We start from the raw sequence: 142,980 nt of genomic DNA on the forward strand, positions 1-142,980 counted from the left end.
TCAATGCAGTTTAATTTGCATTTTCCTGATGGCTAAGGGTGCTGAATGCTTTTCAAAAATCTATTGGCCACTTGTATTTTTTTTGAGAACTGTATACTTATGAGTCCATTTATGGATTGGATGATTTATTTTGGTGCTGAATTTTTGTGTTTCTTCTTATGTGTTCCAGTTATTAATTCTGTCTGGTATATAGTTGACAAAGTTTTTTTCCCTGCTCAGTAAGCTGTCTTTTTTCCTTTGGTGTGTGTGTGCGTGTGTGTGTGTGTGTGTGTGTGTGTGTGTGTGTGTGTGTGTGTTGTGAAAATAGAAAAGAAAAAAGAAAGGATCCTAAGAGATGGAGAGGAGGAGGGTAATGGACTGCCTGTGATATGAAAACAGAAAGGCCTGATGTCGAGGCTGCAGCAGCAGGGTGGGGCCAGGAAGGAGATGGAGGGCACTGAGTGAGGGGGATGAGTAAGAGCAAAATTTAATGTTATATATGCATGAGATTTCCATAACACCATTGCTTTAAATGTGAACTTAATAAAAAGGAAAACAAAATCAATCAGTAAAATTCAGTGCTTTCCTCTGACGCTGTCTGCTGTAGTGTTGTTCCTAGTAAAACACACGGAGAGCGGTAACTGTAGATGTCTGCTCAAAAGGTTTCGTCTGTGCTGGTAGAGTAAGGAATGATGCTAGACGGTTCGAGCTTTGCCTCCACAGCGCTCATTCATTCATTCCTTCAACAGATAATGTTGGACGAACCCGGCTAGTTTGGATCTACAATGTACCCCATGGCACTACTTTTAGAAGCAGGACCCAGTGTTTGGGGCCCAAGTTGCATCACCTTTCTTACATTTTGGGCTGTGAGCCTAGCCTTTAATGGCTGAGCCTCTCGCCCTGCGCCACCTTTCTTATGCTGCTACTGGTTTTGACAAATGCTGCTGTGTTGCTGTGCCATCAACTCCAGGACAGAAGGAACTGTAACCCCAAGAGTATGAGCCAAAATAGACCTTTTCTTTTTATACATTGATCAACTCTCAGGTATTTGTTACAGTAAGGGAAAGCTGACACAAACACCTGTTATGTTCTTGGTTCCAGGAATCTGTCCACTAGTTAAAGGACTTGCTTATAGCCCTGTAGAAAAAACAAAAACAAAACAAAACATAGAAAATTCAAAAGTAAGCCGGGCGTTGGTAGCGCACGCCTTTAATCCCAGCACTCGGGAGGCAGAGGCAGGCGGATCTCTGTGAGTTCGAGACCAGCCTGGACTACCAAGCGAGTTCCAGGACAGCCTCCAAAGCCACAGAGAAACCCTGTCTCGAAAAACCAAAAAAAAAAAAAAAAAGAAAGAAAAGAAAATTCAAAAGTAATCATTACAAACGAGGAAAACACATTGTGGTGGTAACTGACCAAATACAATAGGAGGAAGGAGAACTTGTTTTAAAATGATACCAGCAGGGCTTCTAAGAGGTAGCCAAGTTGAGGCTTGAGAATGAAGTTTTAAGAACAGCCAGAGTTTCAGAGCAGTGGTGGTGCACACCTTTAATCCCAGCACTCGGGAGGCAGAGGCAGGTGGATCTCTGTGAGTTAGAGGCCAGCCTGGCCTACAGACTGAGCTCCAAGACAGGCTCCAAAACTACATAGAGAAACTCTGCCTCAATGAAAGAAAAAAGAACCTGCCAGAGCTATATAAGCAGAGACATTCGGATGAGAGGGGACTCAGCAAGGCCTGGGAAGCAAAGGGAGGTGGTGGTGTGACCAGAACGCAATGTAGAAAGTGGACAGTTAGGATGAGTTTGGAGACCCATGCAAGGCCCAGTTCAAGCAAAGCCGTGACGCAAATTCTGGACTACATTCCAAGAGCTCCAGGAAACTACTGAAGGATTGTGTGGAGAGATGTGACTCATCTTGCTTGTTAATAAAGCCACTCTGCCTGCATCATGTAGAATCGATTGGTGGCAAGTTGAGGACAAGAAGTAGGGACACCAGCAGGGGCATCTTTGCAGAAGACAGTGAACTGCAGTCATGGCAATGAGGATGACTCAGACTTGAAACCTAACCAAGACGTGTTGGACAGAGGAGAGAGTAAAATGCTGGGCATGATGCCCACAGTACTGGGTTAAGAACTAGAGGTACGGCATTGACAGAAATGAAGAAAGTGGGGCAGAAATAGGTCTGGAAGCTGAAATGGAGAATTTAAGGCTTTAAACAACACAGAACTGTGTCTTGTAATCTGTTTGTATAATCTTTCTATCCAGGAAGGCCTTTAGAGATGGGTTTCACCTTCAGTGCCTGAATACTTTGAACAATACAGTGGATTGCAGAGTAGGTATGTAGCTGGGCTTATAATTATGCCTTCTGGTATGCATGTGTGGTATGCGTGTGTATACTTGCCCTTGCGTATGTGCACATATGTATGCATTCATGTAAAGGCCAGACACCATTCAGCACCAGGTGTCTTCCTCAGTTGCTCTCCGCCTTATTTTTTTAGACATCTTTCATTAAAATTAACTGATGTAGCTAGACTGGCAAGCCCAAGGATCATCTTTGTCTCCCCGGCCCTGGGATTTCAGGTGCATACCACCATGCTCTCTTTGTATGGATGCTGGGGATTGAATTCACATCTTCATGCTTGCACAGCAAGCATCTTGCCCACTGAGTCATCTCCACAGCTCCTATAATTAGTGCCTTTTAATACTTCTTATATAGATAATAAGAATACACTTATATCATCAATATAGTAACCTATACCCTTCAAGATAAAAAAGCTAGTCAGCTAAAGCAACTATTTTATCAAATATTCATCAAGTTCATGGTTTATGTTATATAAATCAGTTTCCAAACTACCACGACTTCTTCCTTTCTCCACATAAACATTACCTACACGCCCAACATAAAAAAATAAAAATAGAAATAGAAAAAAAAAACCACTTCCTTGTGGAGTAGCTACAACACTGATGAAAAATCCTTAATTGCAAAGTATAGAATAAGACACCTCTCCTCCTGCATAAAACCAGCTGTTCTTAAGTACTACCTCTGTGTTGTCCACTTTCATGCTTCCAGGGAGGTCTGGGTATATGCGTTAGACACCTATGTGATCTACAGTTGAGTCACTTATAGGCTAAGAGGACAGGACTACATGGACCACAGTGATGTCCTTGTGACTACTTCTTCCTGTTCCCCATCACCCCAAGGAAGAAACAACATAAGCCAACACAGATGAAAATGTTACAGTTAGATACATCCCCAGAAAAGAACAGGAAAGGGTGTTGAAACCAGCAGACCTATTAGCAGTACCTGAAACCAGCAGACCTATCAAGCAGTACCTGAAACCAGCAGACCTAGAGCAGTACCTGAAACCAGCAGACCTATTGAGCAGTACCTGAAACCAGCAGACCTATTTATTGAGCAGTACCTGAAACCAGCAGACCTATTGAGCAGTACCTGAAACCGGCAGACCTATTGAGACAAGACAGACTTGCACATGCTGCCAGCCTGAGTTTAGTCTCCCCAGAGCTTATATGCAGCTCAGAAATAGGCAACATTGTTACAGACATTTTTGGTTTTAGTTTTTGTTTATTTTTTGAGACAGGCTATCTCTGTAGCTTTTGGAGCCTGTCCTGGAACTCACTCTGTAGACCAGGCTGGACTCAACTCACCAAGATCCACCTGCCTCCTCTCCCCAGTGCTGGGATTAAATGTGTCTGCCACCACCGCCTGGCTGTCACAGACTTCTTTATCTGAAGGTACCTTGGGTTCAAGGAACAGCTGAACCACTTGAAAACACCCTGTTTCAAGAAGGCAACATGTGTGCTGCTTCTCTTGGCAGAACATCCCATTTGTCCTCTTTCAGCAAAGCCTGAGCAAAACAAGGATGCACTTTTGACCCAGCAGACCAAGATGGAGTCACTAAAGCTCCCTCCCACATATGGGGAAGTGGCCTGTGATAGTCGCAGTGTCTTCACAGCTCAGGACAAGTCTGATGCAATGGGCACTGAAGGGCAGGACTGTCTTCCAGGAAGACCACTGAGCAAATGTCCTAGGGCCAGTACATGGGCAGGAGTGCTGTTATTTCCAAAGACATCTTTAGTATTAGTCCCAAAGGCCTGTAAAAAATACCAGCAGCATAGCCTCCTCTCAAATACCTTTACCTTGGGAACCTGTGACTTGGAAGTGCCCCTCCAGTCTGTGGAAATCATGCCTGGATTACAGTATCACTGAATCTGCCAAGGCCAAAGGCCATGAGCGTGTAACTTATAAAGGGCCAGACATTATCTCATGAGGGTTTTCATTTTTTAGAAATATGTTTATTTTTTATTTATTTGTTTGTTTATTTATTTATTTTGGTTTTACGAGACAGGGTTTCTCTGTATTGTTTTGGAGGCTGTCGGACCAGCCTGGCCTCGAACTCACAGAGATCTGCCTGCCTCTGCCTCCCGAGTGCTAGGATTAAAGGCGTGCGCCACCACCGCCCGGCGAAATATGTTTATTTTATGTATATGGATATTTTGATTGTTTATGTATATGTGCACCATCTATATGTCTGGTGCCTGAAGACTGCAGAAGAGGGCATCTTAGAAATGCAGCCTCTGTGTGGGTGCTGAGACTCCAACCCAGGTCCTCTTCAAGAGTGGCCATCTCTCCAGCCCCTCAAAAGGTTTTCTATGATGCAGTAACAGTGGACACCAACAACCTGAGGTTGTCTAAATTTCACCAGTTGTGGGGACAACCTTTGGTAAGACTTCCCTTACTTCAGACAGCATCCTCAAGGTAAGGACTCCTTCAAACATCCTCACTTCTGACCAATTGGCTACACAGTCAGAAACTGCTATTAACCCCTTGTCACCAGTGGCCATCGTCTGGACTGGGTGTCACCAGTGGCCATTGTCTGGGCTGGGTGTCACCAGTGGCCATTGTCTGGACTCGGTGGTCCCAGGTTCTTGTCATCGTCTTGAAAGTAAAGCACACACAGACAGTAACAAGGGATTTTATTCAGAATGAGCCGAAAGTACTGAGCAGATATGCTGCAAGGCATTATCAGATCAGAGTGAGTTTGCCTAAGGGACCTGTGCTGCTCTCTCGGCTTCCTTTTGTGGGTCCAGGAAGAAGAGGAGGAGTTGGCTGCTAAGGCTGGGGTGTGAGTGGGTTTTTTTTGCTTTGATTGATAGGTCTGGGTCATGTAAGCCACTGTACACTGTACATGTCCTTTCCCATGGTGCTTATGATCATATGTGTGCTGAATCACGCACAGGCATTGCAAGATAATTATGGAATATTCCCCTAAGCCATCACTGTAAGGACACAGTCTTGCTATGCATGCATCTAAAACCAGGTGAGGCTGAATCAGCATTGTATCTAGTTCCAGGGCACTGTGTTTGATCACAAAAGCAGAGTTAGGGGGGAGTTTCTAGGGAACTATTAAAGTTGTTAGGGCCAAGTGACTGGTTGCTTCGTTTGGAGACGGTTGTATATTGCTCCGTGCAGCTAGAAGGCCCTGGGTTGCTAAACTATCTCAGCAAACTTCCTGCCTCACTCTCAGGACTGACAACTCACTATAACCTACAGAATTCAGAAAGTACTTACAAGGGCAGCATTTGTTTTAATTAGTTCTGTGTGTGTGTGTGTGCATCTGTCTGTCTGTCTGTCTGTCTGTCTCTGTCTCTGTCTCTGTCTTTCTGCCATGACTCACAGGTGAAGATGATAGGGCAAGTTTCATCAGTTGCTTCTCTTCCGCCATGTAGACTCTGGGAACTAAACTCAGGTCATCCGGCTTGGAAGTAGGAACTCAGTGGTGGGTCAGCTCAGCAGAGTGGCAGTCACAGCTTCATTAAAACAGAAAGCTTCATATCAGAACCAGACACATAAGGCCAGGTCAGAGAAGAGCTCAAGGCAAACTTTCTGCTCCTCTCTCCCCATCCCGCCAAACAGGGCAGTTCAGGTACGCTTCAGTGTGTCCAGTTTTTACTGGGGTTCTTTATGGGCACAATTGGTTGAATCAGGCTGACACTGTAACTGTGACCCCATCTCTAGCCTTCCTCCCCTCCAAAAAGGCTGACTTGATTCATAAGGTAGAAAGTGCCAGTCACATGTCCAAGCTTTCTGACCAGTCCCCACTGTGAGGCATTTCATTAACATAAACCACCAGGTATATTCCAAAGGCCCCACATGAAGAAGGCATTCCTAACCCCCAGAAGTTCAAAGGATTACTACAAACATTTCCACGGATCTGATGGGGTGAACAGGGATGGATTATAGCACTCAGGAGCCAAGGAATACTGAGTGTTACTGCTCAGATGGAAAGGTATCCTGGAGCTCGGGAGCCATGGACTACCACAGGTCACAATAAGCATAGCAGCTTACAGCCCTTCTTCAGGGAAAGGCTTCCCAGTGTATCAGCTCTGCTCCAGCAAGAGAGGATTTCCCCAGTGAAGTTGTTTCAGTTCGGCTCTGGTTTCCCAGAGAGCAGAGTGTAACAACTCTGCTTAGCCAAGGGAAGATTTCTCCAGCAAATTACAGCCCTGCCCCTCCCTGCTCAGCCCAGGGTTGTCTCTTCCACTGAAACAAGGTCTCACCCAAGCCTCATTCAAGAGACTTGTTGGAAGGGAAGAATCCAGGAGATTCTTCTAGCCTGAGCAGCCAGAAACTGTGAACAGGCACAGGGTTTATATAGGGCTTCTCAGGGGTGGAGTTTTTCCAGGGAGATTTCCAGGATGGGGATTGGTCAGATTTCAATATCTGAGCTCAGAATGGCTAGATCTCAGGGGTTGGTTAGTTTTCTGCACAAGTTTAGGGTCAGAGTTAGCTCTGGTTTCAGGGACAAAGTGTGTTTCTTTGAAAATGGTTTCAGGTTCAGGGTGCGTTTCTTTGGTTCCAGTTGCAGGGCCAAAATGTGTTTCTTTGGCTCTGCTCAAGGTGTGTTTCTTTGGCTGGTCCCTTTTCCCTACAGTTACAGGCTACTCTCCAGATATACAAAGTGTGGACTGTCTTTGATATTTGGCAATTTTTTGACTACATTCACAGAAGGCCATTGTTCCTTTAAAACACTCCTCACTGCTGAGGCAGGTGGATCTCTATGAGTACAAAGTCAGCCTGAGCTAGATTCAACCTGAGCTAGTAATGGGTTCCAGCCAGGGAAAAATAATGAGATAATACATACGTTTAAAAATAATTTCTCTACTGATTCTTTGGGAATTTCCTACCATGCATCCGATTCCACTCATCTTGAAGTCCCCCAATATCCACCCCTCATAAGTTAAAATTTTAAAAGGCTCCCACACCATCTCCACAGTCTCTATTTCTGTATCCTCTCCTTTGTGGTCTCTTCGTGGTGTCTCTCCTTGGTCTCTCTCTGCCTCTTCTCTCGTTCTTCACTTTCCATGCTATAATTATAGAGCTACAGAAAGCAACCTAAAGAAGATAAGATATACTTACAAAGTTTCCGAGCATATGATTCATGACATGTCTAGCAAACCAATCGTACGAGGGCAGACCAGGAAACAGGAAGGCTGACTCTGTACTCTTTTGACACTTCTGTGGGTAGCTCTGTCCTGCCTTGACATTTCTGTGACAGAGAATGAGTCTGAACTTCAGGTTCGCCTGCCTACCTCCCCCTTCCCCCGCACATGCACACACCCTGCCCCAGGTGCTACTATTACAGGCATGTACCACACATAGGTTATGCACCACCCCCAGCCAGCTATTCATATTAAATTTCAAATAATAAAAGAGGATGTAAAGAGGTAATGCTCACTGAAGGGCCCAGGACTCACCCAGCCCCTGCTTTGGCAGCCATGACAGGCTGTAGAAAAGACCCAGCAAGATGTAGGCCCCTGACTCAGCAACTGTGCTGAGCCCCCTGACCATGCCTGACCTTGCCCTAATTACTGGGAAGAAACTGCCAGGTCCCCTCCATGTGATAAGAAACCAATCAGGAGTTAGCTGGCAGGCTTTGGGTGTGCTTTACTGATAATAGTGGAATGCAGTAGGCAGCAATGGCCCTTGGATGGCCTCCAGGCAAAGCAACCTTTCTGCAGCTACAGCTGACCAATCAACTCAGAACAGGTTCCTGTCCTGGAGTTGTGCCAATCCTGAGACTGTTATTATGCAACAGCAGACTCCCCAGACACCCCCTTGCTCTACCCCCATATATGCCCTGCCCCACTGCTACTTGGGGCCCCTCCTATTCCACTGCTGTGTCAGATTGATGGAGGACCCAACTCGTAAATTAAAAAGACTCCTTGCTTTCACATTGGATCTGGTCTCTTGGTGGTTTGGGGGGGGGTTCAGAATCTGGGCACAACACTCATGAAGGAAACTGTGGGGTTTGCTTATTATTTTGGTTTTTTGAGGCAGGGTTTCTCTGTGTAGTCCTGGCTGTCCTGGAACTTGCTTTGTAGACCAGGCTGGCCTTGAACTCACAGATCTGCCTGCCTCTGCCTCCTGGCTTGTTTTGATTTTAAAGTGTAGTTTAAATAGAGAGGTGTGGATGTTGCTTTGTCCTTAGAATAAGAGATTACAGTTTTGACTCTCTCTGCTCCCCCAGACCCAATCCATTCTCTCTGTTCTCCTGGAGGAAAACCTCAGAACACCAGCTGCAGCCTTCCCTACCCCCCTGTCCACACCTCCCATGGATCCCACAGACTATCTCCTCCCCTCCCTACCTCTCCTTGTTGCTGAAACCCAGCCCCTAACTCAGGCAGACACCTCTCTTCAACCACAGGCCACACCTGCCCAGATGAGTAGGTAGGCTGCCTGGCCTTCTCCACCCTGTTTGTCCCCCTAAACACAATCATCAGGGTCATCCCTAGCACTGCAACAGACCACCTCCTGCTGGCCTACCCTTCCCCCAGTCTCTAACCACTCACAGCATTCCCTCTGAACACACCAGGCAAACAGGCCAGAAAAACCAACCAACAGATTTTTCTCTGAAAATCCAGAGAAGAAACAGAAAGCAAGGAACAAAACACCCACCCAACACAGGCAAACCCAGAAATCAGCCTAGACACCAGTATAAAAACACAATCAAGGGGCTGGAGATATGGCTCAGAGATTAAGAGCACTAGCTGCTCCTCCAGAGGTTCTGAGTTCAATTCCCAGCAACCACATGGTGGCTCACAACCATCTGTAATCAGATCTGGTGCCCTCTTCTGGTTACAAGCATACATGTAGGCAAAATTCTTTAAAACACACACACACACACAATCAAAAATAGTCAGGGCACTCACTCTGTCTCCACCAGAGTCCTGCTATCCTACCACAGCAGGCCCTGAATATTCCAACATCCTGAATATTCCAACATAGCTGAAGCACAAGAAAAACACCCTGAAACTACTATAGAGGTCCTTAAAGAGGAAATGAATAAATCCCTTAAGGAAAGCAAAGAAAAAACAAAAACATTTGAAGGAAACAAATAAAACTGTTCAAGACCTGAAAATGGAAAATGGAAATAGAAGCAATAAAGAAAACACAAAATGAGGGAATCATAGAATGAAAAATTTAGGAATTCAAACAGGAACTACAGAGGGAAGCCTCACCAACAGAATACAAGAAATGGAAGAGAGAATCTCAGGTGTTGAAGATATGATGAAAGAAATACATACATTGGCGAAAGAAAAATTTTAATCTAAAAAATTACTGACAAAAAAAATCCAAGAAATCTGGAGCATCATAGAAAAACAAAACCTAAGAATAATATGGAATAGAAGAAGGATAATACTAACTCAAAAGCCCAGAAAACATTTTCAACAAAATCATAAGGGACAATATTCCTAACCTAAAGAAGGAAATGCCTATAATGGTACAAGCAGCATACAGAACACCAAATAGATTAGACCAGAAAAGGAAGTCCTCTCACCATATAATAATTAAAACACTAAACATGCAGAACAAAGGAATAATATTAAGAGCTGCAAGGGAGAAAGACCAAGAAACATCTAAGGACAGAACTATTAGAATTACAGCTGACTTCTCCATGGAGATTCTAAAAGCCAGAAGGTGCAGGAGAGATGTGCTCCAGACTCTGAGCCCAAATTACTATACCCAGCAAAACTTGGTAAAAGCATGATAAAGTCAAATTTAAACAAGATCTAGCTACAAATCCAGCCCTACAGAACGTGCTTAGAAGGAAACCTCCAAATCAAGGAGGTTAACTATACACAAAATAAACTCACACTAGCAAAACAAAAGAAGGGAAACACAACCACTACCAACAACAACAAAAACAAAAATAACAGCAAAATAACAGAAATTAAGAATAATTATTCATTGATATCTCTCAATTTCAAAGGCCTCACTTCCCCAATAAAAACACACATATTAACAGAATGAATGCAAAACAGGATCCATTCTTCTTCTGTGCACAAGAAATACACCTCAGAACCACCGGAGACCTGGAGACTGCCCAAGGTGGAGCAGGAGCCAGCCCGCCCAGAGACTACAAGGGTCCAAGTCCCATTCTCCACCCATGGGACAGGTGAGGGTCCAGTCCACCCAGAGATTGCCAAGGCCCTGATATTAGGATGCAAGAGGAAAGTCACCAGGGTATTGGTCCTGCTCACACCCATTGGAAAGGAACTGTGGTCACATACCCACCAGGAGAGGAAGAGACTCCTTCTATACCCACAGGAAGAAATGACAGGAAGGAGACACTATAAAAACACACCCAGCAACAGAAAAACCAACATGACACTGTCAGAGACTAGAGACTCTACACCCTCAAGACCTGGACAGCCCATTGCAGATGAAGCAGATGAGAAAGACCTTGAAAACAACCTCATGAAAATGATAGAGGCCCTTAAAGAGGATATGAGAAAATCCCTTAAAATAGAAGAAAAAACAAACCAAAAGATGCAAGAAATAGAAGAAAAAATAAAGCAAAAATGCAAGAAATGGAAGAAATGACAAACCAAAAAAAAAAAAAAACCAACAAATGCAAGAAAGAGAAGAAAAGACAAAGCAACAATTGCAAGGAACAATCCAAACCTGAAAAAACCTGAAACCTGAAAAAAAAACACAGTCTAAAGAAATGCTGGAAATAGAAAAGCTGGGCAAATGGTCAGGTACTACAGATGCAAGCATAACCAACAGAATACAAGAGATGGAAGAGAGAATCTCAGGTGTTGAAGATACACTAGGGGAAATAGATTCATCAACCAAAGAAAACCTTAGTCGAACAAATCCCTAACACAAAACATCCAGGAAATATGGGACACCATGAGAAGATCAAACCTAAGAATAATAGATATAGAAGAAGGTAAAGAAAACCACTTCAAAGGGGCAGAAAACATATTCAACAAAATCATAGAAGAAAACTTTCCCACCTAAAGAAAGACATGCCAAGAAGCTTACAGAACACCAAATACAATGGACTACAAAAGAAAGTCCCCTCACTGCATAATAGTAAAAACCCCGAACATGCAGAATAAAGAAAGAATATTAAGAGCAGCAAAGGAAAAGGGCCAAGTAACATACAAAGGCTGGTGTAGCTATCCTAGTATTAAACAAATTAGACTTCAAACTAAAATCAATCAAAAGAGATAAAGAAGGTCATTTCATAGTCATCACAGGAAAATTCCATCAGGATAAAGTCTCAATTCTGAACATCTATGCCCCAAATACAAGGACGCCCATGTTCATAAAAGAAACGTTAATAAAACTCAAATCATACATAAGACCTCACACAGTTATAGTGGGATACTTCAACACCCCACTAGACAGGATCACCAGACAGAAACTCAACAAAGAAACAAAGGAACTAACAGAAGTTATGACCCAATTGGATTTAACAGACATCTATAGAATATTCCACTCAAACACAAAAGAATATACCTTCTTCTCAGCGCCATATGGGACCTTCTCTAAAATCGACCATATACCTGGCAGCATATCAAACCTCATCAGGTACAAAAAAAATGGAATAATCCCCTGCATCTTATCAGATCACCATGCTTTAAAGTTAGAATTCAACAACAACACAAATTGCAGAAACTCTACAAACTCATGGAAATTGAACAACATGCAATTGCACCATTCCTGGGTCAAGGAAGAATTAAAGAAAGAAATTAAAGACTTCCTAAAATTCAATGAGAATGAAGACACAACATAGCCAAACTTATGGGACACTTTGAAGGCAGTACTAAGAGGAAAATGCATAGCACTAAGTGCACATATGAAAACACTGGAGACTAGTCACACTAGAGAGTTAGCACCCCTTCATGATAAAGGTCCTGGAGAGTTCAGGGGTAACAGAAACATACCTGAACATAATAAAAACAACCAACAGTAAACCAACAGCTAACATCAAACTAAATGGAGAGAAACTCAATGCAATTCCTCTAAAATCAGGAACAAGATAAGGCTGTCCTCTCTCTCCATATCTCTTCCACATTTTACTTGAAGTTCTAGCTAGAGCAATATGACAAGAAAAGGAGATCAAGGGGATACAAAGGAAGAAGTGAAACTTTCACTATTTGCAGATGATATAGTAGTTTACATAAGTGACCCAAAAAATACTACAAGGGAACTCCTACAGATGATAAATACCTTCAGAAAAGTGGTAGGATACAAGGTTAATTCAAAAAAATCCGTAGCCCTATTATATACAGATGATAAATGGGCTGAGAAAGAAATCAGAGAAACATTACCCTTTACAATAGCCACAAACACCATAAAATATTTGGGCCTAATGCTAACCAAACAAGTAAAAGACATGTATAGCAAGAACTTTGAGTCTTTAAAGAAAGAAATTAAAGAAGATACCAGAAAAATGGAAAGATCTCCCATGCTCTTGGATTGGTAGGATTAATATAGTAAAAATGGCAATCTTACCAAAAGCAATCTACACATTCAACGCAATCTCCATCAAAATACCAACACAAGTCTTCATAGACCTTGAAAGAACAATACTCAACTTTATATGGAAAAACAAAAGACGCAGAATAACCAAAACAATGCTGTACAATAAAGGAGCTTCCGGAGGCATCACCACCCTTGACTTCAGCTCTACTATATAGTTATAGTCCTGAAAACAGCTTGGTATTGACACAAAAATAGACAGGTAGACCAATGGAATTGAATTGAAAACCCTGATGCTAACCCACACACTTACAAACACTTGATTTTTGACAAAGAAGCTAAAATTATACATTGGAAAAAAGACAGCACTTTCAACAAATGGTGCTGGCATAACTGGATATTGGCATGCAGAAGACTGCAGATAGATCCATACCTATCACCCTGTACAAAACTTAAATACAAATGGATCAAAGACCTCAACATAAATCCAGGCCCACTGAACTTCTTAGAAGAAGTGGAGCCAGGCAGTGGTGGCACACGCCTTTAATCCCAGCACTTGGGAGGCAGGGTCAGGCAGATCTCTGTGAGTTCAAGACCATCCTGGTATGCAAGAGCTAGTTCCAGGACAGCCTCCAAAACAATACAGAGAAACCCTGTCTCAAAAAGAAAGAAAGAAAGGAAGAAAGAAATAAAAAAAGAAAGAAAAAAAGAAAAGTGGGAGGTACCCTTGAACGAATTGGTACAGGAGACCGGTTCCTAAACATAACTTCAGTAGCACAGACACTGAGATCAACAATTAATAAATGGAACCTCCTGAAACTGAGAAGCTTCTGTAAGGCATAGCCTGCAAGACAAAAAGGCAGCCCAAGGAACGGGAAAAGACATTCACTAACCCCACATCTGACAGAGGGCTGATCTCTAAAATTTACAAAGAACTCAAGAAGCAAGTTTCCAAATACCAAAAGATCCAATCAAAAAGTGTGGTACAGAACTAAATAGAAAATTCTCAATAGAGGAGTTTAAAATGGCTGACAGACTCTTTAAAAAGTGACCAACATCCTTAGCCATCAGGGAAATGCCTGATACCATCTTACTCCTGTCAGAATGGCTAAAATCAAAAACACCGAAGACAATTTATGCTGGAGAGGATGTGGAGAGAGGGGAACACTCCTCCACTGCTGGTGGGAGTGCTGACTCATACAGTCACTTTGGAAATCAGTATGGAGAGTCCTCAGGAAAATGGGAATCAATCTACCACAAGACCCAGCAATTCCACTCTTAGGCATATACCCAAAAGATGCACATTCGTACAACAAGGATGTCTGTTCCACTATGTTCATAGCAGCATTATTTGTAATAGCCTGAACCTAGAAGCAACCTAGATGCCCCTCAACTGAAGAGTGGATAGAGAAAATGTGGTAAAGTTTACACAATGGAGTACTACTCAGCGGAAAAAAAAAAAAAACCACAATGGAATCTTGAAATTTGCAGGCAAATGGATGGCACTAGAAGAAACCATCCTGAATGAGGTAGCCTAGTCACAAAAAGATGAGCATGGTATATACTCACTCATATATGTATTTTAGGCATGAAACAGGGGAGTGCCAGACTATAATCCCACAGCCAGAGAATCTGGGAGACAGGGAGGATCCTAAGAGAGATATGCATGGTAATCCAGAGAAGGGGAACAGGACAGAATCTTCTGAGGGTCTGGGAGAATGGGGGGAGAGAGGTGGAAGCTGGGAGAAAGGGAGGGGGTGAAAACTAGGAGAGAGGAGGACATGGGGGAGCAGAAAAGTTGAGTCAGGGTAAGAATAGAGGAGAGAAGAATGAGAGATACCATTATAGAAGGAGCCATTATAGGTTTGAAGAGAGATCTGGCATTTGTGAGATGTCCAGAGGCCTACAAGGATGACACCAGCTGGAAATCTAACCAATAGAGGAGAGGCTACCTTAAACACCCTTCCCTGATAGCATGATTGATGACTTCCTTGTGTGCCATCCTAGAGCTTTCATCCACTAGCTGAAGGAAGCAGAGGCAGACACCCACAGCTAAACACTGAACTGAACTCCTGGAACCTAGTTGCAGAGAGGGAGGAGTGATGAGCAAAGGGGTTAGACTTGGCAGGTGAAACTCACAGAAACAATTGACCTGAACAAGCGGGAGCTCATAGACCTCGACTGATGATTGAGAGGCCAGCATGGAACTGATCCAGACCCCCTGAAGGTGGGTGTCAGTAATGAGGCCTCAGCATCCTTTGGGGCCTAGAGCAGTAGATCAGCATTTATCCCTGTCATCCAGAAGGACCTTGGGAGCCCATTCCGCAAGGAGGGATCCTGTCTCCACCTGGACACTTGGGGGAGGGCCTAGGCTCTGCCCAGGATCATATGACAGACTTTCAAAGAGATCCCCCGTGAAGGGCCTCACCCTCTTTGGAAGGTAGAGTGGGGAGGTTTGAAGGGGGGCGGGACAAGAAGGGAGGGAGAGGGAGCTGGCATTAACATGTGAAGCAAACTTGTTTATAATATAAATTAAATAAAAAAAGAAGAAAATTCAAGAGATCTCATACTAGCAACTTAACAGCACACCCAAAAGCTCTAGAACAAAAAGAAGTAAGCACACCCAAGAGGACTAATGGACAAGAAATAATCAAACTGAGGGCTGAAACAAATAAAATAGAAACAAAGAGAACAATACAAAAAATCAAAGAAACAAAGAGTTGGTTCTTGGAGAAAATCAACAAAATAAAAAACCTTTATCCAAGAGAATGTCCAAATTAATAAAATCAGAAGCAAAAAGGGAAACATAGAGGAAATCCAGAGGATCATAAGGATATACTTTAAAAACCTAAAATCTACCAAAATGGAAAATCTAAAAGAAATAGATAGATATGTACAACTTCCTGAATTTAAATAAAGATCAGTTAAATAATCTAAATAGACCTATAGCCCTGAGTGAGATAGAAGCAGGCTGTAAAGTCTCCCAACCAAAAATAAATGACTAAATAATAAAAAGGGCCTAGGGCCTGATGGTTTTAGCGCAGAATTCTACCCGACTTTCTGCTTTACTGATATCAGCCCTCCATTTGATTATTCCCTGCCTTCTACTCCTCTCGAGTGTATTTGCTTCTTTTTGTTCTAGAGCTTTCAAGTATGCGGCTAAGTTGCAAGGTTTCCAGTGGTGGGAATGAGTTCCCTTCGGTTAAGTTGTTGGCCTAGAGGTTCCTGAGGTTCACTCTCTGAAAACCAACAGTGGGTCCCCATTGCTGAGGACAACATCCACACAGCTTACTGAACAGAGAGAGGTCAAGCTGGTGCCGGCACAGTGGCCTTCACCCCATTTCTAGTCTCTTTGGTATGGGAAGGTTCTCTGCAGGATAGCAACCCAGGCACAAAGCCTTCCACCTACTGCTTGCAGGATGTGCTGGGACAATGGTGGGAGTGGCCAACCTTTGTGTGGTTTAACTTAAGATGAACAACACTGGAGGGAGCACATGTCCTACACCTGTGTGGTCAGAAACTGGACACTGGGTAGCCCAGAGACCTAGTGTAGAACCAAGTGCTACTGGAAGAAAAAAACAATCCACATAATGGTACTGTGCTACACTCATAGATCCGTGTGCCTTGTCCAGTTGTCATCAATGAGGTTTCCCCTGGCAACTGATGGGAGCGGGTGTAGAGACCCACAGCCAGACATGATAAGGGGAGAATCTACATCAGAGGTCGTCAGCCTGGGAGCTAGGGAACCCCGAGGCACAGCGGGAGGAAGAGATACCGCAGTCAGATGGGATGAAGGCACCAGGAAAACACGGCCCACTGAATCAAATAAGCAGGACTCACGTGGGCTGAGGCTGAAAAGGCCAGCACGGGGCCTGCATGGATCTGCACCAGGTCTTCTGCATACGTGATAGCTGTTAGCTTGTTCTTGTAGGACTTGTGGTGTTAGGACTCCTAATGGTGGGAGAGGTCTGTCTGACTCTTTTGCCTGCTTTTGGAATTCTTTTCCTCCCATTAGGTTGCTCATTGAGCCTCTATATGAAGGCTTTTGCCTGGCTGTCCTATTCTATCTTATCTTTTCATGTTTGGTTGTTGTCCCTTGGACGCTTGCTCTTTTCTGAGGGGGAGTGCATCTGCAGGAGAGGGGAAGTGGGGAGGCAAGCTGGGAGGAGTATAGGGCAGAGAAACTCTAGTCAGGATGTATTGTACGAGAGAAGAACCTATTTTCAATTTTAAAAAGCAAAAACAAAAATAAAAAAAAAGAGTACATTTTTAGGGCTCGTGGTTTACTGGGGTGGTTTGGTTGTTTACTGTGGGATAGTTCATCTTCACCACCAGCTTGACTATATCTGGAATGCACACCTTTAGGTACCCAGGTGAGTGCCTTTCTGGAGAGGTTTAAATGAGGTGGGAGGTCCCACTGTGAATGAGTACAGCACTGTCCCATGGGTTCCGGTCTGGACTGAATAAAAAGGAAGAAGGCTGGGGATGCCCCTCAGGAGGTAGAATATTTACCTAGGCTATACAAAGCTCTGCTTTCACCCCGCAGGACTCATAACGCTAATTCTTAGTATTTGTAGAGTAACTAAACTACCCATCAACCCATCAAAGCCATTTGTTTAATACAGGTCTTACTATGCAGCTCAGGCTGACTTTGAACTCTTAATTCTTTTGCCTGTCTCCTGAGTACTGGGATTATAGGAATGTATCCCATATACGCACTAAACCTTTTTGTAACCTCCCAAAGCAATAGCCTGTGGTGTTCTTGTGGTCATTTAGACTTGTACAGGGTGGTGACAACTTTAATTAGCCCAGACAGATGGTCAACTAAGGATGAAGAAAGTAATTTTGCCTTTCTGTTCCCTATTAAGTGATGTTTTCACATTTCTGTATTTTTTTCCTCCGCATTTTTGCTAGTCGTTTTGCTGTTTAAAACGACTCACAGAGCCCATGTCAGCTAATATCTAATCCTGAGCACAAGTGTTGTATTTCAGGTGTGGGTGTTCGTTCCCAAGCATCTGGGAAAGAAGCACAGAGGCACCTCAAAGACGATTTTAGCCTTTCCAGATGCAGGGTCTATTCGTCTCTACAGACTGAACCCAGATTGAGCTAGCCAGGCTCCTCCTCCTCCTCCTCTTTCTCCTCCTCCTCTTCCTCCTCCTTCTCCTCCTCCTCTTCCTTCTCTTCCCCCTCCTCCTCCTCTTCCTCCTTCTCCTCCTCCTCTTCCTTCTCTTCCTCCTCCTCCTTCTTCTTCCTTCTTCTTTTCTTTCTCCTCCTTCTTTCCTCCTCCTCCTCCTCTTCTTCTATTCTTCAGTTGAGACAGTGAGAAAGATGATTTATTGTACACGGGTGACACTTGGCCACAAGTGAGGACAGAAGGAGTCCAGAATTCCACGGGTCCAGGGCCGAGGTTCAGCGGGACTGCTTTGGTTGTAATGAAGGCAGGCAAGTCTCAACAGTGGTCTCTGCGAGCAGATGGTGAGGTTCCAGGTCCATTAAGACTTGCACCGACAGTAGCACACAGTCCTGCAACTTGTACCAGCGTCCTGGCCTTCAGCATCCCTCGCTTCTGTTCCTCCGCCTTCGTGGGTGGAGCAGCCGGTGTACTTGGACCTCCGCCTTTCTCCTGCCCTCCTTCCTTCACTTCGTGCTCATGACGCAGGAGTTTCAAGGAAGATGGTAGAGCCAGGCTTCTTTACTGTGCTCCAATTCACGTTTTTAGCAAGTTGATTTCCCTATCCACAAAACATCCTGATGAGGTTTCCAAAGGGACTAGGCCAAATGCAATTTTGCCGTTAAGGAATATCACAGTGTGCTGGATTTTTCCCAACCAAGTTTTGCATAGGCTTTGTATCTTTGAGAAACCCTCAGTCAAGATTCACATAGAGGGCAACAAGAGAAACAAAAGATAATTGCTAAATAAAAGGTGGATTCAAGGCTAGGTGCTAGCACTCTGGAGACAGACCAGGTGCAACTCAATGGGAATTTTCCCATCACACAAGAAAAGAGTATTCTTCAGGCACAAGTTAATGTTGTTGGACCTGATGCTAAAGAATTAACAAAATGCATTAAGTAAGACGCTTTAAAACAGAAACACTTGTAATGTATTGATCTGTTGACAAAAATGTTGGCAGAGGCTCCCAGGAGCCTGATACTGTATTTCTTCTAGGAACAATGGTTCATTATTTGCTATTTCATCCTTGACAAAATGTATTGCCCAAGAAATACAAACAAGAGTCACTATGTTTCTAAAATAGTGAACTACACATTGGGCTTTCCATCATAAAACCAAAACCATGTCAAGGAAAGTTGAGAAAGTAGGCTGTTAGTCTGAAGCAGAAAATCATGGTAAAACTAATGCCTGGTGTCTTTCCCAAAATAAACAATACAGCCTAGAACTCAACATAATGAACAGAGCTGGTCTAGAATTTAAACGTCAAGATTACTGGAAAGAAGGTAGAGGAAGAAAAATAAGATTAGAAGGAGAAGGAGAAAATTTAAATTCCTCCTAGCAACCTTTTACCTTCTAGAACAATAGTAACATTTGAGCATAATTAGCACCTACAATAGAGCAATAGGTAATATGATAGCTATTCTTGGTTGTCAGCCCAACTACAAATGGAATTAATTAAAATACCTCAATATTCTTTCTTAATTAAGTCATTTGAAGTGGGAAGACCCATTTTTAATCTAATCTAATCTAATCTCTTTTTTTTTTTTTTTTTTTTTTGGTTTTTCGAGACAGAGTTTCTCTGTTCTGGAACTCGCTCTGTAGACCAGGCTGGCCTTGAACTCACAGAGATTGGCTTGCCTCTGCCTCCCAAGTGCTGGGATTAAAGGCATATACCATCAATGCCCAGCTTTAATCTAGATCTTCTGAGGTGAGAAGATTCTCCTTTAGCCTGGGCCACGTTCTGCGGGCAGCCTAAGGACTGGGAAGAAGGAAACTTGATCTCTTTGCCAGCTTGCTCTCACTCTCCATGGCAAGTCTGTCCCTTCACTGGCATTGGAGCCTAATTCTTCAGGGTTCCAGTTTATACTAAAGAACAGTTGAGAGATCCAGCCTTGTGGACTGAACAGCTACTGAATTATTGGACCTTCCGTTGGTAGACAAGACATTGTTGGACCACAGCCTATGTCTATTCTAATAAATCCCCTTTCCATAGGTGGACAAATAGGTAGGTAGGTAGATAGAATAAGCATATCTGTCTGTCTGTCTCTCATCTATCAGTTCTATTCTTCTAGAGACCCCTGACTAATACAGGTAATATTTGTCATAATTATTGACTACAAATAGTTTTAATATAAAGTTTTGGATGAATTCAATAGCCTTTCTTACAAGATTATATAGTATTGCTAAAGCATTTGTAGTTTTTCTTTGGAATGTTTATAAGAAATTAATTAGTGAGGTTTTCAAACTTAGCAACTAGACAACAGTGAGTTTATCTAAAAATTTAATTTTTGCCCATGGTGGCCCATTACAATAACCCATCACTCTGGAAGCACTCTGGAGACTGAAGTAAGAGCACAAGCCTAGGCATATACTAAAACTACCTCAAACAGCAACTCAAAATTTTTGAATTAAACCACTGTCTTCTTTATCTTTCTTTCTTCCTTTTTTCTTTTTATTTGTTTTTCTTTTTCTTTTTCTTTTTCCTCTCTTTCTTTCTTTCTTTCTTTCTTTCTTTCTTTCTTTCTTTTTTTTTTTTTTTTTTTTAGGAAAGTTGTTTATATTCCCTGGCTATTCTTCCCCTGAAGGCCCAAAAAGAAGGAATTTTCTAAATGTGGATACTGGATAGTACCACTAGATGGTGCAAGAACAAAAGGCATCTTTATCTGAAGTCCAGGCACTCTGACCTTGTTTATCTGAAGGCCAGGCACTCTGACCTTGTTTATCTGAAGGCCAGGCACTCTGTCCTTGTTTGGGCTTTTTTTTAAATAACATTTTTTCATTTATTTTACATACCGACCACAGTTTCCCCTCCCGATCCCTCTTCCCCCTTCCCTCCTCCCCTTCCACTCCTCCTCCATCTCCTTCCAGAAAGGGGCAGGTCTCCCATGGGCTTGAGCAATGAAAGCTTGGTATGATGAGGCAGGACTGAGCTCTTCCCACTACATCAAGGCTGGGAAAGGTAATCCAGCATGGGAAACAGGTTCCAAAGCCAGCTAAGAGCCCAGGACAGGTCCTGATCTCACTGCTAGGAGCCATACAAACAAACCAAGCTACAAAACTGCCACAGGTGGATCCCATGCAGACTCCCTAATGTTGGTCCAGAGTTCATGAGCTCCCAGGAGCTGTCTCTGGGTTACCATCATGAACCCCTGGCTCATACAATCCCTCCTCCCTTTCTTCAGCAAGACTCCCAGAGCTGAGCCCGGTGCTTTGCTTTGGATCTCTCTCTGCATCTGCTTCCATCAGTTACTGGATAAAGTATCTCTAATGACAATTAGGGCAGTCACCAGACTGCAGCAGATAGCCAGTTCAGGCACCCTCTCCACTATTGCCAGGAGTCTTAGCTGGAGTTATCCTTATGGATTCCTGGGACTTCCCTGGTGCCATGTTTCTCCCTAACCCCAAAGTGCCCCTCCCCCTGATGAGCCCCAACAGTTAGCCCCCCAATAGTTGGAAAATTACTAAGCTGTCCCGTCCTTGGACATGAGCAGCTACACTTAAACATCTTCCCCTGGTGGTCCTCAAGGACTTGAAAATATTTCCCAGACTTCAGTCCTCAAGGACTTGGGAACATTCCCCAGACCTCAAGGTTCCAGGCCAGTCACAAAGTTCAGCCAGGGCACAGATGTTGCCTGAGACAGATAATGAGACAGTCAGCCGGGCAGCCACAATCATCCGTGATTTATGAAGGTCTGACACCAACTTCCAAACTCCCCTTGTGCCCCCACCACCCCGTTTGCGGTTTTAGGCTTTAAAAACTTGCTGTAATTTCTGCTTGGGGTTCACTCCTTCCCAAGGCTGCTGAACCCCGGCATGCTGGCTTAATAAAAATCCTCTTGTGGGGGCTGGAGAGATGGCTCAGAGGTTAAGAGCACTGACTGCTCTTCCAGAGGCCCTGAGTTCAATTCCCAGCAACCACATGATGGCTCACAACCATCTATAATTCAATCTGGTGTATATGTAATAAATAAATAAATCTTTAAAAAAATCCTCTTGCATTTTGCAATGGAACTTTGGCTCCCTGGTGGTCTTTGGGGCGAGGGTCCTGAGAGAAAGACTGAAGGGTCTTTCACCCCCAATCAAGACATCTTTCATTACACTCTGCTTCCTGCCTCCTACACTCAGCCTGCCCAACCCACTCCCTCAAGTTCCCATCCCTCCACCACCCCCAGCACTCCATCAACCCAGTTTTCCCAGGAGATCTCTTCTATTTCCCCTTCCCAGGGAAATCCATGCATCCCTGTTTGGGCCCTCCTTGCTACCTAGCCTTCCTGGGCCTGTGGATTGTAGTCTGGTTATCCTATACTTTACTCCTAGTATCCACTTATGAGTGAGTACATACTGTGTTTGTCTTTCTGGGTCTGGGTTACCTCACTCAGAATTATTTTTTTCTAGTTCCATTTGCCTGCAAATTTCATTGTTTTTTATGGCTGAGTAATACTCCATTCTATAAATGTTCCACATGACTGATTAGTCCCCCTGCTACACTGCCCCAATCTCCAGGTTTGGGGTTAGTCTTAAGAGGACTTATGAGCAGTCAGGGGCAGGAGGGCGAGGAACTCAAGGCCAACCTCCGGACTGGGGACGTGTCTCATTTGGAAGTGTTTGCTGGGCTTTCACAGTCCGGCACAACATGGACCTGTGCATATGCTGTACACCTATAATACCAGTCACCACCTACAACACCAGCACTCAGGAAGTAGAGACAGTCCAAGATCAGAGTTCAAGGTCGTTCCCTACTAAACAGCAAGTTTGAGGCCAGACTGGATTATCTGAGACTCTATCTTTAAAGGAGCTAAGGGAGGCTGGGCGTTGGTGGTGCACGCCTTTAATCCTAGCACTAGGAAGGCAGAGGCAGACTGACCTCTATGAGTTCAAGGCCAGCTTGTTCTACAGAGCGAGTTCCAGGACAGCCTCCAAAACAATGCAGAGAAACTCTGTCTTGAAAAACCAAAAAACAAAAAGTTAAAATATAGTTTTTGAAAAAAGCGGTGCTTAAAGAGCTGTTACATCAAGAACATGTACAAGTGATTGGCACCAGAACTCTGTGTTTTGTGCTCTTCTCTACATATGCTGGCAAATTCTTACAGAACATTACAAGAAACCAGAAACTTTAGATTTAAACCCTTCTCATTTCTGTATGTATAATGCGTGTTAATATATGGAAGAGTGTGAGTTGCAGGTGTTCTCACTTCCTTAGGAGAGTCTTTGTGGATCCCTGCCGCTTATGCCAGGCCAGCTGGTATTTTATTCAAGCTCCCATTTGCCACTGCCAGAAGAGTGTGCACACTGCTGGGATTGTTAAGTGTGCACGACCACATCCAGCCTCTCTCAGGTTCTGGGGACTGAAACTCAGGTCCTCAGACTTCAAAGACAAGTATTTCACCCACTGAGCCGTCTCCCCAGAGCTAAATTTTACACACACACCCCCCACATACATGTGTGTATGTTTGTGTGTGTGAGGTGCTCCATTCACCACACACACCCCACATACGTGTGTGTGTGTATGTGTTGCTCCTTTGGAGGGGGGTTACTGAACCCAGAACCCTTGGAATGCTAGGTAAGCGGTCTACCTCTGGTGCTACAGCCCAAATCCTTTTCCCAGTCTTTATAACAGTAATACTAAGAAGTATTAGTTAGCCTCAAGGGGACTGTTTCAGGTGTCCGAGTCGCTATATACACATAGCTCACAAAATTATTGATATAACTCACGATCTCTTCAATGCTTTTATACAGGCCCTGGCTAGCACCTCGGCAAAGTACTCTCGAGGAAGTCAAGGCACTGAATGGGGACGAAACAGTCACAAACACGGAGCTACTTTAGGGAAATCAGTGGGCAAGCCCGGACTAGTACTCATCTTTTGTTGGGCTCATTTCCTTTTTCTCTTTCGTATTTCAAGACATGGTCTCTCAGTGTAGCCCTGGCTGTCCTGGAACTCATTCTGGAGACTAGGCTAGCCTCTAAGTCACAGCTATCTGTCTGCCTTTGCAGGCGCCATTGCTGGTCGTCATCACCGCTCTACTCAATTTCTTTTCTGAAAAGAAACCAGAACTGAATCTGTGAAGATAGGTAGAAGACGGTATCCGTGTAGTTCTCTAAATTTCTCAGCTTCCATTTAATGCTTTGCATCCAAAGACAAAGAAAAGCAATATTTTAGTTTAGAAAACCACCAGATTTTCTAATTGTTCACAAAATGTACAGGGAACTCAATACACAAAAGAAATATTCCATAGGATACCCAAGACTATGGAGCAGCCCAAGGACATTCTTAGCTGCATAGCTAGTTCAGGGTCAGTCAAAGCCAGCAAACTCTGCGGGGCAGACTTGACTGGGAATGAGAGCTGGAGGCTGGAAGTGAAGGCAAACAGCACGATGTAGCTGGCCACCTTGACTCACTGCCCACGCTGGCCACGTGCACACATCTTGGCACCATTCCTCGAGCGGCCAGGTTCTAGAGGCCCGCTTTGCAGCAGGGAATTTCCCCATCGGGGTTGGGGGTTGTGGGAACCGAGTTCCTGGTGCATTTCCCACAGCTCAGGGAAGCCACCGATCACGGGACCAGCTCCGTTTCTGTGCTTGCGGCGCTGCCGGGGCTCGCCCCAGCCCTGACGCCCCGCGGCTGACAGAGCCCAGCTCTTCGCGGCGGCAGCGGAGCCGGAGGGCTCCAGGCCGACCGCGGCCTCAGGCGGGTGCGGGGCTGGGCGGCCGGCCGCAAGGCTCCAGGCACACGGGCCCGCCGCTGACATTTTTTGTGGTTGAGAACGCGCGGTGGCCCGCTGCAGGTCTGGGCTTTCCCGCCCGCTGTAAGTCAGCGAGAAAAACAGCGGGCGGAGCCGAAAGCACAGTACCCACAGCTATCAGAATTCAGGGTTAGACTGGCCGCCACCCGGCCAGGCCGCCCTTAAGTACCCGGGGCGGCGCGCGCTGATTGGCCGGCGCCAGCTCTCGCCCGCGCTCGAACTCTCGCGCTCTCCCGCACTGGCCCTCTCCTCCTGCCCCCTCTCCCCACCGCCCCTCTGCCCCTCCTTTTTTTTCTTAGGTGTTGTCTAGCAAAAACTAAACAAGCACATTTCCTGCTGTGAACACACGCACGGACATCTCTGCGACTTGATTTCTGAACTGTGTTAGAAGCTACACTCATGATGTTTGCAGGAGCCTGGTTTGGCGGCTCACACCTTTAATCTCAGCACCTAAGAGACAGAGGCAGGCGGGTCTCTGATTTCTGAGGCCACCTTTTTCCACACAGTGAGTTCCAGAAAGAATAAGAAGAGGATTTTGAAGGTAGAAAGGTGGGTAGGTAGGTGGCACACAAGTCTATAATTCCAACAGTTAGGCTGAAGCGGGAAGTCAACATTTCAAGGGCACTGAAACATTTTTTAAAATCTTTTTTTGTCGTTTTGTTTTCAGGCTGAGTTCCTTGCTGCCCATCCTTATCACAAGTGAGTTCTGTTTTTCCTGACAGTTCTCTACAGGGCACGGAAGGTTTCTAACCAACTCAGTGTTTACATATCTCCTGGGAGAGAGCCACAGAAGACATGAAAGGGTCCTATATATTGTGGGTAGCATCTTAATGCTGTAGGAGGGTGTTATGTCAACTAGACCGGTAAACTTGTTTATTTTATAAACAAAACCCCAACATTTTAGGGTTTTTGCTTATTTTTTTTCCATGCCTTTAAATGTGTTTGCAGGCCTTTTTAATCCCAGCACTCAGGAGGAGAGGCAGGTGGAGATCTGTGAGTTTGAGGCCAGCCTCGTCTACAGAGCGAGTTCCAGGACAGCTAGAGCTGTTACACAGAGAAACCTTGTTTGTGTGTGTGGGGGGGGTGTTTATCCCAATTGAACCTCAAAATGACCTTGAGCGTCCCACGTTCTCAAGCAGGAACTGTAGCTTCAAAACTTTAAAATTTAAACCAGACAGCTGGCGTGTAGTGTCGAGCTCTAGATGATCTGCCATTCCTTTGTTAGCACAAATCCTGACCCTAGTGTGGCCTAAGGACCACAGGAAACCACAAGCACAGACAGAGCCCAGGAAGAATGTCCTCCCGGCCAGACAAGGTCTGTGCGGTGCTGGAGGAGGAGCTCGCCGGAAGGAGGGTAAAAGATACCATCTGCCCGAGCTCGGCTTGCCGTGCTCTCTCTACAGCCAGTACCCCATATGTAAAGAGCAGTGGGAAACACACCAGTTGTCCATTCTTCAAGTGAACCCAATGCCTGTGTCCTTTCCAGCTCCCTGCGGCATCAGTAACTGTGTTTGCCACACCTAAGTGCAGTTTCCCCTTCACTGTGTGTAGCCTTGGCTGCCTTGGAATTTACTAAGTAGACCAGACTGACCTTGAATTTGCTTCAGTCTTCCTGCCTCCGCTTCCTGGAGATTACAAGGAGCTGGGTAAACCACCACAACTAACCTCTAATACATTTAAATTCTAACCATCTTTTAAACCTAACCCCAGAGCCAAACCTCCCAGTGGCTTCCTTAAGCATGGACTCTTATTGGACCCTGTGATCGTTTTATGGTTAAGTACACTAAATCGACCCTCTACTAGAATGGAAATTTAGTGTTGAATGCTGCATTTCTTACTAGACTAGTGGGGTTTAGTTTGCATTTTGACAGTTTCTGGAGGTTATAGAGAGTGGAGGAAGCCCTGAATGAGTGAAGTTGAGTGGATGTATATTACTGACAGGGCACAACCAATACAAACCAATACAAAGACCAAGGTCTTGACCCATGGCAAATTGGCAAAGCCATTTTCCCATATGAACCCAGCTCATTCTTCTTTTGGTCAAAGTAAAAGTGTTTATAGAACTAAAATCCAACTTATAAGTAAAAATTCGTTTTTGGAACTAAACCCAATAACAAAAGCAATTCTAATGAACTCAATACACGATGGCTAGGACTCAAACTGGGATTAGATACCCCACTATGCTCAGCCTTAAATCTGAATAATTCAGTAACAAAACTATTTGCCAGAAAGCTACTAGCTGAGCTTAAAACTCAAAGGACTCATCCATATTTTATACCCATCTAGGGGAGCCTGTTCTATCATCAATAAACCCCGTTATACCTCACCATCGCTTGCTAATTCAGCCTGTATACCGCCATCTTCAGCAAACCCGAAGAGGGAGCATGAGTAAACAAAAGAATAACCATAAAATCACTAGGTCAGGGTGTGGCCTAGGATATGGGAAGCAATGGGCTACATTTTCTTGGGATTTTTTTTGTTTTTTTTTTTGTTTAGTTTTGTTTTGTTTTTTGAGACAGGGTTTCTCTGTATTGCTTTGGAGGTTGTCCTAGAACTAACTCTGTAGGCCAGGCTGGCCTCAAACTCACAGAGATCCACCTGCCTCTGCCTCCCGAATGTTGGGATTAAAGGCATGTGCCACCAGTGCCTGGCTGGGCTACATTTTCTTAAAAAGAACATTTATGTTACCCTTTATGAAACTTAAAGGACTAAGGAGGATTTAGTAGTAAATTAAGAAATGAATAGAGCTTAACTCAACAGAGCAATGAACCATGTACACACTGCTTGTCACCCTCCTCAAATCAGATACATGATACCTGATATATAATCACCCATCAGTCAGACTATGAAAGAGGATAAGTCACAATAAGGTTGTGTTTGGTGGTCATAGTGTAGTTTAACCTGGTCCATACCCAGAGGAATCCTCCCCTTCCTGGATTTCTACAGCCTGAAGCTACTCCTGGACAGAGAACTCCTACCATGCTGCACCAACTAAACATGCTGGGGTTCTAAGTTGCCTGCTAGTAGATTCCATTCCCTCAGCGTGAGCACACCTCTACCCACCCAGCTTTTCTGTATGGCTGTCTGTGTGTCTGTCCTTTTTTTTTTTTTTAAGATTTATTTATTATGAATACGACATCCTGCCTCCATGTATGTCTGCACATCAGAAGAGGGCACCAGATCTCTACGGATGGTTGTGAGCCACCATGTGGTTGCTGGGAATTGAACTCAGGACCTCTGGAAGAACAAACAGTGCTCTTAACCTCTGAGCCCTCTCTCCAGCTCGTGTCTGTCCTTTTTTTATTGCCTCACTGACCCTAGTCTGGGTTCCAGGAGCCAAGCTTTGAGGGAACAGTAGTGTGTTGCCCAGGCTAGCCCTGACATCTAGGTGCTAATTAATGTGCCTTTAATCCCAGCACTCATGAGTTCAAGGCCAGCCTGGTCCACAGGGCGAGTTCCAGGACAGCCTCCAAAACAATACAGAGAAACCCTGTCTGGAAGAAAAACAGAAAAACAAAAAAACCCAGAAACTCCTGGTTTAGCACTATTGCATCAAGTAAGCACTTACTAAATAAATACCTTGGATTATATGTGGGTGTTCCTGTCATTGTCTCAGCTATACAGGTTGTCTCAGACTCTACTTTTTACCTAGTTGGGTGTTTGGTAGGCACCAAGTTTCAGGTTGTTTTGTTTGTTTGTTTGTTTGTTTTGGTTTTTTGAGACAGGGTTTCTCTGTAGCTTTGGAGGCTGTCCTGGAACTCACTTTGTAGACCAGGAAGTTTCAGTTTTTGTAATGTCTTTTTAATTCCTTTGTTTATCATCTTGATTACAAGAATATGGCTGCTTTTCATCTAAACTAAACCTTCTAACTGATCACTGAATCTCTTGAAATTTCCCAGTCTAATTTTATTCTCCAGATTAGCACTTAACTCATCTTAATAAAATCCCTCATCTCCTGCAGTTAAATCTTCTCTGCTCCCTTCTGCCTTGGGGGCATTTAACTATAAAGACTGTGATGGGCAAAACAGTGTTTCAGATTTAACTTATCTTATCTCCTTGATGGAGAATCTTTTGGAAATTACCCTACTCTATTCTAGGAAACCAACGGTCTAGATGCCCCAGTTATTTACCTCAGCTTTTGTTAAGCTGCTTGCTTGTACAAACCTCCCCCCTCCAGATAACCCATTATCTTAGCTTCTTGTACAGAAACTGCCTCCAGCTAACTGCTTATCTTAGCTTCTGTTGAACTGCTTGCTTACCCAAAACCTCCCCTGCAACTGCCTATCAAGATGCCAGGTCATGGTTTTTGCTTTCATACATCCCACCAATGTTCTGTACACTGGGTGCTCCACTCAGGACTGAATACCTGGGTGTGGCCCCAACCAGCTGGGATAAAGACTTTCAGTTGGCTATACACTGTGTCTGAGTGGTCATCTTTGCTGTAACAAGACTTTCAGTTTTTAGCCTTAATTTACCTTCCTGGCCACAGTCCTCACTCCCCTTTATTCTAGTAAATATGCTTTGTTCTCCTCTAAGTGGAAGACCATGACAGCATATGTCTGAAATTGCAGGGTTATATAGGAATGAGAAGCTGGGGGAAGAGAAGGCCATGACTGGCAAAGTGTAGGGTAAGGGGCAGGGTGAGAAGAGCTGAGAGGAGCCAAGAGTACTGGGTGAGCCTGGAGGCCAGCCTGCTCTTTGGTCTGTTGATAGACACCGGGGCCAGCCATTAGAGTTTAGTTCGCTTCTCTTTCTGCTTTGAACCTTTCCAGAGCCTCTGGATATTTTCTCTCTCTTCTCCACAATAATGGACTGGCCATTTTGGCAGTTTCTTTACTGAGTCCCATCTCATACAACACTGACCATTATTATTATACTAAGTGTAAAAAAGAAAGAAAGGGAAAGAGGAAGGACTTGACTGCTCCCAGATATGGTGAAGGAGAAAGTTTATTGTAGATAAAAGGGAGGGCTAGCCAGAGGCAAAGCCATCTGAGAGAGTCCAGGGTGGTCAGGACCCTGAGCCATGTGAGGAGGACAAGGGCAGATACGGAACCAGGTACAGCAGCCAGGAGACCCAAAGAGAGGCGAGGTAACCAAAATGTTTAGATTATATAGGGAAGGGCATCTGGGAGGAGAGAAATGAGAAATTTAGGGTAGGGGTGGGGTATGCCAGGAGGACCCTGTAACAGGTAAGGACTGAGGGTCGCAGGGAGGACCTAGCAGCTAGTGTCCAGTTTGATATATTAAACAGGCACCTCAGTTGTTTGTCCTGGGTTTGAAACCTAACAATTACACTGTTTCCTGCCCTGTTGTATTGAGACCCAGCCCCAAAGTCACAAGCCTGTAATTCCAGCTACCGGGGAGACTGAAACACAAGGATTACAAACTGAAATCCACTCTGGTCATTTTAGCAGGAGATCCTATCAGAAAATGTAAAGTTAAAAAGAGGGCTGGGCATATAGGTCAGTGGTAGAGTGTTTTGCGTGTGTGAGACTCTAGGTTCTATTTCCAGAACTACCAAAAACATTTAAAAAAAAGAAAGGGCTATCCCAATAACAGAAATGTTTTTGGTCCCCCAGAATCAGAATATCCAAAGTGTTTTGTTGTTGTGTATACTCAAAACATGTTTTACTCATCATTTTGCCTGCTATTCAGAAGCATCTTTGGTGTACTATATTGGGTCCAACTTCTTCGAATTCTGCAGCAGTGATCCACATGTCTTGGAAGGCAGACAAGGATGCAAGAATAGATCCCCCCATCCACACTGATATCTTCCTTTCTGGGGGAGCTGTAACCTGCACAGGGGTATTGGCGGGTGCCACCTTTGCCACATCCTTAACGAGTCGCTTATCTAAACCAGGGAAAGAGGTCGATCCTCCAGCAAGGATAATATTGGAGAAGAAGGAATTCCTGAGCTCAGTGTCACATTTCATGATGCTGCTGAGACACATCTTATCGATGCCAGGGTCATCAACGTTCACAAGCCACGGAGAGAAGAGAGCCTCTGGGCAACGAAAGACCTGGTTATGGAGTTTGATCGTCTTCCCATCAGGCAGGGTGTACATTTTCTCTAGGCTAGGTTCCTTGGCCATTTCTTCCTCATAGTTCATTGCCACATAACAAGTGTTCTCCTTAATGTCAGTCACGATCTTTCTGTCCCCAGTTCTAAGCAGCATGACACCATCGTCCTTCAGCAACATCATGAGGTAACTGGTGAGGTCATGTCCCGCCACATTCAGCTGTTTTACACCATGAGACAGACAGTAGCCCTCAAAGACTGGCACACACTGAGTAACCCCAGCCCCCGAATTCAGCACCAGGCCGGTGGTGAAGCCAGCCGCAAAGAGTGCCAACACAGCCTGGACAGACAGATAGAAGGCAGGGACTCCCAGGTTTTCAAAAAACACTTCAGAGATGTGCTGCCGGTTCACCAAGGGGTTCAGTGCAGGTTCTGTAACCAAGACTGGGCCATCGCTGGCCTTCAGGTTCAGGTTATAGTCGTAGATATGCTTCCACATGATCTCCATGTCCCCCCAGGAGGAAATGAGGCCTCGGTCCACTGGATAGCTGGAGGGAGAGCGATAAAATATGTAAGTCTTGTGCTTTTGTGGTTCTCGTTAGTGGTGGTTTTTAGATTTCTCTCTCTCTCTCTCTCTCTCTCTCTCTCTCTCTCTCTCTCTCTCCTTTCTCTCTCTCTCTCTCTCTCTCTCTCTCTCTCTCTCTCTCTCTCTCTCTCTGTGTGTGTGTGTGTGTGTGTGTGTGTGTGTGTGTGTGTGTGTGTGATTTGATAGTTCTTGTTTTGAGACAAGAGTCTCACTGTGTAGCTCTGGTGAAGCCTAGAATTCAACATGCAGACCAAGCTGGTCTGGAATTCAGACTGCTGCCTCTACTTCTGCATGTTACATAAGTTTTTAATATTTACCCTCTCTGCTCTTTTAAAGCTAAAGTGAGTATTTATCAGTATTGTTTCCTGGTCAGCAACAGAAGGTAAACGGGCAGCTACCTTTCTCTGCAGTCATTTTGCTTAGCCAGAAATTCCCACATTCTGGCAAATAGTTCGAGATCACACCAAATGACAAAAGAATGTGACAAATTAAGTCACATTCTTAGGGGGACACGTTTAGCAAGAACGTTCACTATATATATCTGAATATATTTGTGTACAGAGAACAGAGGTTTTTGTGAGGCGGGGCTGGCTGAAGCCTTCGGGTTCCTCTCCCTGGCCCTTTCAGGGTGGCTTTATCTCGGGACTCTTCCACACCCATCCAGGCTGCAGCATCCGGAGGTACCTGATAGACAGGAAGTTCCTGCGCTCCTGGGCTTGATCACCTACACACAACTCCAGCTCGCTGTCCGTCGCAGTCTTGTGGCCCTTGGTCCGGCCCAGAATGTTCGGGTAAACGAACTGGGGCTCCCGGGTTCCAGCCAGGCCCGCCTTGATCATTCCTGAGCCATTGTCGATCACCACTGGTGGCTGGTAGCCGCTCATGCCGCCGGTGCTGCTGCCTCTGCGGCCTCCGGGTCGCTCCTCCCAGGCTCTGCCGGGCCAGGTGCCTGGAATGCCGCGTCACAGAGGGCGCAGCCACCCGCTGGCCGGTGCGCCCGCATCTCGCTGGACAGAGTTTCACCGCTGCCCCTGGAAACTCTGAACATCAATACCAGAAAACCCGGCTTCCCTCGCAAAACATACAAATTTAACACATTGCAAGGGACTTTCTCGAAAACTGTGAAAAGCTATTTAAAAAGCAAAACAACAACAAAAAACGATTGTCCCCAAGCCATAGTTAACAGTGTTCAGCGCTCGGGAGGCACCCTTGAAATTGGAGAAGTGTCTGGGAATATTGCAGGAAGGCACTGCCTTAAAACGCTCAACCTCGGAGGTGCTGGGGTATGAAACGCGTTTGTGGACTGTATGTATAGTAGACCAATGACACGCTTTTCTTGTAGTTTCTAAAACTACGCCAGTTAAAAGGGCAGAGCCCTTTTGTTGTTTGGTGAGCCATTTTAGCACAGGTTGGCCCCGAACTCACTAGAATTCCCCTCTTTTGCCTCTCAGTTCTGGAGTGCTCGGCTCCCCCTCCCTCCTCCCTCCTTTCCTCCTCCTCGTTTGCTTCATCTTTTTGGATTATATCTCTAGATCCTCCGAAGCTGAATTCCATCTCCTAGGGTTGATTTTTTAGGAATAAGGACACATCTGCCACTTGGTAAGAAAAATTCCTTAGATCATTATGAGGTTCAGTTCAGAAAAAAAGTACATTGCGAGGCAAAACGAGCGTCTTTGGAGTCTGATCTCGCGCATCCTTGGTTTAGGGGATTTAAAACTGGTACAAATTACAACCTTTGGTAGGCATTCGGAAGCAGGATGGAAGAGTAATTTACACGTCCCCCTACCAGAAGCGGGACGAGGCGTAATTCTGCGCATTTTCACCGGGAGCCGGGACTCTGACAACTGCGCGCCGCAGCTTCCCCAGCAGGAGAGCATAACCTGCGGGAACCGAGAAGAAAACGGACCAAAAGGGCCAGGAACTAGGGTGCCTGGTCTCCAGCGGCGGGCTTTGCAAGAAGTCTGCAAACAAATTCAGACTTTTGAAATAGTTCGGCTAACTATGTGTTTTTGCCCCCTCCCCATTGAAAATTAGATGATTCTTAAAATTTTGTGAAATGCATACCAGTACTTCACTTATCAAGAACTTTTCACCACAAATGCCCAGCCAAGTTTCCGTAGTGTAGTGGTTATCACGTTCGCCTAACACGCGAAAGGTCCCCGGTTCGAAACCGGGCGGAAACAAGCTTATTTTCTTTTTACACTCCAATAAGGGTTCACTTTTCAAAAGCCGCGACTTGCCCATCTGAAAAAATACGTTGAAGAAACTTCTAATGCTGAGAACAAACACCCAGAAGGGAAAACCATTCGGGCTGATGAGGCAGCTGTTGATCCTAGCAGGCTGCTTGCACTCTGGGTTCCAATCCCCAAACCAAAGCAACTGTTGGCTCTACGCCTCTGGAGCAGTTTTGTATGGTACCCCTTCCATGCCAGCCTATATTTTATTCTTAATCTGTATGTCAAGTTCACTATAGATCTCAAAATTAATTAGCGAAAGGGGCTCGACAAAAAGGTGAAATTAAAAATAAATTCATACCCAGAAATGTAAAATAAAGAAGTAGCCGCAACATTATTCTTATAAACACGACTGTGGTTTTATTCGCAAATTCTTACACAGATGTTATAACGCGAAAGGACTCCGGCAGGGGAAAAGTCTCCAATTTTTTGAGACTTTCTTTTAAAACAAAGTCGGGGTAAATTCCTTAAGGTCACATAACTTTTAACAACCACCACTTAAGTTGTGGTTTTAAGGTTTATGGCATCCGCGGGCTCTAAAGGAGGAAGCTACCCGAACACATCAAAACTTTGTGGCACTTTCGTATAGTGCAGGCATAACCGTCCGCTTCTCCCTTTACAGCACACATCTGAGTTCCATGTAAATAACTGTGCTAAAATTGTTCTGGTTCCGACGCAGGAAAACCTTTTTCCGGTAGAAAGCCCACCTTCCTCTCATGTTGCGCATGCCCAGTGTGCCCCGTTGCTTTGCTTTCGAGCATCTCTGCTTTCTGTCACCAGGTAAGGGCATCCTGGAAGATGAGCTTCAGTGGGCCGGCTCCAGCAGAACTCTGGGGGTCCCAAGAGCTTTCGGGTATGCAAAAGAGGAAGGAGTGATTGGTCTCGACTCAAGCACATCCCTCCCACCCGCCACGGTCAAGAGCCAGGGTGCACAGCGCCGTAGTCTCCACTGGAGGGACGCTAATAAAAGAGGATGACAGGAGAGGAAAAGAACTACAATTCCCAGCATGCAGCGCGCAGGGCGGCTGCAGGAGAGGCCGGCTGTGCACTCGAGCTGGGTCTCAGCCCAGAATCTGGGCCGACAGCTGCGGGCTGACAAGGTGAGCCTCTGGCGTCGGATGTGAGTGAGCACTGAGGTGTGCTCTGGCGACCCGGGCGTGTCGGGGAAGACAGGCCTCTAGTAGCCAGCTCGCCCGCCCCAGACGGGTCCCTACTGGACCACACAGCCGGACGTGACGCTACCGCGGAGGAGGAAGGGAGAGGCGGAGCATCAAGGTGACGTCCTCCCAAGATGGCGGAGAGAGAGTGAAGAAACTGTTTCCCTTGGGCGGCCACCGGTGAGTGCCGCCGTCTGCCTGGCCTGTCGTCCTCCAGCTCTTGGATCCGGGAGTCCTGCGTGGCCTGGCCTCGGAGACCGAGCGCGCTGCGGGGCGAAGGAGGGTGTCCTGGGAGAGGCAGCCTCCGCGGTGGCGGTAGCCGCAGCCCGAGCTGTGGGAACTCGCGCGAGTGCGAGCCGGGAGGAGGAGGGCAGGGCAGCGGAGGCCCCGGAGGGCTGGCCGGGGCTGTCACTCGGCGGCGGCCAGGCTCGCAGCGGGCAGCCAGGGGTGTGTCCTCCTGGGTAGTGAAGGAACCTTTGACAACCCGAGTCAGGTCGGGCGTTCCCGCCCCCTTGCACTGCCCAGCGCTTGGAAGGAGCCGCACCGCCTCAGCATACAGGTTTCAGTGATCCGAGAGCCGCGGAAACAGCTCGTCTCGTGGTGTTCTTATCCCCGCTGCCCCAAGCGGTCATTTCTTAGGTTACCTGTTTAAGCACCTTCAGGTAAATGTCCCTCCTGAGCTTCGCAGTTTGAGGGGTCAACTATACAAGCTTAGGATTTTAAAACCTTTCTCTCTCTCTCTCTTTTTTTTTTTTGTCACCCATGCAGTTGGTTTTGTTCGCCGTCATTTATTGCATTAGTGTCCTAGTGCAGTAAAAGAAAGAGAGGCACTTAATCACCATGTGTGTTTGATGAGGCTTTGAGGGGCACAGAGTAAGAGCTCTGTTTCTCTGCTTAGTCTTTCGTCCCCTCTCCCTTAACCTCTGTGGATGCCTGATGAAAGGTGATGGTTATCGACTCACTGTTTTGTTTTTGTTTTAGATCAAGGGTAAGGTTCCGTTCTGATACCAAAATGCAGTATTCACACCACTGCGAGCACCTTCTAGAGAGACTGAACAAACAACGGGAAGCAGGGTTTCTCTGCGACTGTACCGTAGTGATCGGAGAATCCCAGTTTAAGGCGCACAGGAATGTGCTGGCCTCCTTCAGTGAGTATTTTGGTGCGATCTACAGAAGCAGTTCTGAGAACAATGTTTTCCTTGACCAGAGTCAGGTGAAGGCTGACGGATTTCAGAAACTGTTGGAGTTTATATATACAGGAACTTTAAATCTCGACAGGTAAAGTACACGTTTTTACTCAGTTACAAAAGCTAGTCAGATAGTCTTTAGGGCTCAAGTAGATTTGTATTTCTTTCCAATTCACTCCACACTCATTCTCATTGTTGATATGCACTATATATGCATGCAGGTATATGTGTTTGTATACATATATACATAATACACACACATAGCTTCAGTAGCTCTGTTTAGGATGAAAAGATGTTTGATAACGACCCCCAAAAAATCTTAATATCAAGAATTCTGTTTGACGAATTTACTCACTCAAAAAAAAAGTTCTTTATTTGAATTTAGCAGATGTGAGGTTTTAACGGTGAGTTCTACATGAATTTTAATTTCTCCTCGCCATTGGTCTCTGTTCCTCAGACCTCTCTCACTCACTCTCTGTCCCTTCTTGTAAGGTGTTTGGAGTAGTGTTCAAAGGACCACCTCTGGGCTCATGCCCTAGTGCCTTCCATTGCTAACACTACATAGTGATGTGCAGGACTTCTTGGTTCTAGAAGGTAACTTTGTGAGAATATGAGTCACAATAACTCTGTTACTGCTGCTAACCCACCCACAGCTTAGATCAAGCCAGAGGTTTACTGAGTTAAGACTCTAACCGCTGGGCTTCAAGGATGTCTCCAGTGGTTGGGTGCCTGCCCTACAAGCATGAGTACCTGATTTTGGATCGCCAGCACCAATGTGAAAGCATTTTTGTGATACCAGTGCTTCCAGGGTGGACACAATGGTTTCCTGGAGCTCATTAGCCAGCCAGTGTGTCTAGCAGAATCTGCAAGCTTTCAAATTCAGGGAGAGATCCTGTCTCATATAACAAGGTGAAGAGGAACAGTCATCTGTGGCCTCCACACACAAGTACACATGCATCTGTGACAAAGATGCTTATTGCTGCCTGTTCAGTGACAAGTAGGTTCTTCAAAGTCTTATGGTTCAGATATCTTGTTTCCTCTATATAAAATTTAGACTAATAGTGATACATTCCTAATTGTAGGAGAAAAGGTAGAGAAGGCAAAAACAAGGAGAATCTGGTCAAACTATGCTTACCTTCATTCCTTTATTTTTTATAGAAGCGTGATAGAACAGATTTATAGGACTGACTGCCATGGTGGTGCACGCTTTTAATCCCAGAATTTGACTTGCAGAGGCAGGTGTATCTCTATGAATTCAGGTCAGCCACAACTACCAAAAGAAAAAAATTGCACACTGTGGAATTACATCTTTCTTTTCTTTTCTTTTCTTTTCTTTTTGGTTTTTTGAGACAGGGTTTCTCTGTATTGGGAATTACATCTTTCTGACTTGGCCTTAATCTCCTCATAGAAGTGAGGAGTTAGTAACTGATGGTATTATTTTAAAGAGTAAGTGAAGACTTGAAGGCCCCACCTTGCAACAAACATTATTTTACTTTATATTTTCTCTCCTCTCTGTCCTGTTTGCCTCTACATTCCTCAAATGAAAACTAGAAGGGGGTGGGGGAAAGACCATAAAATTCTGCCACTTACTGATGAGCACTATTTTTATTTTGGTTTTTGTTGTTGTTGTTTATTTGTTTGTTTGTTTTTGTTTTTCGAGACAGGGTTTCTCTGTGCCTTTGGAGGCTGTCCTGGAACTAGCTCTTGTAGGCAAGGCTGGTCTCGAAATCATAGCGATCCTCTGCCTCTGCCTCCTGAGTGCCACCACTGCCCATCGATAAGCACTATTTTTAAATACATTTTTATTTAAATTAGAAACAATCTTATTTTACATATCCCAGTTCCCTCTCTCACCTACACTCCCATGCCTCCTACCAACTCCCCAGGGAGGGTGAGGCCTCCCATGTGGAATCATCAAAGTCTGATACACCATTTGTGGCAGGACCTAGGCCCTCCCTGTGTATCTAGGCTGAGAAAGTATCCCTCCATGGGGAATGTGCTCCCAAAATCCATTCATATACTAGTGATAAATACTGTTCCATGACCAGAGGCCCTGTTGACTGCCCAGGCCTCCTAACTGACACCCATACTCAGGGGTCTGGTTCCATCCTATGTAGGTTCCCCGGCTGTCAGACTGTGGTCTGCGAGCTCCCACTTGCTCATAGCAGCTGTTTCTGTGGGTTCCCCAGTATGGTTTTGACCCCTTTCTCATCACTCCTCCTTCTCTACAACTGGATTCCAGGAGTTTGGCTCAGTGCTTAGCTGTGGGTGTCTGCTTCTTCCATCAGGTGCTGTGTGAAGGCTCTAGGATGGCATATAAGGCAGTCATCATTCTCATTATAGGGGAAGGTCATTTAGGCTAGCCTCTCCACTATTGCTTAGATTGTTAGTTGGGATCATCCTTGTGGATCTCTGGACATTTCCCTAGTGCCAGATTTCTCTTTAAACCTATAACGGCTCCCTCGATTGAGGGATCTCTTTTCTTCCTGATCTCTCATGTTCTCCCCTCCCCCTTCTCTGATGCCTACCTTCCCCCCTCCCAATTTGCTCAGGAGCTCCTGTCCCTTTCCTCTTATCCGGGGGACCATGTATGTCTCTTAGAGTCCTCATTGTTTCCTAGCTTCTCTGGTGGTGTGGATTGTAGGCTGGTAGTCCTTTGCTCTACAAATGCTTGTCTTTCTGTGACTGGGTTACCTCACCAGATAAGCACTATTTTCACATACATTCTTTTCCAGACCATCTCTACAGATGTACACAGTTAAGATTATTTCCTTGCAGCTTACTGTGGAAATATACTTCTTATGCATGCTAGAATCAAGATACCTCTTGATTTTTATGAAAAGGAATTATTTATGTTTTAGACTTGTTTTATGGGAATAATAAGCAGAGATAAATTAATCTCCCACAATTATTTAAAAGTGGTAGATAATTGATTAATTGGATCCTTTAATTGATTGAGTGCTTCTGGTTAAAGAATGTAGAATATTTAATAGACTTTTTGATTTTTACCTTTTTAGTTTAGTTTTTCCTTTTTAGTTCTCTCTCCTTCTCTACATCCCTCCCTTTCTTTTTTCTTTTCTTTGTTTTGTTTGTTTGTTTTGAGGCAGGATCTCATTCTGTAGTTTAAACTGATCAGAAACTGACTCTAACTGAGGATGGCCTCATATATAGTCCCCAGGGTGGTAGGATTACAGACACAAGCCTCAGCCTCATTGCTGGGATTAAAGGCATATGTCAACACTACTCAGTTGGATTCTCTTTCTTGATTAACTGTTTGTGAAAAAAAAATCTTATATTGACTTGAACATACTGGGAGCATCTTTCTTTGTGCCTTCATGCAAAGAACCAATGTGAAGATGAGCAAGTGTTTCTCTCTCTCTCTCTCTCTGTCACACACACACACACACACAATCTGGGTATGTGTGCATCTGTCAGTGTGTGTCTCTCTGTGTCTTTCCTGGTGAGTGGTGTAATAGTGTGAACCTAGCCTGAAGTGTAAAGGATTATGTTAAAATAGAAAGGACATAATATTTACCGATTAATTTAACAAGGCTGGAGCAGTGGTTCAGCAGTTAAGAACAGGTACTGCTGAAGGACTCTACCAGGTCCAAGCATCACAGAGATGGCACCAGCAGACTTGCCCTTCTCCCTTCTGTTTCTCTTGCTGAACCATTAGATTACATTCCTAAAAGCTAACCACCAAGGTCTAGTCCCTTATTTGGTCACTTCCTTAATGCCTAACCCAAAGTCCATCACTCAAAGTTCATTACTTAGCCAGGTGGTGGTGGTGCATGCCTTTAATCCCAGCACTGGGGAACCAAAGGCAGGTGAATCTCTGTGAGTTCTAGGCTAGCCTGGTCTACAGATCAAGTTCCAGGACAGGCTCCAAAGCTACACAGAGAAAACCTGTCTGGAAAAACTAAAAAAAAAAAAAAAAAAAAAAAAGAAGAAGAAGAAGAAAAAGAAAAGTTCATTGCATGTCTACACTGGCTAACCTGTCCAATTAGGACTTTCCAAGTTATCCCAGCACTGACTTTCCCACTTGCCCCTTTTTTCCATAAAACCCACTTCTGCAGAGACACTGCTGATGTCTTTGCCCTATCCAGAGATAGTCCTATTCCCCCATAATAAAGCCTCCTTTGAAATTGGAAGATGACTGTCATAAAAGAGTTTTAAACAACTAGGAGAAAACCAAATGAGGTAAAGGTACAACTCAGTGGCACTGGAGACGAAGGTGTGACTAGGTGGTTGTCAGAACTTTGTAGGATCAGTATACATGCAATATAGTCTTGGAGATCCCAGACAATCAATGTAGTGGGTATTTCTTTTTATCTTCAAATTTTATCCCCCTCTTTAAAGGGCAGTGATGGTATTGTCATCATATATTAACTATAGTTGGAACCTTTTTCTGACTTACAAGGAAGAAAACAGAAGAGAGGCCATCTTAGTAACCAAGCAACACTTGGCAAAATGGCAGTCGGGAAGGTTACTTGAGGGTGTGTGTATCTGTATGCTTGTATTAGCTCAAGATGTCACACTTCAATCTTACTAATAATTATTAATACCAACTAAACTCTTGTTTTTAAAGCTTAGGAATTTTAAGCCAGTAATGCAACCTCACCGTGGTTAATTCACAGAATGCTAGATCTATTACTAAATATTCCAGTCACCCTTTTTCTGTACTGTAAATGTCTATTTCTTAATACCCCTCTTGGTACCATTCTTGGTGGGTATTAAGTTATAGCATTACAGTTGCAGATTCTCTGGCACTGTTTTTGACGGCTGAATTTTAGTCTTCATTAACAAGACCCCTCCAGGATTCATATTGACAGTAAAGTTTGAGAAGCATAGAAAAAGTACCTCACAGGGCAGAAGGGAGAAGTAGGAAACTTGATTGACATTTGAAGAAGCCCTGGAGGAAACAGGAGGTAACAGTGTATTGCCAACAACATTTAAAAAAAAAATTAGCAAGGCATGGTGTGTATGCCTTTAGTCCTAGCACTCAGGAGGCAGAGACAGGTGAATGTTATAAGTTTGAGGCCAGCCTGGTCTACATAGTAAGTTTCAGGTTAGTCAAAACTACATAGTGAGACCCCATCTAAAAAGAAACAAAACAGATTTGTGTGCGTTTGTGAGTGCAGATGCACATGGGTGTACCACAGCATGCATGTGGACGTCAGAGGACCGTTCTGGGGACTGGTTTTCTTTCTTGTTGAGACAGGGTCTTGTTTCTGCCTGGCCTCACATCCTGGTGTAGGAGCGCTGAGACCCTAGGTATGCAGCATCACTTCAGCTCTTCAGTGGTCCCTTGTGTCTTCAGGCTTGCTCAGCTAGGGCTTCTCCTTATGGAGTCAGCTTGCTGACCACCCAGCAACCATATTTTTCAACTCACGTGTTCTGTGTTTTTTTTTTTAATCAGCCAGAAAATATAACATTTTGTTATTCTGTAATGGTTCATCAATATCTACAAGTAGGCATTCTTTTTAGTATCTGTAAAATTGGTGATACCACTCAAACATTCTGTCGAATTACATTTTATAAATTAGTTATTTACTTTAAATTTTCCAGAATTCTTCTTCATTAATTCGATAAAAGACATTCAAGTATATATGTAGTTGCGTCAGGTGTTCCTTGTGATCAGAATATTGTCATCTAGCCTTGTTTCCTTACAGTTGGAATGTTAAAGAAATTCATCAGGCTGCTGACTATCTCAAAGTAGAAGAGGTAGTGACTAAATGTAAAATAAAGATGGAAGATTTTGCTTTTATTGCTAGTCCCTCTTCTACAGAAATATCTAGTATTACTGGAAACATCGAATTGAATCAACAGACCTGTCTCCTTACTCTTCGAGATTATAACAATCGGGAGAAGTCAGAAGTGTCCACAGACTTAGTCCAGGCAAATCCTAAACAGCGGGCATTGGCGAAGAAATCGTCTCAGAGTAAAAAGAAGAAGAAGGCTTTCAGTTCCCAGAAACCAGGGCAGAATAAATCAGTGCAGTGCCCCAGTGATGTTTTAGAGAGTGCGTCTGTTGAATTATTCCTGGATACAAATAAGTTGTCCTCACCTGTAGTAGAACAAGTCATCCAAGGAAATGATAATTCAGAACTTGAGTTGACCTCAGTTATGGAAAATACCTTTCCAGCACAAGATATTGTGCAAACTGTTACAGTCAAACGGAAACGTGGCAAGTCACAGTCACACTGTGCTCTGAAAGAACACTCCATGTCTAACATAGCCAGTGTAAAGAGTCCCTATGAGCTGGAGCCCGCTGGGGAAGAGCTGGACCCACGGTACTCAAAGGCCAAGCCAGTGTGTAACACGTGTGGGAAGGTGTTTTCAGAAGCCAGCAGCTTGAGAAGGCACATGAGAATACATAAAGGAGTCAAGCCCTATGTCTGCCACTTGTGTGGAAAGGCGTTTACCCAGTGTAACCAGCTGAAAACACATGTAAGAACCCATACAGGTAAGGCTGGCTTTGTTTCCTGCAGTGCGATGGTTTTGTGTTGCTCTTGTTTTCTGTTCTGTTTGGTACCAGGGATTGAACTCAGGGCTTCAGCTGAGCACAACCTGTACTACTAAGTTGTATCTCCAGCCAGTATAGATGATATTAAGCACACAGCACTGACTGCCTTTCCACAAAATTGGCCATATTCTTTTATTTGTAAAACATTTTTGCATTAGATCCTTAAAATCTTATTTGTAATTGTAACCAAGTATTTAACTGCTCTCTGTTATAATTGACATTTTAAGTTCTACTGCCTCAGGTCTTAGACATTTTCTCTCATAATAAGCATAAATTTGGTCCTAACCCCTGGCCCTGGCTGGGTATTGAACCCAGGGCCTTGAGCATGCTGTGCAAGTACTCTTACCACTAAGCTATAGCCCTTCCCCTTTCCCCATGTGACTTTTATTTTGAGATAGTGTCTTGCTAAGTTGCTCAAGATGGCTTTGAACTTGCTGTGTAAGTCTTAGATTTTCAATTCCCCTGCCTCAGCCTCCAGAATAGCTAGGATTATAGAGCTGTGCCATTAGGTTTGGCTTGGTTCTAGCTTTTAAAGTATTTAACAGAGACACATATTAAATCTCAGTCCAATTTTCACATATTACCAATAATTCTCATCCCATGCTCCTAGCCTTGACTGGTTTTTGAGCATCATTCTCTCTCAACTTGTCTGTTTAACTGTTGTGCATGACCTTCTGGCCAAGTGCGAGCGCCCATTGGTACACTTAGTTTTATATTTTATACATTTTTCTTGTGATCACCTTTCTCTGTTATGATTAATTTCTTTCCTATTAGTGTTTTCAGTAGTCTGGAAGGACATCCCATTTGCTTTTGTTACTTAGAAGTTACCATTTTCTGAAAACAAAAAACAGTACTGTTGGCACTCTTAAAAGTCTTAAAAGTTTATGACTTTAGCAAGTAAAACAGGATCCCCCCCTAATACAAATGTTACTATTCTTTTAGGGGAAAGGCCGTACAAATGTGAACTGTGTGATAAAGGATTTGCTCAGAAATGCCAGCTGGTCTTCCACAGTCGCATGCATCATGGTGAGGAAAAACCCTATAAATGTGATGTGTGCAATTTACAGTTTGCAACTTCTAGCAATCTCAAGATTCATGCAAGGTAAAAAAAACAAAACAAAAAACCACCGAGTTGTTGACCTTCAAGTCGGTTGATTATTGTAATCTAATGAGTACATTTTTTATGAGTACCCAGAGCAAGCCTCATGTTACACCATGCTGATCATTTGATGCTTGCCGTACCAGGTTTTCACCTTGCTTTCATCTTCCTTTCATTTTCTCATTCCTCTCCTTTGGAATGGGCATTGTTCCATGGAATCTATGAAAACTGAGTTTTGACTTTTACAATTGCTCACACCTCAGAATGCCCCAAATCTCTGAGACTTGAGACTTGGACTTTTGGGACATCTTCTTGAGACTCTTAGAGATAGATGAATACATTCCCATATGAGATGGGCTTGAACATTTGGGGCCACAGGTAGACTGTAGTTTGGATCTGAAGTACCTCCCAAATGCTCATTTGTGGAAGGCATAGTTCCCAGTGCAACAATGTGCAGAGGTAATTTTGGGGGAAGTGGCTCAGACTTAATCAGAGGGGAGGTGACATTCTAGGTGTTGAGGCTTAGTTCAACAACTGAGTCCTGAGCCTCTGGGGATTGTGTCTTGTTCTGCCCCTCCCCCCAGCAAACACCCCAAACTCCTTCTCTGCCCCTTCTTTCTGATTGCTATGACAGCACCATGGTGTGCCAAGGGAAGTGAGTGCCTGTGTCCCATGACTCTGAATGTCTGTATGGGCTGACAATGGACTCAGTATATGTGGGCAGGGTGCTAGTGCTTTATTCTCAAAGTAAATGCATTTACATTTTCACTTTCTGTATGTAACTTTTGATGGGTGGGCGTTGGCCAGTTTTTTTACCTTTTTTTTCTTCTTTTTTTAAATGGTGATAGGGTCTTGGTGTATAGCCCAGGCTGGTCTCAAACCCCAAATTCTCTTGAGAGCTGAAATTACAAAAACATACTATTGAGCCAGGCGTTGGTGGAGCACACCTTTAATCCCAGCACTCGGGAGGCTGAAGCAGGTGGATTTCTGTAAGTTTGAGGCCAGCCTGGTCTACAGAGCGAGTTCCAGGAAGCCTCCAAAACAATACAGAGAAACCCTGTCTCAAAAAAACAAAACCAAACAAAAAAACATACCATTGATTTGGAAATTTTGTTTTGCTTTGTGGTGCTAGGACTTGAACTTAGGGCCTCCAAGTGCTAGACACCTGCCTCACAGCTGAGCTCTGTTTCCAGCCATTGACTTCGTTTCTCCGTGCTAGTCTGTTCTTCCTTGGGCCTGACTTTACCAGCACTTCTTTTCTAGCCAAACCTCCAAGTTTGCAAAATTTTCGCTTTGCTTTTACTCACTTTTACACCCGGCTAAGATGTGTATCTCAAAAGTATAATCTCAGTGGTGTGTTTCTCCTAACAAGGCCCCATTTCCTTGGCAGTTGATCTTTAGGGAGCATTCTATTAACACCTGGAGTTAGGGGATTTGTTTTAGCTGAACAAGTGACAGTCAGAAAGAAAACAAGATGTAGAAGTACAGATGGTGCTAGATATGAAACTTTCCTCTCTTTAAAGTACATTTTTGTTTATTTTGTGTATACCTGAGGGAGTTGCTTCTCTCCTTCCATAATGTGAACCCAGTGATCAAACTTAGGTGGCAGTAGGCACCTCTACCTCCTGAGCTAACTCACTGGCTCCAAACTCTCTTTTGATTAACGATTGAGGTGAGAAGTTCCATCTCACTGTGGGTGGTGCCATCCCTAGGCAGGTTCTATAAGACAGCGGGCTGAGCAAGCCACAGGGAGCAAGCCAGTAAGTAGCACTCCTCCATGGCCTCTACTTCAGTTCTTGCCCTGACTCCTTGATGGATTATGATATGGAAATATAAGCCAAAATAAACTCCATTCTCCCCGAGTTGCTTTTGGTTATGATCTTTATCACAGCTATATATGATGATGATGGTGAAAAATTTCTTGGGGGAGTGGAGTTTTACGTAGAAACTATTGAATTTATATGTATAGTCTTAGTCTGTTAAGATGACATAAAATGCTGCGTGAAAAATTATGTAAGATACTTCGTGTATACATTGACCTCCAGATGGCTTTACTTACCATTGCATTACTTCATATTTACCAACAGGAAGCACAGTGGAGAGAAGCCATATGTTTGTGATAGATGTGGGCAGAGATTCGCCCAGGCCAGCACACTGACATATCATGTCCGTAGGCATACTGGAGAAAAGCCTTATGTGTGTGACACCTGTGGAAAGGCCTTTGCTGTCTCTAGTTCTCTTATCACTCATTCTCGGAAGCATACAGGTAAGAGTTAAACACGGAGAGGCGAGTTGCAGTAAGGTTGTAGACAAAGAAATGGGAATTGGGCCCTTACAAAGGGGAGATTATAGACTTCTTAGTTTTCTACATTGGTATTTTTGAAGCTGTGTTCATGCTTTTCACATAACTCTTAGATTAAAAATCTGACATTTTCAAGAATAATACAAGGTAGGTGAAAACTTTTATCTTGTAGCTTATACTTGTTCAAGTAAGGTAATTCTGAAGATATATAAATTGAATTGAGACATGTTTTTATGACTCCAAAAAACCTTGTTAGCCTTTTCTGAGAATTTATCTCCTTTGAGTAAGCATGTAAAAAGGGAGGTAAGTGGGAGGTGGGTTAGGTAGGAAACTTGTTTTGTGACTTGGGACCTCCTTTGCATAGACATTCTGAGTTTTGCAACACAGACAGATTCCTTAAGTGCAAATTACCAGTTCTGAAACAAAGTGTACTAGTTAGACCCTCATTTGTAAGGTTATCTGCTAAGTACAATCTTCCTTAAATGTTTATATTCTTCTTGACTAATAAAGTAGAAACAGAACTTGAAATGTGGCTTAAATTTAAGATGCTGTTACTCTTTAGAAGCACGCTGCCCAGGAGATCTGGGAGAGAAGAGATATTGGCAGAGGTAGTGTTTAGTGTGTGAAAAGGATCAAGCTAGATAGATATTTAAAGTCATAGTTTGTTACATTGGATTACTGAAAATGCCTCTAAGATACAATGTAAAAAGGCTTTCATATAGATATTTTTAAAAGCTTACTTTAGATTACTTGTAATTGATAAATATTATATTGGTATAGTACACCACTTCGCTATCTTTTATTTTCCATCTAGGTGAAAAACCATACATATGTGGTATTTGTGGGAAAAGTTTTATTTCCTCAGGAGAGCTCAACAAACACTTTCGATCCCATACAGGTCTGTGTTTAGGGAGAACGTATTATTTTTTGTTCTCTCTTAATTCCTTTGTATGTAAACCTTAGCTTTGAAACCATTGTGGGCTATATAGTATCTAGTCATAACTTGGTGATAATAAGTTTTTAATGTATACATATCAGGTTTTTATTTGTTTTTTCTTTTATTATCTTTTTAGTTTTTTAGAGTATAATTTAAATTTGGTTAAGAATTGTGTAGAATTTCCAAGAAATATGCCAAATATCCATCAAACAAAAACATTTGCATTAAATTGAATAGATATATCAAAAATGAATAGATAATACAAAGGAACCATCAGAATTATAAATTTATTTTCAGAATAAAGCATAATGTCAACATGTTTACTATAACATGTAATATGTAGATAGTATGAAGAAAATGCTGAATATTAAAAATTAAAGGAAATGCTACTTTTTAAATATAGTGTTCATTTCTTTTCAAAAGCCTGTCTTCATAATTCTTACCCAGAGTGATGTGAATAGGAGGGGCTTGGTTCCTTGGTTTTGGGGGTAAAGCATTGAGTGGCTCTGCAGTCATCACCTGACCCCATGGTGCTGGGGAGCGGACTCAAAGCTCTACAGGTGCTGGGCTTGCATTCTGTCTTAGAGCTACATCCCAGCCTAGACAGCTTCTACATGAAAATAATTGTATTGTAGAATATTGTCAGTCTTTCTTAGAGGACTTCTTCATTTGTGAGGTGTATGAGAGCAAAAATCATAGTTATACGTTTCCCTAGCTTTATAGCCAGGTCTTAGCATATGAATGGCATCTAGTATGTATCTGATAGCAATAAAAAAAGATTATTTTGCTTTTGAGAATTTGAGATAATGAAAATGCTTAATTTCCCCCAAAATTGGGTTATACTTTCTGTGAAGTAAAAGTATACCTATGTGTATAGGATTTCTCATTTCACTGTCATAACAAGTAATTAAAACATTTTTTGCTTTATTTTCATCAACATTTGATAGTTTTGTGTCAGCTAGCAATTTTTAAAATACTAAGGTATTAAAGTTCTTACCTTGTTTTTCAGGAGAACGACCATTTATCTGTGAATTGTGTGGAAATTCTTACACAGACATTAAAAATTTGAAGAAGCATAAAACAAAGGTCCATTCTGGTAAGTACATGTGCTAGAAACATGTGCCACCCTGCCGGTGCTGGTGCTGGTGCTGGTGCTGAACATGTTGAGGTATGCATTTCAGCAGTGTGAGTTAGATACGTATTTAAAAACTAGATGTAGGCAGATGTGGTGGTTCATGTTTATAACTTCAGGACTCAGGAAGCTGAAGTAAAGATCTTAAATTTAAGGCCTGCCTGGCTACAAATCTAGTTGCTAGCCAACTTGAGTCACATAGTGAATCCTTTCCCAGTAAACAAGCAAACAAAAGTCCCCAATAAAACAGGGCTCAAGGCACTTGTGCTCATGCCTAATAACCTAGATTCTATTCTCAGATCCCACAGATAACAGGAGAGAACAATTCTCTGAGAGTTGTCCTCTGACACACATATACATACTAACAAACACAGACATACACCCAAAACAAACAAAATGAAGTAATTTTAGAAAACAAAACAGCAACTAAAACATATGTATATACATGTAAAGTAGCTTTATAATTTACAGAAAATTCCTCTTTCCACTTCTTTTGAAATACTGACCTTTATTAAAATAAAGAAAAAAACAAAACCCTCAGGGTCTGGAGTGATTGCTCAGCAGTTGTGAGCCCTGCTGCTCTTCAGACAGAGCATCGGTTAGAGTCCCAGCACTAACAGGGTGGCTCACAACTGTCTGTAACTCTACTTCCAGGGGCTCTGATGCCCTCTGCTGGCCTCTCAGTCACCAGGTACACACTCAGGCAAAACATCTGTACATATAAAATAATAATAATAAAATACTTCAACTGTTTCCTCTAAAAATAAGACTTGTCACAAAGCATGGTGGCACATATCACACACAGAACTTAAGAGCAGAGGCAGGAAGATTGTGGCTCAAGGCTAGCTACATGGGCTATCTCAGAACAAATGACTTGTGAGTAGTTTCAAAAACAAAAGTAAATATATAAGTAAGCTAAGTAGCATTATTCTCAGTAATGCAGTCTGGGTGATTCAGACAGTAGTTAGGAAGAAAAGAGCTATCGTGAAGATCAACCTAGAAATGTGGAAGGAAATAGGACACTGGTAGCTAAAAAATGTTGTATCAGTATGGGAAGCCAACTGAAGACATTTAGACCTGTGACTTCCTGTACTTATGGCGTTCTATCAAGATGAAAGTTTCACAAGCATGTAGATGATAGTAAGTGCTCACCTAGCATTCGAGACCCTGGGTACAATATCCAACACTAAAAACTAAACATTATGTTAATAAATACCATTGTAAGGGTTATGTTAGAAACATCTGAAAACTGCAGTGAGTCCGTCTGTTCAGCAGTCCATTTAATATCTAAGGGGTACACATAACTGCACGGCATATGGATTTGAACAAGAGCCTATGACCTTGATGTAACACCAGAGATTGTGGACATTGTAAATACAGGTGCTAAAGAAGATAGTTCTTCTGAAACACGAAAATGGGCTTAAGTTTAACCTGGACATGGTAGCCCAGGCCTATTGCCCCAGCACTCAGGATGCTGAGGGAAAGCAGGCTGACTACAAGTTCAAGGCCAACTTGGACACATAATGATGGTATCCAAAAAGGAGAGGGCTGTCAGGAAAGGAAAGACTTATTTTACAGAAGTTGAAGAGAGAAGAGTTCAGAGGATGGAGATGGCAGGATGGGTTCAGTCCAAGCAGAGGACATTGTGATGCGTCACTAAGACAAGACAGCCCAGGTTGTTTGACTGGTTAAACTGAAGAATACAGAGAATTGCAACCTAATGAGACAAATTATGCACTGTCAGCTATTGAATGAGGCTACTGAGATCACATCAGCATTGCTGGGGTGGCAGCAGCGTGTTAAAACCAGCAGTGAAGTGAAGACAAAGGAGCATCTGTAGTCAGGGTTATGATTTCTCTAGTCAAACAGTTTCTCACCTCTGGAGATAAAAGCCACAGAATAATATGAACTGCTTATTGAAATAACCAGTGTACAACGATTGACTTCCTTTACTGCCCTTCTGCATTTGGAAGGAACTAGAGAAGTTTAACTGAGCATTTACCCTCAGGCAATGTCTAGCCTAGTTAGGGATTTGAGGCATGACTGAGTAGAGTGTTAAACAAGAGGAATAGGAGGAATGGCTGCCACAGGGAGGAATATGATACTTGAAAATGTGATGAGGGAGATGAGAAAAAGTTCACCCAGGTTTAGAATGATTAAACCTATGTATGTAATGGTATTGTATTTGCGGCCCAGATATGCCCGACACTAGCAGTATCAGGGCAAGCTTACGTCAGGCACACTGGTGGGAGAGAAACTAGTGCGTATGAGCATGAGTGTAATTTCTAGGACCTGTAAGTGGATTACCTACCTCAGACAACTGTTTTGTTTTGTATTGTTAAAGGCAGTGTGCCTTCCGACTTCCATTTCAGGTACAGATAAAACGCCAGACTGCAGTGCAGATGACCATGCTTTAAGTGAACAAGATCCCACACAAAGAAGTCCTCTGTCAGAGACTCTAGACGTGAAGCCTTCTGACATGACACTACCCCTAGCGCTTCCACTTGGAACTGAAGAGCATATGCTCCTGCCTGTCACCGAGAGTCAGTCTCCCACGTCAGACACACTGTTGCGGTCAACTGTGAATGGATATTCAGAGCCACAGTTGATTTTTTTACAACAGTTATATTGACTTTGAGGACATGGAATTGCTAAGACGCCCATAGTAGTAAGCATAAACATCTCTGGTAAGAAGCATATTCATATTAATCCCCATTCGTTTGGGCTGTGTGACCATTAGTTTTCATTCATGGAAGTAAAAGCACCTAACCCTGCTCCTATCAGTGCTCATTCTGACTTTGGATTTCATTGTAAACAGCCTTTCAAAGAGTGACTTCTGCTATGGCAGCACTGTTTTGGGTGGGTAAGTTCCAGACACTGTTAAAGCGGCCTTAATTCCATTTTTATTTTGCATTTTAGACTTCTTTGTTCCTGAGGTAAAATCTGACCTGTGGATCTTTTTTATTGTTGTTCTCTCCTAAGTGCAAAATCTACAATAATACCAACTTCAAAGTGTTTCTGTTTGTAAACCCTGGGGAGCAGTGTGTAAACTGTTGGGGGCGTTAAATTTCATATTTATTCCTATGAAAATTTAGATACTAAGGATGAATTGTGCTATTTATTAATATATTCCTTTAGAGGTAACTTTTCTAATGAAGCCAAAAGAAGTATTTCTCTTAAGACTCAGAAAAATGTTTGTAAATTTTTGTTCATTTAGAATGAACTCAGTATTCTGGAGAAAAACAATAGTCAAATCAATTTCTGTTTTGAGTTGAGACTATATTTTTTTAAATAGATATTTGGTGTTTTTAAGTGGTCAAAAGACAGTTTTGAAATTTGATTCATTTTATATTTTATTAGATTTGTAGATTATTGGAAGTGAAATATAACAAGTTTGAAAATTTTTGATAAGCCTACCTTTTATCAGTTATGCACTTTTTAAAATAAATGTTCTAAAAAGAATTTTCTAGATATAAAAAATACTAGAAATCGCTTGGCTTCTGAATTTGATATATTACATAAAAAAATCAAGAAACTTGAGTAGCTTGCTTAAAGCAACACACACACACAAATAGAATTACTATTCTAACTTTAATTATAAGCTACACTTTTTGATTGTCAGTTTATTTACCATTTTATATTTGAGTTTTCTATAAATATGGGTTTTTAAATTTTATAAATTAAACTACAACTTTTGGTTGTTGGCTGTAGCTTCATAGTGGATCTTTCTATCCCAGGTGAACATAGAGAATTCAGTGTCACCCCATCCCAAATGCTTGCTGCCATTTTTTTCCATCTCACCATTCCCAAATATTAAATTATTTCACTGCCTCACTTTTACATTTTACATTATCAGATTCAGAGAGTCAGTTTCCATAGTACATGATAAAAGTCATGGTGACTATTTCTTATTTATGCCACGATTAGTTTATTTGTTTTCATAATTTAAACTACACTGAAATAAATTCAATGTGTTTACTGATACTGAATTATTTATAGTCATAATTACTTGTTTGGGTCCAAGTTTCTTATTATGAGAAGACATAATAAGAACACTCAATTCTTACAGACTGAAGTAATGACACCATTTCTTAGAACACATAGCATTTTCACAATAAATTACCACCAGTGAAACTGACTTAACTGGAGAGATTATAAAATACCACCTTTGTATAATAAACTTATTATTTAGCTAAGAAATGTGTATATGTTATATGACCATACTGAGTTTGAATAAAATTTGTAAGGTTATAAAACGTTCAGCTAATATATCCTGGTTTAAGATCAATAAAAAATTATTGGAATATAACAAAACGAAGGAAAATTAAGAGTCAACCCTTTTTAACAAGTTTGCCAAAGTGAAGAGATTATGTTTAATTCACATCTTCATTAATCCATTGTAGTTGGCTTTTTCCTTGGGCCTTCAACCAGCTCCCAAATAAAGACAATAGGAGTTATTGTTAGCTATGAATGCTCGGCCTTAGCTTATAAAGACAATAGGACTTATTGTTAGCTATGAATGCTCAGCCTCAGCTTATACTTGTCCCACCAGCTCTTTTAACTTAATTTTACCTGTTTCTGTTCAACTATGTTTTGCCTTCGGCTTTTTACTTTTCTTTCATTCTGTATGTTCTACTTTCCTGTTTCCTCCATGTCTGTCTGTCTGTCTGTCTAGCCCCTGGCATCTTCCTGGCATCTCCCCCTCCCCCCAGCCTAAATTCCTATTCCTACTTCCTCTCCTTGCCAGAAGTCCTATACCTCCTCCCTCACTATTGGCAGTTCAGCTTTTTACTAGACCAGTTAGGTGCCTTAGGCAGGCAAGGTAAAATTTTTGCATAGTTAAACAAATATTCTGCAACATCCAGTGAACATTTTTTTCTGTAAGTGCTATAGTTAGGTGAGCATCGTAGCACATATCTGTAATCACAGCATTTTGGAAAGCTGAGGCAAGAAGATTAAAAAAAATCCTTAAACTGCTATGATGATGTCATAGTTATGAGGGCAAAAATTGCCCAGTTTCCTCAAATTATCTTTTGAAATTTTGAGATAGTCTCACTTCATAGCCCAGACTGCCCTAGGACTTCAGTCTAACCTGAGGTGTCATCATACTGAAACTTCTCGCTCATCATCCTCCAGACATGCAATAAATAGCTAATTTGGTGATTAGCATTTTGAAAGCTTCCAAATTTGTTGTTTTCAATACTATTTCATATAATTGCAATATGGAATAGGTAAGGTTGTGTTTTTAATTTGTATTAATTTAATATGCATATGTAAAATTATTTTCAGTTAATGTGGCTTTAGTTATCATTTGCTCCTCCAGAATTACCTGTGAAGAAAGCTTAAAGACTTGAGTATCCTCTCTGACCATTTTTTAATACTTCACTGTTGCTTATTTAACCCTGTGTGTATTTTAGTTGTATCTGGTCATCATTCTAACACAAAGAATCACTGGGGTTGCTTCTTTATTTTGCTGTGACACAGTGTTTTGGGAAAGATTTTTAGTATTATAGAATATGCTGAATATCTTAGAAACTATTTTCTAACTTTGTTTTGTATTTGTATTATTTTGCTCTAATGCTAGCTTTTAGACTTTTTAGAAAAAAGAAATTATAGAATATACATTAAATGAATTTGGCTGTTGAATAATCTTCATATTTAATTCCATGGATCATTTCAGTAGACAATTTTAGAAAGCTTTTTCATCAGTGAAAATTCTATCAGTTCATTGCAAAGTTTGTCATTTCTGCACATTTTAATCCTACAGAAATGGCACTAGCAGGGCAGTTAAAGCAGGTAGTTAATTATATACACTAATTTTTAAAATGTCCTAGGCCAATAGTTGTAATGCCTTTACTCCTATCAGAATGGAGTTGAAGAATAATGATATCCATACCCTATTCAACTTAATATACCAAGTCAGACGATGCTGAGGCAGTTGTATGGTAGAAGAGCCCTACAGCTGACCTCAACATGTACCAAACATTAAGAACTGTCATCCTAAGCACTTCTTGGTGCTCTGTCTTTGAGAAGCAGTTAAACAATGGAATTCTTGAATATAGTTTTCTATCTTTTACCTGGAGATTTTAGTCTATTATTTGGCTAGAAATACCACCAAATAGAAAGATTAAAGTCTGCACTTCTCACTCAGTATTTTGAATAACAATGAAATTGAGTGATTGGAACATTGATTTGTTTCTTTTTGTTTTCAGACAAGGTTTTGCTATGTGTTACTGTGTTGAGACTGAATATATTAAATAGTCCAGATCAGCCTGGAATTCACAGCAATCTTCCTGCCTTAGACTCCTCTGTCCTGGGATTGAAGCTATGCATCACCACAGTTTGTATTAATGTCTTGAGACCATGTTGTAGTCTTTTCTTTTGCTTTCTTCAACCCCTGCTCCCATTTATTGATGAAAGATTCACTGTATTTAAGAATTTAACATATAAACATAGTAATCTTCTAGGAAATATGCAAAAACAAATAATTCTACCTCCCCCCTTAGAGTTGATCGAGAAAGATCAGTAACAGAAAAATAAGCCATAATGCTGAGGAGTACAGTACAGGAAGTCAAGAAAGGAGGTCTGAGCATTCAGGAGTAGTGAATGAAGAGAGAAAGCGCCATTGTTCACCTGGATTGACAGGTGAAATGACTGATGGACCTTACATGTAGCTGACTGAAGAGGAGCTAGGCAGAATGCAGAAAATACCAAATGAGAAGGAGGTAACAGCCATGTCTAGCATGGCGTTCATACTGACTCACTTGAAATAGTTCTTGGACAGGATGACTTAGCAAGCTACATTTATAACCTATGATATCACATCCCAAGATAGCTGACTGCCGGAGGGCAGAGGTCAGACACCCAGGTTTGTAACACAATTCCATGTAGTGGCCTCGGTTGACCGAGTGCCTTACTAAGGAGAAGCGGCGCTCCACTGGCAGCTGGTAACATTCCTGAGAATTGGGCTGTGAAATGCAGCGACGTTAACTAAGACATGAAAATAAATGAACAGGTCCTTCAGAATTGACCTGGAAGTCGGTGAAGAAAATCTAAGTGTAAAGGAAGTGAAGCGTACTGGAGATCGCTGGTATTTTAACCAAGACCACGTCTCAAGCAGAAAGACACTGAAACAGTTTCATAGACCAGCATGAGAATGCAAGGATGGAGAGTAAACAAGGTCAGCTGCCAGGTTTGGGTTTTTTTCTTGTTTCATACAATGATTCTGATCATGATTTCTCCTCTCTCTCTCTCAACTCCTCCAAGTCCTCCATACTTCCCCACCTCTACCCACCTCCAGGCCCTGTCTTCTCTCTCTTTAAAAACAAACAAAAGACTGAGAAAACACACAAACAGAAATGAAAATATCTAGCAACAGACCAAATAAGACAGAAAAGTACCCAAACAAAGCAATCTGAGACAAATAGTCTACAAAAAAATGCCATTCAATTCTTTTTTTTTGAGACAGGGGTTCTCTGTTTAACAGCTCTGGCTGTTCTAGAACTTTCTGTGTAGACCAAGCTAGCTTCGAACTTACAGAGATCCGCCTACCTTTGCCTCCCAAGTATAGGCATGTGCCACCACCGCTTATCCCTTTGAGTTTTGTGTGTGTGTGTGTGTGTGGCCATCTAGAATTGGGCATGGAGCGTCTCCTGAAGTGTGGCTAGTATACCCAATGGGACTCCATTGGAGAAACTAATTTTCCTTTGCAAGTGGAAACAGATAGCTTCTTGGTTAGGAGTGTGAGCCCATGTCTACCTCCTCTCTCAGCACTAGGACTGTCTAACTTTAACTTGTGCAGGCCCTGTGTGAGCTGCCACAGTCTTTGAAGTCTTCTGTGCATCAGTCCTTTTTTATCTGGAGGATACTGTTCCCTTAGTGCTTGTGTCACTATTGAACCCCTGTATCTTACAGTCAGGTCACCAGTGTAGACCAAAGCTTTGTAGCTGTGTTGGTGATCATCTTTCTCCTGAAGTCATGTGCAGAGTACATTTTAGTACCATGAATGCTAATCAGTGTGTGTAAAGCCCCTAGCTAGGCTTGTGTTCCATGACCTATGTAAGTGTTGTCTTCAGCAATAGGGCTTTATCATCAGTTTGTAGAGAGCAACCAATAGTCTTGGCAGTAGCTTGAGTTGTTTGGGGTTTCCTTAGAGCCCTTTGGCCAACAGCTGAATTATATGTAATCCATTCCTGGCATTGGAAGTTTCTCTTGGTATTGGAATATGTCTAGTTGTGGCATTCTCTCTCCTGTTGTTTGCTGACTTCATTTAGATTTCTTCCATATATGTATATATTTTAGGAAGCATCTACAGTCGTGGGTTTCTTTCCCATCTCTTCATAACAATATATATCAATATATTCTTTTTTTCCTTTCCTTGGGAGATCCTCTCCTCCCCACTAGTCCCTTACTAGGTACCTAACGTCTGGTTCAATGGATTGTAACACACACATCAAAGGCTTTAAAGCTAAAGTCCATGTATGTGCCAGGGTTCTCTAGAAAAACACATGACAGAATGAATATATATATATGTATGTATTCATTTATAAATATATATATTCATATGTGTATCAAAACATATATGGGATTCGAGTGGCTTACAGGCTATGACTTGACTTGTTCAACAATGGCTTGCCAGTGAGAGTGAGGGCAAGCAGGCAAGAACAAAAACTTCCTTTTTCCATGTTCTTTTTATAAGCTGCCACCAGAAGGTATGGCCCGGATTTAAGGTGGATCTTCTACTTCAAATGATCTAATCAAGAAAAATCCCTTATGGGTGTGCCCAGCTGCTTAAGGTTTAGTAATTCCAGATGTAGTCAAGTTGACAGGCAAGAATAGCCATCAAAATATTTAATATAAAACATACATACTATATCTGTTTTCTGAAAGTCTAGGTTATCTCACTCAGGATGATTCTTTTCTTAGCTCCATCTGCTTACCTGAGAATTTTGTAATACTCAGTTGGAAAAATATACCATGTTTTCATTGTCCATTGATGGACATATAGGCTGTTTCCAATCTCTGCCTCTTATGAATAGAGCAACAACAAACATGGTTGAGCAAATGTCTCTGTAGTAGGATGTAGAGGCCTCTGGGGATATGCTCAAGTGTGGGGTAGCTGTGTTTGAGGTCTATCTCCAGCTTCCTGAGGAACGGCCTCACTGATTAATAGTAGTTGCCCAAGTTTGCACTCCCAGGAGCAATGAGAAGTGCTCCCCTTATCCACACCCTCAGTAGTATGTGCTGCCATTTGTTTTATTGATCTTGCCTATTGTGACTGGTATAAAGTGAAATCAGAGTAGTTTTAATTTGCTTCTCTCTGATGAAGGATGCTGAACATGTTTCTCAGCCTTTTCTATTTCATCTTTATTTTCAGATCATTTTTTTAAAGTGTGCCACTAAATTTTTTTGCCTTCAGAGTAAAAGCATTATTAGTATAAGATGATCCATGACTATAATCAGCTATATTCAAACAGAATCTTAAAAGACAATTGCTAAAAGGGAAGTAGAAGCCATATAATGTGCTGTAGTTTTATTCAGTGTAAGATGTACAGAGGAGGAAGAATTCTACAGAACTTGTCTATCTCCTGAGTCCTTGCCTAAGGGTAAGTCTAGAAGGAGATAGCCTCTCTCATTAGACTGCTCATCTTTTGGAAGAATGTTTTTCTATCTTATCTCTCAGATGGTGTCCAGATGTACAAAGGGGCCTAACTGATGATATCAGAATAAATGTGTCTGAGCATTCTACTAGCCTCTGAGGCAGTAAACAGTAACCTGTAAAACTGTGTCATTAAACATTCCCCGAAAATTAACTGGTTCCGTGTCAGTAGCTGGCACTGAACTGGCCTCACCTGGGTGAGGTGTGAACAGCTCAGTTAGGCTCCATCGTCAGTAACCCAGGTTGATCACATACCTCCCACCGCAGGCTCAGGTAAGCTTACTTGCTGTCCATCTTCAACCATCTTCCACATCCCCGTCTTAAGAGCATGCAAATATTGGCCCTGCTGTAGCCCACAGGAGTAGACTGAGACCTAAGGCGGCAAACTGCATTGCTAAGGGATACTTGGATATCTAATCCTGAAAGGCCATCTCTTTACAGAGTTGTGGAGATTCTTACTCAGCATATGATGGAATGCTTCTTCGAGGCAGTAAGAAATTAACTACAGCTACACTGAATTGCACTAATATTGAATCAACAAGAGCAAGACACAGAAAGGGTACATAACCTAGGATAATCACGGTCTATGCGAGGAAGCTTTTTTTTTTTTTTTTTTTTGCCCAGCAGCAACGTTTATTGGGGTGGGAATCAGTCCTTGGCAGCCGCTTTCCGAATGGCCGCTGCCACATTGCTCACCCCATCCCCACCCCAACCCCGCTTCCTCTTGGCTGGGATGTGAGTGCCCACCCACTTCTTGATAAACTTGAACCCGTGCTTGTCCTTGGACACCTTGAGCAGCTCCATGGCTCTACGTATGGCGCGAAGCCGCACACCTCCCGGATCATGTCCTGCACGAACTTGGTGTGCTTGGTGAGGCGCCGGCTGTGCCTGGGCTTGCTGACATTCAGTCACCTTGTGGCTCTTGTTGAGGCCCATGGCCATGGGATAGCGCAGGCTGCTGCTCTCCGATGGCGGCCACTACAGGAAGCAGGAAGCTTTTTTTATTTTCTCGTTGTATTGGTAGTAACACCTGTCTGCAGTGCCTAAAAGTCTGTGTGGAATACTTTTGAACTTTAAACTTGGAAATCTCCTGGGAATTTCCCAGCTGCATCCTTTCTTCTGTAGTGACCTTTGCTGCATATGCCATTGTCTGTGTTTTGTGATTGTCACTTGTTTTTCATATAAAAAGAATTAGAATAGTTCCATGTTTCCTTTGGGATTGATAGTTTAGTCTCTATATTAAGAATCAGTTTTGTTTTATCTCAACAAGGGGCAAGCACACAAAGTTTAACAAATTTGATAAAAATAACTTGTTCTACTTTATAAAAGAAGAAAATAGGCTATAAAATATGAGTCTCTAAAAGTGATGAGACAAATGTGTGGAAACTATTTTCCAGCTTGTTTCTTAGAGATATTGGCCGACTGGAACAAGAGCAAAGCCTGCAGTAGATGCATGATCATAGGCATCTCCATAAGTTGGTGTCCAGTAATAATGCCTTTTAAGACCATTGGAGACTTCTGCAAGGTAGACACGCCCATCCACCACATATGGTTCCACATCTGTATTGTCCGGCTTTAGCCGACCACTCTTCATCAAATCTGAATACGCCTAGGATTTTAGAAAACTCTGATTAGAACTATAATTTATTCAGCTTACAGTAGTTGTGCAAACAAGTAATCAATTTAGCTGTGTTGTTTTGTAGATTAAAATATTCTTAATAACACTGCTGAATTTTAGTATTATTCCAGATATTGGTAAATTTTATTATTTAGTTATACATAATGAAAGTATAATATAAAAGTTTTCACATATAAAGCATGTTTTCATATGTAAGTCCTTTGGTGAATCTCTGAGTTAATTAATTCCCTATAATACCAACTTTGTGACCCATGGTCAGATTTTTCATGTGCTCTTAAGAGGAGGGGGTAGTAGGCAGATTGTGGAGCCCATGTGCTGACACATGACTGTATTATCAGTTCTGCAAAAGCTGAGGCAGGAGGATGACTGAGTTCAAGACCAGCTGAACTGCATAGCAAAATCTTGTTTCCCTCAAATAAATCTGATGCCAGGAGGGCCTCACACCTCAGATAAACAAACAAATAAATAGCCCCATATAGAGTTCAGTTGATGAGTCCCCTGAAGTCAATATGGAAGTTTAGTTTAAAAAAAAAAGACAATTTCATAGTATTAGATGGTGACCTATTATTTTTTTATTGTAGAATTTTATGTGTCCCTATGGCTTCTTGGTGTGTATGTCAATGGCATTGTATATACTTGTGAGCTGTTTTGTCAATAAAGGTGTCACTAGAAAAATAGGGGAGAATTTTTGACATGAAAAGATTTCCAAGTTTGGTTTTGCTTTCTGTTGTAGCTTTTCATCATTTTTGGTTCCACAGTCTTTATACAGCTTTGCTGGGCAGAACCCTAAAGAACATGAGTGTTTCTCTGAAAACTATGGATTTTTTTTAGGGACGTTTATTTTTAGTAAGAACTTTTCAAATTTTATGATTTTTTTTTCTCCTTTTTTCTTTTTGGGTTTTTCAAGACAGGTTTTCTCTGTGGCTTTGGAGGCTGTCCTGGAACTAGCTCTTGTAGACCAGGCTGGCCTCGAATTCACAGAGATCCGCCTGCCTCTGCCTCCCGAGTGCTGGGATTAAAGGTGTGCGCCATCAACGCTTGGCCTTCTGCTCTCTTTTCAAATGAAAGCTTTTTGTCACTATGTTTTCTGTCTCTAAAGCAGTATGATTCTTAGCAGCTCATGGAACTTTTTTCTAAAACTGACCACATACTTGAACACAAGTCTCAGCAGAACACAAGTTTAAACAAGAACATTTAAACACCATCCTGTATTGTATCAAACCACCACAAATTAAAGCTATATTATCAACAACAGAAAGTTTGCAAATTCATGGAAATTGAACAACTTGCTACTGAATGAAAAGTAGGTCGAGACAGAAATGAAGAAAATTAAAAACTTTTTAGAATTGAATGAAAATAAAAATACAGTATACACAAACCTAAGGACCCAACAAAGGTGGTTATAAGAGGCAAATTCATAGCACTAAATGTCTACATCAGAAAGCTGGAGAGGTCTTGTCAGTAACTTACAGCACACCTGAAAGCTCTAGACCAACAATAGCAAAACAGCATCCAAAAGGACTAGGTGGTAAGAAACAAACTCAGGGTTGAAACCAATAAAATAGAAATAAGCAAAAAACCAACACAAAGAATTAATGAAACAAAGAGTTAATTCTTTAAGTAAATCAGTGAGATTGACAAACCCTTTAATCTCTAAATTAACTAAAAGGTGGAGAGAGAAGCTCCAAATTAAAATTAGAGATGAAAAGAGGAACATGACAGATACTGAGGAAATCCAGAGAATCATTAAGGACATACTTTATATATCTGTGCTCCACTAAATTGGAAACTTTTTTAAAAAGTGGGTAAATTTCTTCCAAAGTTAAAGATCAGAAAAGCAATTTAAATGGTAAAATAGAAGTGGTAATTAAAACTCTCCTAAGCAGAACCTGGAGAGATGGCTCAGCAGTTAAGAACACTGGCTGATCTTCCAGAGGTCCTGACTTCAATTCCCAGCACCTACATGGCAGCTCACAACTGTCTGTAACTGCGGTTCCACAGTGGAAAGTGCCCTCTTCTGGTGTCCATACATGCAAACAAAACAACCATATACATAAAACACATGAATAAATCAATCTTTTTTTTAATGTCTTCCAACAACAACAACAAAAAGCCCAGAGTCAGATGGATTCAGCACAGAATTCTACCAGACTTTCAAAGCATTAATGCCAGTACTCTATCCCACTAAATAGAAGAACCATTGCTTAATTCTTTTTACGAGGACATATGTACCCCAATACCTAAAAACCACATAAAGATCCAACAAACAAAATTACAGACCGCTTTCCCTTATGAACAAAGATGCAGAAATTCTCAGTTAAACATTTGCAAACCAAATCCAAGAACACATCACAAAGCTCACCCACCATGACAAGTAGGCTTCATCCCAGAGATGCAGGATGCTTTAGTGTAGGTCAGTAGTATGAAGGACTCAGGGTTGTATCACAAACACTGAGTGCTGCACAGCGTCTCTCTGATTCCTCATCTGGACACACAACAACTTTGCTACATCAAATAAATTGTAATTTTTGTTTTCATTTGGAGGAATTGGGAAACTGTGTGACTCAGTAATCCTTAGTACTTGTATATGGTGTCTGATATCTTCCCTAGAAGCTACTTTTTAGGGTTTAAGTTAAAGATTGCCCAAAGTATAGTGTGACACCATTCTTTGAAACTATTTGTAAAAGGAGCTTACAGGCATCACAGAGCTCAGCAGAGGTCTGAGTTAAAAACACTTACCACACACGTAGCCTCATCAAATTTGTTACCCCAAATGTAGATATTAGATAATATAAGGTTTGTTTTCATTGACTGTGAGATTGCAACAAGCCCTTCTCCTTCTATTTTGTTGCTGACTATAGACAATCTGTAAGAAAAAAAATAACCATGGAATTCCAAAGTCCCACAAAGAGTCTCAAGTCAGCATCAACACTTACTAAATCCATTTTATTAACATGTTTTAATGTGGTGATCCAAATACTGGCCATATAGGAACTTTAATCCAAGGAACCTGTAGGAACCTGTTTTGTTTTGTTTTTGTTTTTTAATTGAATGTGTCATGTACCCAGGAAAGGGTCCAACATTTTGAAAATAGCCTGCCCACTCATTCTTTCATTCTTTCCCTCCTTCCCTCCCCTCCCTTCTTCCCTCCCTCCCTTTTTCCCTCCCTCCTTTCTTTCTCTCTGTCTTCTTCCATTCTTCCCTGTCTTTAGGATTTATGTATTTGTCTGCATGTGCAGCTGTACATCAGAGGAGGGCATCTGATCCCATTGTAGATGGTTGTGAGCCACCATGTGGTTGCTGGGAACTGAACCCAGGACCACTGGGAGGGCAGCCAGTGAGTGCTCTTGACCACTGAGCCATCTCTCTAACCCTTATTTGGTAAATGCTTGAGTAGATTACAAATGCAAGTATGGTGTTAAATCCTTATGAATTTTCTGTTGAGTTCGGGATAAAAGAGTTTGGGGGGGCTGGAGAGGTGGCTCAGCAGCTAAGAGCAATCGCAGTTCTTGCAGACAACCCAGGTTCTGTTCTCAGCACCTGCCTCCGGCGGCTCACAAGAAGGTCTAACTCCATTTCCAGGGCATCCAGTCCCTCTTCTGGCCTATGTGTACACATTTGGTGCATGTATAAACAAACAAGTGAATACACATGCATAAGTAGAAAGAGAAATAGAGACTTTTCTCATGATTTGCACTAGATTCACTCAATTTTAAGAGATACTATTTGGAATTTTTTTTTTGCTTATTTTGATTAAATATAAAAGCCATACTAACGCTTTAAGACTCCTGTTGTGGGAAGTTAGAGTTTCACTGAGGTACTTTGCGCCGGCATTTTCTATTCTGTTAAAAGAAAGATCTATTACTTCCAGGGTAGTATTCCTTTTCAGTACATCAGCCAAATACACCATTCCATCACGAGTTATTTTATTGCTGGGGAAGAAAGCATATTTAGCAGTATTTTAAAAACAAAGTATTGTTCTTACATTCATAAGATACTTGAAACCATATAGTAAGTTTTATATTTCCAGTTAGTTTGTTCAATTTCAAGAATAAAATTTCTCCATGTGGGTATGGAGAGATAGCTAAGAGGTTAAGAGCACTGGCTGCTCTTCCAGAGGTTCTGAGTTCAATTCCCAGCAACCACATGGTGACTCACAGTCATCCATAATGAGATTTGATGCTCTCTTCTGGCAGTCATGCATGCATGCATGCAGAACTGTATATGTAATAAATCCTTAAAACAACAACATGGGTTACAGAGTGAGTTCTAGGACAGCTAGGGCTACATAGATCTATCACAATATTAAAAAATATTTCCATGAAATAATGCTCCCATCTGTCTAGCAATCAAGTTATTACAGATAGATTACAGTATAAACTAGCCTAATAAACCGTACAGCACGATAAAAGTTATAATTTCCCGTCACTGAAAATAATGTCTAATACGTATCTTACATATTATGAACATTTGTGTAGACCATCCTCAAGACTTAGTCTTTGTATTATCATGTAAATTATCACTTACCAGCTGACATCAAGGTAACGTAGGCTGCTGTTCAAATACAGTGCATTGCACAGCTGTTGCATACCATAATTTTTCATGCCATGTTTACACATATGCAGTTCAACAAGGAAGTGATTTTCTTTCAACATGTGTCCCATGTGAACTGTAGACTCTTCCTAAAAATAGATCTTTTCTGAGTTTGAAGTATTACTTGTCCATTTCAAGAGCATATATTTTCCTAAAGTTAGGTGGATCTGTTTTTGTTTTGTTTCTTGGTACAGGGTCTTGTTAGGTAGCTCAGGCTGGTCTCAACGTTTTGGCTCTGTTGCCCAGCCTCCTGAGGACTGGTGTTACAGGTGTGTGCCACCACATCTGGCCTTAAATTGGCTTATTAAAAATATTACATTAAAAACAAGAAAAGGCCAGGCAGTGGTGGCATATGCCTTTAATCCCAGCACTCAGGAGGCAGAGGCAGGTGGATCTCTTTGAGTTCAAGGCCAACCATGGGTTACAGAGTGAGTTCTAGGACAGCTAGGGCTACATAGAGAAACTCTGTCTCCAAAAACCAACAACAAAGCACAAACAAAACCCAGGAAGGCTGGGCAATGGTAGTGTACTCTCTTAATCCCAGCACTTGGGAGGCAGAGGCAGGGGGATCCCTGTGAGTTCAAGGCCAGCCTGGTCTACAGAGTGAGTTCTAGAATAGTCAGACCACATGGAGAAACCCTGTCTCAAAAAACAAAACAAAAATTTTATTAAGACTCTTAGTTTAGGGTTAGAGATATGTCTCACTGGGTATCAGGACCTGAGTTCAAATTCCCAGTAGTCATATAGAAGCCAGGCACAGCCACATATTCCTGGAGTCTCATTGTTGGCTGGTAAAGACAGGCAGATCACGGGAGCTCACGTCTAGTTAGCTTAATCCAAACTGAACTTTATGTTCAGTGAGAAACCCTGTCTGAGTGCAGTAATGCAGAGAGTAATGACTACCTCCTGACCTCTGCATACACCCTCACAGGTACTCACTCACATATGCATGCCTATACCCCAGATACACACACACAGCCCAAAATTAGAGTCTATTGTATTTTCACTTGGCATATCTTTCTTAACATAAAACCATCATTACTGCCTCAGATCAGATCTCCTGTGTGTGTGTGTGTGTGTGTGTGTGTGTGTGTGTGTGTGTGTGTGTGTGTGTGTGTGTTAGTGAGGGGAGCACACGGGAGTGGACCAGGTCTCACCGTGTAGCATGGGCTGACTTGGGTACTCAACTAGGTCTCCCAAGAGCACTGGGATTGTGACATGTGGCTCTATGTGTAGTTCAAATGAAATGTGTACCTTCTTAGGTAGCAGGAATTTGTAAAAAGCAGCAACTGAATGGCTTAGAAAGAGGATGGTTAATTGGGTTTATAGTGACAATAATAGTTATTTTAAGAGGAAAACCAGCAAAGCATTTTTTTAAATCTTACTGTGTAACCCTTCCGCATTCCCTCAGTACTACATTCCTGACTTTGTCACCGATCATCATCGTTACTGCCTAAGACAAAGGGACATTTCTCAATCTTCATCTCCTTTGTGACCCTCAGCTCTGCTTTATCTGCCTTCCTTCCTTTTATAATGATTGCAAGTTCCAGAATATGTTTGTTCATTTTTAAAGTTTACGGTCTAGCTGTTCCTAGGTGAAAGTAATACATGTGCACATACATTTTCTTCCTCTGTGATAATTTGAAAACCAAATAGTCTTAAGTTTTTATCAAAATCAAGCCTAAGTGGGCCAAAGCATTTTGTTAAGAAGTCCCTTGTAACATACTTTGTGAACAAATCATACTGTTTTACTCATCTTACAAACAACTGTTTAGACTTATTTTATGTGTATACATGTTTTGCTGCATGTGTGTCTGTGCACCGTGAATGTGTCTGGTGCTCTTGGAAGCCAAATATGAAAAATAGCAGCACTTTAAAATATACTTAATTCTCAGTAACAAAAAGGGGGAACAGTGGGACAGATAATTTTAAACTATGGCTAGTACTTTGGAAGGGGAAGGTTTATTTGGCCAGTGAACCTGCAAGTCATTGTTTGAACTAGATCTCATGCTGTGGACTGTTCTTTTCTCCTCTTGTGGAGACCTGTAATAGAATGAGTCTTCTTATTCCTATAAATTTTGGGCTTTTTATTTTCACGTGTGTGTGTGTGTGTGTGTGTGTGTGTGTGTGTGCGCGCACGCATGTCACTGTGTGTGTTAGGTAAGAGGACAGCAGACAGAAACATGTCACTGTGTGTGTGAGGTCAGAGGACAGCAGACAGAAACATGTCACTGTGTGTGTGAGGTCAGAGGACAGCAGACAGAAACATGTCACTGTGTGTGTGTGTGTATGTGTTTGTGTGTGTGTGTGTGAGGTCAGAGGACAGCAGACAGAAACATGTCACTGTGTGTGTGTGTGTGTGAGGTCAGGACAGCAGACAGAAACATGTCACTGTGTGTGTGTGTGTGTGTGTGTGTGTGTGTGTGTGTGTGAGATCAGAGGACAGCAGACAGAAACATGTCACTGTGTGTGTGTGTGTGTGTGTGTGTGTGTGTGGTCAGAGGACAGCAGACAGAAACATGTCACTGTGTGTGTGTGTGAGGTCAGGACAGCAGACAGAAACATGTCACTGTGTGTGTGTGTGTGTGTGGTCAGGACAGCAGACAGAAACATGTCACTGTGTGTGTGTGTGTGGTCAGAGGACAGCAGACAGAAATCAGCACAGTTCTTCCCCCAAGCAGTCCCTGAAACTGAGCTCGGAGATCAGGGTTATCAGCAGAAGCTTTTAACCCCTGAGCCATCTTGCCAATCCAAGTTTTTATTTCCTTGAGAATAATCCCACCCAGAGGGATGTCAAAAAAGGCAGCCGCCTTTTCATCTGCCTCCAACAAGAATCTTAATGTATGGAAGGGATCAAGTTCAGACCTCCCAAACTACGTGCATGCACTGTGGTTCAGCCGTGTCCATAGAGCAAATGATGAGGCAGCTGACACTGGGCTTCCATGGCTCATAAACTTTAAGCACGCATACTTTCTTTCACCCAACCATCTTACACAGCTTTACACAGATCCTGTGTTCTACAAGCTTGCTGCTTAAGTAACAGCAGCTAAATGTATACAAGTCACCAAGAATGACATAATTTCCTTTCATACTTTACAAGCTGCAGTTAAATATAATAGGACAATCCTAAGAGTGCCGGTAGCACCTTAGTCTTAGTCTGTCGTCACTTTGAATACTGACCTGTTCTCCATACAGAATGGGTCGGTTCAGGTTTATCCCCTTGATTGCTTGGTTTTGAGTGAGTACTGTAGAAAATGCTATCACACTTTGCAATCCCTACAAACAGGTAAATCCATCAAGGAAGTTAGTAGTGTGTCAGTCTCCCTGCATTACAATTTCAAGATAATTATCTGAATTCTGATAAAATTGTTTGTACAAAAGTTAAAACATCTCTCCACACTAACTGTTACATATTCCTCCACCCCTCCCTAAAGCAGCATGCACAGGGGGTTTTCTAACATTTTAGAAAAATGTTTGCTAGGCCTGACTCTGGGCTTGCTCCTAAGTCCTCCAGGTTCCCCACAAATGAAGAAACAGACAGACCCGTGGATCCCAGCTAAATCTCATATACATACAACCTCGTGCAATCATTCTTTTATAATTTTGAAGATTTATTTATTTATTATGTGTACAGTGTTCTGCCTGCAGACCAGAAGAGGGCAGCAGATCTCATTTTATAGATGGATATGATGGTTAGATGGTTGCCGGGACAATTCAGGACCTCTGGAAGAGCAGTCAGTGCTCTTAACCTCTGAGCCATCTCTCCAGCCCTTTCCTCTTTTTTTTTTTTTTTTGGTTTTGTTTTGTTTTTCGAGTCAGGGTTTCTTTGTGGCTTTGGAGGCTGTCCTGGAACTTGCTCTTGTAGACCAGGCTGGTCTCGAACTCACAGAGATCCGCCTGCCTCTGCCTCCCGAGGCTGGGGTTAAAGGCGTGCGCCACCACCGCCCAGCAGCCATTCTTTTATATTCTTACTGGTACAGAAAGCGAGTGCACCTGGTTGTTGGACAATTGTACAGTTCCTGTAGCCTCTCCAAGTCTCTGACTGGAGGGCGTCCTCCCTCATCTTTGTGATGGGTACCACCAAGCACACAGCCTGTTATGCTAGTAAATAGCTTTCTCTTGCTGCCTCTCATCCAGTCCACCAGTGAGTCTGAACAGCTGCCTCCAAATTAGTTCATCTCTGAATGTTTCTGTGGCTGTTACTCCTGCCCAAGCTCCCCTCATGGCAAACCTGGATGGCCACAGCAGCTATCCCGATGGCCTGTGGCTTCTACTTGCTTCCCTCCACTCCCATCATGAGATCTTTAAAGCACCATTCAGATCATGACCCTCAGCTTTAAGCCTTCCCATGGTTTGCATCTGTGTCACTTCCTAGTCCCTGCCCAGTCTGTCCACACAACCTTGCCATGAATTTGAGTTCTTGAGGGCACTCTGCTCGCACACTCACCTCCCGTGTGACCTGACATAGCTCACTATGGAGAAGTTTATTTAGTGCTGTTTTACTTTTTAGTTAATACCATTCTGTTGACTTGGGTTTTATTTTTTGCTGTACTGAGACTTGAACCTAAGCTTTTGTGAATACTAGGCACGGACTCAAACTGAGACCGTTTTAATTTTTCTTTTATCTTGAGACAAGGTCTTATTAAGTTGTCCAAATTGGCCTTGAATTCATTGTGTAACCCCCAATCTTCCTGACTCCTAAGTATTACCTCCTCAGGTTTAGGCATCCATCTCATCAAATAAAATTACCTCCTTCCTGTGGAGGGTCAACAACTCACACCAAGAATGCCAGGAAAACATAGTAGGATATTTATTCAGATAGAAAGAAGTAACTTACATGGGAAGCTGTGAAGCTCTCCGAAACGTGGCCAGCATCCAAGGAGAGAGATCCAGAAGGCCCTCTCTATTTGTCCCCTCTCCTTCACTTACTGTAGCCATGTCCATTAGGGGCGTGGCTAAAGCTGCAGGTACTTCTCTCCCTACACCTTCTCAATCAGAGTAATTGGGTTTTTTTTTAATACTTTCCTTTGTTAATTGACATTCCCCCCAGGTAAACTTCAAAATCTCATGAAAGCAGAGACCATCTCAGATCCACTGTTGCAACCTTTTAGTATCTCAAGTGACTGGTGTGTGTAAGCAGTAAACCTTGACTCACAGCTTCCCAGAATTGTACCAGCTACATTTTGAACTTTAAAAGCATCCCAGCAAACCATTGCAGATTTTGTGCCCTACTGATCTAGCATTAATCTGAAGTTATGCAACAGATTTATAAAGGTCTCAAAACTTGAAAGCACGGTCAAGAAAAGTGCAATTTAGAATGTGAAGAAGTGTAAAAAATGCAGATCTCATTACCTGGTGGATAAAGACCCCCAGAGCAGCTGTTAGCATCATCACAACTTTCACAGTACAACATACTCATTGCAAAATATTTTCTATCAGAAAGAATTTATATTAATACTGAGGAAATAGTATTTTAGTAATATAAATGAGCATATCTTATCTTTTCCTGTAAGTCACAGGTTAAGATGAGTTATGCATTGAGTTCAGAAATATCTATTATGCTAGTTATTGTGTTTAATGTAATACAGTTTTTAAAACTTTATTTTATGTATAATTGCCTTGCCTACGTGTATGTATGTGCACCATGCATATGCAGTGTTGATGAGGTCAGATGAGGTAGAATAAGGGTTACAGAGGATTGTGAGCTGCCACATGGGTGCTGGGAACAGAGCCAGAGTTCTCTGTAAGAGCAACAAATGCTTTTAACTCCCAGGCCATCTCTACAGTCGCTATACTCTGATTAACAGTCTATATTACTATGAAACGGAAAACCACATTTCCCACAGGGGTAGAGTAATCATAATAAACATCTTGTCAGGGTAACAGTGTGTGCATACAATTCCAGCACTTGGGAGACGGAGGCAGGAGAATGAGTTCAAGCTGCCTTTGCTCGGAAACAAACCAGAAGAAACCCCACTCTCCAGCTTCCTGTGCTGTTCCCCTGGGAGAAGAACCCACTGCACGAGTGACTCTCAGAACCAGCTTACCAGGTCACAGTCACCCAGATCCAGTTTCTCCAGGGATGAGTTAATCTGCAGCATTGCAGCAAAAACCATGCCGCCTGTATTTTCAATCTTGTTTCCAGTCATTCGCAAGTATTTGAGAGTTCTGTTTTTCTGGGAGAGAAAAACAATCAAAACTTAGTTGCTTACATTTGAATCCACAAAATTCCCAATTAAATGAGTCAGGAAGTCGTATTACTATTTACAAACTCATTTGCACAGAGATAGAGTAGGATATATTCTGTAAAAGTAATGTCTAATTTCTCATAATAGCTGACTGTTTTTAAAGAATGACCGAGAAACAAATAACTCAGGAAATAAAGTAATTTTAATATTCTTTCATTGAAAATTCTGTAAATCTGTTTCATAGGAAAAATGTATTACTGAGTTGAAATTCACATGGCAAGAACAGACGATTCTAAAATGTTCAATGACATTGACTTCATTCACCATGTTGTGTAATACTGTAGCTAGTTCCCAAACACTTTCCATCATTCCCCATTTCCCACATTGTGTGTGTGTGTGTGTGTGTGTGTGTGTGTGTGTGTGTGTGTGTGTGTTGGGGGATTGAAACCAGTGCCTCACATGTGCCAGACCAGTGGTTCTCAACTTGTGAGTTGTGACCCCCAGGGGTGTTGAATGACCCCCTTCACAGGGTTCACATATCATATCCCACATATCTGATATTTACATTATGATTCATAACTAGCAAAATTACAGTTATGAAGTAGCAACAAAATAATCTTATGGTTGGGGGTCATTACAACACGAGGAACTGTATTAAGATGTTGCGGCATTAGGAAGATTGAGAACAACTGTGTTAGGAAAATGTTCTGTTGTTGAGATACATCCCCAACTCTCATTTTTATGTTATGTGTATGGGTGTTTGTCTGCATTTTTGTACATGCCTGGAGATCAATAAAGAGTGTTGGAGCCCCTGCAACTATTTTTAAAGACAGCTATGAGCTGCTATGTAGGTGCTGGGAACAAAACCCAGGTCTTCTCCAAGAGCAGCAAATGCAGGTAAAAATAAAACAACAAAACAAGTAAATCTTAAAAGCAAAAAGCCAACTGTTGTCTGAAAGCAGCTCATCTCATCAGCAAAGGCACAGACTGAACAGGATCTAAGAAGCAATAACATCGGAAACAGTGGCCCTCAAGCCACTATTAGAAGACTAGCGCAGAATCATAAAAGGAATATACAGTCACTGCAAGTATACTGTATAACAAACACTGCTGGACATAAAGTAGAAGGCACAGAGACAGAGACTGCTCCAGGCCCAGAGACCCTGTCTCAAAAAATAAGGTGGCCAGTGATAGAGGAAGACATAACATCAACCTCTGGCCTCCATGTACATGACACACACATATATACAACATAGACACAGAAAAGCAAGAAGAAACCAAATCCAAAAGCGATAAAATGAACAATAAAAGGATAATCCAATGTACTTTGTTAAACAAAAAGTTGATTCTTTGAAAAAATGAACAAGAGTAAGATATCCTTAGTCGGATTAGCCAAAAAGAAAGACACTCAACAAAGTTACAGGTGATGGAAAGTGTTTGTTATAAAATGAAACCTAAGATTCTTTTTTTGTCTGTTCTGTTTTTTTTTTTTTTTTTTTTTTGAGACAGGGTTTCTCTGTGGCTTTGGAGGCTGTCCTGGAACTAGCTCTTGTGGACCAGGCTGGTCTCAAACTCACAGAGATCCACCTGTTTCTACCTCCTGTGTGCTGGGATTAAAGGCCTGTGCCACCACCGCCCAGCGAAACCTAAGATTCTTAAGGTACAGTTTGAAAGCAAATTTCAACAAATTGGAAAGTCTGAAAAAAATGAGTATATTCCTAGGCACATGGGAACCACCAAAATTAAATCCAGAGGCTATAAATAAGGAAAGAAAAGGATAAAATTGTCACATTGAACATGGTCTTATACTATTTACAAAAAATCCTAAGTAGTCCACCCCCCAAAAGCTCTAAAACCAGTAAGTTCAGGGAAAGCAGAATGTAAAATTTACCTAAAAATCAATTCTATTTCTATATTCTAGAAATGAACAACCCCAAATGTTATGAATAATTCCAGGCCAAGTATGGCAGTACACATCTTTAATCAAAGCACTCAGGAAGCAGAGACAGGCAGATCTCTGAGTCTGAGGTCACCTTGACCTACATAGTTCTAGGCCATCCAGGATTAGATAGTGGTACCCCCTTTAAAAAATGAAATTGAAAGACCCTTCAGTTTTTCTCTCAGGACCCTTGCCCCAAAGACCACCAGGGAGCCAAAGTTCCATTGCAAAATGCAAGAGGATTTTTATTAAGCCAGCGTGCCGGGGTTCAGCAGCCTTGGGAAGGAGTGAACCCCAAGCAGAAATTACAGCAAGTTTTTAAAGCCTAAAACCGCAAACTGGGTGGTGGGGACACAAGGGGAGTTTGGAAGTTGGCGTCAGACCTTCATAAATCACGGATGATTGTGGCTGCCCGGCTGACTGGCTCATTATCTTTCTCAGGCAACATCTGTGCCCTGGCTGAACTTTGTGACCGGCCTGGAACCTTGAGGTCTGGGGAATGTTCCCAAGTCCTTGAGGACTGAAGTCTGGGAAATATTTTCAAGTCTTTGAGGACCACCAGGGGAAGATGTTTAAGTGTAGTTGCTCACATCCAAGGACGGGACAGCTTAGTAATTTTACAACTATTGGGGGGCTAACTGTTGGGCTCTTCAAAATCATTCCATTTTAGTAGAATCAAAATGCATAAAATATGAGGGATATAGTTAACAAAACAAGGACAAGACTTGCACACTGAAAAATGTAAACTGCTATATATTCCAAAGAAGATAGGGAGCTAAGTAGTGAGAACATCCCATGTTCAAGGACTGGCATAGTTGACATTGTTAAAATAACAGTGATCCCCAAACTATCTATAGACCTAACTAGTTACAGTCAAAACCCCAGCTCTTTTCTTCCTGAAATTGACAAAGTACTCAAATTTGTCTGGAAATACAACTGACCCAGAAGAATCAATATAATCTTGAAAAATTATTACAGACACATGACTCATATCTTCATTTTAAAAAACTATAAGAATCAAGGGTTGAAGGTTATAGGATGGTATATAAGGTATTCAGGGATTGGCATTTAAGGTAGTCTCTCCACTATTGCTTAGTTTGCCAGCACAAAGAGGGATGCTCTCACAGCCTGGACTCTTGGGGGAGGGCCTAGGCCCTGCCCTGAATGAAATGACAGACTCTGGAGATCTCCTAAGGGGAAGGGAGTTGGGATAGGGTGGGAGGCTAGGGGGAGGGGGCTGGTGGGGGTGTGCCGGAGGAAAGGGAGTTGGGATTGACCTGTGAAGCAAGCTTGTTTTTAATTTTAAAAAATGTAATTAAAAAATAACAGAATCAAGGGTTGGCTGGGGGGGGGTGGTGGCTCACGCCTTTAATCCCAGCACTGGGGAGGCAGAGGCTGGAGGATCTCGGTGAGTGAGAGACCAACCTGGTCTACAGAGCTAGTTCCAGAACAGCCTCCAAAGCCACAGAGAAACCCCATCTCGAAAAACCAAAAAAAAAAAAGAAAAGAAAAGAATCCAGGGTTGCAAAGATGGTTCAGAGGCTATGATGTCCTGAGTTAAATTCCCAGCAACCACATGGTGGTTCACAAACATCTGTAATGAGATCTGGTGCCCTCTTCTGGCCTGTAGGCATACATGCAGGCCTAACACTGTATGCAAAAGTAAATAGATAAATCTTTAAAAAAAGAATCAAGACAGCATAGTATTAGCATGAAGACAGATAGTAGGTTCACAGAGCCTGAAAGTACTACACAAACAAAATGTATTTATTTGTTTAGATTATGACATAGTAATTTCTCCTTTCCTTATCTCCCTCCAAACCTTCTCATATACCCCTTTCCTTGCTCTTTCCCAACTGATGTTTTGAAAAAGGTGCCAAGACAATTGACTGGGAGAAGGAATCATGTTTTTAAGACTTATCATTGTGGTAACTAAATATCCTCATGTAAAAGAATGAACTTAGACTCCTACTTCACACTAGACACAAGTCATAATGGGTGAATAAAAGAAAACCCTTAGAATCAAATAGAAGTGTAAATCTTTGCAACTTCATGTTAGTCAAAGCTTCTTTAGAACACTAAAGGCATAGGGATCCTACTGACTAAATAAACATGAACATTGTCAAAATCCAATGTTTTGTTTCGCAGGCTGGAGATGTGTCAGTGGTTAAGAGCATTGACTGCTCTTCCAGAGGACCTGGGTTCAATTCCCAGCACCCACATGGCAGCTAACAATTGTCTAACTCCAAGATCTGACACTCCCACACAGACATACATGTAGGCAAAACATCAATATATAGAAAACAAAAATAAATCCATTAAAAAAAAGTTTTGTTCCAAAGAGCATCAAGAGATAACCATGTCATGTGTAGAACATAGTTTTAAAAACATGGGTTTAAGCTATATGAGCTAGCTGAGGAAAAAAAAAACTTAAGCTAAGGCCAAGCTTACATTTTTAATTTTCATTTTTTCATAATTAACAAGTCTGTAGCATTATTGCAGTCTGGCAGTCCCAACAAGAAAGCACTACTCCATCAATCAAAAATATTTGTCTACATAGAAACAGGAAGGCGCGGGATGCTCTCTCAGCCTGGACACATGGGGAAGGGCCTAGGTCCTGCCCTGGATGAAATGACAGACTCTGGAGATCCCCCCAAGGAGGGCCTCACCCTCCCTGGGCAATGATGTGGGGATGGGGTGGGGGCTGGGGGCGCTGGTGGAGGGACAAGGGAGGAGGAGTGGGAGAGGGAGCTGGGATTGACATGTGAAGCATTCATGTTTCTAATTTAAATAAAAACATATTGAGGAAGAAAAACAAAGAAATGACAAAAAAACTTGAAGATGCAAAATAGTGTTATTCATAATTGTTTAAAAAACCCCAAATGTCTACTGATGAACACAATGTGATATATCTACAGAATGGGATATTACTGAACAATAAAAATTTGTTATGGGACTAGAGAGATGACTCATCAGTTAAGACACTGACTGCCCTTCCAGAGGATCTAAGTTTGGTTACCCAAATAGCAGTTCACGACCATCCTTAACTCCAATTCCAGGGACCCTGACACCCTCTTCTGGCCTCCCAGTGTACCAGGAAAGCATGCATGTAGACAAAACACACTAAAACAATTCAAACTATGTTACAACATTGATGAACCTTGAAAGTATTAAGCCATATATGATTCTATTCATATGAAATAATCAGAATATAAGTGGTTAGTGGATGCAAAGGCTGAGGAATAGAAATCCTCCTGCCTCTGCCTCACAAGTGTTGGGTGATGGGGGACGTCCTTCTGTATGCTGTGAATATATGTTTCTCTTATTGGTTGATGAATAAATGCTGATTGGCCAGTAGCCTGGCAGGAAGCATAGGCAGGGCTACCAGACTAGGAGAATGCTGTCAGGAGGAAGGCAGAGGAACCACTAGAGAGACGCCATGTAGCTGCTGAGGAAGCAAGAGGGCAGGCGTCACTGTAAGCTAAGGCTAAGTGGAGATACGTACTTTAATAGAAATGGGTTAATAATTAAGAGAGAGCTAGCCAATGGAAGCCTGAGTCATCGGCCAAACAGTTTATAATTAAAAAAAAATCATCCAGAAGCTAGGAGGTGGTAGTACACACCTTTAATCCAATCCTAGAACTCAGGATTAAAAAGTAGACGGATCTCTGTGACTCCAAGGCCACCCAGAGTGAATCAGTCTAAAAGAGAATTATAGCTCACACCTTTAATCCCAACATTAGGTAAGTATAAAAGATAGAAGCAAGGTCTCAGAGAGCCATTCATTCTCCATTGGGGATTAAAGATGTGCCACCATTCCCAGCCTCTCTAAATACAGTTTAAAAATTTCCCTTGAACTAAAAACTTTGAGAGAGTATGTTTTATGTATATCAATTACATTGCAATCAATTGTGTTAAATGTTTCTAAGGAAGAAAAGACTTATGTGGGCTCACAGATCAGTTTGGAGACAGAGTTTATCATAGCAAGGAGTGACATGGCTGGTCACATTGCAACCACAGGCAGGAAGCAAAGCCAGATGAATCCGGGGGCTTTCTCCTTTTCCATATTTCACTCACTCTACATCCCATAGCCCACGGAATGCAGCCACCACATTTACGATGGGTTTTCTTTCCTCGGTTAAACTCCAAAAATGCCTTACAGACATGTCAGAGCTGTGACTCCTGTGTGGTCCTAAGTCCAGTCAGGCTGACAATGAACTTAAACTTGATACCTAAACACACCACTTATAAACTGCACCGGTCCTCAGCAGCACATGGACGTCTCAGCATCAAGAACTGAGTGCATTTCCAAGATCCCCCTACGTCTTAGCAGTTCCAACTTTCTTCCAAAGTCTAAAACTGCCTCAAGGTCTTTGAACTGTAAATCCCTGCAAGAAGAGAAAATGTTACACACTTCCTGTATACAATGGTACCAAGTCCATTCCCATTCCAACATTGATACATGAGCGGACATGGAACGATCAGACTATAGGAAGGTCAAACCTGAAGCTGCCTGTCCAGCATGTGGCCTCCAGCTCTGCTCCCTATGGAAATTCCGGCCTCTTTCAAGGGCTGGCTCCTCTTGCTGCCTGCAGCTTTCTGCAGTAAACATCCCATGTTTCTGGTATGTTCGATAGCCTGCCTTTCCACTGCTACTTAGAGTCTACCCCTCATGCCTTCACTCACAGCTCAGAAGCCCCACAAGAGATCTTCCCGTCATGCCTTGTATGGCCTCAGCATTATTCTGGAACCTTGGGGCAAGTCTTCACAAACCTCCCACCCTTGTATCTTGCATGTCTGCAAAAACCATTACTCTTGAATTCAGCCTCGCTTGAAATCTTAGGAGCAGAAGACAACTAGATGCTTTGTCAAACCACAACACAAATGCTCGCTAAGCCAGTTCCTGGAAGAGTCTGCTCCCCACTGCAACCTCACAAGCCCTGTCTCCCCCTCCTTTTTCTTTTTTAGATTTTATTTACTTTTATTTTATGGTTTTGCCTGTGACTATATCTGTGCGACAGCTGTGTACCTGAGGCCCACAGAGAACCAGAGGTTGTCAGTTCCCCTGGAACTGGAGTCACAGACAGTTGTGGGTGCTGTGAACCAAGGGTTCCTGCGAGAACAAGTGTTCTTAACTTCTGAGCCATCTTTCCAACCCTTTATTTTTCTGTCACCATCATGATTGTGTGTGTGTGAGTGTGTGTGTGTGTGTGTGCCCCCGCAGGTGTGCTCACCTGCCATGGCAAACATGTGGAAAGTGGGGAACGACTTTTGGGAGTTGGTTTGCTCCTTCTACCATGGATCCAAGAGAACAAACTCAGGTCACCAGACTTGCATGGCAAGCGCTTTTATTAACTGAGCCTTCTCAATGTCCACATCACTGCCAGCACCCTGGGCTTCCAAACCCTCAACACAATGGCTCATTAAACCCCACTTACACCTATTCATGGTTCTAAATTCTTCTATATTCCCTCCACAGATTAGTTCTAAAGGCCTACAGCCTATAGAGGTTTATTGCTCTAACACTGTCTCAGTAGCAATTTTCTGTATTGCTCACATCTCTTCTTGCTATGACCAAATACCTGCCAAGAAGTAACTTCAAGGAGCCAAGGGTGATTGGCTAACAGATCAGGAAACACAGTCTACCATGATGGGACAGGCATAGCAGCAGGGATGGAAGGCGACTGCTGTACTGCAGTCAGATGTCAGACAGTGACATTCATTTAGAGACAAGATCTTACATATGTAGCCTGGACTAGCCTTGAACTCAGCCACGCTCCTGTCTCTTCCTCCCAAGGTCTGAGGTTATAAGTGTGTACCGCCATAACCCAGCAAAGCTGTTCAGCATTTTTTTCAATGAGTCCAAGGTTCTCAACTAAGAGCCACATTTTTATAAACTGAACCACACTAAGACTATATATTTAAGGGGCTGAAGAAATGTCTCCGTGGTTAAGAGCAATTACTGCTGTTGTAATAGACCTGGGTTTGGTTCCCAGCACTCACATGGTGATTGACAGTCACCTGTCACTCCAGTTCCAGGAGACCCAATGCCCTCTTCTGACCTCTGCAGGCACCAGATACACATGTGGTACACATACATGCAGGCTCAAGCATATAAAAATGAACAAATCTTTGGGGCTGGAGAGACGGCTCATCAGTTCAAACAAACAAACAAACAAAACTGCTCTCCCAGAGTACTCAGGTTTAATTCCCAGCACCAATATGGCATCTTACAACCATATGTAACTCTAGTTCCTGGGCATCTGATTCCCTGCTGTAGCCTCTTCAGGTACCAGGAATGCATGTGGTACATAGACATATATGCAGGCAAAACATCCATATAAGTCACACACACACAATGTGCACACACATGCACGCACATTCACCTGCCACAAAATTGAAATAACATAAATACACATTAACTTTGGTTATGTTGCTTCTAAACTACAGGAAATTAAAATTCTCAGGTAAAATATTACTTTGAGGTATATCAATGCTTACATGCAGTGCTTTAGCAATCAATTCTCCACCGTCAGGTCCAATATCATTAAACATAAGGTTTAAGTAAGTGATGTATGGCTGTTTCTATAAGAAGGAGAGAAAGGAGCTATTACATTTGTATTACTGGAAATCAATTAATCTATGCACACAATTTATTTAATTAAAAGCATCTCCATATAACAAAATTCCAACAAAGGCAATCACTATTTAAGGAGAAAAAAATTTTTAAAAAGGCAGTCACCTTTTTCTTTTTGGCACTGCAATAGCAATATCATCGAAAGGAAAAGACTCCATTCAGTTTCACCAACAACTGAATCTATGGACATCTTTGAGTATCTAACTATGGTTTGCAAAACACAACTCAGGAGCTCCAGGTATCAGCTCCACTGAGACCAAATGTAAGTGGATTTGCATGTAATTCAAGAGCTACACATACAGCCGGGACTTAGGATCCTTGTGTTTACCATATTTAGTGTTTGCCCGCAAGTCATTTATCTACATGGTTTCACCTCAGAGCAACGGACAAGGCTGTTTGGTGGCAATGTAATACCTGAAGCAGTTTTGCAGCATAGTAGGCACCAACATCGCTTATGAGGTTATACCTCACATCTAGACCTGAAACACACAGGTGAACATAAACTGATATTCCTCATAAAGCATGCTGAATATCGGGAAAAGGAGGGAAAAAAGCAGATATGTTATTCTTAAGCAAACGTACCAATGATAAATGACTGGTTGGTTAAAACTTTGGAAAGAAGCCAAAAATCTTCACCTGTCATTCTTTGTACCGGGACTAAGCGGTTGTTCCCAGCAATGCTTAATGTGATTCCTTTTTCTAGTCTGTCAAAATAAAAAGACAAAGAAAGTTAGAGGGAGGACATTGGTGACACGAAGTTTGAAATGCGTTGCATGTGAAGAGTGGTATCACAGACCTCACAAACCAGTTTAACGCGGCTAAATTCCCCATCGCTTAATCTCTCTCATAGACCTCACTGTCCTACTTTTATTTCTGTTGTAATAAAGCATCCCCGCAAAAAGAAATTTAAGACTCTGTTAGTGTACACCCTTTTTGTTTTGTTTTTTGAGACAGGGTTTCACTCTGTAGACCAGGCTAGCCTCTAACTCAGAGATCCACCTGCTCTGCCTCCTGAGAGCTGGGATTAAAGGTTTGTGGCACCACTGCCCAGCTGGTGCACTTAATCCCAGCACTCGAAAGGCAGAGGTCGGCAGATATCTGTGATTTGGGGGCCAGCCTGGTCTACAGAGCAAATTCCAGGACATCTAGGGCTACACACAGAGAAACCCTGTCTCAAATCAAACAATCAAACTAACAAAAGGAAATAAAGGGAAAAAAGAAGGAAATTTAAGGGAGAGTGTGTTGGTTTCAGCTTTTGATTCCAAGTCATCTACCCTTGACGAGAACTCACAGTGGAAGGAACCTTAAGTAGCTAGCTACATCTTACCCCCAGTCAAGGGTAGACAGAGGCCAGGTAGTGGTGCATACCTTTATTCCCAGTACTTACGAGGCAGAGACAGGTGCCTGTTCTACAGAGTGAGTTCCAGAGCAGTCAGGGCTACACAAAGAAACTGTCTAGAACACTCTCCCCCCTCTAAAAAAAAAGAGTAGGAAGAAATAAATGCATGCATTCTCAGTTGCTTCATGTGTTCAGCTTGATTTCTCCAGTCTTCCACAGAGGGGTGTGTCTACCCACAGTAATTAACTAATTAAGAAAATCCTCTATAGACACAGGCATAGGCTAACCAAATGTAGAAAATTCCTCATTGTTCCCAAGTAATTCTCAATTGTGTCAAGTCGACAAAGCTAACCATCAAACCCACTTTCGACTGAATACCTTTTGAAGACACTTTAGGCTTCTGCTGTGACAAACACCATTATGGAATCAAACTGGGGAGGAAAGGGATTATTTCACTGTACAACTCTTGGGTCATAGTCCACAGTACTGAAGGAAGTTAAGCAGAAATTCAAGGGAGGGACCTGGAGGCCTGAACTGAAGCAGAGGCCCTGTCAGAACCCTGCTTACTAGCTTTCTCCTCATGGCGGACTCAGCCAACTATGTTATACCACCCAGGACAGCATGCCCAGGGTTGGTAACACCCACAGTTGGCTAACCCTTCTACATTCATCGTTAATCAAGAAAACTTCCCCATTGACCTTCATACGTGCAATCTGGTAGAAGCATTTTTTCAACGGTGGTGCCTCTTTCCAGGTAAATTTAACTTGGGTCAAGTGGACAAAACAAAACAGAAACAATAGCAACAACCAGAACAAAGGTATGTCTGAATTCACCAAGCTAAGGGGAACAGAGGTAGCTACAGAAAGCTCCTGGTCCAATGTTCTCCCTAAAGGCAGATATTGCACCTAAGACCTCAACTTGTCACACATCAACCTATTTCCTTGAATCAAAAGCTATGTCTACTTTACCAAGCCATCTTGAAATGAGAATACAACCACTGAATAGTTTAGGATTTCACAGAAATGAGGATCAGTGAGTATTTTTTATACAGATGAATATTTATCTATCTGCCTTACCCCTTTTGAATTTCTTCATCCAGGTTTTTGAGTATATTCAGTATAAAAGGATTAGTTTTCCGTATGTTTTCTGAACAAAAGTGACAGTACTGTTCCTGGAGGTTATCCATAGACTCTGGAGCTTTGGAAACATAAACACAGTTGTCATCACATATAAATTATCCCCAAAGCCTCAACAACTAAGTTTCTTTCAGAGGAATGTGTGTATATATGAGGGTGAGCACGAAAGAGAGAGAAAACTCAGGACAGGGGAGCAGAAAGAAGCCAAACAGGTTATAAATGCACCAGAGAGGGTGGGCAGACTGTGGCTATCTGAAAGGGGGGTCAGACTGTGACTCCAGTCAGCACCCTATCTGAAAGGGGGTGACTACTTCTACCATGAGGAAGAAGTGTCCGGAGAAATTACTATGGACAAAATCAATCAGTTAAGGGAAGTGTGCACAATCAAACGGACTCAAGACTTTCCATGTGCCCCTTTGGGGTACAATGACAGGGTTTCTTAAGACAGCTCCAAGGGAAGTCATTTTTATTCAGTGGTCTAAGCCCAGAAGGACACCTCGACTGCATCTCGATTCGATAGCATCTTCATACCAGACTGAGACCTGGTGCATGAAAGAAGGCACCTAACTGTGCCTCCCCTGTCTAAGGCTGACCCCCCTTCAGTTCCTGTGTGTGGCTGGCAATGCAGGTGCTTGTGCACGTGGATGCCAGAGGTTGACATCAAGGGTCTTCCTCTACTGTTCTCCACTGTTTTGTTTTGTTTTGTTTGGGGGGGTCTACAGGTCACTGAACAAGCCATTCACTATTAGCCAGAGAGCCCTTGGGATCCATCTGTCTCCACCCCAAATGCTATGGTTTCAGGTATACACTAGCATGCCTAGCTGCTATGTGAGAGCTGGAACCCAAACTCAGACCCTCACACTGTATGGTGAGCACTTTTCCCACCCAGCCCCACCCCCACCCATGATAAATAGGTATGGGATCTTTTCCTGTTATACAATCAGCTTCCATAGTAGCCCTGCTACTTTAAAGTTAGCCTTTCTTTTCTTCTTTTAACATAGTTTAGCCTAGAATGGTCTTGAACTCATGGTCCTCCTTCCCTGGCTTCCTGAGTGCTGAAGCTACCTGGCTTCAATATTACTTTAGAAACATTTCTTGTGAAATCCTGGTCTTCCAGAATGGAAGCTGTGATCTTACTTTTGTAAGAAGCACGTGCCCTTGTCTTTCTATTCTTCTACTTTCTGTGCATGCCTTTTTCAAAATCTACTCTGAGATCTCACAGTTGAACTAGGCTGCATTTTTAGATGCTGCCTTCTCTAAATCCCCTCTTCTCAGAAGCATCCATTGCTGGGGAGTGCTGTCTGTGCTATCAGAGCTTGCTACCCACAGCTGCCGAACAAGATTTAAGATCTGGTAAATTTAAACTGAAAGGAAATGAACGTTTCTTATATTTTTAAAAGACTTATTTGAATCTTAGGTGTGTGTGTGTGTGTGTGTGTGTGTGTGTGTGTGTAGACAGAATTGCAATCTTTGGTCCAGTTTTACACCTTCCAGTTAATGTAATACCGTGAGGCGTTCTTTCATGGCATTACTCTAAAAAAAAAAATACATCAGGATGGTATCTATGTGGATGAATGTACATACATACTGGATCCCATCACCTATTTTAGGAAACTTTTGGCTATTCAAATAATGTAGCACAATATTTCTCAAGATGATCAGAGACCAGAATGGGTTTTATCTGTTAAATACTTTTGAGAAGTGCTGAATTAAATGAAGCAAAACAGACACCTGCCGAGGACACTTCTCTCGGGTGCACGAAGATTCTGTGCATTGCCCTAGAGGAGACGGGGTCAGAATGCTGCATTTCTGAGATGTATATGGAACACCATCTGTTGAGTGCAGTTTTAACATCCAGGTGGTTCCTAAACAGAAGCCAGGGTTGGGCTCCCTCCCACTGCGCCACTTTCCTGCCTCAGGAGACTAACTTGTTGAGAAGGAATAACAGCGCTTCTGGTGGGTCCCAACAAGCCCCGGAACCAACGGGGATTGAATCTCTAATCTGCACTTCCTTCACCTTCAAGGAGCTGGACAAGCGCCGTCAGGCGATCAGCCCCGCCCAGTCCTGCTCCATCAGGCTTCACCCCTCCCGGAGGCAGCAGCGTCAAAGCCTCTCCCTTTATCATCTAATTTTCCTTACTATGGTCTCTCCAGGCCCACGACACACACTCTAAAACAAACATCCCAAACCAAAGTGGTGGTTGGAGCTCTGGTTTCTGTGGGTGCCAGGCAAACGCTCAGCCACTGAGTATACCCCTAGCCTTACGCTTAATTTGTTTAATTCATGGACGCAGACGTAGGGTATGTATAAAACGTCACGATGAAACCCCTTCTATATGCTAACTTAAAATGAAAAAAATGGATGAAGAGGTTAAAAGAAAAGAAAATGTGGAAGATCTAAGAAGTGGGAACTCAGAAATGTCTCAAGAGCTTGTTTGGGATGGTTTCCCGAGGCTCCCACAAATTCAGGGGCGCAGAAGAGCCCCCAGGACACCTTCCCCATACCCTAAGAGCAAAGCCACAGGCACTAAACCGCCACACTTTCCTCACAAAGCCAGGTGGACCTGAGGAGGTCAAGGGTGCCCCAGAGTTTTCCCCTTACCTGGGGCTTTTGCGAGTGGGAGCCTCCGCCCTTTGCTTGGTCTGGGGCTGCAGAGCTGGGTCCCCCTCACCCAGCTCGCCTTGCAGGTCGGGACCTCTGAAGAGGAAAGTTGTGGCTGGCCTTTCTCTACAAACTGCTCCTGTTCGCTCCGTCCTCACAGGGCTGGAACCAGACCAGCAACCCGAGTGGTTCCCATGGCAACCACAGAACTTCCTGCAGAAGGAAGGGGGAAGAGGCGGGGCCAAAGTTTAGGGGGCGGGGTACCCTGTAATCCATAGGCAGTGATCTCTCACCTTAAATTTACCAACTCTGGGCTATAGACACTGAGAGGGGACCTTCGAAGGTTGGAAGCCTAGCCTGCTGGGCTAGAGAACAGGGCTACAAATCCTGGTGACCCAGCCTTTCTCCCCCAAAATGACGCGGAAGGCTACACTCGGAATCTGGTGGTAGAACCTCCAAGTGTGAAGGGCGTGGGCCTGTTGTAGTTTAAAGACCTTTGTGAAGGAGTAGAGCCCTTGGGAAGTGTTTCCTGGAGAAGGCGACTTCTGGACTAGTCTGAGATAGCCCAATCCAGGATCGATCTGCAGAGGTGCAGGAGTGTGGAGACAGACAAGGTCATACCCGCAGAGAATCTGAGCATCTTTATAGCAAGGCTATGAGGGGATGGGGCAGGATGTTAGTAACCACAGATGCAGATTACAGACCCACCGACGGAGGCTGAATTTGGAGGACCTAGCCTGGAAGCAGGGCCTGAAATAGCTTCTGGAGCCTAAGACAGGCAAGGGCCTCAGCTAGAGTTGGAGACCAGGGATTCCAAGGAGTGTTATAGAGTGGCATGCTCAGAATATAGTATTGGGAGAAAGAGGCGGGTTGGGGCTGAAGGATTCCTGAACCAGTCAGATTTCTTGAGGGTGAGAGTGGATGAAGGCCAGCAAGGTAAAAACAGTTACAAGGTAAAGAACAGCCTGTGTGGTGGTACATGCAGTTAATCCCAGCTTGGATTATGCCTGGATTACAGAGTGAGTTCCAGGACAGTTAAGACTACACAGAAAAACCCTGTCTCAAAAAACAAAAAACAAACAAAAAGAAGGTGGAAGAAAGGGCAGGTTCTCTTGTCTCAGTCATGGTTTGCTCATTTGGTTGGCTTTTGGTTTGCCTACGGAAAGCTGGAGAGGTCCTTCCCACTGACCTCCACTTATGGAGAAAAAGTGGCTGACCACGATTTTCACTCCTTAGCCTGCTTGCAGATAACAAGTCTGGTGACTTTATGAAAATATATATATACATATATATTTTTCCCAATATTTTCTGGAGGTGATGACAAGAGCAATGGTCTTTTGCAAACTTCCTCAATTCATTTGAGACTAAATCAAAATAAGCATCTTAAAGGTTAATGTGTTTCTTTTTGTTGTTGTTGTTTTCAGGGTTTCACTGTGTAGCTCTGGCTGTCCTGGAACTCACTAGGTGGACCAGGTTGGTCTCAAACTCACAAAGATCCACTTGCCTCTGCCTCCTCAGTATTGGGATTAAAGGTGTGCACCACTGTGCCCAGCTTTGAAAGGTTTTAAAAACTATGCATATTTGTTGGGGGAGGCAATGTACACATGAGCACACGTGCCGGCAGAGGACAGAAGACGGTTAGGGATTCCTATGGAGCAGAGTTACAGGCAGTTCGGGCTTCCAGACTGGATGCTGGGCCACCAACTGGGTCCCTCTGTCAGAGCAGTACGTGCTTTTAAAGGCTGAGCCCTTTCTTCAGCCCCTAAACAAGCGATTGAGAAAAATAAAATTAGGCAGTCTGTGTGTTAACACAAGTGCACAAAGTTACTAGAAAGAGATGTTTACACTTTAACTCTTACCCTAATATGAAATGCAAAAAATATAAATTTTATGTTGTAAAATAATTTCAGTCATTTAACCATTTGTCCATCATCATCATGGCCCCGGCGCCCCGTTATTAAATCTTGTTGTCAGGGAAATCTGATTTTTTTTCTCTCCCCTTTACAGCATTTCAGATTTGGGATCATGGAACGGTTGGCCTGAAAATCATGTCAAAGGAAGTACTGAAACCAGAACATTTGTCCAAGGTTCTTCAGAGAAATGACCCCCAGCAGGTCACTGATAGAACGTTTTTCATTGATGGTTCCAACCAGAGTTTGGAAACCATCCCATCAGAGATTTTGGCATTAAAAGAACTAGAAGAACTGCATCTGGAGAACAACCAGATTGCTGAAATTCCTCCGGACATTCAGAACTTAAAGAATGTTAGGGTCCTCTACCTCCACAAGAATAACCTGCAGTGCCTGTGGCCAGAGCTGGCGTCACTGAGCAGCCTGGAGTCTCTGGACCTGAGCAGCAACCCGTTGCTCTATTCCTCCCTGACGGTAGTCAGCTGCCTCCGCACCCTCCGGGAGCTGCGGCTCTACAACACAGGCCTGAGAGAGGTTCCCACCGTGATCTGCAAATCCCTGCACCACCTGGAGCTCTTCGGACTGTCGGAGAACCACCTGCAATCGCTGCCCGGGGAAATCGTGAACCAGACCAAGCTCAGGGAGATCTACCTGAAAAAGAATGAGTTCTCGGTTTTCCCTTGCGACCTCTGTACCCTCGTCAGTCTGGAGGTGATCGATCTGGACCACAACAAGCTGAAGGCCATCCCGGAAGAAATCGGGAACCTGGTGAGGCTGCAGAAGTTCTACGTGGCATCTAATCACCTGTCCCTTCTCCCGGAGTCGCTGAGCCAGTGCAGCAAGCTGTCGGTGCTGGATTTGACCCACAACCTCCTCCACATCCTCCCGCCCACCCTGGATCAGCTCACGGAGCTCACGGAGGTCGGGCTGAGCGAGAACCGCCTGGAGAAGGTGCCGCGCCTCCTGTGCCGCTGGACGCAGCTGCAGCTGCTGTACCTGCGCAACACCTGCCTGCGAGGGCTGCGGCGCTCTTTCAAGCGCTTGATCAACCTGCGCTTCCTGGACCTCAGTCAGAACCACATAGACCACTTCCCCGTGCAGATCTGCGCGCTCAAGAACCTGGAGATCCTGGCGCTGGACGATAACAAAGTAGGACAGGTACTCCTTCCTTTCCCGGCTGTCACTCTGCTCTGCCTTTCCTTCATGTGGCGCTATGTATGTCCAGTCAATATATTGAACCCACTACCGGAAAAACAAACAAACAAAAAAGGGTTATCAAAGATACCCCACAAGGTAGCACGTTTATATTCCCCCTTTCCAAAGAATAGTACTTCTAACTTCCATCTAATGTTCAGTTAGGACATGGGCGGTAGTCACTGGGGTGTTTTCATTCTCAAGGACACACAATAAAAGTTGTTGTAAGGGTCAGAGCTCACCAAGATTCCAGTTCACGCTTTGGACTCCAGGGTCTGTCCTCGTAAAACACACCACCCGACAGTTTCCATAAGACGTAGGCTTTACCCCTATTCCCTGGAAATACCAAGGTCCTTAATTTTCATTCTTGGGACACTGAAGAACAGGTTTTTTTGTTTGCTTGTTTTTTCCCCCTGGAGAAACTGCCCCTGCATGGGGGGTGCAGGGATGCATTTTGGGAATGCCCATCACGGCACTGTTGAGCATCTGGATAATGGCAGACCATGTCCGTGGGGCAAAGGCAGAGAAGCTGCCGGATCTTCATAGGATGCCATAGATACAACAGTGTAAGCTAACTGAGGCTGAATGTACCAGTGTGGAGACAACTCAAAGCGTGATGCTTACTAAATTGGGGTGGGGAGAACCCCTACAAAGCAATATATTCGTTGTTGAGCCACACAAAATTACAAATCTAGAGACTGGTGACATGGCCCACTGGGTAAAAGTGTTTGCTGCCAAGCCTGGAAACTTGATTTTGATCCTGAGGAGGCAGGGGGAACGTTGTGGGGGGACAGAACCGACTTTTGCAAATTGCCCTCTGACCTTCACTCTCACTGTGAAGCATACAGGCATATACATATACAAACGAACAAATTTTAATATTACACATATAAATAAATACCACCCATTTAGTGAATATCTATAACAATAAAACTATAAAGCAATAAAAATATAAAAGTGTGATTTGGAAGGACAGTCACCATGTTCCCAAGAGTGGCCACCTTTGGGAGGAGGGGTGAAGAAAGGCATGAAAAGCTCAGTGCTTGTCTGGCGTGTGGGAGCTTCTGGTTCAATCACCAGGGCCATAAATAAGCACAAAAAATAAGGGTTATGGAGACAGGAAAACTGCCAGGAAGCTAGTGGGTAGCTAGCTGGGAATACACAGTGGAAACGAGAGAGATCGCCTCAGAGACAAGGTGGACAGAGAGGAGTGACTCCCACACACATGTACTGATTGTGCCCTATTCAAGGGGGTGTGGGGGCTCAGAGTCAAAAAGAAACAAAGACAGAGAGACAGATGGGCGTGCAGGTAGAAATTTCTCCCAGTGGAGAAGGTGTTCCATTGAACAGTTTCATGTAAGTGTTTCATTAACTCAAAATGTATGTAGGAGGATTTTCTAGTTTGCTGTCTGTTGCTGTGATAAACACCCTGAGCAAACCCAACTGGAGGAGGGAGGCATTATTTCATCTCATACTTCCTGGTCAGTCCATCGCTGAGGGAAGTCAGAACAGGGACTCAAGCATCTGCAGAGGCAGCACCCTCAGGACTGATCCCCAAGGGCTGCCTGCCCCCAGGCTCACATTTGCTTACCTTTCTCACAGAGCCCAGACCCACTGCTCAGGGATGCGCTGCACCATGGGATGCCTAGCCCCACATCAATCGGAAAACAGGAACATGCCCCACTGACATGATCACAGCCACTCTGATGGAAGCAATTCCTCAAGTATGGTTCCTCTTCCTGGTGTGTTCAGTCAAAACCAAAATTAGCCACCACAGAAGGATGACACTGTCCTCATCATGGCTGAGTCACCAATGGTAGCTAACCTTTTCTTGAGAGAAACTTTAAATTCTCAGAGGAGAGATTTGAATGAATTCTGCTTGTTAACAAGAGAAACCCCAGCTTACCCCATAAATCAAACTGTACTGGAGCATAGACATGTAGGCAAATATTGTGCTGAACATGAAAATCTTTATGAACTATTACTCATAGTTTTCCATTATTCCAATTATATTTTTTGTACTTTTGTCCTTCCACTATCAATTTTGTCTGATGCTATACTTATAATCATCAAGCTTATTTCTCCTCTTCTCTGTGGTATATGGCTTTTAAGCCAGCTCCCTACCTCTCCTACCTGAAGATTCACCTGGTTGGTTTCTGACTCTTGAAGCCTGGAAGTAGCATCTTCTTGCCTAGCTAAGTGTGAAAATAGCTTTCAATAGGTAGCTAAATTGATTTTACCTGTATAGCAAAGTACTATTAAAAGAGAAAGCAAAGACAGTATTCAACCTCAAAATGGTCAGTTATGGTGTCAGAAATAATTGTCCCATGTTGATACTCTGCAGATTCTCTGTGTCCAGATTTTTCAATCTTTTATAAAATGTGTGTGTGTGTGTGTGTGTGTGTGTGTATGGACGGATGGATGTACGTGAACCAATACAATGTGGAATCAAATAATTTTATTAACAGGAAAATACACACAAGCTGGGAGATCAGAAGTGTGGCAGGCTTCCAGAGAGAGCCCGTTTACTTTTCTTTTCCTTAAATAGCCCATCTGTGCTAATCTCCCTATCCCCGCCCTTTTGGGTGGGGAGAGTTTTGTGGGCTCACTCCTACAGATGGATGCATGGTATGCTGTGTATACATGGGTATCTGTGCCACAGCATGCATATGGTGCTCAGATGATAATTTTGTGGAGTCAGGTTTTGTCTTCTGCCTTTATGTGGGTTCTGGACCTGGAACTCAGACCAACACCAAGTACTTTTACCGACTGAGTCACTGCACTAGGCCCCGTGTGTCTACATTTATTTCCATTATGTGTTAACATGAATTGATGAAACAAAATATGAGGTCTTGAAAATCCTGGGCAAAGGGTGGAGACTTGTGAGCATTCAATGTACTTTGAAAATGAAAAGCTACATCAATGTGTTAAGTAAACAATGGTGAGAGTAGAATTATCAGGCTGTAATGATGAATTAGGCTGAATTTCCTGCTGTTTTTCATTTTATTGAATGCAGTGCCTGGTGTTGAAGGGGAGCCAAGTGCCGAGGAAGAATTTTTAAATAGCTAAGACCTAAATTCAGTTTCTCTAGAGATCAACTTGATCTGATTTTTTTTAGGTCAATAAATAAACTGGGCTTGGTGATCTATACTCCTAATCCCAGGTCTTGGAAACAGAGGCAGGAGGATCAGAAGTCTGAGGTCATCAGCAGCTACACAGCAAAGCTGAGCTACATGAGTTCCTGTCTCAAAATAACAGAAACAAACTATATATATATATAAAAACCCACACCCAAAAAGGAAATATTCGTAGCAGTTTTTAGAAAAATAAACCTTCATCTTACATTTTAAAAAATGTTCTAAGAAATTCCAGTTGTGCAAAACTTTTACAGAAATTTATTCTTATAGCGTGCTTCTTTCTTTTCCAATTGTGAGTGGTACTGTTATGCCCAATTCACAGAAACACCCCCCCCAAAAATCCACCAAGAAGACGACTCACTGAATGCAAGAGCAAAGGTTTCTTTGTTGGCAAGCTGCAGCAGGCAGGGATTCTGCCCTCTTGGGAGCAAGCAGAACACCACTTACAACTGGTTGGGGGCGGGGATTAAAGGGAAAGTTCAAAAGACTGAAAGTCTCGAAATTACAAATCTTCCATGGTTACATAGGATGAAATAATATCTGTATGAGTAGGCAGGATGCAATTAAGCAGGATATTGTAGGGGAAATAAGTTTGTTAATTATCTCTTGAGCCAGGGATTTTTTAACAACCGTGAGTTGGTAGCTATCTGGTCTTCTTTAGGACAGAGAAATGCTGACACAGCTGGGGTGTGTTATCTGGTCTCAGGCCCCTAGTCATACGCCCAGTTCTTTGTTTAGCCTTGTCTGTCAGCTGCCTTTTGCGAGCCCAGAGGAGCTTGAAAGTTTCATTTTCCTATGTGGGCTTTGGAGCCTAAGTTTTTAGACTTTTGTTAATTTCTCCCATTTCAGTACCACTGCCCAGTGATGAGCTATAGAAAGGCACAGTGGGGGTTTGGAGCAGCACTGTGGTCTCACCAAAGTGGGAGGAGGGCAGCACAGGCTGGTGAGAAGGTAAGAGGGAGACGAGGACAGGGAGACGAGGACAGGGAGACGAGGGAGGACTCCCACCAGGGATGGAGCCAGACGAAGGAGTGTGCAAGCCAAGAAATTGCGGATTCACCCAGCATTTTCTTTCTAACAGTATCAGGAAGCATCTTTGTTGCAGTGAGTAGGGTGGTTATATAAGTTAGAGTGAGATTTTTTCATGAGAGGACCAGAATGAGAGATGCAGCTTAGTAAGGATTTCTGCTCTTTTCTTTCCAGGAGGTGGTGAGGAAAAGAGGGCGGCATGGTCAGCTAGCAGCATATTTAGCCACTGTTAGAGGGTTAGAACACAGAATCTGTGTAAAGCTTTCCTCTTAAGTCTGGCAGTCTGTAAAGTACCCACCTAACTTCCAAATAAGGTGTTCAAAAGAAGGCAAAACATGACATGATGGATCCCAGGAACTGCAGGGAGCATCCTAATTAAAAACACTTTGAACATAGGTTTGCTTCCAGTTGAGTTCAAAAGCAGTTTCAAAACTGTCAGGTGAAAGACCTTGGGAGCTAAAAGCCAGGTGTCACCAGATATATCAATTCCAGGAAATAAATGTATTACAAATATTATTATTATATTCCTTATAATTACAGTGCTCTTTCTTCCAACGTTATCAAGCATTTGACATTCTCTAGGTAACACATTTGCCATGAAACAACATAAGTTGAACCAACTTGTGAAAAGCAGAGGAAGTGACAGCATTACCCCTGGACAGGGTCTGGCCCCGTGTTTTCGGAGTCTTGACTTCTCATCCAAAGAGTCGAAAATAAGAGCCCACATCAATTTACACAAGAAGCAAGGTGATACCATTCGAGCAAAGTGATGGCATGGATTACAGACAGATACACTGTCAAGATCAGTAGCAGCCCACATGAGCAAGAATGCTCACTCACCTCGCTCCTTGTTCTGTGCTTCAGTATGCGGGGCCAAAGAGAAGGGGGGCTAGTTACCGGGGGTAGTTTGGATGGCTCTCTGTTTTGATTGATGGATTAAGCCATACATTCATTTTTTTCTGATTGCACATGTTCTTTCCTATAATGCATGTAGTTTTAACCATGTCCTCATCTAATTATACATAGACATAAGGTAGTAAATAGAGGACTATCTGTAAAAGTTACTGGAGAATTGAATTTTGCCTTAGTGTACATGCACCCCTAAATCTAGCTCAGACCACATTGGCCCTTCTATTCATCATACCTGGATACACTGGGAACATGCTTGAAAAGATACTGTCTAAATTGGATTGCTACCTGGACAATTTATACATTTGCTCAGAGATGGGACTACATGTAGCCTGATGCATATGAGAGTCCCAGGAAGACTCTGAGCTTGCTAGTGCACTGTTTGGAGAGGGATGTGTATATGCACAGTGTTTGCAGGTGAAAGAGCTAGCTGGCCAAGTGCATTATTACAGGAGGGGAGATGGGGTGTTGCTAACCCCAAACCAAATACTGTTCTCCACTTGCCTGCTTCAGCAGGAGACAGGTGGAAGCTCAGACTGCTGAACTGCAAATATGTATGGTAAATTATATAGTATACATGCAAATGTATATGGAAACTGTCCATCTCTAGGAGACACTAAGCAACTCTACGCTTTGTCTAACAACTTGTTTCAAAGCCAAAGGCTCAACTCTAAAACTCTTGCCATACAGCCAGTTAAATTTAGCCCTGGTAGTTTGTATACAACTTTGGTGTCACTAATGTCAGTATTGATAACCCATTACCGCCAGATAACCCAAACAACTTATTTTTAAGTGTTTAAAAAATCTCAACCCTAATTTTACCTTTTTGGTATACTTCCAGTTACCACCAACTATGAGCTCACTTACAAAACTGAAGATACTTGGACTCACAGGGAATGACTTTCCATCCTTCCCAGAGGAAATCTTTTCCTTAGTGTCTCTGGAGAAATTATACATTGGACAAGACCAGGGATGCAAGATTTCCTATGTGCCAGAAAACATCAAGAAGTTGAAGGTAAGCCCTCCCAACAGACAGCCAAGAAGTGCATGCCACCCTCCCCCATCACCTAATGCTGAATAAACACGAGGCAGTATTCCCACACTGCACAAACCATGCATCTGTACTAGATTTTCAGTCCCAATAGTGGGTTGAGGCTCTCACTGTTACTGAATAAGCCCTACAACACTCTATTGTGTCATTCACTATGTCTTGTAATGACTGTTTTTCTGTCCCACCAGTCAGCTCTCAAATAACAACACAGGGACTTACTAATTATGAAAGCTCAGCCTATAGCTTAGGCTTGTTTCCAATTAGTTCTTATAATTTAAACTAACCTATTTATATTAATCTGTGTTCTGCCATGTGGCTTGTGGCAGTTAATTCTCATTTTGCACATCCTGTTTGCTCTGTCTCCTGGTGATCCTGTCTTTCTTCTTCCCAGAGTCCTCTCTGTCCCGGAAGTCCCACCTAGCCTCTTCCTGTCTAACTATTGGCCATTCATCTCTTTATTAAATAAAAATTAGAAGGTGCCTTGGCAAAGACATATCGTTACAGTGTAAACAAATAGTCCACTACAATGTGTCAGGGCTAAAAGGGATAGATAGCTCTACTTCATAGGTTAGAGAGTTCAAACTTGTTTTCAATTCTTCAAGGTCAAACAATAGAATGTTTGGCTAAGAAGTAATTAATAGATGACTTACTTTAACAACAGGACATTTAGCTTAAGGGTATGACTGCTGGATGTTTTGTTCCTTAAGAGATGTTTTGAGTGTTCTTCGTATCATGGAAAAGAAGTCTTTTCCCCTCCCCTTTGGCTTGGGATATAAAAGGGCTTTGAAAAATAAACTTGGGGTAGATTCAGTATTCACTGGATTACCCTCCGGAATCTATCCAATGTCTCTGTCTTTTCTTTAGTATCTTTCATTTTCTACCTGCCATTTCTCAATCCACACACTTTCCCTCCAAAAAAGGACCAGATGTATAAACAGGGAGGGACCAGGCTGTTGTGGTCTCCCAGACAGAGGACACTGCAACAATGTCTTAGTTAGGATTACTCTTGCTGTGATGAAACACCATGACCCAGAGCAGCTAGGGGAGGAAAGGGTTTATGTCACTCACAGTTCCATATCACAGTTCATCATCAAAAGCAGTGAGGTCAGGGATGCATGCCAGGCAGGAACCTGGAGGCAGGAGGAGTGCTGCTTGCTGGGTTGCTCCCCATCTCCTGCTTAGCCTATTTTCTTATAGAACCCAGAACCACCGGCTCAGGGATAGCACCACCCACAATGGGCTGGGCCTTCTACCATCAATCACTAATTAAGAAAACTCCTTACAGATGGATCTCATTTTCTTAATTGAGGTTCCCTCCTTTCAGATAACTCCAGCTTGTATCAAGTTGACATAAAACTAGCCAGCACACCCTCCAACCTTCATGTCCAGTCATGCCAGGAGCGGCTTTGTGTGCGGAAGCAGGATTATGTGGCAGAGGGCTCCTTAATCTTGGCAGACCAGGAAGCAGAGCAAGCTAGATCAAAGCTGGGACAAATATGACTCCCGTGGCCTGTATCTAGTGGCTGGCTTCTGCCAGTCAGGCCCACTTCTGAAAGCACCACCACAAATTGGGGAATAAGCTCTGAAAACAAGAAACAAACATGTTTCTCCCATTGTCCCAAGGCATGATTTCCCTACTGCACATGAATGGACACTCACAGGTAAGTCTGGTTATTGTAATTCACTTATTAAGATAAATGTCCTCACCACACACTCTCATGTTATGGCAGAATCTTAAAGAACTATACATAGAAAACAACCTTGTTGAGCAGCTACCTGCATCCTTGGGATTAATGCCAAACCTGGAAGTTCTCGATTGCCGGCATAATCTTCTTAAGCAACTCCCAGATGCCATTTGCCTTGCTCAAGGTGAGGAACTTCCAAGATCCACAGCCCAGCAGAGTGAGGCTCCACATTGCCCATGAACGGCTTCCTTGCCTTAAGAAAGACCAATTTCAGAGTTTGTAGAGCTGTCGTCTTTCACCCACTGACAGGCTCTCTAGCAACACAAGGGAAATCGGGAGCCTCTCTATTTGTGTAGCTAAGAGTCTTGCAAAGGTAGTTTGTAATTTGAATGAAAAAGAAAAACAAGCAGCAGTTGCTAGGAAACTTGGCATATATCCATACTTTGATTACACCACTATCAGCAGGAGTTGACTGAACACATATGATATCTTAGCATCTAGAGTTGGGGTCCTGATGTAAATGTTTATCTATGTTACTAAGTCATGTGAATAAAAGGAAAAGTATTGACCTGGAATGATGAAATTAGGAAGGGGGATTTTTAGAATTGCATGATTGACTTGGAAAGAATAATCACACTTGATTCCTAAACACTCAAGTACTGTTTGAGTCACTTCCATTTAGCAAGTTTTTGCTGAGTACTCACTGGGTTCTCTTTGATTGGATGGTATTAGAAGCTGTGGGTCCTGTCCCTGGGGGGGGCGGTCCATCTCATCGTGACCCCCCTCCCAAGCTGCTTACCAATGGATCTCACCTGGGTGGGTTTAGACATGGAGATCCTAAGCTAAATCAACCAATTAAATGAAACTCTTTGCAGATTTGAAAGAGCTGCTGCTGGAGGACAACCTCCTTACCCATCTCCCGGAGAACCTTGACCACCTGGTGAACCTTAAGGTCCTAACCCTGAAGAAAAACCCCATTGAAGACCCTCCAATGGAAGTGTGTGCCCAAGGCAAAGACGCCATATGGAAATACCTGAAGGAAAACAGAATTAGGAAACAAATGGCCATAAAGGTACACTCTGCACAGATTCTTTTTCATTCTATTCTTGGACAACTTTATGTATGCATATAATGCATCTGGTGATACTTGCCTTTCATTCCCCTCACCCCTGCCCACAGACCTCTCCCAACCTGCCCCCCTCCCACCTTCTCGTCCCTCCTCTTCATGCCTGATCCCTTTAATAACTCACTAAGGTCCGTTAATGTTGCTTGCAAGCCCATGGCTGTGGGGCAGACTGTGGAGCACTGGAAACCTGCCAGAGGCCACACCCTTAAGATAATTGATTCCTTTGGGAGCCCCCAACTGCCAGTAACCCCTCAGCTAGGGGTGGGGCCTTGTGAGCCCCTCACTGTCCATGCTGGATTGTTGGTGGCTTGATCTTGCACAGGTCTTGTGCAGGAAGCCATGGCTGCTGAGGTCATGAGTCCGATGGCTATGTCCTGTTTAGAAGGTGACCCCCCTCCTTGGGCTCTCACATTCTATCCACCCCCTCTTTTGTGATGTTTTCTGAGCTCAGGGAGTAGGGACCAAGCACTCAACAGTCACTTGTTCTCAACTCTTTGGCCAGTTCTGATTCTGTTGCACTGACTGCTACCCACTGCTTTAAGAGGCTTTCCCAAAGAAGTCCGAGTGCAACACTAGCCCATGGATAATAGTCCATTTCCCCTTCTACCCTATGTGTCTGGGCACTGAACTTGGGTTGTCAAAGTTGGTGACAAGTATCTTTATCCACTGAGCCTTCTCAATAACCCTCTTAAATTATTTTATTGGAGTGAAAAATTATCTTGTATTAATGAAAGCAGTGAGATGAGGTTAAGACATCAGAAATAGAAGCATTTATGGATCAGAGGCCTAGAGACCAGGATCCTGCCATGATCTAGGATCAAATGGGGAACCATCTTGATATCTGGCTCTCAGCCAGTGACTTCATAGGGGATGCCAGACAGGCAGGAACATGTCCTCTTCACTTAGCATTCTCTTCAACTGGTCCAAGCCAACATCATCTCATACCCAAATGATATGTTAGTCCCCAACTATCATCCTGCTTCTACACCTGCTTTCTCACAATGTGTCTTCCACTTGGTAGTCATGTGAAAGTAGGTCTCACTAGTCTCTGGTGAAATGGACAAGTCTTTGTTCCACCTGGAATAACAGTTAAGTTCCCAAGTCTGCCAACTCAAACAGCCGCCCACTTACACTAAATAGTAATACCTCCTTTTCTTTGTCAAAGTTAAGCTAAGCTAATCATCATACATTTTAATAAACCAAAACAATCCCTAAGATACAACATAAAGAATGGAAGTAAATAAAGATACATTTTTTTGTTCAAATATTTTCTCAAGGTGCATTTACTTAAAATGACTATGCTGGAATGAAAGCTGTCTTTTATTGGTTATTTCCTAAAAGCGTTTTGAACGTTCATGTGCTCTTCCTGCATATTTTAAAAATGGATATTCAAATATCCCTGCCAGAAAATTGAAATAATTACAAAGGATTCTGTTTCCAGAGCATTTTAAATGCTGACATTTTAAATAATGGTTCAGTATTTTAAATGTGCCTAATGGAATCTTAGTGCCACCACAATTGCCACCACAATCTCAGCCCCATTGGGCCCGAGGACCCGAGTGTGATTCCTGGAACCCATAAAGGGGAAGGAGGAAAACCGCTGCTGCAGACTGTCATCTGACCAGAGCATGCTCATGGTGGTGCTCACACACTCAGAGCAATAAGTAATGTAATAATGTTTTTAAAATTAAGCTCAATTTTTTTCTGTGGCCATAATTTTAAAACATCATAAATTGTATTATAATTATTTATGCTATAAACCACATAAACAACAACTTATTGTAAATTTTGATCATTTTAGGCAGATAATGCAGTGATATGTTATTTATGAATTATTAAGGCTTGACTGAGGATTCAGAAAAGCAAAGTCAGCCTCAAGCTATAGAGATCAGGCAGTGGTGGTACACACCTTTAATCCCAGGACTCAGGATTAAGAGATCTATGGGCCAGGCGGTAGTGGCACACGCCTTTAATCCCAGCACTTGGGAGGCAGAGGCAGAAGCAGGCAGATCTCTGTGAGTTTGAGACCAGCCTGGTCTACAAGAGCTAGTTCCAGGACAGCCTCCAAAGCCACAGAAAAACCCTGTCTCGAAAAACCAAAGAGAGAGAGAGAAAGAAAGAGAGAGAAAGAGAGAGAGAGAGAGAGAGAGAGAGAGAGAGAGAGAGAGAGAGAGAGAGAGAGAGAAAGAGACTGATGGATCTATATGAGTCCAAGACCACCCAGATCTACACAAGATTGAATCAGTCTAAAAGAGAATTATAGCTCAGATCCTTAATCCCAGGACTCATGAGAGTCGTATGTCAGTATCAGGATTCAGTATGGTGCATTCATTCTCCAGCCACACTGAAGATAGAGGCATTCAGTCTCCAGTCATGCTGAGAAGAGCTCATGGGTTAGCCTTTCAAGTCGCATAAATATCACTACATAATTAATATTTTAGAAAGACAAATGAAAAAGACGTTCCCCCCACACACTTAGTTTGTACATATATACTTAGTGTCTACTGGTTACAAAACGAGACAGATTCTACTTCCTTTTAACAATGGAAGCCCCAAGATGCTGTTGACATAGATGAATTTGTGAGAATAAAGTTGCTTTCACTTTTTTCTTTGTATTATTAATTTCCAAGCCTCTTTGAGACTTCCAGCTCCCCAACTGAGACACTAGCTGACACACCCAGTGATCTTTGTTTTTTTCTTGAGGCTGAGTTTGCAGTCACATAGCCTGAGAAAACACTGGTCTCCCAGCCCTTGAGTCATTTCCTCGTCAATACCAACCTGAGTGTTTCGAGTTGTTCTGGCTGTTTATCTCAGGAGGTTTTAGAATCCTGGGTGACATGCCATAAGGCTTGAGGTGTTCTGTCCTTGCTAAGGTACCCCCTGGGTACTGTGAAGGCTGCATCCCTGGGCTGAGCTTGGCAAGGGTGCATCTGGGAAGTGAACCTCAGGAAGCTGATGACCTTCTTGTGGTCCAGGACACAGGTCTACTTAACTTCAAGACAACAAAAGCCCTCCAGAGGGCAATACTGTTCCCCAAGAGTCCACCCTTAATCCTCCCACTTCTCTCTTGACAGATGCTCAAACTGGATCCTGAGAGTTCTTGCAGAGACCAGTCATACCCCTGCCTCAGGTCCTTCTATCTGCGCAGAGATGATGACCCCCACACACACAGATGATAGCCTCCACCCCCATTCACTCTCTGCTAAAGCACCCTCTCTTCAGAGCTTCTTTCCTGAGTCTCCTGCCTTCTCATTAGCTTAATCGCCAGAACTGATCTCTTCTACCCCAGGCAATGTTCTAGGCACTAGAGATGGGTCAGTGGTCAAAATAGACAAGTATTTCTGTCTGCTTATTGCTTGAAAGTTAGTGGGATTGTAGTAAGCATGAAAAATAAAACAAAGTTTTGTACATGTATCTTTTTATTGTTGTTTTAAGATGGGATTTCTTTGTGTAGAACTAGCTCTGTAGACCAGGCTGTCCTAGAACTCACAGAGATCTGCCTGCCTCTGCCTCCTGGGTGCTAGGATTGTTTGTGCATCTTATCTCAGTTCTTGAGAGGCAGAGGCCAGTGGATTTCTGAGTCCCAGGCCACCCTGATCTACATAGTGAGTGCCAGGCCAGCCAGGGATAATTAGTAATTGGTACTATTTGGGAAAAAATCAAGGTAAAGATAACCGAGATTGCTATAAGATTTTTCTTTCTTTAAAAATTTATTGTATTTATTCAGGGTGAGTGTGCGTGCGTGCGTGCGTGCGTGTGTGTGTGTGTGTGTGTGTGTGTGTGTGTGTGAAGTCACATGGGTGCCACAACTCAAGAGTGAAGGTCAGAGGGAATGATGACAATGGGAGAAATAGTCTTCCCCAGGGAAGAGCTAACTGATTGGTCATCCAGTACCAAATGGTCAGCCCTGAAAACAGACACTGAAGTGACATTACACAAACTGAACAGGTCACATTTAGGAATATCTGTGTATGTATATTTGCATATATGCATGTCACAACAATTAGTGAAAAAGAGGTCCTTAATTTGAAAAAGAGCAAGGGTATATATAGGAGGGCTGGCATGGAGGAAAGGGAAGGGGGAATGATGTGGTTATATTATAATCTCAACAATAAAAGAAAAAGAATTTTAGAAAGTGGAGGTCAGACAAAAATTTGCAGGGGTCTCTTCTCCTTCCAGCAGATGGATCCTCAGGATCCAGAGCAGGTCACCATGCTTGGCAGCAGCACTCCTTACCTGTCAAGTGTTTCAAATGCCTTGTTCCTTCCTTCCTTTCTTCCTCCTTTCCTCCCTCTCCATTCTCTCTCTTTCCCCATTCTTGTGTGTTTGTGTGTGTATGAGTGTGTATGTGTGTGTTTGAGTATGCATATGCATGTGAGTGTGTGTATGTGTGTTTGAGTGTGTGTGTGTGTGTGTGTGTGTGTTTAGACTGAGAGAAGGTATTAATTTGCCTGGGTGATCAGGGTGGATTTTTCTTGCAAAGATGGCTGTCTTGGTTTGGGCTGCAATAATACCACAGAATGGATGGACTAAAGGGCTGGATTTTATTTCCTCCTAGTTCAAGAGTTGACATCCGGCTCCAGCCTGGCTGGGTTCTAGTGGGGTTCCTCTTCTTGACTTTCAGATGACTCCTTTCTCACTGTGTCCTTATCTGATAGTTCTTAAGAGGGCACTAACCTCATCATGAAGTCCCAACCCCCATGACCTCATCTAAACTTAATGACCCCCGCTATACTTATCTCCAAATATCATCCCACTGGACTGTGGTGAGGGGTGGGGTGGCGTGAGACTTCAGCATAAAGGGGGATACAGCAATAAGTGAGCAAACTCTTGGGAAGGTAAGCCACCCAAGTATTGGCAAGAAGACCTAAAGCAGAGCAGGCAGCTATGCAGAGGCTGCAGTAAGCGTGGTGCCTGGTGTATCCGAGCAAGAGAGAGACCATGCGTACACAGCAGATAGCTAGGAAGGAATAGTTCAAAGAGCCAAGAAATGAGAGGGCAGGATCAAGGCAGATTGAGCCTTGGAGCCATGGGGAGGACTTGGGCTTTTGTTTTGAGAGAAATGAGGAGCCAGTAATCGGAGGGCCTGAGCAGAGCGTGCCACGAGAGGACAGGTGCTCCCAAGCAGGTGGGCAGCAGCAGAGTCTGGGGAACAGTGGGGGCTGAATTTTAGTAGAAGCCAAGGCAATTCTTTAACGAGAGGCAGGCGGAGGGTGCATGCTCGATGTTGCAACTCTCCATACTACGTGCTGCCATTCCCCATTGTCCCTGTGTTCATCTGCAAACTCACACGTTTACTTGTTTATTTCAAGACAAGGTCTCATGTAGCTTAGGCCAGCTTGGCACTCAATATATAGCCAAGACTATCCTTGAACTTCTGATCCTTCGATGTCTGTCTCCCAAGTGCTGTGATTTCAGGCATGGGCCACCAAACCAACTTAGGAGGTATTGGGTATCAGCCCTAGGACTTCACGCGTGCTTGGGCCGGCCCTCTACCAGCTGAGCTCCATTCCACCTCAAGCCCTATACTTAGTGCCCCTCCCACTGCTGCATACGGGTTTCAGAGTCTATGGCCTTCTCCTTGATTTCGTTGAGACAAGGTCGCTTGCTCAACTGAAGGATACCATTTCAGCTAGCCTAGCTGGCCAGTGAGCTCTCAGGGTCCTCCCGCTTCCACTGTGCAGGGTTGGGGTTCCCCGCGTGTTACATATGAGGTGCTGGGGGTTTGAACTCAGGTTCTTACACTTGCATGGCCAGTGCTCTTATCTACTTCGTCTCCCCAACCCTTCAGTGTGTTTTAGAGACGTAAGCCTCGGTCAGACCACGGCATCGTGACGCCAGCTAACACTGTTTGGGTAAATCTTGCTTTCAGATTCAGGCATGGTGGCGTGGAACCATGGTGCGGAAAGGATATGGGTCTTATGAAGAGCTACTAAAAGCCCGAAAAAAAGGGAAAACCTCCCCAAAAGATAAGAAAGGAAAGAAGGCTGCAAAAGGGAAACCTGCAAAAAGGAAATAAAAAATAATCGTGTAAATGAACGAAGATAAAGATCACGAAGGAGCAGGAAACAACATTTTCTAGGGACTGGACAACAGCCACACTGAAATTATCTGCCAAATTAAGGTTATTTGTAATAATAAAAGAGTCTTAATTTTACCCAAATGTTTATGAGAAGAATGAGTTAACACCTGGTGACTGCTTCAAAATAGCATGCTGGAGGAGAAAGGGAGCAGGGGTTCAGATGAAGCATGACAGGACCAGCTGTGAATTCACAGCTGCAGAAGCAGATGAGGAGCAATGTGTGTGTGGGGAGGAGGGGTGGTCCCTGCATTCTTTTGTCTATGAAAAGACATTTAGGGAAGTCATGGATTTTAAAGAAGTCCCGGAGAAATATACAAGGATGTACAAGCACCTTCCATTTGTGCCGACGGCTTACACAACACTAGTTTGAACATCAGACTGGAAAAATGACATCAGTTTAATCAACAGCACTTACTCAGACTCCTTCAGTTATGTGTGCATCATATAGTTCAATGCAATTGTGTCACTTGTGGCTTTGTACAAATTCCACTGTAGTCAAAGACAGGCTGCTCTTTCACAAGTCTCCTTTGGGACATTCTTTGTTGTCATACTTTCCACTATGTACCAAATCCTAACTTACCCTCCATTTCCCATCAAACGACAGGTACCTGCAGTTTCCTTAAAACTTTTCATCCCCCCGCCGTGTGTGTGTGTGTGTGTGTGTGTGTGTGTGTGTGTGAGAGAGAGAGAGAGAGAGAGAGAGAGAATGAGTCTGCCACAGCACACATAAGGAGGTCACAGGACAGCTTTGGGGACAGTCAGTTCTCCTTTTGCACCGTGTGGTTCTTGTGATTATGCTCAGATCATTGGGATGAGGTGGCTTTGGGAGCATTAGAAGGGGATGCTCTGCGGATTCCTTTCTCTTGAGTGTGCCCGTGAGTTCATAAGCATGTATGCTTTTTGCAAAGACCCTATGTGTGACTATTCACTGGAGTTTTATTCCTAATGACCAACCTTTCAACAGTGAATGAATGCTTAAACGGATTGATTGAAGACTAGGCCATATGCACAGCAACCAAGGGCATGAGCTGGCCAGACCCACTGAACAGTGCTCTTCCAGTTAAGTGAAAGACTCTGTCCAAAGACAGTGAGTCGGACACCATTGTAGTGAGTGAGCATAGGGAGGGGAGGTGGAAGAGAGGCAGGGGTGGGGAGAGTATGGATTCCCAGAATCCAGTAAAACCCAGGCACTGTGTAGCAGCACTTGGAAGCAGAGACAGGGAATCCTAGGGAATCCCTGGCTAATCCCCAGCTAATCCCTGGCAAACTGGCTGTTTGGACTGGCTGGATTCATCAAGTCCTGGGGTCAGTGAGGGACGCTGCCTCAGTACATGGAGTGGAGAAGGAGAGAAGATGCCACCTGATAGCATCTTTGGGCCTCCATGTGAGGCAGACTCATACACACACATGCCACACACACATACACATGCAGAAAAGATAATATGAGAATGTTACAGTCAGTGCTTTTCACAGTAGAATTGTATACACACAAGTGTGTGTGCACACACATACTCCTTTTGTGGAACACGTGCATGTGTGCGTGCGTGCGTGTGTGTGTGTGTGTGTGTGTGTGTGTGTGTGTGTGTAAGTAAACCAGAGATCAACTTTTGGTCTAGTTCCTGTGGGGCAGCACCTACCTGGTTTTGAGGCATAGTTTCTCACTAGGCCTGGAACTTGGCTATTGACAGACTGGCTGACAGGGAGCCTCGGGATCTGCCTGTCTCTTGTTTCCACAGCACATCATCACTTGCCGCATTCTGTGGAGGAAAGCTCCCACGATTGCCCCAGGGTAGCAAAAAAATGTCTCCAGATAGCAAGGGCTAGGAAAAGTTCTGACTGAGGGCTAGACTTTGTCTGTCTGAGGGGAAAGTAAGAAAACACAGACACTTTCTGATGTTAGCTTTCTCTTTACTTCATCTTGAAAAAAAGAAACCTTTCTGAACAATCTGCCTCCCCACAGCCACATTGTTTACGTACGGCTACATATCTCTCTCTAATACATTCATCTCTGTCCTACATGGCCATGCATCTCTACACACAGCTACACCTTTTCCCATGGTTATACTTCCTTCTTTTACGGACGTTTCCCTTCTACATCTCTTTCCTGCCAGCTTCCTCTTCCTTGTCTCTGCACAGTTACAAATCTCCACGCAGCCGCAGCCGTCCATCTCACTTTCGTACCTCTCACCACACGGAGGGCGCTTCCAACAGCTCTGGGCACAGCTCCTCTGTGCCGCAGTAACCCTTTCTCTCACGCACACACTTCTGCATCCGTCGGCGCGCACCCATTCTCACTGTCTGTGGAGCTCTTACGCAGCTCTCCGTTCCCCATGCCTTCCCCACGCGGTCACACGCCTCCACATTTCTTCTTACATTGCCCTTTCCGCACTCACATTCTCATTCGCACCTCTGCACGGCTCTTTTTCAGGGCTCCCTGCATTGCTCAACACCGCTTCCTCCTCTGTGCTGCGCAGCTCTCTGGCAGCCAAACAGTTTCAGGGCCCGACCCATTCTCATAACACAACATAAGTCGTGTAGTTTCTCTTAGGCCAGGGATGTCACACTGACTGGCCGGTGATTAACACTTTTGCCAGGCACACAGTCTAAATGGTTAGTGTTCCCAGGCAGAAAATGGCATTGGAATTCAAGAGTTAACAATAACAATTAATTAGCTGGACCTTGAGTGGTAGGGAGAACATTCAGACATCCATTGTGGCAGGAAGTTATGTCTACTAAAGTTGCTTCAAGCTCTGACCTTGAATTAGCAAAACACTTGGGGAAATGACCTCATGTATTTACCTCTAGGGGAGACAAGACATTCATCTCCAGGGACAACCAGCCTGCTTTGAATTGGTTCTGGTCTAAAATTATCTGTTTGTGACTGAGAACACTATTACTTTCCTATGTCAGTCTGAGTAATGTAAAATATCTTAGTATTATTTCTATTTATTAAAATTGTACAGTTAAGTAGGAATTATCTTCCTGACCATCCACAGTGATATGTGTGCCCACAAAACACACCACCAAAGGGCTGGGGAAATAACTATAGTGAGCTATTAGTAGTGGCACTTAAGAAAAGTTATGGACAGAAACAATTAGTCACTTACAGTCAGTAACTCCACAGCTTTGCCAAGTGGGGCTTTCCAACAGGGTGTTGAAGCCTCTGGTGGGTCGACTTGTTAAATACTAGTTGTCACTGGTGTATACTCGTATGGCCTCTTGCTCTCGGCAATCACTCCTTGCTTCTTTATGTGTGCTGCTTAGATCAAACTCGGGTCCTCATGCTTGCGTGGCAAGCATTTTCTAGACTGCGCCATCTCTGCACTCCCATATATGGTTACCATAGTCCAGTGGTTCTCAACCTTCCTGATGCTGTGACCCTTTAATACCGGTCTTCATGTTGTCGTGAACCCCTACCATAAAATTATTTTGTTGCTACTTTATAACTGTAATGTTGCTACTGTTATGAGTCATAATTCAAATATCTGAAATGTGACCCCTGTGAAAGGGTTGTTTGACCCCAAAGGGGCCATAACCCACAGGTTGAGAACCACTGTTATATATGATAATTGCAAAAATCGTCCAACATCCATGCTACTAAACAACACATCCTGAGCTCAGCTGATGTTGGGATTCATTCACATTCTTTTCCTCCATTAGAGAGACTTGTTTGTTATTAGGAAGCAGCCTGCTGAAACCCACCGTGGTCAAACTGAATGTCCCTTCTGTGGTTGTGGGTAAAACATTCTAGTTCTTCCTCCTTCGAGGCTGGGACGACCCACCTTCTCATTCCTATCTCGGTGATCACAGGAAGTTTGGTCACAGCACATAGTATGTGCCTAAACCATCGCCGGCAACCCCGGGAACTCGATGGCTGAAGGCTGATGTCTACTTCAGTTAGCTTTTTAAGGAAGCAGAGGTCTTGGCAGAAGATAGCCCATCCTGTGTCACAGATGCTGTTGTTGTAGCTTAGGTCAAGCTTCTGTAGCTTGGCTAAATGGCCTGTCGGTATGGCTGAGGCTGGAAAACAAAATCACTGTGACATATAAGGATACTCTCTCCTTTGGCTGTTCCCTCTTTCCAGTAACACACCTCTTCTGAGATTGGTAGCAATTGATAATGACTTGCTGCTAGCTCGTGGTTTCATTGGGGGCACCAGAAAGTATTTCAGTAAGAAACTTTATCTCTGTGTATCCCATGTACAGCTTGAAAATAGACACCCCCCCTTTCCTAACCCCTGACTGGAAGAGTTTCACCTGTGCATTCGTTTATGCTTTTGCCCCACGGAGTTCCAGCTCTGCTTCCCTAACTGGATGCACAGAATGATGGCACACCGACTTTGACTAAGGACCATTGGCACACAGCCACCTGGCTGTTGATTGCTGGTTGGCTATTCACTGATTATTAATTCTGCCACTATTCATTCAACACTTATTTGACAGAGTACATTCACTTTGGAGGTGCTGGGAATGGAGCCTAGGGTCTGGAACATGCCAGGTAAGCACTTCACTACTGAGCAGTATCACCACTCCTAACAGTAAATCCAGAAATAGGCAAGTTACCCAAGGCAAATGGCACCTGTATCCCTCTTCAGCTGAACCCAGAAAAGGGCTAGGGAGAAGAGAAAAGTGATGCAGAACCTCAGAACAAAGGATCTTGGGAGTTTTCATCCAACCCACAGAACAATGACCTGTGAAGCATCCCTGTGGCCACCCCTGCTGATGGCCACTATGATCACTACTGCTGATGGCCACTATGACCACCACTGCTGATGGCCACTATGACCACCACTGCTGATGGCCACTATGATCACCACTGCTGATGGCCACTATGTCTTCCACCCCATGCTCCTTCAGTCCATCCTGAAGCTGATCTCATGGAAGAACCTCACGCATCTTCTAGTGACTTTGACCTATCAGCTCATCTCAAGGAACATTTGTGGCTCCAGAAATCTGGTAGCGGAGTTGTGGTGGGGGGTCATGAAAGCTAGGTGGGAGACACCACACTTTCCATTGCTCCTAGATGGACCTGGACACTAGTACTGTAATTGAGGATAGTGGGCTCAGGTACATGGACTCAGAGCCTGGACTCTGGTAGCTTAAATTAGTCCTTATTTAGTTCTCTTTCCATACTTCTAAACTGCCCTAGGAGAAGTGTCAGATTTGTGCTACAATATCCCTTTAAGCCTTTTAGTCATTTTTTTTGACACTGAAAAAAAATGAACTTCTACTCATAGCCTGTAGCAAGGTAATATCTGTAATAATTGATACTCATACTTCAATTATGGTGACAAGCTGTTTCCTTCCCTCCCCTCCCTTTATCCCTCCCTCCCTCCATCCCTCTCTTTCTTTCTTCCTTCCTTTCATTTTTTCAAGACAGTGTCTTTCTGTGTAGCCCTGGCTGTCCTGGAACTTACTATGTAGACCAGGCTGTGCTTGAACCCGGACATCTGCCTGCCTCTGTCTCCCAAGTGCTAGAATTAAAGGCATGCACCACCACCTGGCATGATTTTTCTTTATTTTATGTCATATTTTATGTACTTAACTTTAAAACATATAGTAATATATGGGTATATGTGTCTATGTAGTAGTGTGCACACCTAACAGCAGGCTATGGAAGTTATAAGTACCCCAGTATGGGTTCTGGGAACCAAACACAGGTCCTCTGAAAGAGCATTATGCATTCTCAGTTGCTGAGACATCTCTCTAGCTCACTGTATTAATTTTTTATATTTTAACTTATTTTGAGATGCTAGAGATTGAATCCAGGGCCCAGTGCATGCTAGGCAAGCACTCTACTACTGAGAGACATCCTCAGACCCTCACCCCTGTCTTAGTCAAATAGACCTCAAAAGCATTTTTGGGTCAACTTATGGGAAAAATTAATAATGCAAGTACCACGTAGCTAGGGCACAATTAGTGCAAGCAAGCGACCGATGATAGATTCTTTGTGAGCGGCCGAATCAGAAGTTACCTGGCGGGAATGCCCCCTCCTTTCTCATCACCATCTTCTCTTCAGAACACTCTCTGTCATTTGGCTTCAGAATCATACCATTTTGTTTAACCAGATCTCTCTTAAACTGATACTGGGAAAAAGGAAGCCGCCACAGCCTGGTCCCTCAGCCCCGTGCCCACTATCTTGTCCACACTCTCTGCCAAGTCTACCTTTGGGAGGGTTAATACAAACCCAGGAGAACCACGTCCTCTGTCACCAGGGCACAGCTGCTCAGCCTTGGCACTCGGAGTGACCATGACAGCTCCAGTGTTTGAAGAAGCAGCTCCAGGTTACCACCAACACACTTATTCCAGGAAAGGTTGAGCATTTCCATAAACAGAGGCTTCGACTAAAGTTGTAATGGAAGAGCATCAGTAACTTGGGTCCCATGAGAGACCATAAGGGCCAGGACGGTATATTAACATACCTGGGGCTGAAAAGGTTGTACTTGGGACACTGTTGGCTACCTTAGAAAGCTAGACTTGATTAAATGGGACTCACCATTAGCTGGGCTTCTATCTATCTATCTATCTATCTATCTATCTATCTATCTATCTATCTATTTTTGTGCTTAAGAAGGAGAAAGGGCTAAGGTGCCTGGAAAGCGGATCAGCATTTTTCAGAGTACACCTGGATTGGTAGCTATGCCAATGTATGGTCTTGTTGAAATTCAGAGATGGCCCAAGCTTCTCTAAGACTCAAGAACATTGAGCAGTGTTTGTATTTACTTCATCAATTACCCGGGCAAGGGGTGGTAGTTTGAATGAGAAAGGCCCCCACAAGCTCATATATTCAGATGTTGGGTTCCCAGTTGGTGGAACTGTTTGGGAAGGACTAGGAGGCGTGGCCTTTGGGAGGAGGTGTGTCACTGCGCTTGGGCTTTGAGGATTCACCAAGCTCTGTCTCCTGCTGTGGATCAGATGTGAGCACTCAGCTACTGCCCCAGTGCCATGCCTGCCTCCTGCTGCTGCCACACTCCTCACCATGATGGCAGGGATTCATCCTCTGCACCATAAGCAAGCCCCAAATTAAATGTTTCCTTATGTACGTTGTCTTGGTCATGGTGTCTCTTCACAGAAATAGAAAAGTAACGAAGACACAGGAAAGGAACTAACACGTTTCAGATGGAGGTTTCTAAATGCTAATTAATTCTCAGATGGCTCCTAAGTTAAAATTAATAATAACAAATTATTCACAACCATAATAAGCCTTTTTTAATTGTTCTGCTTTCTTTATAGTGTTTAAGAGGAAATCCCACCCACTTATGGCACACAGGTTTATAATAAAGAGAAGTCAAATTTTCCATTTTTCTTATAAAAGTGATGTACAATGTTTATCACCTTGAGTGGTCAACTTATGTCAACAATGTGCTTTTTTGTGATAGTTTCCTTATTCTTTACTGATTATAGACCTGCAAGTAGAAGGAGTTGTTTCTAGAGACCTGCCATTCCTTCAGCATTTTTTATTCTCAAGCAATATAGAATTTTCTCAATAGGAGGTATATTTATGAAACATCACATTGTTCTCCAAATTACTGTATTCTGTAATTTTTCCAAATGAACATTAAGCAGTAGAATGTCTGTTTTATGTGTTTACCTAATCATTTCGTGGATTACAGACTCCTTTGAGAAGTCCGTTACTAGCCTACTTACTAATAACTAATAATGTAGAGAATGGTGAAAACGTGCTTCAAGGACGGACCGTACACACCCACACAGAGAAGTGCTTGAGTTAGGTTTCATTCTTGAGACAGGTACTTGCTATATGGCCCAGGCAGGTCTCGGTCCTGCCATCCTCCTGTCTCGGCCTCCTGGATGTTGGTACTAGAGGCAGCTACCACACACTTTGCCTTAACTATAAGTTCTGGCAAAGGCTACAAAGAGGCTCTTAATTTAGATGGTGACTGTGTTAAAAAGCAGTCATCACACCTAGACCTGAAAATCGTATGAGAACTACCAGGGAAGAGCAAAGGCTGGAAGCCGAATGTTCCAGAGATCAGAGTAGGAACAGCCGAGAACTCAGAGACACTGAAGGACCACAGAGAATCTGTCTGAGGCTGGGCCAAAGAGGTAGAGAGGCGCTAGGGCCTGATCACCTGACCCTCTGAGCTCACACTCAGGAACGTGTGCTCCCCTATAAAACCTAACCTGCTTTTAAATGGCATTTACAGACTCGACAATAATAGAAACAACTCGCATTTGTTGAGTATTAGTAGGAGGCAGCTTCCCCAGAACTGTCTGTGTATTAAAGCCACTTGCTTCTTACAGCCTGGTGATGATGTACATGCCATTGTCATATTTCTCTATTTTTATCTATTTACTTACTTATTTTATGTCTTTTTATTTTATTTAACTTTTTACACATATTACTCTCAGTTCCCTTTCCCTCCCCTCCTTCCCCAGCCCCTCCATTCCTTCCAGCCAGCCCCCCATCCCACTCCATCTCCCTTCCACTCCCCAGGGAGGGTAAGGCTTTCCATGGTGGATTTTCAGAGTCTGTCATATAATCCTGGGCAGGGCCTAGGTCCTCCCCCATGTATCTAGGCTGAGAGAGCATCCCTCCATGTGGAATGGGCTCCCAGAGTCCATTTGTATGCCAGGGATAAATACTGATCTACTCTCCAAGACCCCATAAATTGCTGAGGCCTCTTCCATGATACCCAAGTTTGGGGCAGGAGGGTGGGGAGAGGAGCAGTGTCTGGATCACTCCCATGCTGGTCTCTAAGTCATCAGTCTGGGGTCCATGTGTTCCCCCTTGTTTAGGTCAGCTGCCTCTGTGGGTTTCACCATCCTGGTCTTCATCCTTTGTTTATCACTCCTCTTTGCAAGTGGGTTCCAGGAGTTCAGTTCGGTTTTTAGCTGTGGGTGTCTGTCTCTGCTTCTATCAGCCTCTGGATGAGGGTTCTAGGATGGCATATAAGGTAGTCATCAATCTCATTATCAGGGGAAGGCTTGCCTAACATGCACAAAGTCCTGGATTCTACCCTCAGTGCCACACAAACTGAGCATGATAATATTGCATGTCTGGACTCCCAGCTCTGGGAAGAAGAGACAGGAGGACCAGAAGTTCAAAATCACGGTCAGCTAAATAGGTAGTTCAAGGTCAGCCTGGACTATATGAGATCCTGTCTCAAAATAATAATACAAGTAAAATAAATGCCCATGCCATTCATACAATTTTAAGAGAATATATTTACTGGAAAAACAAAAACAAACAAGTAAACACCCAATTAGTCCTTAGTTACTAGTCCTTTTCTTCACGTTAATCTTGAAATGAAATTCATGGTGTGTGTGTTGGGGGTGGGGTTGTGCATTCTGGGAGCTAGGATGCTGTCTTACCAAGGGCTGTGAAAGTTTCACTTTCCAAAGCACAACTGTTGATCAGTAAAGCCTTCAGTGCCGGTACAAATCAGAGCCTGCTGAGCAGGGTTTCAGAGGAGCCTCCCAGCTTTCTGTTGGATGATAAATCCAGTTCTTGAAGGTTTGAGAGTAAAGGGATGATCTGCGCTGTGGAAATATCAACTGTGACACATATGAGGCAGCATTTCACAGCATCGCGGGAACGTCTGTTTCCCACCATCTTCCTAACGCGGCTTCTACCAAGCTCATCCACATGACACCACCTTCCCTGGGACCCCCACACAGACTGTGCCACCACCAAACCAGCCTCTCTTCAGGGCGTTCCTTGGGCTTCTCTATTCCCAAGCCTCTTCGTGGACTAGAAGGTAAAAGCAAAGGATAGGAGATGGAATCGAGTTCTAATCCTGGAACTGTGTAATTAGCTGGGCCTGGTGGCTCAAGGCTGACGTCCCAGGCACTTGGGATGCTGAGGAAAGGGGGTTGACAGTTCAAAACCTACCTGATCAACTTTGTGAGACCTTGTGTCAAAATAAAAGACACAAAAGAGGATTGGGGGTAGAGCCCAGTGGTAGAGCATTCACTAGAGTGGGTAGGTCCTAGCTTCAAACCCAGGACCACAAAAGCAATGACAATAGCAAACCCTGAATGAGTTTGCAGTAGGCAGCTTCTCTGAAATACTTGTGTCACAAGATCACTAGAGAATTAAAATGGCTTGTTCCTAATAGTTTCCTTTAGTGCTGGCGCAAGTTCATGTCTGACACGATCATTTTCTTCTCAGAATGTTAAGAGACAGGAAAAATGAGCAGTTTTAGCAGGTGCATATTGGTAACAGCATTGGAGAGGGCTCCTAAGGAGCCTGCCTGCTGAGCCAAAAGGAGCTGCAGGGAATCGTGGAGCCAGCCTGGCCTAGCTGCCTAACAGGCATCATAGCTTCTTCATATTTAAGTCCATGGCTCCTGGGGCACTGTGTGCCTTTCAGGCACTCCCTCAGGCAGTGAGGCCTTCAGGCCACCTGTGATTCTATGTGCTCCCTAGAAGTCAGTGAAGCATGTGGAATTTGACAGGACAGTTGGTCTTAAACACCAATCTTGTGTACCCTTGCAAATGTCATTGTATCCTGGTAACCACCATTGTGCTGATCCTGGCAATTGCCATTATATTATATTTCTGATAAAGGTATAAGAAGTCTGATTGCTTGGAATAATCTTGTCACAGCCTCAGTCTTGCTGTGATCCCTCCAACTTATGCCTGGCCAAATAAAGTCCTATCAAGTAGCCTTGACCCAGTAAGTGCTGGTGCTACAGGTCTATCTTGCCTGCTTATAGGCCTCTCTGGAGCACTTACTAACAAAGGAAACATTATCCTAAGAGACCTGTGGAGCTAGCTTATCTCATGAAGTCTTCCAGGACCACCCAAGCCAAAGTACCTCTCAATCATAATCATATCTGTAGTGGGTTTAATGAGAATGCCCCCATAGGCTTAGATGTTTTAACACTTGGTCCCCAGTTTGAGGAGGTTTAGGAGGTTTGGCCTTATAGGAAGTTAACCAATGGGTCAGGCTTCGAGAGTTTTGCACACTATTTTCTCGATTACATATTTGTTTTCTTCCCGCACTGAAGATGAATACTGTGTGAGGGTGACTACTTCATCCCCAGAGTAGGGATCAGTACCCCGAACATCAAAACACAAAAGTGTGTATGAGAGAGGGGGTCTAGGAAAAGAAGAAAGAGAAAGTGGGACTCATGGTCCCAGTTGGGGTGTCCATTCCCTGGCACCCTCCACAGCGATTCATATTTTACCATGTAACTGTGAACAGGTTTTGTTTTATTCCTGCCCTACAAGACTGAAGCTCTGTCTGAATTCTGTGGGTCATGGTACAGAGCCTCACAACTGGAAGATTAATCAGTAGTTGCTAGTTAAACGAGCAGCAACTCTGTTCCTTAGGAGTTATCTGCAGCAATAAATAAATGCAGAAAATGGGATGCATGCTATGGGGAACCCAGGAATAATTGACATGAGAACACCCATGTCAAGGACCCAATGCCTGTCCCATGGCAAGGCCCTTCCCAGGTCAGCTCGGGAATGGTCCAAGTGTGCATGTTGACAGCGCATGCAGAACATACCAGCCTCAGCTTCCTCCTCCTTGATGACTGCAGTCTAAGAGTGCTTCACTACAGAGACCCCCTACCAACATTAGCTACCCCTCCTCACTCAGGTGTATGTAATAAATCCCCTCCTCACTCAGGTGTATGTAATAAACCCCCTCATTCAGGTGTATAACATGAGCCCACCTCCTTATTCAGCTGCATATAATAAACTGCCCTCATTATTTCTGCACTTACCCATCTTTGGGGGGCTTCAGTGGGATCCAGCTGACTTGCCCGGTTCACTCCTGAGAGGGGGGGTGTAGATTGAGGAAATGGCAGGTAAAGACACCAAGGAAAAGATGGAGACACAAAATAGAGTCGAGAGGACATACAAACTGGATGCCCCAAGTTTATTCTTCAACATTCTTATGTCCCCAACCAAAAAGGGGACAATGACAAAAGACTGCTTTACCATGATACAGGAAGCAAACAGACTTTCTTCAGTAATTCTCCAAACACTTAGACTAAGTCTCTCGTTATCTGGCCTTGAAGGTTAAGAGTAGCCAACACTTTAGACCCAATCTCTTAATAATCTAGATAAGACATCCACACCTTAGACCAAACATCCTACAGAAGCCATACCATAGACCTTTAGGTCTTATGACTTTAGCCTTGGGAAAGAACGGATAATTTTGAGCTCTCTGACCTTAAGTCAAGATGACTTGAAGCCATTTTTATGGACCCTGACAAATGGACTGCCCTCCTTATTCAGCTGTATATAAGGGGACCCCTTCCTCATTCAGTGGTGTGTAATAAGTGCACTGAGTTTCCAGTGTGTATTCTTCGGAGCACATGGCCCACCTGATGTCAGCTTTTCTATGCTTCTGTCTGTCATCTCTTCATTCCTCATCCCCCAAGTCAGGTGAAGTCCAGCGCCATGCAGACCATGGCAGCATCTCACTCCCATCTTTGTGAATCCAGTCGCAGAAGAACCATGCTATGAGCTGCTGTTCTTACAGGATCATCAGTTCCCCCGGGCACTCTCCCATGACAAGGACGGCTTATTCCTGTGCTCTGCCACCAGCTAACGTGAAGCTCCTGTAGCCCACTATAGCCTGTGAGAGCAACAATGTGACATTCAGAGCTGTGGGGTGTGCCACATGAATCTGGTGTCTCAAGTGTGGGTACCTGCACATTCCTGGCTCCCACTAAGGGCGGTATTCCCTCGGCCTGTGAGTAAAGGGATAAGACATTGCATAGGCTCTGTGGATAGTAAAAAGGACTTTTCCACTTTAAAGTCTTCATGAAAGCTTTGAACTCTTTAGACTATTCCAGATCAAGAGACGGGAGTCTGAGGAATAACTCAGCAGACCCAAAAGGTGGTTGTTAGACTCAAAATTTTATTTTTAATATTTTCCTTCCCCAAAATGTGTTTTAAAAATCTGTGTTATTCTTACTTGCCATCCATTTGCATATTAAGCATGCCCTTAGTGGGAGCCAGGAATGTGTGGGTACCCACACTTGAGCCACAGGGTGATTCAGGATCAGATCCACTCCTACCTTGGAAGTTGCCCTCGATCTGAGCAGAACTCAAGGACCATCTCATGCCTGGGTTGCCTGAGGACCCTGAAGCTGAGTGGAGTTCAGTGTGATGAGGTTGGGGAACAAAGGCAGAGAGACAGAGGGACAAGAAGACATTTGGACTCTTGCAATAGTTGAGGCCGGAGACGTCAGGTTCCCAAATTAGGGTAGCAGACTTTGAAAGGGAAGTCATGTTCAGTATCTTCAAGTTCAGAATGGCCACATATGGGTGGATAAGAGGAATTTCTGGCTTTCTTGCTACAGGAAATTGCATTTATATATTATAGGTAATAACTACAGAACTACACTTGATCACTTGTGTGTGTGTGTGTGTGTGTGTGTGTGTGTGTGTGTGTGCGTGCGCGCACACCAAGGTGTATGTGTGGAGATCGGGGAACTGGGTCTTTCCTTCCACCATGGGCCCTGGGAATCAAACCCAGGCAGCAGGCCTGGATGATTTTACCCAGTGAGCTATCTCACCAAGCCCGATATATGATACATTTTATATTTTACATGCAAAATCTTAAATTTAACCATCATTAACTCACCCAGCAGTCTGACACTCTCTGGGGATAATCCACAGGAATGCAACATCAATACCTTCAGCCTGCGGTACTCTTTAATCCTTGTGCTATGATGTATAGACTGCTGCCAATGTTTCTGTTAATGGAGAGGTCAAATACTTCAAGGCTCTGTAGTTTAGGTAGCAAGGGAATAAATCCAACATGGAGAGTGTCCATGTGGAAGCCAAGTTTAACCAGAGGTCTACTGTAGCTCCCCATGCCCTGGGGACTGAGAGCACCTGGGGACAGTCCCCAGATGCCAATCACAGGCATCTTCCCTACATTTTTCTGGGAAGAACTCTTCTAAATTCCACTTACCCACAAACTCCCCATCCTGGGGTGTGAGGGTGCAGTCCACAAGTTCCAGTGTTTGAGTTTTACTCCCTTTTTGCAATGTGCGGAGAACCTGAGGCAACTTTCCCTCCACTTTGCTGTTTCAGGGTAAACTCAGTTCTTCAAGTTCAGGCATCATTTCAAGAGCATCTCCTAAGTACAAAATATCCCATAATTCAGTGGGTGCTGGCTCAGAAAGGCAGAGACGTCACCCGCGACCAGGACCGCGAGTATTTAGGAATTATGGAAGCTGGGGTGGATACTCTGTTAACTGATGAGGAGCAAAGACAAGAAAGGGACGGGTTCCTGCCCCTAACAAGAGTGAGCGCCTCCGTGTGCAGGCACAACATTCTAGTCCTTCAAAAGCTCAGGAAGCCATGTCCCTGAGCCAACCACAGTTGTAAACAACTGACCCAGAGGCAGCCGATCTTTGCCGGCTGTTCTCTGCGGGTTAGTATCTGTTAAATGCAGCCCACCTGCTCCACCTCCACCCGCTCTCCCTGGCATCAGGCTGGACCCAGGTAGAGGGGAAGCAAACTCACCACCGCGGTGGTAAAGCTCACTTTGACACCAGGAGAAGACTCGGTGATAAGTGACCAAGAACAGCCACAACCGGGGGCTCAGGGGGGAGTGGGGAGAAACCTAACACTTTCTTGCCTGAAACCATTTCATAGGGAAAACAACTGAAGTAAGATAGTGACCAGCAAGAGATGTGGGGGCCTTGAACCCCCTCTCCCCAGGGACTAAGAAGAGGACACATTTGGTATTCATTTTGTTAACACAAATCTTTGAAGATATGGGGATGACCAAATTAATTCTTCAAAATAGAAAAAGAATAAATAAACCAGAAAGCATTTGGGTAAACACTATGCATTTTCACAAATTTTATCTTATTTTCCCTTAATGTATAATTTAACTTGAGGTTCCAGTTGCAGCTAAACCAATTTTTAGTTTTAAAAAACCCTCATTTTTATCAGTTTTTAAAGGTGGGTTAGAAAAAAGGAGGTAAGCATTATTTTGGAATTTTAAAACAGGTTAACTGCCTATCTACTCCAATTCTTCCACTTTTATAGATGAGATTGTGAAAACTTCAGTGGGGTAGCATTAAAATAACCTCATAAAAGCCATGCAGGCAGGTGTCTGGTCAGTTTTGTCCCTGTCCTTATCCACAGAGCTCAGCACAGTCTGGGGTCCAAGGCACCCAAGTCCCCAGAGTAACACTGTCTCCTGGCACACTCTTAAGCATCCACACATGCAGAGACAACACTGATGGTTTGCCACTGAGGTGTTGGGTGGAAAAGATGCTTCAGGGGAAGCCATGTCTTCTGTTGACATTTCTAAGTTTTTGATTGTGTGTGTATATGCATGTGTGTGTGCACAGGTGTGCACATACATGGGGAAGTCATGGAGCTACCTTTGGTGTTGTTCTTCAAGTGCATCTGTCTCCCTGTTCTTTTTCATTTGTTTTTGTTTTGTTTTGCTTGTGAAAAGGGATCTGTCACTGGGCTGGAGCTTGCTGGCTGGCTAGCAGGCACCAAGGATCTGCCTGACTCTGCCTCTGTGGCACTGGGATTCTCTCCGCTCCTATCCCCCAGCCTGTCCTGGAACTCACTTTACAGACCAGGCTGGCCTCGAACTCAACTGAGATCCGCTTGCCTCTGCCTCTCAAGTGCTGGGATTAAAGGCGTGCACCGCCGCTGCCGCCGCCGCCACCACCACCACCACCACCAGGCAGAACTGCCACATTCAGTTTATATTTATGGGTTCTGAAGTTCAAACTTGGGTCCTTGTATTTTCAAGCTTTATGACCTGAGCCACCTCCCCAGCCCCTGGTCTTTTATTTGTTTTCTCAAGTTGGTAGACAAAGAGAAGCCACCACATTGTAGGGGAGGTGTCGCCTTACCCAGCATTTGAAGATCCTCAGACATAAGTCCACAGCCCCTCATCCTCAGGACTTTCGGCTTGCAGACCTGACGTATCTGTTCAACCAGCAAGTGGAGGGTTCCGCTGACAGAATCATTCCAGGAAACGTCTAGTTCTTCCAAGTCTGAGAGGAAAGGCAACCAGGCAGCCAAAGTGGGCAGAAGAAAATGCAGATCCGTGCATGTAATCCGTGATTTGTAATAAATCACAACACAGCGCCCACGTGCTCAGGGTGTAGTTTCAGGCTATATGAAAACACAGGGGCAGGCATGCTGACATTCAGCAAAGCCCCTTGCTTTCAAGTGGGGAAACTGTCCCATTTATATTTCCTGTTTCTTGGGATAGTTCCTATTTTTCCCAAAAGAAAAAATAATCGCACACTATAACCACAGTGATGTCCACATATGATTCTACAGAACTTTCTGTTACTGTTGAACCCTGAGGTAGAAATGACAACTTTGGGTCTGCTGTCACTAGCGCAGCTGCTACTGTTCTGTGAGTACTGCTCTTTGTGTATAGAGTGTAGCCTTCCCCGCCATCCGCCTGGGCCCTGCCACAGTTGCAGTCCCCAAGTAACACACAAGACGCTATATTAATTATGAAGCTGTTGGCCGTTTGCTTGTTTCTTACTGGCTATCTCTGACTTAAGAATTTATCCCATAATTGTAATTCTAAGTATTTCTCTTACCGGATAAAGGGTCCGGACCTCTTACTCCTCTGGCGGTTACATCGTGTCTCTCTCTGCCTCTCTTTCCCAGAATCCTCCTTGACTCCTAGTCCCACCTAACGTGCTTCCCTATTGGCCAACAGTGCTTCATTAAAACAACCAACAAGAGACAGATCTACAGAATGACATCTCCCATCATTTGTGTGTTGCAAAAGGCCATCTGACATGCAGCCCCTGGCTCTATCAGACCCTCACGCTGGAAGCTGGCAAATGTCCAGGGTCAGGTCGGCAGAGACCAGAACTGTCTGTACATTTTTGTAGCAGGCTTTTTCTTTTGGGTCACCAACCAGCTCCCAAATCATGACATGGAGACTTCTTATTAGTTCGGGATGCTCAACCATATCTTAGTTCTTATTTTAATCTGTTTGTCTTTACCTATATTTTGCCTCGGGGCTTTTTTTGCCTTTTTTCCTTCTGTATATCTTACTTTCTCTGCTTCTTGTGTCTGGCTGACTGACAGCCGCCTGATTTCTGGCCCCAGGCAATCACTCTCTTTCTCCCTCATTCTTTCCTCCTTCTCTTCTTTTTCCTAGATTTCTTCTCCTACTTGCTCTCTTTGCCTATCCCTCTCCTGCCTAGCTATTGACCATTCAGCTTTTTATTAGACCAGTCTGGAGCCTTAGGCAGGCAGGGTGAAATAGCAACACAAATGCAGCACAAACAAATGTAACAAATCTTTACATCATTAACAAAGGCCGCAGAAACTAATGTAATACATCTTTGCCTAGTTAACATAATATTCCACAACACATTCTCTTTATTATCTTGATCACCCAATGATCACGACCTTCTACTTATTGGTCATTATTAATTTTGAGACAGGGTTTCCCTATGCAGCCCTGGCTGGGCTGGAATTTGCTACGTATCACAGAGACCCACTTCCGTCTGCCTCCAGAGTCCTAGGATTAAAGGTGTGGGCAACCACCATGCTCAGTCCTGTGTTATACTTAAATGGACAGTGATGTGAGAGTTTGTGGATTCAGCTTTCTCTGAGTCGCTACCACAGGTTGTTAAAAAGCAAAGTTGCCTGCTGTGGAAAATTCTTGAAGGATATCTTTATGCTTTCAGGAACAGCAAGATGGGTGACGATGGGCAGGCAGAGGAGGCAAGGCTTGCCTGAATGCCACTCCAGTCTGTCCTGAGCATTAAAAGGACAGCAGGAAGCAGTGCATTGGGCTTCTGTGGTTTCAGGTCAAGAGAGTCTGGAGTCCCAGTTCTGAAGCTCCAGCTACAGCAAAAACCTCTTTGTTATGGTAGCATGCAAAGCACTCAGCCATTGCATCCTATTCACCACAACCAAACTTTGTAAAGAACAAAACCACTGAATACATAGCACAAACACATCAGCAAACATACAGGAAAAGAAAAATCTTGCCTTTCTGACATCAAACACTAAGTTAGCAGCTGACTGCTTTCACTTCAGTTTTTGTTTGAATTCATAAAGGACATCAAGTCTCCTTCCTGGTGGCGACTTCATGAATAAAATGCAGCCGCTGTGCTCAAACACAAGCCAGTGGTAAAACCAGTTCCCATTAGAGTCCCCTGAGGGCTGGCTGAGACACAGGTCCTAGGGTCATGTCCATCAGAGTCCCCTGAGGACTGGCTGAGACACGGGTCCTAGGGTCATGTCCATCAGAGTCCTCTGAGGACTGGCTAAGACACGGGTCTAGGGTCATGTCCATCAGAGTCCCCTGAGGACTGGCTGAGACATGAGTCCTAGGGCAGCTTCCATCACAGTCCCCTGAAGGACTTGCTAAAAAACAAGACAGAAAAGTCCAGTTCTGTAGGTTTGGGTTGGTAGGTTTGGCTACATTCCCAGAAGTGCTGGAACAGCTCTGATCACTTAGGCTGTGGCTTATAGTTCTCACTAAGAATCCTATCCCAGGGTTGTGTGATGACTCAGTGGGTAAAGACATGGGCTTACTCAACCTGAAGACCTGAGCTTGATCTCAAGACCCTGTGCTATACAGAGAGGGAAAGATTTTCTCAAGTGTGTTTTGACCAATGTACATGAGATAATGGTATGCACATATGCATATGCACACATATAACAAATGAAACAATTTGTTTAAAAACATTTTTTAAAGAGCCCTTTCCCATAATGGCATAGATTTTAATTAAAATTAATTTTAGGTAATTAAAATGGTGCTCTAGTCTAAGTATCTTTATTTCCTCCCCTTCCCTATGCATGCCTGAAAGGTAATCCCTGCTGTAGTAGTATTAAGAGGCAGGATCTTGGATTGGAGAGATGGTTCAGCAGTTAAGAGCCCTACTGCTCTTCCAGAGGACCAAGCTCAATTCCCAGCACCCCTGTGATGGCTCACAGCCATCTGGAACTCCAGTTTCAGGAGCCCAGTGCCCTCTTGTGGCATCAGTGGCACATGCTGCACATACACACACACAGGCAAAACACCCACACAGATAAAACAGTACAATAAAAAATTGAAGAGAAAGCCAGGATGCTTTTCAGGTAATTAAGTCATGAAGGTGGAGCCCTCACAAGCATAATTAGTGGCTGTAGTGGTTTGAATGATGAGTCCATATGTCTCAGCATCTGAATCCTTGGCCTCCTGTTAGTAGCCCTGTTTGGAGAGGCTCAGGATGGATGAAGGAAGTGAGTCCCTGGGGGCAGGCTTTGAGGTTTTAAAAACCATGTGCTGTTTCCAGGATACTCTCTCTGTTTCCCGTTTGTAGTTGGAGATGTGAGCTCTTGGCTGCTGTTCCAGCCTCCACGTCTCTCTGCTGCCTGCTACCTCTACTCCAAAGTTAAGGACTCTAACCTTTTGGAGCGATAAGCCCCAAACAAACTCATCTCCCTATAAGTTGCTTGGTCAGTGTTTTATTACAGCAACAGAAAAGTAATTTCCACAAGGAGCTAGCTTGAAGGAGCCTGTTCTGTCCACTCTGGCAGGATACCACTAGAATACACCTGTAGAGTATGGGAGTGAGTTGAGACTTGCTAGACCAAGTCATATTGAAAAACCTCAATACACCCCCCTTTTTTTTGAGACTCAGAAGGTTGCCTCAGTGGAAAATTCCCCAAGGTCCCTTCCCCTAGACAGGGAACAAGGTCAGATTAAAAAGAACATCTGGTCTAGAGTGCTGATGCAGGACACCGGCAGGCTGTTAAGATAAGTTTAATCTTGACCTTGTGGAAGGATGAGTTATGCCCACGCTTCTTACAATATCCCTATTGCTTGCCCAGATCTGTACCTGCAGTGGCTCTGCTTTTTACAATACCCCTATTGCTTTGCTTGCCAAAATGATGTACATAAAAAGAAAACTGTCCTAAAGCCCGGGGCTCTCAGCTAGCTAAGGCAGCTAGAGTGCCTGCAGATGCCTGTGTAAACAATAAACCTCTTGCAGTTTGCATCCAACTGTCTGGTTATTGAGCTCGGGATGTCATGAGGCATTCAGCCTGACAACTTCAGGTCTTTCAATATCAACTTTCACTTTCTAAACTCCAGCCAGACTGTTTCCCTACTGCAGCCCATGTAGGCTAAGACTAAGTTGAGGATTGTAGTTGATTTTTTTATGCTTTTTTCTTTGGGGACCTGCCACCTAGCTCCTAAACAATCACATGGAGACTTATTATTACTTATAAATATAAATTCTCGACCTTAGCTTGGCTTATTTCTAGCCCGCTTTTCTTAAATTCTCCCATCTACCTTTTGCCTCTGGGTTTTTACCATTCTCTATTTCTGTATATCTTTTCTTTCCTTCTTACTCTGCGTCTGACTGTGTGCCTGGGTGACTGGTCCCTGGCATCCTTTTCTTCTCCCTCTTCTCTTTTTCTCCTGTTTATTCTGTCTGCCCCACCTGTCCTTTCTTATGCCTAGTTGATGGCCTTTTATCTCTTTATTAGACCAATCAGGAGTTTTAGACAGGCCAAGTAACACAGCTTCACAGAGCTAAACAAATGCAACATAAAATAATGTAATACACCCTTGCATCATTAAATATTCCACAGCATAAATAAATGTAACACATCTTCAACTAATATTCCACAGCAGAGGGTGCCTAATTTAGATATAGTTTTGGCATCTCTCTATTGGCAGACACATGCAGTCTCATCAGAGGCTTATTTTAAAGTATCTGAAAAGCAGAATACAAGAGTGACATGGGGGGAGGAGCTATTGACAACCAAAGGCATGTAATGGCAACAAACATTGTTACTTTTGTTTGTTAAGATGGAAGCAATGGTTGCTGGAAGTTTTGCTTTTGTTTCTCAATGCTAAACAAGGCAATACCCCTTTAACGTCTCTGCAGGCCTCAATGACATCGGTTAGGCTGATGAGTTTATCGTTTTGGGGGAACAGATTTATCTCAAAGAGTAAGAAGCAATCACTAGGTAGGTAAAATTGTAAAATTGCTCAGGAAGAAAACAAGTGAATTGATCTAAGCTCAACTCACATCTGAGAAGCTTCAGGGAGGACCGATTTACTTTCCTTCTCTTTTCTTTTTAAGGGAAGCCCCCACAGAAAGCTTTTATTTGTTCAAAGAAATCAATGCCTTTCGTTGTAAAGCAAGAAACAACCCCAACAACTGTCAATACTTTCAAAACCAACATACTAAACTTGATTCTCATTAGAATGGAAGATGGTTTGTTTTGTTTTGTTTCACAATAGTGAGTTAATGGATCCCAGGATGGCTTGAAACTCCCTGAGTAGCCAAAGAGGACCTTAAACTTCTGATTGTTTGCTGCCACCTCCCAAGAGCTGGAATTACTGGTGCCAAGTGGGGCTAGGGTGGAAATCAGGGCTAGAGAGAGCTGGCAAATTCTCTCTTCACTAAGCTATGTCCCAGCCCTTAGTGTGAGTTGGTTTGTTTGCTTTCTGAATAAACAGTGGTGTTCTGCTTTCTGAGGTTGTCAAGGACCACTCAGGGGACCTCAGTGTGCCACGTGGGTCACTGTGTATCCTTTGACTGTTCTTGATGTAAAGGCCTTACATTCGCTATACAAAGTTAACATCACACAGACCTGTTTCCTTCTCATGTGCTGCTGTTAATCCACAACTGCTCAAGTCTAGACACTTGTTGGCAGCCTTTCTGCAGAGCTTCTTCAGGAACCAGTCACTTTCTTTCATATCGGGTTCCAGATCCATTTCTAAACCAAGAGGTATAGTTGTGTAAAGGCCAAAGAATTTGCTCTCCACAACAGTTAAAAATATAGGTTACCGCGATCCCGTGTGGAGAGAGACAGAAGCCCTAAGTCCCCTTAGGAACTCTCCCAAGGTGGGAGATACTGACCTGGGACCCATTGGCTCCTGTTTCTGCTACCAGGTGTTCAGACACTGCGCCGGAGAGCTGGAGGCAGTGGTGGACTCACTGTCCTGGCCAGCCCTGGGCTTCTCAGCTTCAGTGCCGCACTGAGCAGCTTGGGCTCCCATTTCAGAGGTGTGCTGTTTAAAGAACATCCATCCCTCTGGCAGTGTGATGCAGGTAACTCCTGAAACCAACCGGTGAAGAATGGTAGGCACCGGTATCATTATCCAGGCATCCCAGGAGGCCTTGGGAAGTGAGGAAAAGAGTGCAGGCCAGTTTCCAGACAGACCACTCAACTGCAGACACAGATGCGGAGAGAGCAGTTCCTGAGAGAGCTGTAGCATTTCCTCTGCTCCTGCAGGGGTCCCTTTAGAAAGCCTCGTGTGTCCTCCTCGCTCACTGTTAGAGGAAATTTATGCATCACCCTTCCAAGCTCCTCTGTAACAACACCATGCTAAAATATCTAATATGTGTGTGTAAGTACATATGTGTGAGTGAGTGTGTGTAGGGTATATATGCACAATAGCAAAAGCCAGTGGCCTTACCAATCACTGATTACATATCAGTTCTTCATGTATTTGCATGTGCCAGCATTTAAGGCACAGAACTTACTTCTGTCATAACAAGAAGACACTCATGTACTAATGGTGGCCTTAACATGGTTTTTGTTTGTTTGTTTTTGTTTTTTTGAGGCAGGCTTTCCCTGTGGCTTTGGAGGCTGTCCTGGAACTAGCTTTTGTAGATCAGGCTAGTCTCGAATTCATAGACATCCGCCTGCCTCTGCCTCCTGAGAGCTGGAATTAAAGGCATGTGCTACCAACGCCCGGCCTAATGTGTTTTTTAAGTGCAAATGTACAATTTTAAAGAGATACACATAGCATATTGAAATCCAATACACTTGTAAGTCCTAAATGTATACATATATTTACCCAACCTAGCTAAAAAGTGTAAGACTAGCTAGGTATGGTGACATATGTCTGTAATCCCATAACTCAGAAGATGAACCTGGAGGATTGCCATGAGTTTGGGACAGTATGGTGTCTATAGTGAGTTCTGGGCCAGCCAGGACTTCACAGGAAGACTGTGTCTTAAAACACAAAGAAAAGTTGTAAGACTGCAGAGCTAAGGAGGAATGCTACGGTGTTAGTGGGACTAAAGTAAAAATTAGTTTGGACTAAAGGAGTTGAGATAGCCAAATTCCAGTTAGCTATGTGTCTATGACCTGGGGGTCTAGTAAGAAGCCTACTGTGATGATACACTTTTGTTAACATGTATGGTGTTGCCACAACATACCAGCAGGGGGCAGCACCACACAACATTCCACATCTACCCTAAGGCCTGTTAAGTTCTACCAAGGCTCATTAGAGCTGAGGTATTTTGGGGAGAGCTGTAGAACTGGGAGAGGTAGAAAAAGACACAAATGCCATTCCCAGTCAACTCAGATTTTAGATAAACAAGGAATTGGTTTTAGTATGCCTCATGATTACATGACTTATCAGAAATCATTTAAATTATTTCAGAGATGTGAGGACCTGGAGAACATTTAACAGGAAGAAGCAGAGCCAGCATTTGAACTCAGAACTGTTTGCTCCAAAGCCCACTGTGTGCTCTATGTATTTGTGTATGTGACTTTTGGGTTTTAAAATATTCTCTGTATTACAGTGTGTGTGTGCGTGTGTGTGTGTGCGCGCGGGTGTGTGTGTGTGTGTGTGTGTGTGTGTGTGTGTGTGTGTGTGGTTTTGATGCAGGGTTTCTCTGTATAACAGCCCTGGCTGCCCTGGAACTCACTCTGTAGACCAGGCTGGCCTGGTGAAGGTGCCTGCTGCCAAGCCTGATGACCTGAGTTCAATCCCAGGTGCCACGTGGTGGAAGGAGAAACCCGACTCCCAACTGTCCTCTGACCTCCACAGCTGTGCCGTGGCATACACTAAGCCCCTCCCTCCTACATACATATAAATGTAATAAACATTTTAAAAATCCCAAGTAAATTAATAGAGCCAATAAAATAGCTCAGCAGGCTGACATTTATTGCCAAGCCTGACGTCTGAGTTTGATCCCCAGGACCCACATAGTAGAAGGTGAGAACCTGAAAGTTTCTCACCTCACGCGAATCACACACACACACACACACACACACACACACACATACACACACACGTACAAGCACACACACACAAAACCAACCAATAAACGAGTATAATAAAACAAATAATAAAAATATTGAATCTGATAAAGTTTTTTAATAGTGCCAATTTTAGTTTTAGACATTGCATTTTCACTTAGGATACAGTACTTAAAATGTGCAATGTTATTTCCTCTCCCTGTGTACAAGTTCCATGTTTAAGTGTTGAGAATGCCTAGTAATTTATTGTAGCAAGTTAACTCCAAAACTGCCACATAACTTGCTAAATCTGGCCCCTTCGAAGGTTTCCCTGTGGGACAATGCTGCATCACTACTTAGATGTTACTTCACCTCTTTGATGGTGGGTCCCAAGGAAGCACCCCCAGATACAGCTGCCCTGCAGAGAAGCCCCAGGCACTCCTCCAGACATGCCACCCACACTCTGCTTCAGCTGCACGGTTTCTCCAGTTCTGCTGGTGTTCGGCCCCTCCCATGTCTGCAGGCTGACTCCTCGCCAACCAACTGATGGTTTCATCACATTTGTCTAGAGTCTTCTGCTGGACCTCATCATCAATTTTACCTTAAAGGTTCTCATGTCAAAAGCATAGGTTTCCAGTGAATTCCTGGAGGATAACTTATCTCTACTTCTTGTCCTCCGCTTCGTACTTCTCAGCTTCTTGGACCACGCCCTCCACATCCTCCCTGCTCAAGCGGCCCCTGCCATTGGTGATGGTTACCTTGTTCCCCTTTTGTGTACCCTTATCTACAGCAGACGCACTGAGGATGCCATTGGCATCAGTGTCAAAAGTGACTTCAATCTGAGAAATACCAGGGGGTACACACGGGATGCCTATGAGTTCGCAGTTTCCAAGCAGGCTGCTGTCCTTGGTCATGGCTCCTCCACCTTCACCCAAAGAGCACGCGTGGCTGGCTGTTGGTGTGAGTGGAGAAGGTCTGTGTCTACTTGGTAGGGATGATCGTTCTGTGCAAGATAAAGACAGTTAGCATACCACCAGCAGCTTCGATACAAAGAGGAAGGGGAGTGACACCTAAGAGCAGCAAATCCTGGGCATTATGTGACTGTCTCCATGTAGAGTGATGTAGGTAGAGATCTCATGTGCCCATACTGACCACACCCTTTGGTCACAGGTACATGGAGGAAGGTAGAGATAAAGGTCAACGAAGGAGGGGTCTCTTTCTCTCTTGGGGTCTTTGTCAGAACCGTAGAGGGCACCTCCTCTGGGAAGACACATCTTGTATCCCTTTGTATTCTACTTGGACCTTGGGCCAGCTTGCATCATTCACCACCATGAAGAGCCAATATTTTGCCAGACTGAACAACAGCATCATCAAGACATTTGCCATTAAAAACTGTGTTGCAGGGGCTCATTGCAACCTCATTTTTCACAATATCCTCAGTTAATCATTCTGTGTCAGTAAAAGTGATCATATTCAGTGTAGTTCAGTTATTCTGGTTACTGGCAATCATTCCGTCTTTCTCAGCTGGAAGAACCTACACAGGAGTAGGTGGTGTCACGATCAAAGGCAACTGCAGGTCCCTCAGACACAGTTCCTTGCACGTAGGCCTAGCTGTGCTGCTGATGGGACCATACACATCCCTGGAAGCTGCCACAATGCTCAGTAAGTGTCCCGAAAGCTGCATACATATAACACGACTTTGGAGAGAGTACAGCAACATTTATTCTTACTATTATAATCCCTGTTCTAGGAATGTATATTCAAAATGGCTGAAATGCAATGAAACAGGGAACAGGGAAACCCAAGGCATCACTGAAGGGAAGCTGCTCCTTAATTAGTATCATGTCTGTGTGTGCACCATGGTATTCTGTAACACAAAGACTTTTCTTCTGAACTTCATATAGCAGGCGAGAACTGAGCCAGACAAGAGCGCATTTCAAAGGAAGGGTGGAGACCCCTGTAAACAGAGGAGGAATATTGTGAGATGCCTCCTTGACTAGTTTCCTAATTGTCTTCTCTCTCCCAGCCTTAGCATTCCTGTACTGACTGTGAATGTGTTGACTGACTCCTTCATTCTGTGTGGCCAGTTTTATTCAGGTATCTACTCAAATGCCACCAAAGCAGACTCCTTCACCGTAGACACATTTGTTTTCAGCGGTCCATCCATCATGTCCCGTCTCCTCTCCTTGCTTTTTTTCTCCCTATCTCAACCCATAATTAAAGTTGTACTTGGTTCTTTGTTTATGTAAGGTCCTATTTCTAATGGAACAATGGCTGTCACAGAGTAGGCATTCCATAAATGTTTGCTGATGGTTCAGTGCGTAAAGAGGACCGTGTTCAATTCTAGCACCCTCGTGATGGTTCACATCTCTCTTAGTTTGGGTTTCTATTACTGTGACAACACCATGACCACGGCAACTCTTATAAAGAAAAACATTTAATTGGGACTGGCTTACAGCTCAGAGCTTAGTTCATCATCATGGCAAGTAGCAGGGCAGCACGCAGGCAGACATGAAGCTGCAGAAGGAGCTGAGAGTTCTACATCTTGATCCACAGGCAGCCATGAGCGAACTGACCTGACCTCAAAGCCCCCCCTGACAGTGGCACACTTCCTCCAACAAGGCCACACCCACTCCAACAAGAGGACACCTACTCCAACAAGGCCACACCTACTCCAACAAGGCCACACCTACTCCAACAAGGCCACACCTCTTAGTAGTGCCACTCCCTATGAACCAAGCATTCAAACATGTGAGTCTTTGGGAGCCATACCTATTCAAACCACCACAGCAACCATGTGTAACTCCAGTTCCCGGGGATCTGACACCCTTTTGTAGCCTCTGTGGGAACCACATACACAGTGCACATTCAGGTAAAACATTTACACATAAAAATAAACAATCAAAAAATTTTAACAATAAACGTTTGCTGACTCGGAAAAAAAACAATGGAATCTTGAAATTTGCAGGCAAATGGATGGCACTAGAAGAAACCATCCTGAGTGAGGTAACCCAGTCACAAAAAGACAAACAGGGTATGTACTCACTCATATATGGATTTTAGACATGGATCAGGAGAGTGCCAGCCTATGATCCCACTGTTTGACCTACTAAAAAAAAACCTCAGTATATGTATTTTATAGGGAACAAAATGTCTTCATCTATGCTAGAGAACAGGAAGTCCAAGGTGAAAAAATATGTTTGCTGACTACCTGAGCATAAATATATGCATTCAAAACACAATGGAAAACCCTGAAAAGAATCTTGAAGAGATGACTGGATCAGGGTGTAGTGATGCCCACCTGTAGCTCCAACTGCTCAGGAGTCTGAGACAGGAGCATCACTTGAGGACAAGAGTGTGAGGTAAGTCTGGGCACCATTGTAAGACCCTATCTCAAAAAAGTCAACCTGTGAGAAGAATATGGGAGCTAGAAGACAGGGAGAGAAGATACTCTGAGTGTAACTATTGGTCAGGGGCTCACAGTGGCTGCTGACACTGGTCCAGGGCTGGCAACATGAAGGGACCATCCTCACACCAGCAGAAGATGGAGAGGGGTGGAAGGACTCTACTACTCACTGCTGGATTATTTGCTACTAATAGATCCTGAGAGGGGGGCGTTATTGCTCTCAACTGTGTATCCATTGGTGACCTCACCAGGCTCTAGTGGACACTTCTGACCAAGTATTCACACAGATGGCCACAAACCAAGGCAAAGGTCATGACTCTGAGACAGGGACTGAAAAGGAAGAGGGTTCTGACCGGGAGGTGAAGGGACTAAACAAGGGTGGAATGAGGAATGATCAGAATGTATGATATGCTTGTATAAGATCTCCATGTAATGCAATTGCCTTTTAAAAAAAGGAAAGATCTGTGTCCCAGTGAAAGTCCTTAGGGAGTCTCTGTGCGTCTTCTGTAGTGTCACATTATAAAAGTAAAAATGCAGACCAAAGCACTTAAATCAAATGGACATGCCACAGAGACTAACGTGAATGCTATTTGAACCCACTCTAGCAAAGAAAACTGTTCCAAAAATAAAGAAATATTGGGAGCCAGAAGGATGGCTCAGTGGTTAATAGCACTGGCTGCTCTGAGTTTGCCAGTGTCCAAGCTAAACACCTTCTGGGCCCTGCTGCTGGGACACTTGGGGACTGTTGCTGAACTGGGGGTCAATTTTAAGGTCATTTTTCTCTTTCTCTGGTTTCAGCCTTAGAGGACCTGAGTTTTGAGCCTCTGAGGAGTTTGTTGGCGTATAAGCTTTGGGATTTAGCTTCTCCAACTGATGAGTTTTCTTCTTCATTTCACTCATGGTCAAGTTGAATGTGGTCTTTCTCAAAGAGACAGCTTCCTGGTGCTCTCTGTTTTCAAGGATTTCTGAGAAGAAACAGACCATTAACCCTGTAAAACATATTTACCTTCCCTCAACCTTTCTCTTCTGTTTTCATTGTTGTTAATAATTAATATAAAAATAGGAACGGTATATGACCCAGGATCCGGGAACCAATAGATGGCATTAGTTAAAAGCCCACAGCAGATTTGAGTGTGCAACTCTGCCCTATTTTATTGTGTGACACACAGATCAGTAAACACCTCAGCGAGGGAGTCAAGTGTGTCAACACACTTTACATGACTGGACCGATTACAGTGTCCTTGTAAAACTGTTGGTGCAGAAGGCCTTCCCCAAACCTCTAAGAAGGGCTGGTCACTTGCAAAGTTGTCCCCAGAGGTGAGCTACCCCCTTCCCCTTTTGTCATAGTGCTTTCTCCATTCTTGTCTGGCATCACCATCCCTTTGAAAATGTGTGGGCGTCGATGAATTAATTCAGTTCTTGAACATTTTTTGTAAAAAACAAAAAAACAAACAACAACAAAAAACTACCGTGAGACAATTACTGTTCTAGACAGAAGAGGTTCCATGATGAACAAGACACCGTTTTTCTCTTCCAAACCTTCTCGTCAATGATCACACGGGACCAGGGAGGGAAGACGCAGGAGAAAAGGGACTCCCAAGGGAATTTAGCCTTGCTGGAAGACAGGCTTTGCCCAGTGAGCAACAGTGCCTGGAGTTAACTATGAAGTGAAGAGCAATAAAACTGGGAAGGAAGGAGAGAAAGCTGTGTTGGATAATTATGAAGTTGAGACATAAACCTGAAAAATATATGATGTTCTAAAATGTATCAAATATGCCTGCATTTGTTTGTTTAGGTGTCTGTATCAAAGTAGAAAACCAGAAGATATCTTTAGGCCTCTGCCTCCCTAGTGCTGGGATTAAAGGTGTGTACCCCACCCCCACCTGCCTGTTAAGTGTCCTTTGGAAGCACACTGTGGTTCTCTCCCTGTAATATAGCTTTTCTGTGATATTATGTTCCAGAATGGTCCCAAAAGCAATTTACACAGAGAACTCTCCAAACCGACCTGCTAGAGCCTGTCTGAGGAAGGCCACCATCCCGCACTCCCTCCCAGAGGGCTGCTTTGAGAGTCACACTAGATGTCCCTCTCTGTTTTTTGAGACAGGGTTTCACGGTGCAGCTCTGGATGAACTCAGGAAGATGCACCTGCCCAGCTCCCGAATGATGGGGTTAAGGTGAGCATCACCACACCTGGCTCTGCTTGCTTTTTACTGGTTAGGTTAGAGCAGCCCTTAGCCCGATAGACCCAGAAACAGCAAAGGAACCAATTGCTTCTACCAGCCCTACAACCCCACAGCTCACCAGAGTTTCCTGGCTCAGGTAAGAAAGAGGCAGGAAGGGCCTTACAGAGACGCGCTCCTAAATCCAACCACGCCTGCAGCTCCATACCACCATCTCCCTGGCCACATCCTCCATCGGGGTTTTTCCCAGTCCCATACCTCACCTCCAGGCTCATTTTCGCGGTTTCACCTTTGGAGGGTTTACGCGGGGCCGCTTCCTGGAGAGCTGGCTCAGAAAAGGGTTTCCGTTTTTTCTCTTCCTAAACTCTCCAGGCCTTAAGGGAAATTGTCAGATGGTGAGACCAGGGCACCTCCGTTTGATCAAACAGAACCCCACCCAGTGAACCAGGCTTGCTGGCTGCCTCAGGGTTGCACATCCAAGAGCAGAGCGCCAGCGATGGGAGCGGAAATCCAAGAACAGAAGAGCCAGGCCAGCAAGGCCAGCAAGGAACTGAGGAGGAGGGCCCTGAACACACGGGAGGGGCTACGGGGTTAGGCAGACAAGCATCTGCATGGCTTTTAGCACACAGTCTTTCAGACAGTAAGTCGCCACACCCACACAGAAAATCTTTTATTTTATTTTTTTCTTCAAAAACTGTGTCTGGGAAAACTAATGGCTGTGTTTTCACTTTCAACTTGACAGTGCTGATTCAGCAGTTACTTTTAATGTTTAATATGCTTTTGGTAGGTTAAGATTATTTCCCATGAAATCTCAAGAAGAATTAATATTTGGTATATTTCTTTTGTATAAGCTGTTTTTATTTTATTAGTTTTGAAAAGGTAAGGAGTAGTTTTCTTTGCTGTCATTACATTTGGACTGAATACATTCTGTACTTTTTTGTTTCTTTGAGGAGTACTTCTAAGTCCTTGGTTTTTGATCCAGTATTTCAAAGAGAATTGTGGTTTCATTGTTGGCTATCCCAGCGAGATGCCTTTCTCCCTCTTCAGAACATATTCCGTTAAAAAGACAGGAAATCTCGTTGTGTGTAAGAACATGGTGACCCTTGAGAACATTCTGCCAAGAAGAAAGCCACTCAGATGCTTGGTCTGGAACTCACAGAGACCCACCTGCCTCTGCCTCCCAAGTGCTGGGATTAAAGGCGTGCGCCACCACCGCCCGGCCTCCTTGTTTTCTTGATGTTCAGTTTTTATACAATGGGATTTTATTCAGCTGTGAAGAAAAGGAAATGATGAAAATTGCAGGCAAATTAACGAAGCTGGAAATAGCCATTCTGAGTGAGCGAATGCAGACCCACCAAGACAAATGCTGTATTCGCTCTTATATGTGGAACATAGTTTTGAATCTTTTTAGATTTGTGTGCTTACATCAGAATACCTGTATTAAAGAATAAACAAAAGGGAAATTTCTCATGGATGAGGAAGATGCAGTGATAATTAAGGTGTTGCGTTGGCCCCTGAGTCTCTCTTTGCTGTGCAGACAGCTGCCTTCCTCCTGTGTCTGTACAGAAACCTCTGCATCCCCCTCTTTCTGTAAGTCCTATTGAATTAGGATTCTGCCTTTATTGCTTCAAGACGTCAATTGATTCTATGAAGACCACTATAGTTCTAATACAGTCACGTGGGGGAATAGAAACTCAATATGTATGAATTTAAGGGTGCAAAGGACTCTGTGTCTATAGCATGTCTATAATATGTCACTATATACACAAAGTCAACCCACATTGTACAGTTCACAACCACCTATAATTCCAGCTGTAGGAGGTCTAAAAATGGTTTCCTGATCAGGTAAACAGGCCGGGAAGCCTGTCTTCCAGTGCCTGCGGATCACCTGGGCACTGCACAGAGTTTCAAATCCCAACGGGAACCAAGCACCCCAGACTCCAGGTCTTCTCTCCCACCAACGAGACCAGGAAACCAGAGGAGCCAGGGAGACCAGGGGAGTAGCTGTCCCAGATCAGGTACAACAGGACCCAGCATATGGTCCAGGGGACCAGGTAGGAGGCTAAGTGCCCCAGATTCCTGTTCTTCTTCTCCACCCACAGGACCAGAATGAGGACAAGGAATAGAAGAACCACCAGATTATTGGACTTGCTAGCACCCACCAAAAGGGAACTCTGGTCCCCAGACCAGTAAGGGGCTCTTTCTGCACCCACTAGAAGAAGAGATGCGAAAGAGACAATACAAAAACACACTCAGCAACAGAAAAACAAATATGACACCGCCAGATTCTAGAGACTCCACACCAGCAAGACCCCAACATTCCAATGCAAACAAAGCAGAAGAGAACGACCTTAAAACCACTTTCATGAAAATGATAGAGGCCCTAAAAGAGGATATAGGAAAATCCCTCAAAGAAATGGAAGAAAAAACAAAGCAAAAAATGCAAGAAATGGAAGAAAAAACAAACCAAAAAATGCAAGAAATGGAAGAAGAAACAAACCAAAAAAGGCAGGAAATGGAAGAAGAAACAAAGCAAAAAATGCAAGAAATGGAAGAAAAAACAAACCAAAAAATGCAAGAAATGGAAGAAGAAACAAACCAAAAAAGGCAGGAAATGAAAGAAGAAACAAAGCAAAAAATGCAAGAAATGGTAGAAAAAAAAAACAAAGCAAAAAATGAAAGAAATGGAAGAAGAAACAAACCAAAAAAAAAGGCAGGAAATGGAAGAAGAAACAAAGCAAAAAATTCAAGAAATGGAACAAAAAGCAAACCAATAAATGCAAGAAATGGAAGAAAGAACAAACCAAAAACTTCATAAAAGGCAACAAATGGACAAAAAGATAAACCGTAAATTGCAAGAAGCAATGCAAACACTGCAAGGGTTGAAAACTGAAATAGAGACAATAAAAACACACACAATCTGAAGAAAGGCAGAAAATAGGAAAGTTGGGCAAACAGTCAGGTACTACCGATACAAGCATTACCAACAGAATAGTAGAAATGGAAGAGAGAATCTCAAGTGTAGAAGATACACTAGGAGAAATGGATTCATCAACCAAAGAAAACCTTAAGTCCAACAAATCCTTAACACAAAACATCCAGGAAATATGGGACACCATGAAAAGACCAAACCTAAGAATAATAGGTATAGAAGAAGGAGAAGAAATCCACCTCAAAGGGGCAGAAAACATATTCAACAAAATCATAGAAGAAAACTTTCCCAACCTTAAGAAAGACATGCCAATGAAGGTACAAGAAGCCTACAAAACACCAAATAGAGTGGACCACAAAAAGAATCCCCTCGATACATAATAATCAAGACCCCAAACATACAGAATAAAGAAAGAATATTAAGAGCAGCTAAGGAAAAAGGTCAAGTAACATATAAAGGCAGACCTATCAGAATTACACCTGACTTCTCCATGGAAACTCTGAAAGCCAGAAGGTCCTGGATAGATATTCTACCTACACTAAGAGACCATGGATGCCAGCCCAGACTACTATACCCGGCAAAGCTCTCAATCACTATAGACGGAGAAAACAAGATATTCCATGACAAAACTAGATTCAAGCAATACGTATCCACTAACCCAGCCCTACAGAAAATTCTGGAAGGAAAACTCCAACCCAAGGAAGCTAACTACAACCAGAAAAACATAGGCATTAGAGAATCCCTCTCTACCAACAGCCAAAAGAACAAAGGGGTGAAATTCCACACATAATTCCACCAACAACAACCATTGCAAATCGAAGAAGGATGAGCAATCAATGGTCATTAATATCCCTCAATATTAATGGCCTTAGCTCACCCATAAAAAGACACAGACTAGCAGAATGGATTCAAAGACAGAACCCTTCCTTCTGCTGCATACAAGAAACACACCTCACCCTCAAAGACAGACATTACCTGAGAGTTAAAGGTTGGGAAAAAATTTTCAATCAAATGGACCCAAGAAACAAGCAGGGGTAGCAATCCTAATAACTAACAAACTAGACTTTAAAATAAAATCAATCAAAAGAGATGAAGGAGGTCACTACATACTCATCACAGGTGAAACCCACCAAGATGAAGTGTCTATCCTGAACTTCTATGCCCCAAATACAAAGGCATCCACATTCGTAAAAGAAACATTATTAGAACTTAAATCTCATCTAAAGCCCCACACAGTGATAGTGGGAGATTTCAACACACCACTCTTACCACTAGACAGGAATACCAGACAGAAACTCAACAAAGAAGCAAAGCCTCTAATAGAAGTAATGACCCAACTGGGATTAACAGACATCTATAGAACATTTCATCCACATAAAAAAGAATATACCTTCTTCTCAGCACCACATGGAACCTTCTCAAAAATCGACCACATACTTGGCAACATATCAAACCTCAGCTGCTACAAAAAATCGGAATAACTCCATGCATCTTATCAGACCACCATGCTTTAAAATTAGAATTCAACAACAACACAAATTGCAGAAAACCTACAAACTCATGGAAATTGAATAATGCTCAACTGCACCATCCCTGGGTCAAAGAGGAAATATAACAAGAAAGTAAAGACTTCCTTGAATTCAATGAGAATGAAGACACAACATACCCAAACCTATGGGACACTTTGAAAGCAGTGCTATGGGGAAAGTTCATAGCACTAAGTGCCCACATGAAGAAACTGGAGAACAGTTATACTAGAGAATTAACAGCACAGCTGAAAGCTCTAGAACACAAAGAAGCAAACTCCCCCAGGAGGAGTAGACGCCAGGAAATAATCAAATTGAGGGCTGAAATCAATAAAGTAGAAACTAGGAAAACAATACAAAGAATCAATGCAATGAAGAGTTGGTTCTTTGAGAAAATCAACAAGATAGACAAACCTTTGTCCAAACTTACCAAACAGCAGAGAGTGAACACGCAAATTAACAAAATCAGAAATGAAAAGGGGGACATAACAACAGACTCTGAGCAAATCCAGAGAATCATTAGGTCATACTTTGAAAACCTGTACTCCACAAAATTCGAAAATTTAAAGGAAATGGACGACTTCCTGGATAGCTATCACTTGCCAAAACTAAATCAAGAACAGATAAGCAATTTAAATAGACCTATAACCCCTATGGAAATAGAAGCAGTCATCAAATGTCTCCCAACCAAAAAAAGTCCAGGTCCAGATGGCCTCAGTGCAGAATTCTACCAGAAATTCAAAGAACAGCTTATACCAATTCTTCTCAAAGTATTCCACACAACAGAAGCAGAAGGGTCTTTGCCAAACTCTTTCTATGAGGCTTCAATAACCTTGATCCCCAAGCCGCACAAAGATACAACTAAGAAAGAGAACTTCAGACCAATATTCCTCATGAACATTGATGCAAAAATACTCAATAAAATACTGGCAAATCGGATCCAAGAACACATCAAAACAATTATTCACCACGATCAAGTAGGTTTCATCCCAGGGATGCAGGGATGGTTCAACATACGAAAATCCATCAACGTAATCCACCATATAAACAAGCTGAAAAACAAAAATCACATGATCATCTCACTAGATGCTGAAAAAGCCTTTGACAAAATCCAACACCCCTTCATGATAAAGGTCTTGGAGAGATGTGGGATAACAGGGACATACTTAAACATAATAAAAGCTATATACAGTAAACCAACAGCCAACATCAAACTAAATGGACAGAAACTCAACGCAATTCCTCTAAAATCAGGAACAAAACAAGGCTGTCCACTCTCTCCATACCTTTTCAACATGGCACTTGAAGTTCTAGCTATTGCCATACGACAACAAAGGGGGATCAAGGGGATACAAATTGAGAAGGAAGAGGTCAAACTTTCACTGTTTGCAGACGATATGATAGTTTACATCAATGACCCAAAGAACTCTACCAGGGAACTCTTACAGCTGATTAACACCTTCAGCAAATTGGCAGGCTACAAGATCAACTCAAGAAAATCAGTAGCCCTACTATATACAGATGATAAAAGGGCTGAAAAAGAAATCAGAGAAACATCACACTTTACAATTGCCACAAACAACATAAAATACCTTGGGGTAACGCTAACCAAACAAGTGAAATACCTGTATCGCAAGAACTTTGAATCTTTAAAAAAAGAAATTAAAGAAGCCCTCAGAAAATGGAAAGATCTCCCATGCTCTTGGATAGGTAGGATCAATGTAGTAAAAATGGCAATCCTGCCAAAAGCAATCTACAGATTCAATGCAATCCCCATTAAAATCCTAGCACAATTCTTCACAGACCTTGAAAGAACAATAATCAATTTTGTATGGAAAAACAAAAGACCCAGGATAGCCAAAACAACCCTGTTCAACAAGGCAACGTCCAGAGGCATCACCATCCCTGACCTCAAGCTCTATTATAGAGCTATAGTCCTGAAAACAGCTTGGTATTGACACAAAAATAGACAGGTAGACCAATGGAATCGAATTGAAAACCCGGATATTAACCCACACACGTACGAACATCTGATCTTTGACAAAGAAGCTAAAAATATACAATGGAATAAAGAAAACATCTTCAACAAATGGTGCTGGCATAACTGGAGGCTGGCATGTAGAAGAATGCGGATCGATCCATGTTTATCGCCATGCACAAAACTTAAGTCCAAATGGATCAAAGACCTCAACATAAATCCAGCCACACTGAACCTCTTAGAAGAGAAAGTGGGTGGTACCCTTGAACGAATTGGTACAAGAAACAGCTTCCTGAACATAACACCACTAGCACAGACAGTGAGATCAACAATTAATAAATGGGACCTCCTGAAACTGAGAAACTTCTGTAAGGCAAAGGACATAGTCAACAAGACAAAAAGGCAGCCCACAGAATGGGAAAAAAATATTCACTAATCCCACATCTGACAGAGGGTTGATCTCCAAAATTTACAAAGAACTCAAGAAGCAAGTCTCCAAAACATCAAAGGACCCTATTAAAAAGTGGGCTGCAGAACTAAATAGAGAGTTTTCAATAGAGGAGTCTAAAATGGCTGAGAGGCACTTGAGAAAGTGCTCAACATCCTTAGCCATCTGGGAAATGCAAATCAAAACAACTCTGAGATACCATCTCACTCTTGTCAGAATGGCTAAAATCAAAAACACCAAGGACAATTTATGCTGGAGAGGATGTGGTGAAAGGGGGACACTCCTCCATTGCTGGTGGGAGTGCCAACTGGTTCAGCCACTTTGGAAATCAGTATGGAGATTCCTCAGAAAAATGGGAATAAACCTACCACAAGACCCAGCAACTCCACTCTTAGGCATATATCCAAAAGATGCCCATTCATACAACAAAGACGTCTGTTCCACTATGTTCATGGCAGCATTATTTGTAATAGCCAGAACTTGGAAGCAACCTAGATGTCCCTCACCCGAAGAGTGGATAGAGAAAATGTGGTACATTTACACAATGGAGTACTATTCAGCAGAAAAAACCAATGGAATCCTGAGATTCGCAGGCAAATGGAGGACACTAGAAGAAACCATCCTGAGTGAGGTAACCCAGTCACAAAAAGAGAAACATGGCATGTACTCTCTCATATATGGATTTTAGACATAGATCTGGGGAGTGCCAGCCTATAATCCTATGGCCAGAGAGTCTGGGAAACAGAAACTTCATTTAGTGGCTGATCGAAGAAGAGGCAGACTCCCTTGGTTAAGTACTGAGCTGAACTCAAGAAAGCCAGTAACAGAGAGGGAGGACTGATGACCAAAGGGATTAAGACTGGGCTGGTTTAACCCCCCAGAAACAGTTGACCTGACAAAGGTTAACTCTTGAATCCCAGGCATCAGCCTGGGAATCCAGCATGGGACTGATCAAGACCCCCTGAATGAGAGTGTCAGTGAGGAGGCCTAGGTAATCTATTGAGCCTTAGGCAGCAGATCAGTACCCATCCCGAGTATACACACAGACTTTGGACTCCCATCCAACAATGTGAGGTGCACTCTCACCCTGAACTCTTGGGGAAGGGTCTAGGCCCTGCCCTATATGAAATGACAGACTATGGACACCCCCATGGAGGGCCTTACCCTCCCTGGGGAAATGAAGGGATAATGGGGGGGGGTTGGGGGGAGGGCATGGGAGGAGGGGAGGGAAAGGGATAGGGACCTGGAACTGACTTGTGAAGCAACCTTGTTTCTTATCTAAATTTAAACTTAAAAATAAATAATAAAATATAAAAAATGGCTTCCTGCCTCTGCTCACACACACACATGTACATAATATAGAAATTTTCAGCCTGGTAGTAGTGGAGCACACCTTTAATCCCAGCACTCAGGATGCAGAAGCAGGCAGATCTCTGTGAGTTTGAGGCCAGCCTCATCTATAAAGTGAGTTCCAGGGCAGCCAAGGTTACATATAGAAACCCTGTCTTAAAAACAAAAACAAAAACAAAGAAAAGAAAAGAAAAGAAAAGAAACCACAAAAAATTTCAAAGTAAATATTTTTAAAAAGCTAGTCCTTAAGTCCAGCACACCAGTATCAAACAGTTTTGTGGACATTTAAAAGCTGGCCTAAATTATAAAAAGTGCTAATGTCTTAGGGTTTCTATTGCTGTACAGAGACACCATGATCATGGCAACTGTTTTTTATTTTTGTTTGTTTTGTTTTTGTTTTTCGAGACATGGTTCCTCTGTAGCGTTGGAGCATTTCCTGGAACTAGCTCTGTAGAGCAGGCTAGCCCCTATCTCCTAGATATCCACTGCTCTCTGTGCTCTCTGCCTCCTGAGTGCTGGGATCAAAGGTGTGTGCCACCACCGCCAGGCTCATGGCAACCCATATAAAGGAAAACATTTAACTGGGGCTGGCTTACAGTAAAAAATTTAGTCCCTTATCGTCATTGTGGGGACCATGCCAGTGTGCATGCAGGCAGCTGTGTTGCTGGAGTAGTAGCTGAGAGTCCTACATCTCTCAGGCAACAGGAAGTCAACAAAGACACTGGGAAACCTCAACTGTGACACACTTCCTCCAACAAGGCCATACCCATTTTAACAAAGCCACACTTCCGAATAGTGACACTCCCCATGAGATTATGGGGGCCAATTACATTCAAACTACCACAGTAATGAGTAAGTGAAATATACAAATAGAAGACAGAGACCAACCTTTATATAATGGGATTCCCTAAAACAAAAACCTTAAGCAAACACTAAAACCTTTAACTCATGAAAACATTAATGAATCAAACAAACAAATAAAATCCTTATAATTTGCATACTGCGTTAACACATTGCATGACTAAGAAAATTTTTCTGTAATTGATAACACCAAGACAAATTTAGTAGAACTAATGAGTCTTAAAAAGAAGGGGGGGGGGGGGGAGTTAAAAGGCCAACTATTGCTAAGGCAAAGGAATTGGGCCTCCGTCAGATTTTCCAACAGCAGCTAATATTTATTTTAGAGAGTGGACTGTTGCCAGTGCTAAGGTTTGGGAGCTTACCACACTATTGGCTAAGTCAAGAGATAATGCTGAGGGAAGGAAGGGGTAATTTTATGCAAATTCAGCCCAGTGAGAAGGAAAAGGACATGGGGGGCGGGACAGGAAGTGAGAGTACGGACAGTAGAAAATGAGGGCCTTATGGGGATGGTTCAGTATCAAAGTGAGGGAAGGGAAGAAAGGCAGCTGATCAATCTGGGCTAGGGTTTGGAAGCAGTGCTGAATCTCTCCAACTTACGGGAGAACCTGGGATAAATACAGGAGAAAGAAAATTTTGAAATGAAGGAATAACTTATAATCCATTAGAGTTAGTAAATAGTTGCAAGATCAGTATGCAAGGATCCGATGAATTTCTGTACACCAGCAATGAACAAACCAAAAATGAAATTAAGGAACCATCTTTATTTACAGTAAGATAAAAAGGGAACAAAATACTTCAAAATAGGCTGGCAGAGTAAGTAAATAAATATAAATAATATTTTTAAAAATACTTAGATGGTCAGGCAGTGCTGGCACACGCATTTAATTCCAGTTCACTGGAGGCAGAGGCAGGTAGATCTCTGTGAGTTTGAGGTCAGCCTGGTCTACAGAGTGAGTTCCAGGACAGTCAGGACTGTCACACAGAGAAACCCTGTCCAAAAATCCAAATACCAAAACAAAATAAAACACACGCAAAACAAACCAACCCGAAGAACCTTATATGTAAAATTTAGTAAAAGAAAACAAAAAGCTGGTACTGTAGAAATGGCAGGGCCTTGCTAACATCATCAATTTAAGAAGACCTGAAGTGGAGTGGGGCTATGTCTGTAAGCCCGGACTCAGAAGGGTTAGGTAAGAGAATCCCAAACTCCAGGTCACCTCTCAAAACAGGTATCTAAGTGAATGGAAGGACATCTCATGTCCATAGAGTAGAATACCTAATGTCACTAAATGACAGTGTTTCTCCAGTTGATCTGTGGATTCCACGCAACCCCTCAGATGAATCTCAGCTGGCATCTTTGTATAAACAGCAGATCCCAAAATTTACATGGAAATTCAAGAGACTACTCCAAAGAGATCAGTCTTAAAATCAAGCGCAAAGTTGAAAGATTCACACTGAGCTCAGAACTTACTACAAAGACAAAACAATGGCGTCATTACAGCAGTGTTGTATGGAAAGGCACTGCACGTGTGCCAATAAACCCTCACATTCACGGTCTCCTGGTTTTCAACAGGGTTGCCGAGACCATTCATGGTCCTGAATAGTCTCTTCAACAAACGGTGCTAAGACAACCATATATATCTACTTGCAAAAGAGTGAAGATGGACACCCACCTCTATCTGTAAAAAACTAATTTAAAATGTATCAAAGTTTTAAGAAGAAGTGTAAAAACTTCTAGAAAGAAATACAGGGGCAGATGTTTGCAGTTGTGAACTTGGAACTTCCTAGATATGATGTCAAAAACATAAGCAATGGTGGCCAGAAGGGAAAATAAGTAAACCTTACCAACATTCAAACTTTTGTTCTTCAAGCTATAGGCAACTAATGGATGCTAAGAGAATCAGCCTTCGTCAGGGACAAGTCCCTGACAGCTCATCTCATCCCAAGTGGTCGCTCTAAACACGTGTACACACAAGCAGCATTAAGTGGCCTCAGCAGGTTGGAAAAAAATACAACAGTAATCAAAGAAGGGTCATGAATTGGAGAGGCAGTTGGGGGACATAGAGGAACTGGGGAGGAGAAGAGGTAGGCAGAAAGCTATAAATACAGCTCTCCAAAGTGAGCTTCTCTGAAACAAAAACAAAAGGAAAATAAATATGTTTTAAAATTCTTCTGCTCTTCAAAGCACAAAAGTTTTTTAAAAAGTGGGAAAAGCTGTGCGGTGGTGGTGCACGCCCTTAATCCCAGCACTCCGGAGGCAGAGGCTGGAGGATCTCTGTGAGTTCAAGACCAGCCTGGCCTACAGAGTGAGTTCCAGGACAGCCTCCAAAGCCACAGAGAAACTCTGTCTCAAAAAACCAAAAACCAAAAACCAAAAAAAAAAAAAAAAGAAAGAAAGAAAGAAAGAAAGAAAAAGAAAAAAGTGGGAAAACAGCACAGGTGGAGAGAAAACATTTGAAAATCACTTATATGATGAAGGGCATATCTAGAATGTGTGAAAAGGTAGGAGACTGAACAATAAAAGAGAAAGTACCCAATTCTAAAAGGAGAAAGTCATCAGAACAGACATTTCTCCAATGATGACTCACAAACATCCAGTTAGTGCACGAAAAGATGCCCACGATCACCGCACGAAAAGATGCTCACCA

The 142,980-nt window shown here is 43.3% G+C and overlaps 5 protein-coding genes, 1 non-coding gene and 2 pseudogenes across 16 annotated transcripts; 3 read left to right on the forward strand and 5 right to left on the reverse strand.

Moving 5' to 3' along the window:
- Positions 1-29,614: 29,614 nt before the first annotated feature.
- Actrt3 (actin related protein T3) lies at positions 29,615-32,231 on the reverse strand. The gene is made up of 2 exons (XM_005069741.4): positions 31,975-32,231; positions 29,615-31,252 (listed from the first exon to the last, which is right to left on the reverse strand). The coding sequence occupies exons 1-2, from the start codon at positions 32,172-32,174 to the stop codon at positions 30,337-30,339; spliced, it is 1,116 nt and encodes a 371-aa protein (XP_005069798.1). The 5' UTR covers positions 32,175-32,231; the 3' UTR covers positions 29,615-30,336.
- A 1,169-nt stretch (positions 32,232-33,400) lies between these two features.
- On the forward strand, positions 33,401-33,473 carry Trnav-aac. Its single transcript has one exon. It is a non-coding gene; the product is annotated as a tRNA-Val (tRNA).
- Positions 33,474-34,775: 1,302 nt separating this feature from the next.
- Mynn (myoneurin) lies at positions 34,776-54,152 on the forward strand. Of its 6 annotated transcripts, none has more exons than XM_005069742.4 (8): positions 34,776-34,861; positions 35,663-35,959; positions 41,541-42,334; positions 43,337-43,496; positions 45,581-45,759; positions 46,610-46,693; positions 47,742-47,828; positions 50,237-54,152. In XM_005069742.4, the coding sequence occupies exons 2-8, from the start codon at positions 35,694-35,696 to the stop codon at positions 50,494-50,496; spliced, it is 1,830 nt and encodes a 609-aa protein (XP_005069799.1). In that variant the 5' UTR covers positions 34,776-34,861; positions 35,663-35,693; the 3' UTR covers positions 50,497-54,152. The 6 variants fall into 6 exon arrangements, with proteins under 6 accessions (XP_005069799.1, XP_040610492.1, XP_040610493.1 ...); XM_040754558.1 differs by having other exon boundaries at positions 35,663-35,829; positions 41,657-42,334; XM_040754559.1 differs by having other exon boundaries at positions 35,663-35,829; positions 41,720-42,334.
- Positions 54,153-57,379: 3,227 nt separating this feature from the next.
- On the reverse strand, positions 57,380-58,669 carry LOC101823633 (annotated as a pseudogene).
- A 4-nt stretch (positions 58,670-58,673) lies between these two features.
- Positions 58,674-86,283, reverse strand: Lrrc34 (leucine rich repeat containing 34). Of its 4 annotated transcripts, none has more exons than XM_040754562.1 (12): positions 86,157-86,283; positions 83,596-83,808; positions 80,934-81,054; positions 79,101-79,222; positions 78,933-79,021; positions 78,383-78,466; positions 69,802-69,930; positions 66,935-67,030; positions 63,689-63,843; positions 62,938-63,093; positions 61,901-62,027; positions 58,674-59,131 (listed from the first exon to the last, which is right to left on the reverse strand). In XM_040754562.1, the coding sequence occupies exons 3-12, from the start codon at positions 81,041-81,043 to the stop codon at positions 58,928-58,930; spliced, it is 1,272 nt and encodes a 423-aa protein (XP_040610496.1). In that variant the 5' UTR covers positions 81,044-81,054; positions 83,596-83,808; positions 86,157-86,283; the 3' UTR covers positions 58,674-58,927. The 4 variants fall into 4 exon arrangements, with proteins under 4 accessions (XP_040610496.1, XP_021082593.1, XP_005069801.1 ...); XM_021226934.2 differs by lacking the exon at positions 86,157-86,283 and adding an exon at positions 85,875-86,004 and having other exon boundaries at positions 78,933-78,997; positions 79,155-79,222; XM_005069744.4 differs by lacking the exon at positions 86,157-86,283 and adding an exon at positions 85,875-86,004 and having other exon boundaries at positions 78,933-78,997.
- Positions 83,859-101,799, forward strand: Lrriq4 (leucine rich repeats and IQ motif containing 4). 3 transcript variants are annotated; one of them, XM_040754560.1, is made up of 6 exons: positions 83,859-84,209; positions 85,603-86,654; positions 92,616-92,789; positions 94,556-94,694; positions 95,386-95,582; positions 101,509-101,799. In XM_040754560.1, the coding sequence occupies exons 2-6, from the start codon at positions 85,644-85,646 to the stop codon at positions 101,653-101,655; spliced, it is 1,668 nt and encodes a 555-aa protein (XP_040610494.1). In that variant the 5' UTR covers positions 83,859-84,209; positions 85,603-85,643; the 3' UTR covers positions 101,656-101,799. The 3 variants fall into 3 exon arrangements, with proteins under 3 accessions (XP_040610494.1, XP_012968513.1, XP_040610495.1); XM_013113059.3 differs by having other exon boundaries at positions 83,861-84,209; positions 85,603-86,663; XM_040754561.1 differs by lacking the exon at positions 101,509-101,799 and adding an exon at positions 98,711-99,050 and having other exon boundaries at positions 83,862-84,209; positions 85,603-86,663.
- Positions 101,800-105,261: 3,462 nt separating this feature from the next.
- On the reverse strand, positions 105,262-123,372 carry Lrrc31 (leucine rich repeat containing 31). The gene is given in 8 exon segments (XM_040755209.1): positions 105,262-105,738; positions 107,905-108,061; positions 111,043-111,218; positions 115,288-115,347; positions 115,350-115,449; positions 115,616-115,788; positions 117,539-117,709; positions 123,270-123,372. Coding segments are annotated over 8 exon segments (1,284 nt in total). The 3' UTR covers positions 105,262-105,394.
- Positions 123,373-125,770: 2,398 nt separating this feature from the next.
- LOC121143346 lies at positions 125,771-131,512 on the reverse strand (annotated as a pseudogene).
- Between the last annotated feature and the right edge of the window lie 11,468 nt (positions 131,513-142,980).

This window comes from Mesocricetus auratus, unplaced genomic scaffold (genome assembly GCF_017639785.1).
Source record: "Mesocricetus auratus isolate SY011 unplaced genomic scaffold, BCM_Maur_2.0 Super-Scaffold_100011, whole genome shotgun sequence".
NCBI lineage: Eukaryota > Metazoa > Chordata > Mammalia > Rodentia > Cricetidae > Mesocricetus > Mesocricetus auratus.

Excerpts from the sequence above, each read along its gene's own strand:
- Actrt3 (XM_005069741.4), bottom strand. The coding sequence starts at position 32,174 with ATGAGCGGCTACCAGCCACCAGTGGTGATCGACAATGGCTCAGGAATG. Across the intron at positions 31,253-31,974 it reads AGGAACTTCCTGTCTATCAG|CTATCCAGTGGACCGAGGCC; the intron begins GTACCTCCGGAT and ends CTCTCCCTCCAG.
- Mynn (XM_005069742.4), top strand. The coding sequence starts at position 35,694 with ATGCAGTATTCACACCACTGCGAGCACCTTCTAGAGAGACTGAACAAA. Across the intron at positions 42,335-43,336 it reads ACATGTAAGAACCCATACAG|GGGAAAGGCCGTACAAATGT; the intron begins GTAAGGCTGGCT and ends CTATTCTTTTAG. Across the intron at positions 47,829-50,236 it reads TAAAACAAAGGTCCATTCTG|GTACAGATAAAACGCCAGAC; the intron begins GTAAGTACATGT and ends CTTCCATTTCAG.
- Lrrc34 (XM_040754562.1), bottom strand. The coding sequence starts at position 81,043 with ATGGATAACCTCCAGGAACAGTACTGTCACTTTTGTTCAGAAAACATA. Across the intron at positions 79,022-79,100 it reads CAACCAGTCATTTATCATTG|TTTATGTTCACCTGTGTGTT; the intron begins GTACGTTTGCTT and ends GAGGAATATCAG. Across the intron at positions 69,931-78,382 it reads TGATTGCTAAAGCACTGCAT|AAAAACAGAACTCTCAAATA; the intron begins GTAAGCATTGAT and ends TTTCTCTCCCAG.
- Lrriq4 (XM_013113059.3), top strand. The coding sequence starts at position 85,644 with ATGTCAAAGGAAGTACTGAAACCAGAACATTTGTCCAAGGTTCTTCAG. Across the intron at positions 92,790-94,555 it reads AAAACATCAAGAAGTTGAAG|AATCTTAAAGAACTATACAT; the intron begins GTAAGCCCTCCC and ends ATGTTATGGCAG. Across the intron at positions 94,695-95,385 it reads TGCCATTTGCCTTGCTCAAG|ATTTGAAAGAGCTGCTGCTG; the intron begins GTGAGGAACTTC and ends AACTCTTTGCAG.